General features: G+C 43.2%; 1 protein-coding gene across 6 annotated transcripts; it reads right to left on the bottom strand.

Annotated features, from left to right (window-relative positions):
* Positions 1-1,583: 1,583 nt before the first annotated feature.
* On the bottom strand, positions 1,584-82,929 carry KIT (KIT proto-oncogene, receptor tyrosine kinase). 6 transcript variants are annotated; one of them, XM_021701643.1, is made up of 21 exons: positions 82,782-82,929; positions 47,829-48,098; positions 44,947-45,228; positions 43,508-43,644; positions 39,044-39,215; positions 34,775-34,964; positions 32,017-32,132; positions 17,515-17,629; positions 15,724-15,917; positions 14,420-14,526; positions 14,197-14,323; positions 13,803-13,907; positions 13,606-13,716; positions 12,241-12,391; positions 10,261-10,352; positions 9,666-9,793; positions 8,466-8,588; positions 4,653-4,764; positions 4,447-4,546; positions 3,978-4,083; positions 1,584-2,846 (listed from the first exon to the last, which is right to left on the bottom strand). In XM_021701643.1, exons 1-21 carry the CDS (start codon positions 82,846-82,848, stop codon positions 2,718-2,720), a joined length of 2,934 nt encoding a protein of 977 aa, XP_021557318.1. In that variant the 5' UTR covers positions 82,849-82,929; the 3' UTR covers positions 1,584-2,717. The 6 variants fall into 6 exon arrangements, with proteins under 6 accessions (XP_021557318.1, XP_021557321.1, XP_021557319.1 ...); XM_021701646.1 differs by having other exon boundaries at positions 15,736-15,917; positions 39,044-39,212; positions 82,782-82,888; XM_021701644.1 differs by having other exon boundaries at positions 39,044-39,212; positions 82,782-82,888.
* Between the last annotated feature and the right edge of the window lie 61,250 nt (positions 82,930-144,179).

The raw sequence follows: 144,179 nt of genomic DNA on the forward strand, positions 1-144,179 counted from the left end.
AGAGCATGAACATCTCACGATGGACTGATCTGTATCTCTTCGAAATCCAAGCGAACAAGAACACAAACCACTTTCCTGGGAGTCCTCATGTCAACCCCGTGGATTACTTTACAGTTCATGTTCATTTTTAGACAATCTCTTTTAGGAGGAAACATGCCAGTTATATTAGACTAAACCACATGAAATGGCTATTTAGCTATCATTTTGCCCACAAAAACGGTCATTTCACACAAATCAACCTAGTAATAATGACAGCAATGTGTAGTCTTCTCAAAATGTTTCCTATATTTCTTTTTCAGTTTAAATGGAGACCTTGGGTTGTAAAAATAAAATGAGGAAATACAGCACACATTAAATTCTTAATGAGTATCTGTTGAATCTCCAAGTATATAAATCCTAATGATCTGATGGTCTTGCTTCTATCTTAGGCATACCAGGAGCAAACTTTCTAATGTCAGAGTGAATGCACTTTAACACTTCGAAGTTGAGTTTCACTAAAGCTTGAAGAAATAATCAAAAAATTCCACTTGATATATATATGTACATTTTTATTAGAATTCTTCAGAACTGTCAACAGTTGGACAACATTACAGGAAAAAACACATGGAACACCAAAATCCTTTAAACTTGCACCGCTTACATATTTACACATAAAGTTACTGTATATATAAAAAATATTTTCAAGGACTCATGGGCCTGGGAATATTCAAAAGACATTATTGCTACATTTCAATATTTACAAAAAAAGCCATAAAATAATTTCAAACATTAAGCCACTGAAAAGAAACATCCAATGTAAAAAAAAAAATTATAAAAATATAAACTTTCAAGAATATCCAAGACAAACTCTCAGTGAAGTGCCCCTGAAGTACCTAGACAACTATAATTAACAACCACTTTTCTGACTATAATCAAAGGCAATAGAAACACAAAGGAAATATTCCGACAAAGGATGGCAAACAGCGACGATCTCTCACGTGACAACAAAACCCCAAAACCTGTTACCTTTGGAAAGGTGCGAGAGTATAGAACTCCAGTGCAAATGCTTACTTCCAGATAAATGACCACAGTTCTCTAAATGTAGTCTAAGGGACCCAGGAGGGGGAACCATGAAGGCAGCATACCTGAATCTCGCCAGACAACACACGAACCTTGTGGCACACACATGGACCTCTTGACAGTTAGGCAGTGAGTTGGGGGGAAAAAAAAAAGTGAACTCTTAAGAATAATATCCAGGCTACAGCCTAAAGGGTAAAATTTAAATATGCTTTAGCAGGAGAGTAGCCTTAGGTCTAAGGAGTGGGTGTAGTATGTTGAGTATAAACAACAGAGTGCTTGAGGTGTAGGTGGATTGCAAATAAATATTTAAGTACTCTGCTTCCTATGGGGATGCTATGTAAGCTTCTGGCAAGTTCCTCTAGACAGCTAGGTGAAGAGAAACAAGAGCAGTACTGATGATGAAGGCCAAACTACTTCTTGAGCACTGAAGGGCCCTCTTGGGATCAAGGCATGAATACCCCCCAAATATTTGTCTATAAGCACACGCACGCACACACACACGCACACGCACACACACACACACACACTCATATAGGTACTGGCCCGGCGTCCAGGACATGCCTGCAGAGGAGGCTGAATCTAAATTTAATTTCTGGCTACCAAAGAATCCAAACTAAAACAGCACTGTTTTGTCCCTCCCGCGGGAGTCATGAAGTGAATCAGTCACTTTTTCCAATGGCATCAAATCCATTGAGCACAATGCCATTCTGAAGCTGGTAGGCTTGTTCTGGAGAATCTGGGGAGCAAGTTCATAGGCTACAAAAGGAGATTTTTGTTAAGATTGTGCTTGGCAATTACGGTTTTCTTCTTTAAAAACAAAACAAAAAACACTGTTTCCTTCAAACTTGTCTGGCTCTTCATCTATTTCTACACACAGCAGACTTGAGCCAGGGTCATATCCAGAAACGACACCATGTGGGTTTTCCCCCCTCAAATATATGAACATGTATGATGTATAGATGAGTATATACAAATGCTGGCTGGGGAGGCCTTCTCTCCAATTCAGCGTCCTAACAGCAAACACTATTTACAAACCCGGTCAGTAGCACAAAGGCTCATGCACAGCAGCGTGTCTTTATTCATGCTCGGGGAGCATTTTTCCATGGCCTATGTCTCATTTCCAGCATGAAATAGTAGGTTTCTTAAGCCCAGATATTCAGACTTCTGCCCTTTGTTCTAATAACATTCCATGTTCCACATCAAGAGATCAGGTTTCAGCTTCTAATCTTGCGGCATCATCGTATCATTACGGATGGTTAGGAGGCCCGAAGGCGACTACTGTCATTTATTCAAATAAACTATCAGCGATGCTTTTCAAACAGAAATCAGAGAAGCCTTGGAAAGGGCTTGGGGTGTCCAGGCCATCCCACCCTCCCTTGCTCCCAAGTCTGTATTATTATTTTTTTTTCATTAATGAGGGCTGCCTGGCTCTGGGGAGTAGAAGATGCAGTTTGAACTCTTACAACAGGATGGTGGCTGGTGACAAAAATCACTGGTCACTAAAGTGTGCGCATCAAGACAGGATTACAGCGGCGTGTCCACTACTCTGGAATAGGATGCAAGCTGAAGGAGAACAAAACAACCAGTATAGAAACCAAAAGAACAGGGATCGTTCCTGTTGGGGGAGGACCCCCCCCCCCCCCGGCACGCCTCCTGCTTCAGACATCTTCGTGAACCAGCAGAGGCTGGGTAGAAGACGCACTGCTGCCCACAGAGTTGATCCGCACAGAATGGTCCACCACAGGACGCTCCTGGTGGGGGCTGCAGTTCGCTAGGTTGGAATAAATCTGAGGAAAACAAGTCCGCGGTTAATACGCCGGTCCCCGCAATGAACACAGAGACAGAGCATGGGCGCGTGTTTGCAGCTTCGGGATCACAAGCAACTTACAAAGCCTCTTCGAAAGGGAGGAGATTGGCAAGACTTTCACGGCCAAAACCCCATCGTATGGACAAAAGAAAACATAAGCTTTGTTTTATCCCTCATTTCCCCCAAACTCTGATACATAAGAAGTGATGGGGGGGGGGGGAGAGTGCTTTTCTGCTGAGATATATCTGGGATCAAGTACTATCTAAATAAACTATTAAAAGCATGTATCAACTGCTATGGACAACTATAACCCAATGGCTGATGTCATTTGCTGGGAAATCGGTGGCCCTTCCAGGGGTCTTCCACTGAGAATTAAACACATGGGTGGGAAATGCTGTTTAATCTGAAACATGGTCTGACACCCAGAAGAGCAAGCTTTAACTCAAAAATATCAGTGATATACTCTGAGAAACGATAGTTCCAAGCACACAATCCATCAAAAAAGCAGCTTTAAAAAAAAAAAAAATCTGAGTTAAAGGATCACCAATTCTTCCTTAAGAGCAGAAGAAATAATGGATTTGAGTTTTGAATCCCCAGCACCCCCCACCTCCTCGAATCACTGGCAGGGATCTCCCAACCTCAAAAAGCTCTTCATTCTATATGGCTTGTGGGCATGACAGCTAGATGCCATTTTCTGGCTATGCCTGTTTGAGCAGAAGGTTTATTTCCCTGCCGTAACAAGTTGTCTCTTCTATGCTTTTATTCTAGTCCACATTACCCCAGCCATCCAGAGGCTGAATGGGCCAGACACATGAGACCGAGAACACGCCGATCCCATGACCAGCATCTGGGGTGGGGGAGGAAACACAGCAAATCCGTATGGAAGCTTCTGCCTCCACACTTGGCGTGCAAAGCCCTCCACTCTTTTTCCTCCTCATCTGACGTCTTTACGGCAGAACCGGGGTCGGGCAGAAAGAACCTGTTTCCATTGCTTTTCCTGCCTACCCAAAGACCAAGCTGCCTAAGGCAAGGACAGAAAGGAGGGTCCCAGGGCCCCCAGAGCCTGAGAAGGAAGCACCTGGTCCGAGAGAGGGGGCTGGAGTGTACTCACATGATTGGTGCTATCTGAAATCTGCTTCTCAATGAGCTGCACGATCTGCTTGAACGTTGGCCTTTTTAGGGGATCAGCATCCCAGCAAGTCTTCATGATGTCATACCTGCAAAGCAAGGGCCATTTCCAATCACCCCTCAATGCCCTTGTCCTGGCTTCTCAGAGTGTACTTCATGTGACCATCTCAAAAATCATTCCAGGGCCGTGCAACTGGGCATACGGAAAGGCACGGGCATGAAATAAAACACCGTGCCTATGAAAGGCTGCTGAAACTTTCTGCGCATTTGGTGACAAAAGATTATGAAAATAAGCTACAAAAATGGCATCTGACCGGGATGTCATAAAAAGGAACAGGAGACGTTGATATTTCAGACTGTACTAGTGAAACCCCCCCACACCTGGGTTTCTGTCTTTGAAAAGGAAAATAAAAGGGGAAGCATGATCTGAAGGAAAACATCTCGGCCCTTACATTTCGGCAGGTGCATGCTCAGGGCTGAGCATTCGGAACCCTTCCTTGATCATCTTGTAGAACTTAGAATCAACTGGCATCCCGGGGTAGGGGCTGCTTCCTGAGGCACAAACGGTTCGCAAATCAGTGTTAATAAGCAGGACACTGATAAAACCTTAAAGAAGATGCTCAGAGTCTAACCAAGGTGCCTTTGCAAGGCGTTTTACCTAAAGAGAACAGCTCCCACAGAAAAATCCCATAGGACCAGACATCACTTTCAAATGTGTACACACAGTTGAAAATGCTTTCAGGTGCCATCCACTTCACAGGCAGCCGAGCCTGTAACACAAGCACAACATATTCGGCGATGTTAATTAAGAAGCTCAAAAAAAAAAAATTTGAATAGAAAACATTCCTACAGGTATCGCTCCCGCTGTGGGGGTGAGGGTGAGAAGGTGACTGCCATCTCACAAAGGCCTTTTACCCTATGACTCAGATGACTCTCCCTACCTCTGAAATAGGTGGTTCACACGGTACTATCCCCATTTTCAAGATGGGGACACTGAGGGGCGCCTAGGTGGCTCAGGCGGTTAAGCGTCTGCCTTCGGCTTAGGTCATGATCTCGAGGTCCTGGGATCGAGCCCTGCATGGGGCTCCCTGCTTGGTGGGGAGTCTGCTTCTCCCTCTGCTGCCCCCCATGTTCTCTATTTCTCTCTCACATAAATAAATAAAATCTTAAAAAAAAAAAAAAAAGATGGCGACATTGAGTCAATACAGCGTGGTGGTTAAGAGCACAGATGTCAGGGACAGACACATGGGGTCTAATCTAGCTCCATCACTGGCCTTGAGTAACACAGAGATTTGTTAGTTACCACCGAATACGTTTTCCCCAACAAGAGAAACACGGCCTCCCACAATAAAAACTACATTTCCCAGCTCCTTTGTAGCTTAGCGTCGCCATGTGACTCAGGTTTGGCCACTAAGTAATAAGTATAATATTGTAGCTGTAGGAAAGCCTTGTTAAAAACATGGCTGGCAGGCGCCCTTTGATCTTTTCTTCTCGTCCCTCCTCCATCCTGCCTTCTGACTGTGGTATCTGGCTATCTAGAGGCCATTTCGAGCCAAGAACGAGGGCTACCCCAGCAGCAGTGAGCAAATGGAAGAGTAGAAGGATCTGATCCTGGTGCTCTACACCAGCCCTGGCCTACTGTTACTATACTTCCTTTACTTTTCTTTGGGGTTTTCTGTCATAATCACACCCAAACTATCTTTTACAAATACATTGGAAATGTCACTTAAGTATCTGTAATTAAGCCTCAATATGTTCTTCCGTAAAGCAAAAATAATGTTTCAAATTTCATGAGCTGTTTTGTGGGTTAAATGAGATCATGTGGGCAGAAGTGCTTAGCACAGTACTGCTGACTCACTAATCTCTGAACAGCTGCCTTGCCTAAGCAAGCACCCAATGGACAGTAGCGGCTTATGGTGACCATGACGATTCCAAGGTGGCGAGCAGCAGACCGGGCTTTAAATTCAACAGCTGAACTTCACATCCTGAACCCTTTCTGCTAAAATCAAGTTAAACTTGCTGTGACTATTCCTTTTACAGACATTCTGGATTCCTGGATCTTAGTCTACCATTAAAAACTAGATCAATCCTTCTCTTAATCCATTTAGGATTGAGAACTGGGAAGACAATTTTTTTTCTAGTGTTAAAGTTACTTTAGCCAGCAGAAAAAAAGCAAGCAAGCAAGCCAGCCTTCTAGTATCTCCTCCCAGAATTTATGCTAAAGCTCCAACAGGGGCTTCTAATCTGAGCTCTACTACATGTGTCCTGGATTCAGGGGCCTGTGAACTTGGAAGGGAAAAACATGACATTCTTGTTTTCACCAACTTCTAAGTAAAGTTTAGCATTTCCTTAAATTGTGAATAAAGGCAATAAAGCCCAGCAATCTTAGCAGTTCCTGTGACTTTGTGACAGACACCTTCACCGTTATTAGTGTTTACATCACCATCACTTCGAAATTACAGCAGTTTTTAGACCCACGGCTAGAATAGGTTACTGTGTGTAACAAAAAAGCAGGGGTATCAACATCAAATACTGACTTTTTAATAATGTGAGAACTATATTCCAATTGAACTGCATTTCTTGGTAATCCTATAGATTTTATTTTATGCATTTAAGACAACATTCTGACAAGGGCTCCAACTGGCCTCACCAGACATTGGAAGGGGCCACGGCAGAAAAATGACTAAGAACCCATGTGGAGTGGAAGAACTTTCTGAGAAGCTGACACAGGGAGATGTCACATGACGAGTAAATTTGGGGCGGTAACATGTTGTGTGAGCCTGGTGAAGAGAGATCTGTCATTGGTTAGCTCAATGGGCCTGAGCTGGAGCCCCCAATCTAGAAGCCTGGTGGGAGCTAACCCATCCTTGTTCATTCCAACTAAGGTCCCTAACCAGTAACAAGCTATTAAGAAGCTGCAGCATAACCACTGTCATGATTATTTATATTCCAAATCAAGACATCTATAACAGTAAGAACAAGTGCTGTATTAGCCGCAATGTGGCTGGCACTGTCCTAAGCACGTCACACAGATGAACTCATTTAATCCACACAACTTTATGAGGCAGGTGATAGGATCATTCCCAAGAGGAGGAAAGAAAGCAAGGTTGAGAGGCATTGGGTAATTCTTGCCAAATATTGTACCTCCACCAAATGATGGGACCAGATTCGAACTCGGCAAGACTGGGTGCAGAACCTGCTGTCTTCCTCCTCATGCCCTTCTGTCAATATTCAAAGGCCTCGATAAGGAATCACCCCTCGTTCTTTCTTCCAATAGTGCATGCACCGGGATAGAAAGAACTTGGTTCTATTAACCCTCATAATGATGAAATCTAGTCTTAGAAGAGATTTATTAGAAATACATGCTTTGAGGGGACGCCTGGGTGGCTCAGCCCGTTAAGTGTCTGCCTTCTGCTCAGGTCATGATCCCAGGGTCCTGGGATCAAGCCCCCGCATCGGGCTCCCTGCTCAGCGGGGAGTCTGCTTCTCCCTCTCCCTCTGTCCCTCCCCATTGCCCCTGCTCTCTCTCTCAAATAAATAAATGAACAAATAATTTTCAAAAAAAAAAAGAGAGAAATACATGGTTTGATCAGGAAGGAAAGCCAGCAACATTTCTACAAAACCAAGTCAAGTACAGCCTTCCCACAGAGATGCCATGGTGAAAGAGAAAATATTACATTATCATAAGGCACATAAATAGCCACCTCCAGCAATAAATCAAGCCTGGGGAAATGGGCCTGGGCAAGAGGATATACACAGGACTATATGGCTTCCCATAGTAATGGGATTCTGCTTCGGAGATCATGGGCTCTGGTTTCAGCCTTTACCGACCTGCGTCATCTCTGAATGAGTGATGTTTATTACTAAAATACATAAAATATACTAAGCTTTAGTTTCTCCAACTCTGAAAATGTGAAGACATGGCAGGGGGTTGTTCTGACGATACAGTGAGAACTGGCAAGGAAATAAAGCACTCTGAAATAAAATCACTATGTTCTCTAACCCAATTATTACTTATGAACCTATTTCATATGCTCTCCATTGATCGTAAGATCCAACATTCTACGTACCGAATTCTGAACATTAGCTTAGATTTTAATCTTTTTCACATGGCATGTCAATCTCCAAATAAAATTCCCCTGCTGTGACCTTCAGGCCCACATTTGTTTCACTTGAACAAAATAGAGTTCATTGCTATTCTCAGGCTATAATGAAAATTAAGGCTATTTCTGTTTCTTTCACATGCCCCATAATTACACAATTAGAATTAGGAATTCTATTATCGGAATGTTAGTTGTAGTAATGTTCAGCATACCATGCAAATTTTGCTGAAGTACCCTTAATTTGACTGCTAAAATGCATGCTATCTCAAAGGTAGGATTTGCATTAGGAAACTCATAAGAAGCAATTGTTAGGAAAACTTGAAACTAAAATCCTTCACTGGACTGTCAAGCAGAGAGTGGGTACTCACATTTCCTTTGACCACATAATTAGAATCATTCTTGATGTCTCTGGCTAGACCAAAATCACAAATCTTTGTGATTCGACCATGAGTAAGGAGGATATTTCTAGCAGCCAAGTCTCTGTGAATACACTATTAGGAGAGTGGGAGAGAAAAGAAAACCATTTACATTTATTTTAAACTCTTCAAGAATGAAAACTACGTTCAACACTAGAGTGCCGCTCTGTCACACAAATCCAGTACCTTGGCTTTGCTTTGAAACTATTTGGTGCACCAAAAATAAAGATCTAAATTATGCTTTGAATGATGTTCAAAATTTGTGTTTCACATCGTTAGGACCTTAATTACGATAATCATTTTCCAAACCAACTCGAATAAATTTTTTTCCCTCCTTAGGACTGCTTTCATTCATAGGAAAATACATTATAAATAGTCATATCGTATCTTTTAAACCGAACACTCATTCTGCATGCTTCTCTTTGAATGTCCTTTTATAGAGTTTTTAGAATGTCTTTGCAACTCCAATTTGATGTCTCCCAAGGACACAGGGAAGAGGCTCTTTATTTCAGCCATCCTATACCATACTCTCTCGGTTTGGTAATTGTTTGGAAATGTCACCAATGACACTTAAGGGTAGGGTCTGTTACCTCCTGCTAGTCTGCTAGTCCCGTATGCTAGGGACTTCCTCTCACCCTTCCAGAGACTATGCTCCTTGCTTTGGTTCCATCATTCTCTTCCCATCCCTATCTTTTTTCCCAAATGCTTATTATTCTCTCTGATTCCTTATTCCTCCATACTTCATGAACCCGTACAATAACTTGAGGTCTAACTTCCAACAAAACCCAAATACATGCTTCACCGAGCACTGCAACTGCATGAGGCACCCCCTCCTTTTGCTGATGAAATCATTCTCTATTTTCTAAGAGCAGCTCCTGTACCCTGAAAGCCAAAATTTTTAAATGAATTCACTGCATAAAAAAAAAATATTCATAGAAAGCTCATTTAGACAGGCTTGCACTTTAAAGCTTATAAATGAGAATAGGAATTCCAAAGAGACAGCAGTTGCAACATGAAGAAACTCAATTTCCTCTGTTTTGGGTTACCACACTTCCAAATGAGACTGTGTATTCTAACTAGGGCTCTAAAATGCTCCATTGGGGTTGGGGTTGGGGGTTGGGGCATTCTGCTCTGAGAACCACACCCACTCACATTCTTTGAGGCGAGGAATGCCATGCCCTTGGCCACCTGGTAAGAAAAGCTCAGCAAGTCCTCCAGGTCCAGAGCCAACTCGTCATCTTCCATGATGGCGGGAGTCACATCTCTTTCTATGTATGAGCCTGTTAGGAGAAGGACTTTCTTAGCAATTAAACCTCAACGTGCGGAAAAAGAAGACAGTGACAAGGATACCAAAGGTTGGTAGGGAAGGAACTGATGTGACTATGCAGGCAAGTCACCTGCCCAGCACTGAGGAAAGGTAAATGCCCCAGCACAAAGCTAATATTCACCATCTGGGGCTTCTGGGGAGAAGGATGGTGGATAAATAAGAAAATCTCCTATTTTTTAATATGCAAAATACGTATCTGATACACATACATTTTTCATCTATGCAGTGAGATGCTCCTATACAATAAACAAATGCTCTGATACCCACTTGGAACCCTTAACTGCCATTGACCAGTGGGCATTGCCATTGGTCCCTACTGGAAAGAAGTAACAGTCACTCTGGGGAACACTAGTATATTTCACAGTGGTATGAGAAATCCTCTGTAAATGAAGTTGTTTTTATAGTTGCATAGGTACCCACCTATTCTCGCAGATCTCCTTTTGTCTGCCTTGGTTGGCACAACATAAGAAACTCCGGGTTTCATGTCCATGTATTCATTAGTACTATCATTGCTGTGAGAGATGAAATATCCATCCATCAAATCAGGACTGAATAAAATGGGAAACAGGGGAGTACCCATGGGGCAGGCTCTATCTCCCCACTGCCTTTTTTACACAAGAGGCTGATTTTGTTCAAAGAAAGTATTGCCAAGTTTGAATGAAGAAAATCTTGTTCATAAGATAGGCGTTTTTTAATATTCAACATTAGGGTCCAATGCCCAGGAATGAGACCATCTTTTTTGTGTTCAATCATAGATGGGACTCAGGTTAGAAATTTCCCATTTCTTGACACCAGGGATTTAATGGGAAACAGAGAGCCAAAAACATTATCCCCCATTCCCTCAAACTCTCTAAATTAGCCCCAAGAGACAAGATGAAAGACACAAGAAAGACACAAAGAACAAGAGCTTCTGAGATGTGTGATGGGGGAAGGCAGGGATCGTTAACATATAGCGACTGATGGAAGAAGGTTTGAAAAAACCAAGTTTAGTTCAGATAAACACCAATAATTTGGATGATTTTCTGAACCATCTGGACCTCTTGAATCTGCAACATTTGGCTGGAAAGTCTTCAAGATTTCTAGTACTTCCTGCTTCTGATTAGCATAGAAACACTATGACAACAATCTTCTTCGGAGTATGCTGGTGGTTCCAGTCCCATATGGGATCCCAAAGCACAAAGAACACCACATCGGATTGAACAATTTGGGACATTATTTCAGAAAGTTGAGAAAGAGATATGGGGCCAAGGTTTTAGAAATAAGGCAAAGTGGCTCATTTACTCATACAAAGAGCATATGCTCTGGAGAAACTAACAAAAGGTGGTTTGTTCTGTATTTTACTACCACTTGACACCACCCACATCTACAGGACTAGAAAAAAGTAAGATAAAAAGGCTTCACCTGGGGTTTAAAACTTTAGCCAGGGGTACAAAAAAGGGCTTTAAGAGGTAACTGCCCATCAGTAATAGTTGCTGAGGTCTTCCTGAGGGCCTGGAGCTAAGTTTAAGAAACAAAGTCCTGCCATCTCAAAATGTAGGGGACAGAATGAATAAGAAGGAGAGGAGAAATCCAGCACACAACTTCAGAAATATAAAGGATAAGGGACTGGGCATGATGAATATGATTTCTGTTGGGCTGGGTGAATCTAGGAAATCTTCATCAATGGTAGATCTCAACCTTCGGAAAGAACAGGCCAGGCATGGCAGAGAAGAATGCTTCTGGCTATAAGCCACACTAACTGTTCTTAAAGGAATCTGAAGCTCTTTATACACCATTCAAATTCAGAATGGTATTAAAGACGAAAGCGATGAAAATAAGGTACAGAATTTTAAAAAATGTGCTAGAGTCGTTGTGCCTTTTAATAGCGTGATGAGTTTAAAAAAAAAGGGGGGGGCAAGGTATACAGGAATAATTCAGAGGTAGATGGTGAGAAACCTACGTGCAGAGATAAAGTTCAGAGCTCTTTTGTCATTCTGTTAAAGGTTTTCAAGAAATTTACAACTTGACAGGCTTTAGCATTTTCTCTATAAGCAGCGTCTTGCTGTAGAGATGCATATAGTACCAAGCCCAACAGAATAAATGAAATGACACACAAGAATAGAGCCATGATAAGAGAAACAGGTATAGAATTCATTCCACTGAACAGAACTAACGCTTTGAAAAAAAACTAAAGATGCATTAAAAAAAAAAATCAATAAAAATCTAAGTTTAACACTACTCAAATCTTTACAAACACTATTCAAACTTTCTAAATTGTTGATGACATCTAAATGATTTAATAATTCTGATTTGGCGCCTCAAAGTACCTCTGTTCATTTGTTTAAAGAATCAGCCTTGATTGCAAACCCTTATGACCCCACGAACTGCCTGTCAACAGCTATTTATGTAAATCAGTCTTACCAGGAAGACTCCTTTGAATGCAGAAGGTTCTTATAAAGTGCCACTTCGGCGTGATCTTCCTGCTTCGAGCAAATAAATGAATCACGTTTTCTTCGCAAAAAATTCAAAAGATCACCATAGCAGCAGTATTCAGTAATGACCAGGGTGGGCCCTACAGGCATATAAGAGAAGGTTAAAAAGAGGTGAGCTATATAAACAATACTGCCATAAATACACCTGTCAGGGGTGATCATGACCATTTTCATTCTGGTTCATTGCTAAGCCAACTAAAAGCCAGCATTTTGTAGAGTACAAGTCGCCAAGTAAGCCCCCTTGCACCTGACGTTCATTCTAAGTGACGTCTGAGCCCGGGGCCCCGCACGACTGCCCGTCTCACACACAAGAGTTACTGCTTTCGACGTTATACTCATATCAAATTTCCTGCATGAATCCTTTGAGTCACTTCTGTTTGTAGTGGGGCTTCACGCCCTCTCAATGTTATTATGGAAATGACGAAGGGCACAAAGTGCGGCATAATAGGAAAACCAATGGCACAGAACGGCCAGCTGAGATGAGCCCAGAGAGCGGGTGAACACCTGAGTGGCAGGGCATCACCCGCCTCCTGAGTGCAACTGGTCGCCAGGGTTTCTCCGTACGGTGAATACGCCTCATGCTACCGCTCTGAAGTTCACAGGCAACGAACTGACTTGGGCAGAAACTTTCATGAACAAGTCATGATGTGAAAGCCACGTGTATGGAGGCTGTTTTAAGAAATTCTCTAAGCTGTCAACTTGACCGTGAATCCCTGTACATCTTGAGGAAGAGCTCGTGTTACACATCTTTGTTCCTTTAGACCAAAATGCTTTCTGGAAACATCACAGACATCTTTGATGGAAGGCTCTACTTCAGAACTGCTTTAAACTGGTTATTTAGTTTTTTTACAGAAGTGAAGTGTTTGCCTCATATGGTGTGTATTTGAGAACTGGTAGGCTTCAAAGTCTATCTTTAATTACGGTATGCAAATGAATAGTAACCCTTTAGTGACTGACTATAATCCGGCAAAACATCAAGCTTGCAAGATAAAAGAAAAGCTTTCTGGATGAGAGGGGACGTTCTCAAGATACTCATGAGGTCAGTGTCAATTCAACGTCCATGACAGTAACTAGGGTATGTCCTGGGCTGTCCCACCCCATGATGATAAAACTGACATACACATTCTTAAGAACAACAGCTTTTTGGGGCAGGGGTGTGAAATCTAGCAAGAGGTTAACAACCCGTAAAAATCTGGCAAGAGGATATAATCAAGCATTGTCGAAAATGTATTAAAATCTCCCCTCTTTTGATAAATTTGAAAGATAATAAAAGTTAATTTGGTCATGGCTTTACCTCCAACGGTGCACGCTCCAAGAAGATTCACAATATTCATGTGATTACCGAGGTAACTCAAGACTTTGAGCTCAGACATCAGGGCCTCTCGTTCGGTTAAATGGGCACTTGCTAAAATTAGAAAAATGTTTCATCTTAGCGAAGAGCCAATTTGGCAAGTCAATGTTGAGGGCATGCAGGAGCCTGCAGAAACTTACGTTTGAGCATCTTAACGGCCACAGTCATGGCCGCATCTGACTTAATGAGGCCATATGCAGTAGCCTCAACGACTTTCCCGAAGGCACCGGCCCCCAGAGTTTTCCCTGCAGAAAGGAAGAGAAGACAGTAAGTGATGGCGGTGGGACCGACAAACCACCTGGGTAATTTCAAAGTCAACAATTAAGGAATTGTTAAAGAATTAAGGCCAAGTCTGTCTAGAGACGTTTCTCTATAATGTGCTTTATGCGAAATCTACCAAAGGTGGTGAAATGTCACAGAAAATACTTATTGTCTGAGGTGGAACAGAACAAAGGACGCTAATGGGATTCCCTAAAGTCATTGTTAATATGTGTACGCAAAAAGGTTACATGGAAAGCCCGTTTTCATACTGACCAAAACTCAGCCTGTTTCTGGGAAACTCCCATTTATGATCATAAGGAAGTTGTGTTGGGTCTATGTAAACATAATTGTTTCCATTTATCTCCTCAACAACCTTCCACTGTACTTCATACATGGGTTTCTGGTCAGGGGAGAGAGGGAGAGATATACATCATCTTTTAATGATTAATGTTTCAATCATTACAGCCCTTAGGGTTGAGAACGAATGAATGATTACCTGTAAATATTTGTAGGTAAGAATCATCACGATAATGCACATCATACCAGCCGCGATCACAAAACCAATCAGCAAAGGTGTGAACAGGGTGTGGGGATGGATTTGTTCTAAAATGAAAGGAGAATGTGGAATCATAAGCTATCAGCAGGGATGGATCTTCACCACAACCACCTAACCCCAAACTCACCCATCCCCCATCTTACAGCCCAAGCAGGATTCAAAGCCAAGGGCATCTCATCAGCTCCTTGCCTTGCTAATATTACCTTACTCTGGTTATTCAAAGGAATCCTTTGAATTAACAACTTTAAACTAGACTACTGAGGAAGAAGAGACTTCTGTAGCACAAGAATAATTTTATGCTGTTTTGTCCATAAAAAGCGACATATGAATGAACTTCCTACTTCAACTAAATTCCTGCCTTGGACAACTTTAAGAAGTTTCCTAAATTTATGGATGGTTTATAGTTTCTTCTTTATGTTTTCCTGTATTTTCCAAATTTTCTACACTGAGCAAGAATTTCTTCTACAACCAAGAAAACATTTTTAAAGTGTTCTTTTCATTGCCTGTCTGAGAAAAAAAAACTGTGACAAAGAACAATGTAGGATTCTTCCCCTCATTACTCAAAAACTGAAAGTATACCGCTTATTGGCACACGTCTTTGCCAACTCGAGAAAACAAAAACTAAGCCCTACGCAGGTAGGTGCCCAGTTTCTTTGTCTTCTAACTTCATACCAATTCATCAATTTATCCACAAGGATCATTTAACTTATGTTAGGAGAGGTAGTCCCTCATGAATCAAATTTTACAGATATTAAAGAAATAGCTCACTGACATAACTTCGTAAAAAGCAGCGTTAACTTTCTGATACAGTGTCTGGCAATGTGTTAAAATACATGATTTTCAATAACTAAAATTTTAAATTGAATTTAAGTTTTTAAATTGCCCTAATTCTGGTTATATTTGGCTACGAGGCAAATACACTTCCCTATTTTCTCTTTCTACCCCCTTTTTAATGAGAACGACTGGAAATACACAATTCATTATATACACATACACACACACATGCATGCATACATACATATGTGCACACACACGTAAATACATACGTATGTGGTTAAAATCACTGCATACATGTTATTAACAAACTAGTACAGAATGAAATGTAGTGAGTTCGATGACAGCATGGAACAATGAAGAAATTACCAGAAATGACATGGCCATTGATGGAATGGACTTAAAATCATGACTGATATGGCAGGCAGAGCCTAAACATCCCCTTAAAATTGGATTAAAAAGAAATATACCTTTGCTGTTACCTTTAAATGCAAAGTTAAAAAAGGCAGAACTCCTGCCCACATTGTTGTAAGCCCTACACTCGACTGTGCCGTTGTGCTTGAACGCACTGTAATCAATGGAGCTCTGAACCACGAGTTTTCCAGACGGTGAGACAGATGAGTTTTGCATCTGCACATCCATTGGCCCAACAGGAATGGAACATCTAGAGGGAAGAAAAGAACAACCCAGATTTACTCTAAGAAAACCAATCACTCAATCAAACAAAAGGGTCATTATCAGCAATTTCCTTTTACAACCAAGAGCGTGAGGACAGATGGGCACTTCCCTGGTGTGCCACAAGCAAGAAGGGCATGGTGGCAAAGAAGAAAGAGGGAGTGAGATAGGAGTTTGACTCCTGATTCAAACACCTTTTCTGTGGACCAGATACTTAAAACTCTCCAGGACTCAGTTCCTGCAGCTAGAGAATGGGGATGGTAAGACCCACGTTAGAGGGTAACTGAAAGGGCTGGAAATGAATGAAAGAAAGGATGGCTGGCACACAGTAGCCCTTGATAAAAGTAACTGTGAAAGGGTACATGAGGGCTGAAGAAAAGAGCCTGGAGGAGGAAAGAGATCAGGTCTACAAGGATGAAGACAGGGCGGTCCCCAACACCCCAGCAGCTCCAGGTTTTACCAATGGAGACAGGCTGGACCACTGGCTTGTACTCCTGATGGCAGAGCCCATCACGGGCTGAACCCAGAGGATCCCATTTTAAATTACGTCCCCCATATACCTAATACTTTCCTATTCCCTTACCTCGCTTTATTTTCCTCATTAGCACTTAACTGTTCATTTCATCTTTAGTTCACCTCTACCCATGAGATATAAACTCACAAAGCAGGGACTCAGGTGCATTTTGCTCACTAGACCAGCGTCTGGTATACAGCTGGTGCTCCGTAAGTATTTGCTGTATGAACAACGGTAACTGCTAGGGCTGCTTCCACGGTAGGGGCTTTTCCAGGGGTCTCGAGTCTTTCTTACCGTTCCCCAAAGAAAACATTCCAATAAAACCCCGCTGAAAACAACAATCCTACATAACCTCTTCCAACTTGTTGTGATAAAAAGGACTATTCTGTGAAAAATAAGATTTCTATTATTATCCTATTCAATTGTGATGTTACACTGGGCTTTTAAAGCCTGAGCACAAAATAGCATCTGATGGATAAAAACAGCCATGGTGACCCCATTTTCATCTTCAGGTAATGTGAAAGGACAATTTAAGGCTTAAGTGCAAATTGGGAGGGAGAAAAAGCACAATGCCAGATGTGTTCTGCTCAGGGGCCGGGCGCCTAATCAAGGAGAAAACCTTTTAAAAACACGGAGCTTACAAATGCCGTATGTATGTTGTAACTGCACGATCATTACTTTTTGGTAACTTGGCAATTAACTTCTGAGGTAATTTTTTTTTTCATGATAACTACAGCCACATTTCCCACACACATTGCCTCCTGTGTATAGGATGGAAATCTAATTACCCTGTCCTGGAAAATTGCTTTATCTACCTGCAGGCTAGAAATTGCATGATAAATCCAAAAGATAACCACCAAAATAGAGAAGTCACTCAATAATCATTTTTCAGCAAACAAAATTAATGTCTACCACGAAAAATACAGCAATTATGCCCCCATAAAAAGCTACACAGAAAAAATATATAATCAAACAAAGCTTTAAAAAAAAATCTGACAACCTATCTGACATGCAACTACATTGCAGTCCTTCCCTCATTCGTGTCAGGTAGTACCCCAAATAATCCTCTCACCTCTGCTCGGTTCCTGGACAAAAATACCAATCTACTGTGGGCTCTGGGAATCCTGCTACCACACACTGGAGCATGCCATTCACGAGACTTTCATGAGTCAGGATTTCTGGTTTTGCTGAAGGAAAAGAGAAACGGCCATACGTCAGACTGCTGGAAAACCTCAAGACTCCCCGCCTCCACTGTTTTCGAATCCTTAGAACTTTCCTTGAGGTTGAAGAGGACCCTGAAGGAACACGTTCAAAGGGGAGAACTGGAAGCAGTGAGTGGAAGGCACAGGGAGACAGAGGTGAGGGCCAGACCAGGAAAGGCTTTCACAGTTAGAGCTGCCTGGCCCCAGTGTAGACTGTCCACACTGCAGATGTGGGGGTCCCTGAGAACTTCCTGTTCGGGGACGACTGAAGCAGGGTTCACAGGACCACTGGCCAGGTTTCTGTTTCCAGTGAGGGGGAATGTGAAAGACTGCTTCTAATCCAAACTTTACGATTCCGAACTGTTGTGAAGGTGGAAATCCTATTTAAGATTCCTGCCATCAGAATTTCAAATTACTGAATCTGCCATAGGAATTTCAAGTTATGGCGCAGACTTGAGTGGATAAAATTAAGAGCACTTACAGGAAAAGAGAAGCTCTCCCTCCACCCCCCCCACAGGAATGTCTTTTTTTGGGGGGCGGGGCAGAAGGGAGTGGGTGGAAATAAAAGAAGTGAATCACCCTATTTACAAGAAGCCAAAACATAAGAGTAAAATACAATATGGGCTTTTAACTCCAAATTTGTATTTCAAATGCAAAATATGGACAGAAAAATTATAACAGGAAACCAGACCAAGAGTTTTATTCATACATATATCTAAACCTGCGTACAATCAACTGAAAAAGTAAGTTGTATCAGCAGGAATGCTCTAATTTGACATTTCTGGGTAACGACAATAATCAACTGGTATTCAATCAAGAGTGCCCTAAAGCACTGCAAATTCTTGAGATTATTTTCTAATGTGAAAGGAAAATGAACTTGATATGTTCAGTTGTTCTTTTTTTTAAGATTTTATTTATTTATTTGATAGAGAAAGCACAAACAGGGGGAGGGGCAGAGGCAGAGGGAGAAGCAGACTCCCTGCTGAGCAAGGAGCCCGATGAGGGGCTTGATCCCAGGACCCTGGCATCATGACCTGAGCCGAAGGCAGATGCTTAACTGACTGAGTCACCCAGGTGTCCCTATTACGTTCAGTTGTTCTATTGGAAATATATTTGAAGGATTCTAACCCTTTGAGAATGAGTAAGCTAAGCCGTAAGGATCTGATGGCATGGGTGGGGGATGCGCTCACCCCAAAACCTCAGTATGGCATCAGGACAGAACTCTGGGAGCCACACGCAGGGTGGGCGGACCTGCACACCGGCTCCCACGCTCATCAGTCCTCTGCCCTCCATCAAGTCTCCTCGGGTGTCACGTGGGAATAACAACAGTACCCATCCCATAACAATGCTATGACAATTAAATGAGATGGAGTACACAAAGAAGGAAAAAGGATTCACAGATAGGAAACGGATTAATTATTAATTTATTAATGATTCAGCTATTATTTTCAATTCAGAGTACCTACCCTTAGTTAATCAAGTCTGCTACCAATTAAATTAACTGTATTTGCCACTCTGAACAGTCTCTTCAGCGATCGAGAAATTGCTTAAGATAGTGTGATAACTAATGTGCCTGTGTTTTAACCCGATGCATTGGGAATCTGACCTCGATTAAGTTGCAACTGATAAGAAAAACGTACGTGGTGAGAAGGCGGCAGGACCAACAGATCAGAAGCTTAGGAGCTTATTTCTTCAAAGCAAGGGAACACTGTAGAACAACTTCTCAGCACCTCACCTCCTTGCAGGCAAAACGGCTTGGCGGGGAGCAGAGCCCACATGCACGGCACACCCACCTGTCAGTCAGCCTGGTCCCGCGGATGGGCAGGCCATTTGGCTCATACACACAAAAGAGCGGCACTCCAAAGCAATCTCAAGGTAGGAGCATCCTTGAGAGTTTGGGTCCAATGCCAGCTTTCACAAATAGAGCAAGAAGACGAGCCATCGTCTTGTGAAAGCATCCATCTGGCAAGTCTCATTTAATTATCATGGGCAACTGTGTGATTGGGAGGGAAAGTAGGACAGAACACAAAAAAACAGTAGAACTTTAGGAGAATGCTATTTGCTGAAGACGGCAGGCGCCATAAGGCAGGTCTCCCTGGACTCTTTTCAAGTGTCATCTCCTTTTCCAAGCCATCCTCAACTCTGCAAAGCCAAGTTGGTCGGTCTCTCCTCCCTATTCCCGAAGCATGTTAGAGCACCTGACCCTCTCATACAACATCCTGGTCTGCCTCCTCCATCAGACTCTATGTTCTCAAGGGCAGAATCACATTTTACCAGCGGTACCTCTGACTCGGAGCAGAGTCTGACCTGTGGCAGACACACGGTAAGAGCTGTCTGAACGATGAAGTCCCCTCCAAAGAACCAAGTTCCTCAGAGTCAAAGGAATTCGATTAGAATCACAAGAAGGGACCTGCTGGTTGATTTTGCTGGGTAGGGACACGATTTTCACTCTTTTATCATAGTGGGCCAATCAGATAGCCACATGTCTACCTGGTCTTATGACTTTTGCTTTAACACCGAGATTAAAGGGGAGAGGGTCCACACAGAGATGGCAAAGATAATTGGACAGGACTTAGACGGGAATCAAGGTCCTAAGACACATTCTCTCACGTCGACATTCCTTCCTAATGCCACAGGACAGATTTTTCAGAGTGGAATTAACTAACTCGATAGAAAAAAAAAAAAAAGCTGAAAGGGTACCTTAAAATGTTAACAATGGTTATCTCTGGGTAGTCGGGTTATGGATAGTTTCTATTTTATTCTTTTGCCTTATTTTCTAATTTTTTTGTTTTTACAATGAATATGTACCTAGCTAATAATGAACCAATAAAAATTTTTTAATTAAAAAAATTGGAACAGCTCAAAATTACATAATCAGTTACATTTTGCTCTGGCTATACAAGTTCTCAAGATCCAAGCCTTCCAGCGTGACACCTGGTGGCAGTTACACAGCGGCCAGGGCTGGCAAGTGGCGCAGTCCGGCTGGCCTACTTGTTCCTATGTGCTGGTTAACTGGGCAGATTTTTAAGCTACTGTCTCAGGCCGGTTGTAACCCGAGGCTAGCATAGCAGCTTTTGTCCTGTCGGTCCTTAGCCTGGCCAACCAAGCTCAGAAGGTCTCTAAACTTATAATGTGCATTCAAAGCACTAAGAAAAAAAATTAGAACGGACATTCCTGTCCCCCGTATGCTGAGGATCTGCCCCAGCAATGTGCCTTTTTGTTTTCTTAAGATTGTATTTATTTGCGAGAGAGAGAATGAGAGACAGAGAGCATGAGGGGGGGAGGGTCAGAGGGAGAAGCAGACTCCCCGCCGAGCAGGGAGCCCGATGCGGGACTCGATCCAGGGACTCCAGGATCATGACCTGAGCCGAAGGCAGTCGCTTAACCAACTGAGCCACCCAGGCGCCCAGCAATGTGCCTTTTTAACATACCTACAAAAAACCCTGATCAGGGCCGGGACAAGGGTGAGGCAAGAGAAGCACGTAGGGTGTGGAATTTAAGAAGGCAACCGCCTTCCTCAAGGTCTCGCAAATACAGGGCTGGCACCATGAGTGAGCACCTCCTTAAATTTTACACTCCAGGCGCCTCACCCTAATCCCAGACGTGTCCCTAACATTGGTGATGACAGACCTCATTTTGAAAAGGCTAAATTACACGAGTACAGTTTCAGCTCTACATGGCAAGTTGCACTATGAAAATGTTTAATGCATAAAGAATGAGCTAGGTATAAATCTGATTCCTAAAAATGAAAATCTGGGCTCATCTGCATTTTGTAAGTGCCTCAATGCACTGTGTAAGGCATTAAATATGCATTTTGCTTTTAAAGATACATAACTCTGCAATTCTCCAGGTTAAATCTGAGCTGCAGTTTCAGAGATATTCTGCAATCAGCACTATACCAAATGACACATTCCCTAATTCCTCCCAAGTTGGAGGTTTAGATAAGCCTAAGAGGTGCATGAGTTACGTATTTCTTGTGGAGATTAAGAAAATAGCCTTTTCTCCTTTCAAAGCATTGTGGACCTGAGTCATTCCAGTGTCTCCAACAACAATGATCAACTCGTAGGCTGATTTCAGAGTGCTTATGACTCTATTGAGAATTTATGGCTCATGCAATTAAAAATCCTAACCATTTGCAGATTTACCCCAAAGGTATGTGATCTTGAAAAATATTCCTTTTTGGGGCGCCTGGGTGGCTCAGTTGGTTAAGCGACTGCCTTCGGCTCAGGTCACGATCCTGGAGTCCCGGGATCGAGTCCCGCATCGGGCTCCCTGCTCGGCGGGGAGTCTGCTTCTCCCTCTGACCCTCCTCCCTCTCATGCTCTCTGTCTCTCATTCTCTCTGTCTCAAATAAATAAATAAAATCTTTTTAAAAAAAAAGAAAAATATTCCTTTTTGCCACCATCAGGTCCATACGGAAGGCCAGAACAAAACAAATTTTTAAGAACACAGCACAGATAATAAGAGCTGGTGTGGGGGTGGGAGGAGATGCACAAGTAATGGATGGGGAAGCATTTTTGAGTTGAGCTCCTCTCGTCCCTGACCACCTCGACCAGCTCCTGCTATAAACGCACATTTTCCCACAGCTATAATCAGCAAAGAACACAGACTGAAGTCTCCAAACAACAAAAGGCTAAATGAAGAGGGATCATAAGGATACATTTTGTTTTTATGACTCTAGGTCTGCTGGTATTTAATGGCCACGCAGCAATACTCTAGCAATTTGGCACTATTTGGGCCTGGGTCCAATCTACATTCCTGCCACAACACCGCTGTGATAAAGGAACTTAAATCAGCTAAAACAGGAGTATAAAAATATTCAGGTTAACGTTTTATTACTGAGCATAAAAAGTAACATTTTATTGGACTGCATCTCTTAATAAGATGAATAGGGCTTTTTAAAAAGGCAGTTCAAGGGGCGCCTGGGTGGCTCAGTCGTTAAGCGTCTGCCTTCAGCTCAGGTCATGATCCCAGGGTCCTGGGATCGAGCCCCGCATCGGGCTCGCTGCTCGGCGGGAAGCCTGCTTCTCCCTCTCCCACTCCCCCTGCTTGTGTTCCCTCTCTCGCTGTGTCTCTCTCTGTCAAATAAATAAAATCTTTAAAAAAAAAAAAAAGGCAGTTCAAAAGGAGGAAATCACTTATTACCATAATGATGCAGAGTTCAACATTAATTCTGTTCTTTTTTTTTCATTTTTTAAACTATTTATTTATTTATTTATTTATAATTATATTATGGTAGTCACTGTACAGTACGTCATTAGTTTTTGATGTAGTGTTCCATGATTCATTGTTCAGGTTAACTTTTACTTATATAAAAGTATACTTCCAAAAAAATCCCTGGAATAGATATTTTGAAAATATATTTTGTTTTTGCACATTCTTAAAGATTGCCAGAGGGGTGCCTGGGTGGCTCAGTCGGTTAAGCATCCGACTCTTGGTTTCGGCTCAGGTCATGAGCTCAGGGTCGTAAAATTCAGCCCCACGTCAGGCTCCATGCTGGGCGTGGAGCCTACCTAAGATTCTCTCCTTCTCCCTCTCCCTGACCCCCCTCTCCCTCCCTAAAAAAAAAAAAATTAATAAATAAATAAAAGTCGACAGAAATTGGCATATGGGCACTTTGATAGAAGTTTGTTTAACAAACGAAACAAAACTTCAACTATAGTCGCCTGTATCCAGGTGTCTTTAACAGGAGTGTTTACCATTAAAAACAAAAAAAACCAAAAAAAACAGCCTCCTAGTGAAGTGATATTCTAAACTAGGGGTAAGCTAACTTTTATTGTAAAGGGTGAGGCAGTAAATAATTTAGGCTTTGTGGGCCTTAGGGTCTGTCTTGCAGATACTTGATTGTGTCACTGTGAACCACAAATGTAGCCAGACATGCAAACCAATGTGCACAGCTGTGTTCCAATAAACTTTACTTATGGACACTGACATTTGAATTTTATTTTCATGTTTCACAAAATCTTGATTTCTTTTTTTCAACCATTCAAAAAAAGGTCTTTGTTTATGTGCCCTTCAAGAATCGGCTGCAGGCACAAGCTGGCCCTAGGGCTCCTCTGTCTCTAGAGCGATTAAAGATCTCCCAGTCCTGAGATTAGGGATACAACTACCTGCAGAAAGCCTTCCTCAGTCAGAATCACCATGCTCAATGTCCAGGGGCACCACGGAATGCATGCATGTGACCCAGACACGCAGAGGGCGGGTATGGACACACAAGTGGAGTGCAGCCATGGGTCCAATGCTAGTTTTCTACTCAGGAAAAGCAGTGAATTCATTTTGTTACATAATTCAAAAGTGGAGGATAAGAGTTATTGACATAATACCCATGGAAAAATTATGCATCTATTCTTGGGTTAATTTAAATTTACACTAAATTATAGGCGAACCTGTGTTCATGTATCCATGAAGGGGGCTAATTGGATGTAAAAACAGATCTGGCTCCAGTGGAAAGGAAATTTCCATAGAGTCCAAATTCCACTAATAGAGAGTACTCGTACTGTTTTTAGAAAATGATGCCCCCCAGTTCAGGGTCAATTTCTGGCAAAGTTGACATGGTTATAGAACTTAAACCTATTTCTCCTGCTTTGCTAGCATAAACATGAAACGCTGGCCAGACCACATCAACAAAGGGCTCACGACCTAGACAGGGTACCTATTCTCAAAAAGGTTCAGCGGTTTACTAGATCCCCCAAATTAGCAACACCAGACCAACTTTTCTCATGAGACGTGCAGGGGAAAGAATACCGACACATTTCTAAATGTTTTTTCAGAATTAAGAGAATCCAATCCTACTTTAAAAGTAGGTTGCCATGATATCCCTTTTTTCTTTCAACTCACATGTCTCCGGCAATTCTTGCAGCCACAGAGATCTTTATTAGGAGAAGGAGATATTAAAGTGTCACATCAAAACAACACCCATAACTCCCAAGCAACTGAACAACAAGAACTCATTTCAAATTCAGTAATAGGGAATAAAAACAGAGCTCAGACCCTGTCAGGTATCACAAATGAACACACGCTACCTATAAAAAGATTAATGTAAAAAGACAAGTGCCTATTTTTACACAGATTAGCAACCCCAGTAAGAAGATCTGAAAATTATTCCTTAATTTAGAACTGTCCCAAAAGCCAGCACAGTGTATCTTCTGTGACATATGTTTAAGACACAGGAGCATGGAAGATAATGACAGATGATAACCTTATTTACTGTCAGGCACTTAGGCAAGGTCGCTCAGTTGAGATTAAACAAGATAATTATAAACCTTAAATAAGCATCTGATGGGTTTCTTTAAAACCCCAGTCACATCATTTGCGACCTAATCCGTACTCCACAGTGTTTCAAAACTGCACCAGACATGGGTTAAAAAAATTATGCACTATTCATGCAATGAGATACCCAAATGAGGTTGCAGAAGAGTCACGGAAAGGTGTGCACAATGCATTCACTGTTCAGCACCAAAACACGAGCTTATGAAGCGATGGGACCTCATTTTGGGGAAAAAAAAAAAAAGTTTAAGGCTCAGGAAGAACATATACAATAAGCTTAATGACTGAGCCACCCAGGCACCCCACCAAGCTACATTTCTGGTTACTGTGATAGCCTTACAGCAAATTCTCAAAAGCAAGTAAATAAATCAGAAAGGAGTTCTATTCAGCACTGATTTTATTTAATGTTTAAGAATTCCAGTAATTTGGGGGCGCCTGGGTGGCTCAGTCAGTTGAGCATCCGACTCTTGATTTCAGCTCTGGTCATGATCTTGGGGTCGAGGGATCGAGCACGGAGACTGTTTGGGGCTCTCTCTCTCCCTCTGCCCACTGCTTGGGCTCTCCATTGCTTGCACGCATGCTCTCTCTCTAAAAAAAAAAAAAAATTCTAGTAATTTTAGAGTAGATCTAATAGAATCCATCTGGTAGGAAAAAAAACCTACTAAAAAGCAAAGCCTCTCAAGCAAAACTCAACAGTCAAGTGTGTTAGTCGTAAGCCTTAAAATGTTTAGCCTCTAATGCAAGTACGGCTTGGACACCCAAATATTTGGAAGGTCCTATCAGCCCTGAAAAAAGGGAGACAGAAGGTAGAAAACATTTCTACTTTCCAAAGTTCTAGTAACTCTGCTCTCACATAATAGGGATCGTGAAAGGCACAGACCTAAAGCCCCCAAACTAAGCAATCCTTGATGACCACCCCACATTACCATTTAAACCTGGGTGAAGGTCCCTGAGAACTCCAGCCAGGTGGGTGACCTACAGGGCTGGCTAATAGGCAGTCTAAGCTATTTATAGACGTGGCCGACTTGAGGTCTGCCCTCACCTTCAGCAAATGTGCTGCTTTGTTTGCAGGATGTTACCCTTCAGAGTGGCTTCTCCCTACAAGGAGAGTTTAGCCACCCATAACTAGATTTAACTATGACCAAAAATGCATAAAAGGCAGCCCAGATCTTGCAAATGTGGTCAAAGAGAAACTTTCTCATCAGGAGGCCTCATTCTGGATGATTTATTACTTTGACTGATACGGGTACACTGTATGATCTATAAATAATTGCTCATACCAGACAGGATGTTAATTACATGATATGGTGATTTAGAAATAATGCATTATTTAGCATTTCCTCAAATCGTTTCAACCCCCTTTTAACACCCTGCTGTAAATGAAGTAGAGTCGGTGACTTTGAGAGTTAATTTGGTGCAGTTCAGTGGTCATTTTGGATAGCCAATCTAGCTTAACATTACCTGCGTTCCATGGAAGCCCAATGGTGAAGGCAAGACCCCGGATTCTCTATATCTTGCTTGTGCTGCCTGCCTTCCTGAGTACCACAGTCCTCTGACTCAACTGGCTAGGCTTGCCATTAAAGGGTAGACCTTTAAGACTGGAGAGAGGCCTATTTCTAGCCCCTAGAGACCATTTACCACAAATTTTAGATTCATAATGCTGATCAAGAAATGTTATCAGATAACGTTTTAAAAAGGCATTTTAAGGTTCACGGCAAATCAAAACCAAAATGAGCTATCACCCACACTGTGAGTGTGTCTGTTGCCAAAAAGGTAAGAAAGAACAAATGTTGACAAGGGTATGGAGGAGGAGGAACCCTCCTACATCGTTGGTGGGAATGCAAACTGGTACAGCTGCTGTGGAAAAGAGCATGGTGGTTCCCCAAGAAATTAAAAATAGAACTACCCTATGATCCAGCAGTCCCACTTCTTGATATATATCCTAAGGAAACAAAACTATTACCTTGAAGAGAGATCTGCACTCCTATGTTCACTGCAGTATTATTTACAATAACCAAGGTATGGAAACAACCTAAATTTCCTTCAATGGATGAACAGAGAAAGAAAATGTGACACACACACACACACACACACACACGGGAATATTATTCAGCTTTAAAAAGAAGGAACTCCTGCCATTTGTGACAACATGAATAAACCTCGAAGGCAATATGTGACATGCAATAAGCCAGACAGAAAGACAAATACCGCATGGTATCACCAAGCGGAGTATTGGGGAAAAAAAAAAATCAAGTTCATCAAAAAAGAGCAGAAAAGTGGTTTTCAGGGCCTAAGGGATGGGGGAAATAGGGAGAGGCATTAAAGGAATACAAACAGGTGTAAGATGGGTAAGGTCTGAGGATCTAATGAATTACATGATGACTATAGCTGATAACACTGTATGATATAACCAAAATTTGCTAAGAAAGTAGAACTTAAGTGTTCCCACCAAAAAAAACCACAAACACCCTGTTCACCCCCCAAAACCCAGAAAACCAAAAAGGGTAAACATGTAAGGTGACAAATGTGTTAATTAATTCAATGGGGGGGGGCAGGGGAGTCCTTTCAAAATGTTTACATATATCAAAGTCATCATGTATACACTTCAAATATCTTACAATTTTGTCAAGTGTACCCCAATAAAGCTGAAAAAAAAAGTTTATTGGATCTTCTTAAAATCATTCCTCATATTTGAAAAACAACTGCGTTTATCATATTAATCATACTTTCTTTCCACAATTATGTATATTACTTCAGGATTCACATGGGATTATTTGAAATTATATGCCAAAATAAACTTGTAAAATATGTACATTACTGATTAACACTTAAATCCGCTCTAACGTTTAAAATGTATTCAAGAAATATTGGGTGGAGAGGGAAAAGAGCAAGTGTATCATTTGGAGTTAAATGTACACTTGGCCTTTTATTTGTCCTGGATCTGGTAAAAAAAAAAAACAAAAAAACCTTTATTGTATGACAGTTATTGCAAGCAAGGAGTCCATAGATTTCTAACCGAGTATCACAGGCTCCCTATAATAGAATCTCGGTGGTGTCGCTTTTTCTAATACCTCCAAGAATCTTGAAAAGAGTAGGTCCTATCAGGAAAGCACTTTTATTGTATTATGTCATTGTAGCTAAATATATTTAAGAAAAAGAAAAAGGAAAGCACTTCTGGGTGGTTGTGTAGCTTTTAGAACTCTACTTTCCTCCAAATTTTGATCTGCAAAGGAAAGAAATGGACATTTTCACCAAAGACCTCAAACTTCTTTTTAGAACTAAGAATCTGATTTCTGTATACATCTTCAATAAGCCTGGCAAGGGTGATTACAGAAATGCAAATTCAGTGCGAAGAATCATTGGCTTTGTTGTTTGTTTTTTAATGAAAACTCTCCCCGGGACGTCCCCTTCCAAAAAAAAAAAAAGGGCATCTGGGTGGCTCAGTGGGTTAAGCGTCCGACTCTCGATTTCAGCTCAGGTCATGATCTCAGGGTCGTGAGATCGAACCCCGCATCAGGCCCCATGCTGGATGTGGAGTCTGCTTTAGATTCTCTTCATCTCCCTCTCACTCTGCCCCTCCCCACTCCCACCCCACTCTCTCTCTCATTCTCTCTAAACAAAACCAAAAAACCCCAAAAAACTTCCACTGGAAGTTCTGCTCAAAAACAGCAAACATGTTATATAGCTGATGGCCTTTATAAATCACCTTTAATGCCACGGAGCCAACTGAACAGACCCATGGAAATCATGGTTTGGTTAGAGAAGTTAAAAACAGACTTAAAACATTTTCAAGTTTAATATGCTACATATTTTTCACTAACACAAACTGACAGAATATGGTATTTTTTAAAGCCTCCCACATAAGCAATTAAAACACACACACACACACACACAACAGGCACACACCCAATGTACTCTAATCTACATGTGGAGTTTTTTAAACAAATGAATTTTTCAGCCATCAAACATTTAACCATTCAAAATCGTGGATTTTCATTAAGCATTTCTCAGCACTGAATCTATTAAGCAATTATGCATCAATGTCACTGAGTAAAAGTCACTGAATTTCTGCACTAATATTATGCATTTATTATTCTGATTTTTTTCAATTCTAATTTTTGCACAGCCAAATTCCTTTCATCCTTGGGGCTAAGCTTATTTACAGAATAAATCACACAGTAGATCTCCGTACCTATTTGGCTCAGCTAAAACGTTGTATCAAAATGGACAGACACAACTGCTCCCATTTTAAATTTCAAGACTATTTTCAGCTTTTGATTTTAAAATTTAACATTATAAAATCTTCAATTAAAAAAAAATCAACAAAGTAATTAGCTACCTTTATCTGTAAAGAGTGATTGGACACACTTCACAAGAGGTAGATGTTTTTAAGTTTCACACAAAAATACCACCTCTGTCAAAGCATTTGGAGCTCGAGAAATCCAACGTGTTAGGTAAGTGAAAGAAATGCCTTTTGTCCTTTAAGTGTTTGTAACAAACTGACATCAACGAAAGACTTCCTGAAAGACTTATAACCTAAGTGGGGAGAGGGGCGCCTGGGTAGCTCAGTTAAGCTTCTGCCTTGGGCTCAGGTCATGATCTAAGGGTCATGAGATTGAGCCCCACATCGGGCTCCCTGCTCAGTGGGGAACCTGCTTCTCCTTCACCCTCTGCTGCTCCCCCTGCTTGTGCTCTCTCTCTCAAGTAAATAAATAAAATCTTAAAAAACAAAACAAAACAAAACAAAACCTAAGTGGGGAGACACTAGACCACCCTTATCTGTGTGCCTGGTGCCATGAAGCAGGACCTCAGTAAATGCTGGGTGGGTGTCTGAGACCCAAGCCCCAGAATAAACAAAAGGCCTTCTGCCCCACCCCAACAGGGAATCCGAAGGAAAAACAAAAACAAGAACATCATTTGGGAAGCTTAATGCTGTTTCCTATCTAGTTTCAAATAGGCATGAGTTCACCAGCAGGTGACTAATGCTGATCCTGCTGGATGGCAAATTGGCCTGCTAAGGAAAATGGCAGCCAATTCTGTCACCAGAGAAAAGGAACAGTGACTTTAGAGACATCTTTCTAAGGTCAGTGACTCACAGCCAACCGGCAGACCACACAGCAAATGGAAGCAGGAGAAGGGGGAAAAGAGACAGATCTTCATGCCTCCTTGACCTTGAAGCCAGGGAAAGAGAGATGCAAATGGCACTGAATTTTATAAAATTCCCAACTACTGAGCTTCTCGAAGTGAGGTCTGTGGAGTCGGCAAGGGCCATGATCTGCTGTTACTGGTCCGCAAGAGGTAAGTGCAACCAATTGACAATAAGCATTTACAAGGAGCAATTTGACAGAGTAATTTTTCTAGCTATTGAATCTCATAATAAAAAAAATTTAAACTTAGATTTTTGCATATGTCTGTTTTTACTCATTTCACCTTCCTAGGGATTGGTTCTTACTATATTTTGTAGCAAGTATTGATCTAGAATAAATTGGAAATTTAAAAAAAAAAAAGGTCCTTTACCATAGATAGTTTGAGAAGCACTGCGCTAGAGCACCCAAATATCCAGTTTTGTGTGGCCAGTATGCATATGATGCTTGTAAGGGTATTGATTTACCCTGTAATTGTCTCTTAAGTTACTTGAATATTGAGATTTTTCAGAAGCAGATAATTTTGCCCATGTATAATATGCTAAGCATCTCTGATTAACATCTGAATTAATCTAGAGATATTTGAAATGCAGGCCAATGAGATACCATATAATCAACACTGCTCTGAGGAACTGCGATGTTAATTAACACGATTTCCTCAAAAAAGGTAAGTTCTGTGGTCAAAGCAGTTTGAGCTCTATACCTCATCCCACACCCCCTTCCTGGGGAGGCATAATACACACCAGCACATTAAGGATCCTGACAAGGCCTGGAGTGAAGAAACTTGTTTAGCCCCATAGATGTGACCCTCTTTATCTCAACACTTAAGAACACCCTGTTCTTGGAAATGAGGGTGTAGTTAAAAGACTCCAGATTAGCAATCAAAAACCTGCCTTGAGTATCACCTTCCTGTCTTCATTTTAGTTGGATCACACTCCCCCACCCCACACCACCGAGCTGCAGCATCAAGTAACTTGTACAACAACTTCACAGCAAATAAGCTCCTTGAGGACAAGAAATTGGCACCCATCCTTTGTTCCTGCAGCCCAACACACACAAAGCACTCAGCAAGGCTGTCTCCTCATCTCCCACCCCTCAACACACACCCAGGATAGCTAATTCCAATGGTCATCTTGTCGACCACTCCCCTGGAATTCTGTGTCTTTGGAGGCCTCCTGTCCCCTGGCCCCGACTGGTGTGGTGTGGCAGACACCTGTTGTCCTTTCCTGGACATGCAGATAGGCCCTAGAGTAGAGCCAGGAAGGAGCTCTGCACAGGGCAGAAGCCCCAGCTGGTGAAGGTGCTCCCTTGGCCTCAATCTCTGTGCAAAAACATTTCTCTCTAAGATGTTGTGGGGGCCACCGCAGGGCAGGACTCAGGTGTTCAAGTTCCCAGGCCCCAAGCTCTCCTCCCACCTAAAGCACCTGCCTCCTCTCCCACAGCACCCACATGCCATGCAGTAGGGTCCCGTCGAGCTGGATCGATATTGCACTTGTCTTAGTGGGAGAACAACCTAAACACAAATAATATCACAACCCCGAAAGAGAAAGCACTGTGACAAAGAAATCATGTCAGAGCTTGATAGCATCTCTTTCCCAACTAACACAACACTCCAGGTTCTATTCAACCTCTGGCTCCCCATTTCAGCAATCAATAATAATACATTTTCCCTCAAACGACTGTTATTTTTCACTTCTATGGCTCCTCTGTTTACTTCAAAGGTAGCACCCAGAATCTGAGTGACCTCTACAATCGTGTGGTCAATAAAATATAGGCCAAGGAACTGGTTTCCGTACACGTTCTTCCAACCACCAAACCGCGGGGTCTTTGTTAAGGTCAAAATTATCCCGAGACATTATTTACATAGTACACAATGAGCTCAGTTGTGCAGCTGTTACAAACACGAGCCACAACTTAAAATTATTAAAACTAAAAAGATAAGGAACCATTCGCTTTACTCACTGTTCACATAAACATTAAATGTCACGGAAGAATTGACATCGGAATTGGACACCTGAAATGTGTAAGTGCCTCCTTCGTTCCCTTTTAATCTGGTTAGATGAAGCTCACTCACATATCTACAAAAAGAGAAAGAAAGAAAAGAAAGGAATCAATCACCCGGGAACGGTGTGCCTCGAGAGTCTTTTCCACAGTTTCTCTCTGGAAATACATGCCTGTTCGAGGAAGAACAAGACTCACTTTACTCAGTATTATTAGCAAGACCCACGTTAACGAATCCAAACATACACACATGTATTTAATTTGGGACAAATGGCTGAGTGGGGAGAGGCTCGCTCAGCATAAAGGCAACCTCGTGGAGACTTCAGCCTCTTCCCCCTCCCCAGCTGTCCTCACGCCCATGTCCCTTTCTGCCCAAGGTCCTTCACCAGGGTCCCGAACTCACGTACCCTGCTGAGCTTTAACACCAAGCACCTAGCCACACTGGCAGGTGTCCACATGGAGGTGCAGGACCCTCGCGGCCAGGCCAACACCGTGGCCCTCAGCTTCCTTCTTACAAGGACCACAGTCTTCTGGTTCTCCCTTCACCCCCCACTACTTCTTCCTAGCGTCCTTTGCAGTGTTTGCTCTTCGGGCTTCTCTTTTACTGCAGGGACAGCAGATACGGCCGTGTGGACTGAGCACATAGGCCTGCCAGGGGAGTTCTGACACAGGCGCTGGTAGGGATGGAGCGCCCTGGACAGCCCTCGACCCGCCTGAGCTGTACCACTGTCTTGACATACATAGCGGCCTGTTCAGCCTCTCCTCTCATACTGCACCCACCCCTGAGCAATCTACTCTCTCTCCCACTGGACTACTTGCTGTTTGCTCACAACTTTCAAATCTTTACCTCTAGTTCAGACTTCTCGGACCTACGCCTCATCTACAGAGTTATTTTCATGCCCCATCTCCCTGCCTTGTGGGTACAGCTAATAATGACTCACACCTGCAACGTCCTCCTCCCAAGTCTTGCCCTGGGACACCTGACCCCATTTGGAAGTTGACTGCCTATCCAGGTCTACAGCCAAAGAGTGACTGCCCATGGGGAGGGACAAAAGCCCAGCTCCAGAGGGCCCCTGCGGTCAGCCTGCTGCTCACCCACCCATCCTTTCTTTTCCCCTTTCCCCTGCTCTGCTCTCCTCCTCCCTGGCAGGTCTCTCTCTCCCTTAATGAAGCCCTTGACCCAGAATCCCTCTGCTCTGCTTCTAGGGAACCTGACCTAGGATACTTCTTACCTGAACGTCTCCACTCGAGAGCCCATGGTCAACCTCCAATTTAACAAACCCCAGCCGAACTCACTGTCTTTGCCCTCAACGACCTTCCCTCCTCCTTGAATGGCCTCACCGCTCACCATCCAACGTGGCTGACAGACACAGAATCTGAAGGGGCATCTTCAGCTCCTACCTCTTTCTCCTACCCCCCCAATCACTGAGTCTTACTCCAGAGGTAGCCTGGACGCCTCCCAAATCCATCCTCCTCCCTCCAGCCCTTGCACCTTGGCCCAGGACAGTGTCTTCTCTCACCCACATCCCTTCAACAGCCCATAGCTCCTGACTGGAAAAAAATACAAAGTCTATCTGGGCATCTACCTCTGTTAGCCATTTGATCTGGGTCAAGTTACCTAACTCATCTGTGTCTCAGTTTCCTCTTCCATAGAAATGACAGAAAAAGAGTGCCTGTCCATGGGGTTTGTGAGGACTAAAATTATTGACTTAATATATGGAAGGTCCTTAGAACAGGGCCACACAGGCAACAGCACCTATAGCCCACACAGAGTAAGCTACCTTTACGATTTTATTTTTCTATTTTTTTATTATTTTTATTTACTATTTTTATTTTACTTTTTACTATTTTAAGATTACTACTATTTTCATTATAAATATCTTGAGGATCAAATGAGAGGTGTTGGGGCCCCTGGGAGGCACAGTCAGTTAGGCTTCCGACTCTTGATTTCCGCTCAGGTCATGATCTCAGGGTCTTGAGATCCAGCTCCGCAATGGCTCTGAGCTCATTGGGGAGTCCGCTAAAGGTTCTCTCTGCCCCTCCCTGTGTGCGCATGCGTGCTCTCTCAAAAATAAATAAATCTTAAAAAAAAAAAAAAGACAGGTGTGATGTGACAGAACTTGGGTCCACTGCCTGGCCCAAAGCTACTGAATGAGACTTAGTTTTCTTTTAGGTTTCTTTTTTTTTTTAATTTAAGATTTATTTATTTATTTGAGAGCGAGAACATGCGAAATTTGGGGGAGGGGAGGAGAGGCAGAGACAGAAGGAGAGAAGCAGACCCCCTGCTGAGTGGAGAGCCCAACACGGGGCTCGATCCCAGGACCCCGAGATCATGACCTGAACTGAAATCAAGAGTTGGATGCTTAACTGACTGAGCCACCCAAGGTGCCCCTATTTTTCTTAGTTTTTAAAAAAGGATTCAAAGCACTAACTTTCCTCTTTCTCTGAAAAATTATTTAATGTGTCCCTAGTATATGCCAGTCCCTGCTTTGAACTATCCCCTATGTCAGAAACGCAAAAACTGATGCACAGACTTCTGTGTGCGCTTTAAACACAAAGCAAAAGGAAATACTGGTCTGAAGACTCAAGAAAGAGCCCCAAACTTCCTTCTATCAGGTGTCCTCTCCCACATTTATGGGTCCCAGAAACAGGATCTGGTAAGCCCAGGGCAGAGGGGGAAGATGTCTAATCCCCAGGTCAAGGCTCTTTCTTTTCTTACCTGATATTACTTTCATTGTCAGACTTGGGATAATCTTCCCATTTATCAGTGAAGGTTCTGTTCATATAGATCCACTGCTGGTGCTCAGGTTTGGGATATGCCTCATATTCAACAATCAAATCCACATTCTCTCCATCATTTACAAATATTGTAGTATTCATCATGGGGAAGATATTAATGAATCCTCTATCTAATTATAACAGGACAAAACAGGAAGAAACTATTACCTACAACTACGCAACAGAAAACACAACTGCATCTTTGGATTACAAAGATTACTGGTTTCAGGTATTAACTGGCAATAACAAGTAAGAATATTTTCAGTTGCCACTGTACCTATTTTTTTCTCTTTGCTCTTGTAGAATCACGGTCATAAAGTGAGAAAGGGCACACTTGAAATGTTTATTCTCCCATCTTTGTCTGTCAAGCAACTCTCTTAAAGTCTAGCACCATGTCCTAAATCTTCTAGAATGACTAGTCCTGATGTTTCCTAGGTTAAAAAGCATTTGGACTAAATAGCTAGCCCCTACTCAGACCCAATATAAATGTATATGTGATAGGAAGGTGTCATAAATCAAGAAGGGGAGAGAGCCCTAATGGTCAGTAAAGATGCTGAAAGAACACCATTTAGTATTTAAAGAAAAATAAACTTACATCTTCTCATCACATATCACAGATGAAATCAAGGACAGCACTTTAATAACCACACCGTATTTTTAACTAAACAACAGATTTAACTCCTAGCAAACTTCTATAGAGGGGGCAGCAGTTTTCTAGGCTTTTTAGGAACAACAGAAGAGAAAAAAAAAATCATAAAATCATAAAAATCCTAAGAATCTGAATACATAAGCATTTTTAAATGTCTATACACTAAAATTTAGTAGGAAAAAGAACATGAAAATATAGATGGAAAAGTATTTAAACTAGTAATTAAAATAAGGCTTCACTTTTCACTCATTAAAAATAGCAAAACTTCAATAAAGCTGCTAAAAAATAAAGTATATCCATCCTATGGAAAAACAGCAAAACTAATTTGAAAGAAACTCAATAATTTTGCAAGTGTGGTAAAAGTGGAATGCTGAATTACACACTGTAAATTGGCACAACTCTTTCAGAAAGCATTTAGCAATATAGATTTTCTATAATTATCTATTCTCCCATTTAACCCTGTAATTCCCATTTGAGAACTCTTCTCAGTGGATAGCTACATACAAAAAGAATGGCTATCTACCCTCTACATACTAATTTTTTAAATCAGAGAACTGCTTAATAAAGCAGCCCTCAGAAATGGTTATATAATAATAATATAAGGAAGAGCCTGAAAAAAAAAGTAATAAAATAACTGCCAATATAATTTTTATAGCCACCATTTATGGAATGTTTACTAGGGGCCAAGAACTGCCCTAAGTACTTTAGCATACACTTAAATTAGTAATAATGACAGATATTTAATTTTATTAACAATACTGAAAGAGAAAGCTTGTAACTAATTTATAGATGAAAAATTTCCAGTCCTGAAAAGCTAAATAGCTAGCTACCCAAAGGCAGAGCCCAGATCTGAACACAGATTTGTGAGAAGCAAGGCTGGCCTCTTCATATACCCTAGATTCTCTACATACTTTCAGTAAGAGAGAAAGAATAAAATCATCTGTATAGGGGTGCCCGGGTGGCTCAGTGGGTTAAGCATCTGTCTTCGGCTCAGGTCATGATCCCAGTGTCCTGGGATCGAGTCCCGCATCGGGTTCCTTGCTCAGAGGGGATCCTGCTTCTGCCCCTCCCCTCTGCTCGTGCTCTGTCTCTCTCTCAAATAAGTTAAGTAGAATCTTAAAAAAAAAAAATCCTATGTATAACTGAAAGCCTGCTGCGTACAAAAATATAAGCAATATACCAAATCTTAAAAACAGTTATATCACATTAGTGAGATTATGGAAGACTTTTCATTTTATTATTCCATTTCTTTTTCAAAATTAAAGAATTATAAAATTTAAAATTGTTATAGTTTTGGCACCACTTGGTTGAGTATATTAAGTTCCCACATGAGTTGTCATTCTAGTATTTAATGCCCTTTAGTTTCCTATAGATTCAGAATAAAAGGAGTCCAACTACACCAATGGAAAAGGATCTGAGACAGGTGAGAATAAAAAATCATCCAGATAAAAGTTAAGAGATGGAAACCACCACCCTGGTTCTAATACCTGCATCATAAATGAAACTCCTCCTGCCATTTTTAAGCAAATTTAGGTTAATTTTGAGGGAATAAATGTTTCATCTGAATGCTACATTACACTTTCAGGTTCTTAAGGTCCTAAATTCCAAGATACCACACAATGCAAAATACTCTAATATTATAGACAACAATATTTGCATTGAAATGAATTCTCTCATCATCACCATATATAAAATACTTAGGTTCCTCCTGAGTTTTCTAGAGTCCTTTGGCTCAATATATTTTTATGTCCTATAGTGGAATAGAGCTTCAAATTCATGAAGTGTAAGAATTATTAGGATCAAAGAACCCCATTAGAGTTGTTTTAACATAAGGTATGATCTTTTTCAGGTTCTTCTGCATTAAGAAATTGGTGATGCATTAACATTTAATAAATCATAAACACTATGCCAGGCGCTTCTAGAAAATCTATTGCCTTTTCTCCTCTCTGCAGCCTCTGGAGTTAGAGGCTGTGTTTCTCAGAAGAGGAAATGCAGGCAGAGGTAAAGGAGAGTGCCTTCGAAAGGTAGGTGGCACAACCCCGACTGAAAACCAGGTGGGGACCATCCCCAAGCCTCCCACCCCCAGCCCCCAAAGAAATTACTTTTCTCTTTGTCTCCTCCTATTCTTGTCCCACCCCAACCCATCCCGAAACAATACAAAACCAGATTCAGGTTTCCCAGCCACAAGTCCTTCCAGTTACACAGTTATATTCTTGGAAATTGATGAATGGGTTTTAAAAATCTGATTACATACAATAATATGCTCAAAACATCCTTACTAATTGCTTTCTGGAGCTGAAGCTGATATATCAACATGCTCCCTAATCAACTTAGCAAATTAGCACTTATGGAGTTTAATATTTTAAAAGCATAGCTTTCTATTCAAATTAATAAATGGTTCACAATCACGTTTAGGAAAGAAGTAAGATTCTTTCTGCATGCTGACTCTGTAATTGCAAGGAAAGGGTGTTTTCCACGTTTAGCCTGGTGAGATGCTTTCCATTATGACATGGGCAGAAATGCCAAAATTCTATGAGATTATTGCGGGATAAATCACAGACCTCTAACACTGCTTCATAAATTATTGAAGAAACATGGGGGAAAGAGGAGAAATGAAAACAAATATCACACATCATTTTATTATTGCTCATGATGAAGAAATTTGCCACCCTACAAGTACAGAATCAAAGTCAAGCACTAAGACTATAATTGCATTTAAAAGGCAAGAAAACAGATGAAATTCAAACAATACTCAAAAGACAAAAAATGCGTAATTTAAAAATTATTATTATTTCCAGTAAATCAAAAACATCCAGTACATTCACTAGGTTCTGCTCTCATTAAGTAGACCTTGGAAAGTAAGTATTTAGTGAGATTTCCAGAGTAGGGAAGAAAAGGCTAAATGGATTGTGCATACCAGGTATGATGGGGTTAGGATTCTAGGGAACCATGATCCGGTTTATGCTGTATAGAACCAATGAGTCAGGTCCCAGTGGATCTCCTTCCTGAAGGTTTATGCTACGGCCTATAAAGTTGGAGGACGGGGTAAAGTGGGGGCTGTACTAGGAAGAAGCAGCCCAATTCAGCCCTTCCTGCAACAAATGAACTAGCCCCATGAATGGTAAAAAGATAAACCAAAGGCTCAGGGGCCTCCCTAAAAGATTCAGAGAAATACTTTAGGCTCTCAGCATCTGCACTCCTCCACACGGCAAGTCTACGATCCATTTCCAAGCTCAAGTCATTCAGCAAGGCCTAGAATTTTTGAAAAAGTTCCACTTAACATTTTGTTTGGTAGGGAGGGCGGGGTGGACAGCAGAAAATGACCCATTTAAACAACTTCGGTTACAGCCTACCACTTCCCCTTTATTAAAACTGGTAGAATTTGCTGTTGGGCTCTAGTTGGAAAAGGCGACAACGATCATTTTCATTCATTCATTCATTCGTGTGGTGACAAATTTCTAGTCATCGCTTCAACATTCTATTAACACAAAAAGGCAACTATCTAGCAATTTCTTCTTTCACTACTGTCAGTAATTTATACATTCCCATAGAGAGATTTACCGACAACTTCCAAGGTGGTTGTGACATTCGCTGATCCGAAAGTATTATTGGCATAACACATGAACACTCCAGAATCATTAACTCTTGCTGAGCTGATAGTCAATCTTTCCTGACGTACAAAATTGAAGTCACCCTGATGCCAACTATTACTCTGAGTCTGTGCATTAGTCTGCTGGTTTCAGAAGGAGAGAGGAAAAAAAAAAAAAAAATCAAAGATTACCATAAAATTTAGATTCAGGATCTTTCCTAAATTAAAAATAGCAGCAATTAACTTCTCCATATTAACATTCATTATACGCTCCTTAAGTAAGAATAATAAAGCATCATGACAAGTCTGTCATTGGAACACTTCATAGTACGGGATTATATTGAAAGATAGTCATTATTAATGATTGGAAAAAACATGAAAATTCATTTCATAATAACCACAGCATGCATAATTCCAAATTCTCTGCGGCACTATTTTTTTTTTTTTAGCAGTGCCAAATTTTTAAAAGTTACTATATAAGAAATATTACAGAATACTGATACTTTACATTGAGTCAGCATAGTGAGGTCATGTCGGTATCTCCTGTTACACTTTTTTTTTTATTCTATATCCCCGCGATCGAAAGAAAACACCTCGCTAATAATAATACTCTATTTTATTAACATTTATATTATTTTCATGAAGAAAAATTGAGTCACAATGTCTAAAACTCACTTGGAAATTCATCCTACAGCTCTTACCCAGAGGAATTTTGGCAACTATTAAGAGGGGTTCCAAAGTATGTGAGCCATGTTAAGATCGAGCCCCAAATTATTTAAGCATGAGCGAAAGAGAAAAAGTTGCAAATGTGCTCTTGTGATACCACCATTCTACATTCTACTCGTATGATTTGTCTGCAGACAAGACATGGAGAGACTTTTTTGTATGGAAAACATCATGGGAATAAAACAAACTATAGCCACTCTGAAAATATTAAAGGGAGTACCACATGGCTTTCTGCATCTTCCAAATTTTCTGTAATATGAACACATTCCTATTGAAAAAAAGAACAACTAAAAAAAATAAACAGGACCTGATATTGACATGGAATAGATCAAGGGTAATTTGCGGGCCAGGCTTTGGTGAACTATCAGCAGTAGGATCACTCTGACATTATTGTAAATCAGAACAATCCTCACGGAAAGCAACTTAGCAGTTTGTTCATACCCCTGATCAATTCCAGCAAATTTATCTCAAGGAAATAACTCCTTTTTTTAAAACAAGCTCCAAAATATTTATTGCAGAGAAATCTCAGGGATGACCTAAAGGTATACCAAGTATCAAAATTATAAATGTGAAAATAAGAAAACTGTTTCTATTACTTAAAAGGCATAAACTGAATGTACCTTAAAACTGCAAACATGTGATAATACATATGCATGGGGGCAGAGAGAAAAGAAATATGAAAAAAAAAAAGTGGGCAATATAGCATTTATAAAGACCAGTCACATGAAGACTACTGAGCTCCTGGAATGCTTGAGGTCCAAACTGTGTTGTAAATATAAAATATGTCCCAGATTTTGAAAACATAGTATGAAAAAAGTAATGTAAAATAACCCATTGATACTTTTTATATTATTACATGATAATATTTTAGCTATATTAGGTTAAATAAAATGTATTACAATCAATTTTACTTTTACTCTGTCATGTGCCTACTAGAAAATGTTAAATTACATAGGAGGCTCACATTTTATTTCCATTGCACAGCACTGCTACATGCAATGGTGGAATTATATCTGTTTCTCTTTTTTTTCCCTCATGCTATTATATTTTTGGAAATTTTTTTTTTTTTACATTAAAATGAGCATACATAAGAGCAGACTGCCAAAACTGAATGTTTTGAAATAAAAAGAAGAGAAACCTGCTTTGTTAAGTAACCGAGATTTTGAGCAAGTCAAGGACACCACTAATCTCAGCTTTTGTTTCTAAAAGGGAATGAGAGGGGCGCCTGGGTGGCTCGGTTGGTTGAGTTTGCCTTTGGCTCAGGTCATGAACTGGGGGGTCCTAGGATCGAACCCCTATGTCAGGCTCCCTGCTCAGCGGGGAGTCTGTTTCTCCCTCTGCCTCTCCCCCTTGCTCTCTCTCTCTCTCTCTCAAATAAATAAATAAATAAAACCTTTACATAAATAAATAAAAGGGAATGAGAAAGGTCTTTAAAGGCCTTTCCAGTTTGAAGCACAATGCAGAGATGAAGATACTCTCTTCCAAGAGATTCTTCTAATAATTGGCAGAAATCTGCCATTTTACTGCACAAGAGCAATGAGGAAGATGCAATAGCAGGGTGAGGTGACACTGTTTTGTCCTCTCCTAGTCCATCAGGTCACAGACGTCTCTGCAAATGCAGAGTGACAATGGACAGGTAACATAAACACATTCTAGATTTTTGGTATGTCTTCCTTCTAGTTCTTGCAAGAGCCCAAGGGTCTACAATAGGGAGCTAAATAGGAACAATGAACACATCAGTGCGGGAAGGATCAGCTTGGTTCTAAGTGATTCAATACCAACGCCTAACCCTGAAGACCATAATTCAGGATACTGTCAAATATCATAATAAAAAGTAAAAATACAAGGGTGTAGCAGGCATTAGAAAAGCTAACCAAGATTCCCAAGTGTTGAATCAACTCTAAGACTCTCTTAACATTTTAAAACAAATGACTGCAAAAACTCTAGAACAGTTATCCTAAATTTCACTGTGAGTTAAACTTATTCTAAATGGTCAGTATAAAATACCATGGATTTTTAAGATAATTTTGATAGTGCTAAGTATTCCAAATGAAGCCAAAGGATATCAACAAAAGATTTATGGATGAACCTTGGCATAGAGCCATGAGCCCCATCTGCAAGTCACACATTACATATTGTTTGCATGTGATTTGGTTTTCCTTAACCCTTGAGGTGCACACTGGGATTTCCCCAAAGAGCTCCCAACACTGAAGGCTTATCTTCCAGCGCCAGTGGATTAATTGGGAATGGCATGCGGGACTCCTGGGAAAAATGGTTCAGAACAAAACTGCCTGGGGCAATTTAATTTCTTATCGAAAAAAGGCTAATTTTCAAGTTATGCAGAGGCTCAAATACGCACATGGTCTAAACTGTTCTCTCATCTGAAATCAAGGATTATAGAAAGCCAATTAATACAAGACTGTGTTCTATAAGGTTAGTCAAAAATTCGTACATAAGCTACTGTTTTTATTAAATTATATGATACGGAAACTAAAACTTGTTTCTCTGAGCCATTGGTTTGAAAGAACAAGTCTCTAGTACAATCCATTCTCCTAGTCAACGGCAGGTTTCATTAGCAAGGTATCATCCATCACAAGTCTACGTGAATACTATCGCAGTACTTTGCATTACGCTAATCACCATGGTTACTTATCTAGCAAAGAATTCTTTAAACAGGCATGAAATTGCCAATGTTAAATACAGAGCAGGAGGAGGAAGAGGAGGAAGAGCAGGAGGAGGAAAATATATTATTTCTTTTCTCCAATGTAATGAATATTTGTGTACTGAAGAAAAACCACCATGACAGCTAATTAACTAGATGGCCAAGATTATGCAAATAAAGATTATTGAATATTCAGTCGATGGAAATTTTAAAGTGAAATATTTGGGAAATTAGACATTTGAAAGACCTTGCTACTAATGTGTATTTAGAGAAAGAAAAAAAAAGAAACGTCATATAACCGCCGAAATTTACTTAAGATATGCCTAACACAGCAGTTAACATATAGTAGACATTCAATATGCATTTGTTAAATGAATGAGAACTTAAACATGTCCAAATGTTTCAGATTAAAGATAACCATTTTATTAATAGTGACTAAAACAAATAGAAAACCATTAGCAACTTGATCTCAGGTAACCAGCCTCCGCGCGGGGGGGGCGGGGCGGGGGGGAGTCAGATCAATACAAAAAGAAACCCATCTCTCAAATGGATAGGCCACTTTGTGGGAAAGGAAAGAGCTCCCTGGTTGGTTATCTGAGACCGTTTACTCTTTTATATGTGGAAGAGAAAAAAAAATCGACAACTTTTTCCACTATTTTAAATAATCTGGCCTGGATAGTTTTAACAGTCTTAAAAGTCAAAGGACTTACGCGGTTAATCAGAAGTTTTCTTAAAAATTTCCCTATGAAAGTCAAAGAAACAGCACCTGGTAATAACAGGAGTCTCAAGTTCTCTCTTCGATTTTCTCAAAATAAACTGACAAAATGACACGCGTTTGTCACGAATAATGAATGTACACACCCACATATGGTGTTACGAAAGGGTGCATCTCGACACAGGCCCAGACACAGCCCCACCTCACACAGACGCTCCAGCTGAGCCTCCCCAGGACAATGAATAGACTGGTTTAAGGGAAAACCTTCCAATCTCCCCACGTGGCAAGAACGATGTATCGAGAAAAACAAAGGCAACAAGCCACTCGACTCACCTGGCTGTTTTCCTTGATCCACATGGAGTCCACAGAACTAGACACATCCTTTACCAAGCACATCACAGAGAATTCTTCCCCTTCCCTAAGAAGAGAGCTTGCTTTGGACACCGACACAGCCGGGACAGCTCTGATGGCTGGAAGAAACAGAAACGGGGCCCTCAAATCACGTGCTCTATGATCCTGGGCCATTTTCACTTACCACATTTCCGCAAAGGCACACACCTTACTGGTGGTCTTTCAAATAAGGCATCAAGTGTGGCACTAACCAGTCTGCATTACTTGCAGATCTGAAGACGTCAGCAATTAAATCTGGCATCCTTCAAACAAATTCGTCAGCATCGAGTGAAAACGACAGGAATGTCTGCATTAGATGATAATGCTGCTGGACAATGCTATTTTGAAATAGGGAGAAACCCTGGCATAGAGAAACGGCTTTAATCTTTACCTCACACAACCCCGATGGTCTCATGAGGACGTGACCTACGACTAATCATATTCTTTTCACCAAACAGACATCTTTCCCATGTGCCATAATAATAACCTCTTGCTCATTTCTGAAAATCTCCGTTTTGTTTTATTTTTAAAGATTTATTTATTTATTTATTTGAGAAAAAGAGAGAAAGAGAGAGCGCATGAGAGGGGGGAGGGCCAGAGGGAGAAGCAGACTCCCCGCCGAGCAGGGAGCCCGATGCGGGACTCGATCCCGGGACTCCAGGATCATGACCTGAGCCGAAGGCAGTCGCTTAACCAACAGAGCCACCCAGGCGCCCCTGATAATCTCCATTTTTTAAATAATCAAACTTTCCTTAATCCCAATGAGCATACTTTTTCAAAAGCCTTCATAAAAAACTACTCGGTAGCTGTATGCCAACTGGTGTTGAATCTGATGATCTCGGAGATACAAAATCTAGACATCTTCCAGCTATGAAAATAATCTACATAATGCCCCCATAATAACAAGGTCCATACTCAGCTGGTACTTTCCTCTTCAGATTGAGAATAGCTTGGGAATGCATTAAAATCAAATCATGGAGGAGAAAGTCAATCCCTCTATCAATAGTCAATGGAGGAGTGAACCATGTATATGCTAATCTTTTCAAACAGCCGAAGGGAAGCCTCCCAGTGAGGTTCTCCTGGAAGGAACACCTCATGCAGTTATGACTCTGCGTGTCCTGAGGTCGGTTTTCACAGCTGTCCCCGGTGTGGTCTGAACGCCAGTCTCCGCTAGACGTGGCCGTGGACTGGTGGTGGGGGCTGGGGGCTACGAAACGAAGAATTCACAAGCAGCTGATGGGAGCTGGGAGCTGGGAGCTGGGGCAAGTGGTGAAGGGCCAGCTGCCTGACTGCCGATACTAAAATGCACCCGAGAGAAGGGAGAAGGCGCCTCTCCCTCGACGGAGGCGCCGCCTCCCAGCGGAAAGAGAAAGGGCCCCTACCTGCCCTCACTTTCAGGGTGAATTTCGTTGACAGCACGGACTTGCCCTTCTGGTCTGCAGAGCAGTGCAAGCAGAGCCGGTGATACTCGCGCTTCACGTGTCTGATCGTGATGCCGGCCTTGGGATCAGTGACAAACGTCAAGTCCTTGGGAAGAGGTTTCCCCTCACACCCCCTGAGGGAGTAATTGGTCACCTCGGGGTCTGTCAGAGGACAGCGGACCAGCGTATCATTGTCTTCTTTCCCATACAAGCGAAGGTCAATGAGGAAAAGCTGCGCTGGATCTAAAGCACATCAAAAAATCAGTAGTTCGAATGGCTGGTCACAGGTACTGAAAACATTTTTAAAAGATCTCAGAGGACTCTGATCTTTTTTTCTTTGCAAGCTAAAGTTGAATTCATCCAAGTAGTACTAATTAAGCAACAGTGAACATTTGTTAACCCCTTTCACGTGTCAGACACTAAGCTCAGACCATTATGCTTTATCTCATTTAATCCTCAAAACACTCCCATGTGATGGGCACTATTGTTACCATTTCAGAGATGAAGAAACCGAAGTCTGAAAAAAGTGACTCTCCTAAAAAGTGATACGGCCCAGAAAAGGCTGAGCATACCACAGTCCAATGGATACAGACACAGTCCAACGGATACTGCAACTTGAGCTCTTAAAACTCTGAGGATATTTTATTACAATAGTTACTCTTCTTCTACAACAGGGAATACTCTAGGGAGGATGGGCCAAGACTAAGGCAGTGTAATGATACCTATTAGGGTTCTTCCTCTACCCCTCTCTGTGGGGGCCCCTTTCCAGAGCCCCCAGTCTCCAGGATCTTGCAGCTTCTGCATAAAATCTGCAAAACTATTAGCAGGCCACCCTGTACAAACGTCATGTGGGCCTCACCCTTCATATTCCTTGAAAGATATGTATAAATATAAACTTCTGGACATCAAATGAAGCCATATTCCCAAGGGGAGCTTATGAGTTTCAGGAATACTGTAGTAAGTATCATCCAAATCAGGACACTTGTGAGTGAAAGGCAGTGCTATTAAGAATTATGCCAGGACACCAGGTGTGGACTGGAAAGGCCTCAGGCAGACTGGGACCTCCTATAAGCAAAGACAAACCTCATTCTATATACACAATATACAGCCAACTCTGCTGTGTAAAGATAATACAGATAGATGGCTGGGCCAACAGATCATGTTTAAAATGTTTTTTAATTGTCCTTTCCACCTGGAATTCAGGTGTCTCACAAAAATCAATTTGACATCATTGAAATATACTTACCATTTAATTTTGGAAAAAAAAATTTTTTTTTTTTCCAGAGTGAATTATGCACCTCCCAGCTTAATTTGTTCTATGAGTAAAGTCCCTCATGATGGCAGAACTAAGATCCAAGGCCATCGCTGGTTATTTTCCCATCTACTCTTTCAGTTGCTTAACGCTAGCTCCTACAATGCCCCGATTTCCTTCACGGCTGTAACATAACTTACTTAAGTATCCAAACATCTTAAATCAGTAATAATTCAGTGGAGTGCTAAGTTACTGAGCAAGACTTCCCTTCTAAAGAAAATCCATGAACTCTGCGAGACTGACTTGGCTAATTCAGCCGTTTTCCCCATTTAGCAGTGGTCTACCCACTGTGTTAATATGCAGAATGATACTTCATGACCACCTGGAAATTCCAGAGTACCTTCTTGAACGTCAAAGAACAGCACCCAGGTTATCCCAACCATTATGGAACCATACCCCGAGGCTAGGCTGTGCCTTATCCATGTGTATTTTTCAGCTACCCACCTAGGAAAGAATAACAGATAAACTAAGGGGAGGCAGAGTCAATTTCCCAGCAACCTTCTTTATAGTGAACACTATGGAGGTCAACTTTATTAACCCTTGATAGAGCTCGAATTTGCACAATTCTGTCTCCTGAACAACGATTACATGAGGACGACAGAGCTGATGATCTTATCCGAATGTTTCAGTGAGAAAATGAAACTCTAGAGCTTGCTCAGATCTGCCATCTAGGACAAATTTATTCACTATTCTTCCACAGTATCATGGGTGAGGACTCCTACGCTGGCCTGTTTCAATGATAGCTCCAGTCCAGGCACAAACTCAGGACCAGAACCCGGACACTAGTTCTCCTCCTATAACCTGGGTCAGTCTCTTAAAGCTTTAAGTACTTGTTTTTACATCAACAGAAAGATTCTTCCTGCCTCCCACTGTCAGCAAACCTCCTCTTGACAAGGATGTTAAAAGCACAAACACAGATGAATCACTGAGTTTATCATAGGAAATGGGGTACGGAAATCCAACGATCATATTTTTCTTCTGTTTCTAAGAGGTCACAGTTTTGTTTTTTGTTTTTCTTTTTTTTTTTAATGAAACAACTGACAACTATTAAGAACCTGAGAGGGGACATGGGGTGATTAGCTGACTGCGTTATTTTTCTGGAATTTGCTCCCTAAAAGTGGGTCAGTTCTTTTGAAGTGTTGGTCTGTTTAGGACTTCAGAGGCCTTTAGTTTCCTGAAGTGTTTTTACTAAGTGGGAGTATCTAGGATCTCAAGGCATTAAAATGCAGCTTTCCCAAAGGGCCTAATTTATTCTCAGGGTTTACTCACAGTGCCAGGACAAATGGGCTAACCATATTGTAATCTCATTAGGAAGAGTATTGCAGCCTTGCAGACCTTCAGCTGGAGTCATACCCATGGCCACGATGTATCAAAAGATGGGGGGAAACTAACAAAGAAAAAATTGTTTTAGGCATCTGAGACCCAGCCAGTAATATTTTCTCTCTGGCTCAGCCATCTATATGTCATCCATAATTAAGAAGAGGATATTAAGTTCTCTAAAGCATAGCATGAAAGAAAGCCACACATTTACCTCTAACAAACACATAAATGGACCTGCTTAAACCATCTCTGTTGGTACATGTGTAATTGCCTGTGTTGGCAGCCTCGGCTTTCTCTGTGATCCATTCATTGCGTGTGTTCTCACTCAATTGACCCGGGGTCTCAAAAGTCCATTTGACAAATCCTGGATCGGTGCATAACAGCCTAATCTCGTCGCCAACACTGACTATTAACTCTGATTTTGCTGGGTGGATGGATGGTAGAGACAGTTCCCCTGGACTCACAGATGGTTGAGAAGAGCCTGCCAAGAAAAATAAGAATCGTGTTGAGTATGATCTTTTTCCTTGGCGAAATAAAGCATTTCTTCCAATATTGATTTCCATCTTCTGTGTGCTCTACAATAAAAATAGGACAAAGCTGCCCTGCTATTTATAGTTAGAAAGAGTTCTGTTTAAAGTTTCTTAAGTTCGGCAGCAGCTCTTTCTGCCCACGGGTCCTGTCCCTGTGCTTTAATAAAACCACCATCTTGCACCCCCCCCCAAAAAATAAATAAATAAAATAAATAAAGTTTCTTAAGTTCATCTAGAAAATCGTCTTCTGCAACTCTCAATTAATCCTGAGGGTCACACTTGGTATGCGAGCCATACTTCGGGATGCCATGGCCTTCCCTGGGTTAAACACACAGCTGGGTCAAGTTTCTACTCTGAATATGGGCCATCGCAATGGTAGTGACATGCTGACACCCAGCTTAAAACAACAAAAACAAAACCCCATGCTATAAAAAACAAAACAAAACAAAAACACAACAACAACAACCACCACCACACACTGGCCAGTTACTCTTCTGGCAAAATGTACATGACCGTGACATAGCTTGGCTGTGAATTCAGTTATGTGTATGCAATTCTCCTTATATGGTGATGTTCATCAAAAGGAGACCGATTTAAGAGTTTCAAACAATAAGGCAGAACACAAAAATCCCATTTTAAAGATCAGACCATGAGATATTTCATGACATAGGTGGGGTTGCTGCCTAATCAAACTAATGCCTAGACAGGTTTCCTAGTTTAAAGATGCAAACTTTAGACTCTGAACATGAAACTTGAACCTCAGAAAATTCACGGCAGCCAATTCATTCATTTGTTCATCCATCTGTTGCATGAACGCAAATATCTGTTCATTAATGATGATCTGCAAAAGCGTCGAGCTTTTGTGGGTGCATGTAAGTGCAACACCAGGGTTGTTACACACACTCCAGAGTTTAAAGAACACACTGCTCATGTGTCAGAATTAAGTGAAACATAGGTAAAAGTTTTAGCTTTAAGCTAAAGAAGAAGAAGAAGTGGGCTGGACCTTGACCATATCAGAAAAGGTGAAAGAGAAGACAGACACGTGCCACGGACATATATACACCATAGGAAACATAAAGACCATGCAGAGACACTGTATGTTTTTCGGTAAAAAAGTAACATGTGCAGTAAGATACCAGAGATCTTCTAGATTTGAGGAAATCTGTGAAGAGGTCTGGTCCTCAGGTAAGCAGAAGCAATGAGATCTACAGTAAAGGATCTGAGATGAAAGATGCATTCTAACTACCAGAGGAAAAACACATTAAAGGTTATAGTGTAATTAAAACTACAAAGCCTGACTCCCATATGACCTGGGTGAGCGAGTGGGAAGAAAGGGTCCCTGGGTAAGGTGGGCTAGAGCAACAGGGTCACAGAACTCAGAACTAAGGTGGGGGATGGGGGGTAGCTTTCTACCACTTCCGCAGGGTCACAGGCGAAATGGGTATCCATCCCCTCCACACTCATACAAGGTCGGAGACAAGAAGTGACCTGAGTTCTGAAGGAGGAGTAAAAGGCAAAAGCAGCAAGTGAGCCACGCCAGGAAGCTCTCCACAAGTCTGGCAGGACTGGGGATGCGGAGACATGAGCAGAAACAGATGGGGACAGGAGGGGCAAGTGCCCTGCTCCCAGGGCATACCTGGCCAGTGGACGCCCTTCTCCTCACCTCATGGCCTGCATTGCAGATGGTGGAGGAGGAGCAAAAATGTGTGAAGTGAAAAGAAAGGATCAGACAGTCAAGGGTGAGGGCTTGTGGAAAAAAGAGGAATGCACAGAGTACCAATCTTGGAGAGCTCTTCCAGCTCAGAGGGTATAGATTTGAGACTTAAAAATCAAACAAAAATGAACAAGCACCAACAGCAACAAAAAACCACCACCACGAAGGAAGAGAGGGAGGGGGGAGCTCAAGAGGGAAGAAGGTTTCAAAGAAAAGGTGGTGGGTCCGAGGGCAGATGCTGAGCAAGATCAAGGGAATGAACAACAAAAGTGAAGGGAATGAACCGACTACATTTGGTGAGAAAGAGACAGCAGGAAACCTAAGAGTACAATTTCAGGTGAGTGGGAATTTCTGTATGCTCCAAGGTTAAAGGCTCTATGTAGAGACCTCTCTCTGAGAAGCGATGACACCAGAGGGCAGAGAAAAAGACCTGCAGTCAAACGAGGTTAAAAGTTACAAAAGAGACCTGTTGGCATGTGAAGATAGGGGGAGGAGAATCTGTGGAGAGGGACAGACCAAAGATGCTCTAAAGAGGCACGGAAACTCTCCCCTGCAGGTGCAGAGATGACTGGTCTCAATTTCAATTTGTTACCCAGACAGATACTGCATCTGGGCACCTTCTGACCATGGCTTCAATCGCAGCTCCATGAGGTCAGGCCAAGTACAACCCAGACTGAAGACCCTCAGCAAACCTCAAGTCACAGGAGGTAACAACAAGGTTGATGACAATCATCAAATGTTATTAAGCACCAACAACGTAAGAAGTACTATAGACAAGACCATCCGTCCCCACTGAGGCTCAGCATCTAAATGATGGGGCCAGAATATGGAAACAAAGTGCCTGGGATTGTTTTTAAAGTCAAATAATGGAAACGGGCACAGCAATAATTGGAGATGCTATTATTTCAATTATTAATCCCCTTTTAAAAAAAGGAGTAGTTCTAGCGAATAGGGACGTTGACAGAAAATTTAATCCAAAAATTCTTCAAGAATTTATATCGCAATATACTTCAATCAGTCTGGCTTTCTCAGGAGTGCATATGTAGACAGCACAATCCAGCTGAATAAATATTGCTGACTTCCGGAGACCTACCATGCCAATGGAAGTGTGACGAAGGCAGGCCACTCAACTTCTGTGCCCAAGTTTCCAGATCCGGAAAATGATAAAAATACCCTCATCTCCTGAGTTCTTATGGGAATCAGATGTGACAAATACACACAAGGAGCTTAACACAGGACAGGGCACTTTGAATAGATGTTGGCTATTACAATGAGGCAGTGAAGCATACTTGGGAAGAGCTTGGTTCTTGAGTTAAGACTCTAGATTTGCATCCTGGCTCTGCCAAGGAGTAAGCGTGTGATCCTCAGGCAAGTTACTGATCAACTGTGCCTTGGTCTCCTCATTTGCAAAGTCGGGGCAGTAGCAGAACTTATTTCATAAGGCTACTATACAAAGCACTCAGAACTGTCTGGGGGCACACAGAAAATACATAATAAATGTTAGACACAATTATTCTAAAAACAGAACCTCTTATCACCCCTCCAGTCAGTCCTGACTTACTCACTTCCTATGAATATACACGGTTCCCTCATTTCCCAAACGGTTTCCCGCCTGACTTCTGCCTCCTTGGCAGCAAATCCTAGCAGCCTTTCCTTTGGAGCCTCTGCCTCTCATCCTTGTCTGCCTTTCCACTCCTGCTGCCCCACCCCAGACTAGCCACTTACAGATAACATCCTCTCCTAAAAGATCTCCGTGCTTCCAGGCACCCCACTCCCAACTCATCAGACCTCATAGCCCTGAGATCCGCCAGCCTAAAAAACAACCATCTTTCAACAACCCCACTCCCAGCCTCAAAAACCCTACCAGAGGTGGCAGCAGCTAACACTGACATCGTGTACAGCTTACAAAGCACTGGGACGGGACTAATTTCTAGTGGCTTCCTCTGGACCCTTACCTGCCTCGCCAGTAAGACAGATTCTTAGGCTGGCTGGCTAAGGAGCCTGTAAGCAGCTCCATTCCTTCCTAGGCCCATCGTTCTGCCCGTGTCCCCAGAACACACCTACCCCACTAATTCACCTTCTTGCCATGTGGAAAGCCCTGCTTTTCATGGGTGTTGGTCCCTAACTACGATCACCTGTCCTCACTAACTCCGTCCAACACGTCCAGCCCCATCACCCATCCTTCTGTACTGATACCTGTGGTCTAAATCTAGGGCTTACCTCCTCCATCTACTCCAAGGATCTTAAATTGTACTTTTCCCCTGGCAAAGTCATAAAAACATTCCCTTCAATCACTGAACACAGAGAAGATCGGAGGAGGGACAGGTTAGGTTCCTCAACACCCAGCCCCTATAACAGGTCTCAACAGTCCACTGGGCTATCCACGAAAGAGGACAGAAGTCATTTCTGCTGCACCACTAAGGGAGTGGTTCCATTCATCCATTAAGCTGCTATGGATACCTCCCAAAAGCAGCCTCCAAATTTGAGATCACTGGTTTCTGCTTTACTTCTAGGGTTTTAAAAAATAAAATTTTAAAATAATTGCCACCAGAAACATTAAGGGTTTTATTTTCAAAATAAATTATGTGTAAGTTCAACCCTCAAACTCACCCTATAAAATGAAAATAGAGCTTATATTAGAGCGGGACTCTGGGTATTATTCTTTTTTCTAAACTATCTTGAATGTTGTTACGATGCTCTCACAATAAAAAAGACTAGCGATTCATATTAAAAGGTATGTACCTACCTTTATTATATTTAAAATTCAATACCAATAAGGTATTCCAACTGAGCTTTGAAACTGCTCTGAAATTACACATTTTGTTTATTTATTTATTTTTGAAATTACCATTTTAAAATGCATCTGGTACATAGCAAATTCTCAACAAATGTTTGCTGAATTGGGTTTTATCTACATTGGGACTCTGCATTAGAAAATGTACTTCCCTAATTATGTTTGGCTAAGGCTAATTTAAAAGTTGTTTTCTATTCTCTGAACACATGTCAATTAATGAGCCAGGAAAAAAAGATGGCAAAACCTACCATTCTGGGGACCAACTACCATAGTGTATGATGGCTCTGGACTAGGAACTCCAGAAACAAAAAAAAGTATTTTATATATTTATCCCAGGTACCTGGCTAAGTGCCAAACCTAGAAGGCAGTCCTTGCTCTCAAAGAACATAAATAAGGGAGAAAAGGAGCACTTATGAACAGTCCATAATGTTTCAAGATTTTAACAATATCAAGATAAAAGCCAACATACCCTCTATAACCTCTTCTTCTCGTGTAAAATTCAACCATACCCAAAAGAACTAAGAGCAGATATTTGCACACCCATGTTCATAGCAGCACTGTCTTACAATAGCCAGAAGTGGAAACAACCCAAGTGCCCATCAACAGGTCGACAGATCAACAGACAAAATGAGGCAGGTGCATGCAATGGAGTATCACTGAGCCATGACAAGGAAGGAAATTCTGACCTAGGCTACCACATCCATGAACTTCAAAAACATGATACTACCTGAAATAAGCCAGAAACAAAAGGACAAATGTGGTCTGGTTCTACTTACATGGGGCACCTAGAGTAGGCCAAGCCATAGAGACAGAAAGTAGAATAAGATTACCAAGAGCTAGGCGGAGGGGGGAATGGGGAGTTAATGAGGTTAATGGGTACAGAATTTCCATGTGGGATGATAAAAAAATTAGAAGTTCTGAAAATGGACAGTGGTGATGGTTGCACAACACTGTGAATGTACCTAACGGCATTGAATTGGACACTGAGAAATGGTACATTTTATATTATGTGTATCCTACCACAATAAAAAAAAAACCTCTAATACTAAACAAAACAACAATTCTTTTTTTTTTTTTTTAAAGATTTTTATTTATTTATTTGACAGAGAGAGACACAGCAAGAGAGGGAACAGAAGCAGGGGGAGTGGGAGAGGGAGAAGCAGGCTCCCCGCTGGGCAGGGAGCCCGATGCGGCACTCGATTCCAGGACCCTGGGATCACGACCCGAGCCGAAGGCAGACGCTTAACGACTGAGCCACCCAGGCGCCCCCAAAACAACAATTCTTCAAGGCCCTGGCCAGTGAAGCCTCAACCCTTCTCAGCTACCTTGGCTCTTTCTTAGCTGACCACTCTGACCCCTGGTATTAGCCTTTGTGAGCCCCCTAACTTTGTTTTAAATCACATCATTTAAAAAAATTAATTGTTGTCATTATTTTTATTTGTTCCACACCGTTGTGCTTGAGGACACGAATGGCATCTTGGTTCCCATCCCTCTGCTCCCGTACACAGAGCAGACATTCATAAAAGCACTTTTAACTTTCTGGGCTAAATAAGCCCTCAGTTTCAAGCCACACGGACTCCTGCCCAGGGGACTCTGAGTGCTCGTGACTGTTAGGTTCTTCTCTCCGGCACCTCTGCTCTCCTGCTCGCATCGTCAGAGTCACGTGGTCTTATTCTCAAACCTGTTTCTTGAAGTTAGACTTGTGGCCTATTTTATATACAAATTAAGTGCATGTTATGAAAATTGATGAAATAGGAGTGCGTGTGTGTTGAGAGAGCTGCTGACTCTCCGATAACAAAGAAACACTCTAATCGTGGCTCAACTAAAACGAGTGTCCAATTAAATGTGGGTGAAACATGAGAAGACTGGGGGAGGGGGGCTCACGCACCAGGGGCGGGGGGCTCTGCATCCCCAGTGCTGTTTGACAAGCACGACACTGATGGAAACTGCAGTTAGAAACTGCAGACCTTGCTTGCATTCTGGGTGTGGTGTAGGCTGAGAACGCCCACCAATCATCCCAAACTCAAGGTCAACCAAAGCTCAAAGACAAGGTTCTGCTTCTCCATCAAAAGGAAAGCAGCTGTCCATCTTTCTTAAGTGAGAATAAACTATTTAAGATACACCTGTAGTCTCTGTGCTCTGTCGGTCAAGAGACTCATTGAAGAGTCCAAGCTGGGCTTGTCCTGTAGAAGGTTCTCAATGACCAGTACAAGTGAGAGACACCTGCTTGAGCTTGGAGGTGCTCCCCAGTCCCCTCAGTAGTGACTGGACCACGTCGACCGTTATTGCAAATCTTTTCTCAAAGATCCTCCTAAGGGCTTTGTTCACTTTGCAAACGTCTAAGCTGCCAAGACTGGATTTATAGCTGGGGCTAAAAGTAAGGAAGTCATTTCAAAACCTTTTCTCCTTTGGACATGAATATAAGGAACCAGGTAAAATAACAGCGGGGAGGCAAAGCCACGTGGAGAGGCCTGTTCTGGTTTTGAGGAAGTACCGCAGGAGTGGCAAGTAAGACAAAGCTCAAAGCTCCACTGTAGTGGGGCAACTCTTTAGTTCTCGTACTATTTAAACACAATTCATGATTTAAAAAAAAGCTAATGATTTGTATATCCTACTGTTTCTGACATACTTTTATATCCCCACAGGAAAAAACTGGATAAAAACCAAGATGGAAGGATCCTAGTAATTGCCCACAACACCCATGAGGCGTTAAAAACAAGTAGATGATACTGGAAAGAGAATAAAGCTAACAAGTAGATGATACTGGAAAGAGAATAAAGCTAGGGTGGGGGTGGGGGGAGTGAGAGCTCAGTGAAAACCAAACAAATCTGAAGAAATGCTCTTGGTGCAGCGGGGGGGCGGGGGGGGGGAGCCTGTAAATCCACTCTGGATCACCCACACAAAGTGAAGGAAACCATGGGATAGAGGATCCCAGAATGGCGCCCACTCTACTGCACTGAGTTCATGCTAACATAACCACTGAAGTCTCAAAGACAAAGCCAATACAAATGAAATAAAAATACTGAAAGTTGATAAACACGTCCCAGGTCTCAAAGGGAGCAGCTACTATTCTGCCCAGAAGCACCATGAAAAGGTCCAGAGGGAAGGGCCATGTGAGCTGAGCTAGCAAGACTTTGCCCATTTGCATGCGTCCACATTCAGATGTGTATTCAAGGAGGGGAAAGGCAAAGGCAAAGCTTTGAGTATGAAGGTGTGTGGCGGTCAGGAAAAGCTCATCTTATGAGGAACCCCCCACTCCTACCTCACCCCCAAAACGGTAAGCTCTCAGAATCCAAAGCAAAGTCTGTTTTCTATCTCCATCCTCCAAGCCTCACAGAGCGCCAGGAATACAGAAGATGACAATAAATACATGAAGGAATTACTACATTTATTAGCTGTACAGGTACAGGACAGGGGAAGGTAATTTGGGACATCACCCTACAGAGCAGTATTTCTCTGATCTTGGATGCTTTTTAACCAGTCTTCTTGAAGGCCGATTTCTGTCAGTGACTGATTTTTAAACACTCTTTTATATTACAGATCATCAAATAGAAAGTAAAATAAATTCAGGTGGAAAAACATGAGCTTTCAAAGAAACTACCTTACAGCTATATACTCCCAAACATACCACCCAAATCCCTACTACCCCCAACCTTTAAGAGCACCTCCATGGACAAGTTTGAGAACAAGTCCTACTGCATCACGTGATTCCCGATTCACAACTCTGCTATTTCCAAAGGATTTTCTGGGTAAGAGAGAGTTCAGATAGATCTTTAACCTTGTAATACAGAAATTAAAGCATGTACCTGGAAAGAGCTCATTGTTAAAATCTACTCAGGTTTGACACGAGGTAAATAGTAAGTAATTGACATGATGTCCTCACTGTCTTAAGTCTTTCACCGCAATATTCCTATGTCTGCAGACTCAGAAACCACTTCCTTGGCATGGTGCAAATTTGTACCTAGTTCTAAAGAAATTTTCTTTTTGCATGCCAGGGCTTGGTATCATGTTAGGTACAGGATTTGTAGTAATTATACAAAATTACAGTATGAGACAGGGACGGTCTCAAGCTATAGCAATATACCATTGTAAAATGAGCAGCTTTTGAAAGTCAGTTTAAAATCACAAAACAGCGAAGACTTCACTGAAGCAGTTTTTTAAAAAAGCAGCTTCTTAAGTATATGTCAATGCCGGTCTAATGATTCTGAACTAATTGACAGAAGGGAACCAAAGGACAGGGAAATAAATGCTGGAGCATTAGTCATTACTGGCAGAGACAGATCAGTAACAAAGCAAGCACTTCTGAAACTGTCTTCATTGATGAAATGGTAACTGAGCTCCTACTATTTGTCCTGGGTGGGGCTGGGGACCAGGAATACAGAGCATGGGGGAAGATGGACCCCCACAGAGAACTGCCGTAGAATGAAGCCAGCATAGCAAATGGGGAAATGGGACGGGGGAGAAGAGGGTCAGGAACGGATTCTCACAGCTCAGAGAGTATGTGTGACCTGTTCAAGCCTAAGGGGAGAGGAGGAGAAAGGTCTATTAGGTGAGGGGAACCACAAGAGCAAATATCACAGACCTAGTTAAGGTATGTGCTTAGTATCACAGTATCATTCAGAATCGCTACAGCATCAAGGTGTGAGGCCAGAGGTCCTGGGGGGCAGGATCACTGGAGGGTCCCCTTTGTCATAGTAAGGGGGTGAGCCCACCCTGCTGGGGAGCTACTGATGCGTGCTTGGGGGGACCCCTCAGGGAGCAGTGAAAGATAGCACTGATGGGTAAGGGTCCTGGGGCAGTGAAGAAGCGAGGGGAAGAAAGGACACCTGATTTTGGCTTAGGTGATGGGAACTTGGGGTGCCAACAGAATGGAGGAGGAAGAACAGATTTAGAAGCATATCTGGATGAGTGGGGGGCACTGGGACATCCTGGAAACTGGGCTGGAGTGGGGGGCTGTGTTAGGGCCACAAACATACTCACCAGCACACAGCAGGTGATATGGGGGAGGGGATAACCAGTGGTGTTCATAAAATCATCCAGGGAGGGAGTGGGGAGGACAAATAGAGAGCCCAGAAAGGAAATGACAGGTGCAAGGTGGCTGGAGTAGGGCAGAGATGGCAATGCCTCTGGTAAAGGAGAACCAGGAATTCCAGACAAGGTGGTGCAGAGGGCCTTCTAGATGAACGCCAGAATCTCCAAGGACATGGCAGCAGGGAGGGGAGCAGAAGTGGACAGAGAACCAGCCTCACAACCCTTAGGACACAGGACTGGTCACTGACAGACATGAAGGGGGATAGCGAGCAAGGCCATACCCTGCATCACTCATTATAATCCTGGCCTTACGTGGCAATCACCAACATCCCAGCCCCACCCCCACGCCCACGGCACCAGGATCTCCCAGGGGTCCTGCAGTCCTGGGATGTGGGAGAACAGGAGCTTTGACTGCACAGGCTGTTGGGGGAGAGCAACCTCGGGGCCAGCTGGGGGCAGGGGGAGGAGGGAGAGGAGAAGACTCTCAGAGCTGGAGAGCATGGGCGGCCATGGCTCCCAGAGGGCTCCGAGTTAGAATGGGGGCATGAGTAGCCACAGAGGCGGGGGGACAACAAAGAGGGATGGGAGGCAGGGACAGCGAGAGGAGTGATGAGCAGGGAAGGCCGGAAAGCAGAACCCGCTGCAGGCTCCTGTGCAGCTGATCCCTGACCTTGGGAGCTGATACAGGCGGCCATAAGGTACCTGCATGAGCCCATTTGGGGTTTAAAGGCACCAAAGCCAAGGTGAAAACAGTATGTTCCAGGGTCCTCTTTTCAGAAAAATATCTGTGGCACAAAGGGGCCGTTGGTATAACCTGTGGGTCCTGCATCCCCACGGATGGCCAAGGAATAGTGCTTCACCAGGCTCCCCAGCGCTGGAAAGAGATGGCCTGCCATAAACAGGGGTGCTCTCCTCTGGGCAGGCAGGGTCAGGCCGCATCGCCCCCATCCTACCTTCTCACCCACTCACCTTTCTGTGGGCTCTGCAGCCTGGGTGGATTCACCTGTGGTTTGGGCCCTTCCTGCCTCTGCTACTGAGAGCGGTTTCCTCCTGGGGGCCTAGTCAGCTCCTCTATTTTCTGCCTTAACCACAGAATCAGTAAGGTGCGTGCTTGGAGAAACCCAGAACTGCTAAGTCACCTGTGTTGCTCACCCTTTCCTGGAGTATTGGCGTTTCCTGCTTTTCCGGCTGTTATTGGGATCCCTGGTTAAAGCATGCACACCTGGTCCTCTGCTGTAAGGCGCTTCCCTACTCAGGTCCCTCAGCACTGGACCACCGGGAGCTTCCCTGTAGTTGGACCCTCCATGCCTTCCTTCCACCGGTTCCTGATTCACAAGGATGCCATCTGGTGGCAAGATAAGAACCCCCCCACCCCCATTTTTGCTGTTTGAAAAGCACACCCCAAGATCAAGGAGACGTTAAATATTCTGCTTGCTTCTAAGGAAACTTACTAAGAGGACCTGGCAGCCAAGATTCAAACCTCCAGTAAATGCCTTTTAAAGATACGACATCTGTCAAAGCTTTTCTCAGGTTGGAGGAGGCTAGCAAAATTATTAATTGTTTGGTTTCTGCTAAGATATGCAATATCTGTATGCTTTAGATAAAATGTGTAACAGCCTCCTTTTGCTCTTCAGCAGTTAGTGAAGGGTGTGAAGGGGGGAAAAAATGTAATGGTGGGGAAATACACAAGTTGTGGGCAAGTTGCCGAGGTTCTCTAGGACTCAGTCTCCTCTTCTGAAAAATTATGAAGAGGCCATCAAAAGCTCCAGGACTCTAGGATCTGTAATCAAATACCTAGGCTACATGAGGGTCAAGATCCAGTGGCTGGACTCAGCTAACTGTGGCAAGAATGAGGAGCAGTGATTCTCTTATAAACATAACGAATCACGTACTTTGTTGTAAAACTACTGGGTGAACACAGAATTAGAATACGGGCCTATACGTGGACTCTGATCCCCGGCTCTTCCATCTTATAAAGTGAACAGGAAGTGTGGGGACGTACGTATCATTCAACACCGAGAGAAGCGCCCTTCTCAGCTGATTATTTTGCACGGTTCTGCTAGCTATGCGTAGCGAGCCGGCAGTGCAGGCTTTTAGAGGACTACTTAATACACTTCCTACTCATCCTAAGAAAAATACAAGCCAATGCTGGAGGAAGCAGGACTTCCTCTTTCGATCTCAAAGACACACAGGGGGAGGAAACCCTTCGCCGCCATTATGAAGTCGGTCTTTGGGGAATCAGATAAGGTCTGGATTTGACAAGCACAATATATTAGGATCCATCCCTGAACAGAAAAGAGGAACTTTCTCATTTCCAGGGGGTTTTTCCCAATAGGCCAGCACAGCTCCTATTGTAAATAGGCAGATTTCCGTGTTTCTGAGTTCTGGAAAGCACTTACTGAAATCAGAACCAGATAAGAAGCATTAGGGATTTGAATACAATAAACACCACAAGACCCTCGCCACCTGTGTAGTTTGGGGTGGGGGTGGGGAGAAGCTCTGGACTTCTTTCCACTTTAACTTCCTTAACTTAAAAGAAGGACTGGGGCAACAAAGTGAAAAGGAACAGGGCAAAAAGAGCACGGGGAAGGTCGACCGTACTAGTCAGAGGTCAGCTTTACAAACCCAAGACCTACCAAGCACCAAGGAAGAGCTAGCCCCGGTGTGTGTCTCATCTCAAGTCGACCCTTCAAGGCTGCATGCTTCAGAGACAGAGGCTGCAGCTGATCCTTGCAAGATTTTGCGGAAGGACCTACTGGGCGTAAACTGCCTTCACATTAGCGTTGTCCTGGGCACCTGGGCCAGTGTGGGCCAGTATGTGGGCAGAGCGCTCCAACACTAACTCACAGCCGTACCATTTCCTCCCACCGGGAACTAAGAATTCCTCAAAATGCTCAGCTCCCCGGTTCAGGTGGGGAAATGAGGTTGTGCTTCAGCAAATGAAAATTTGAAGAAATAATAATACATGCCAACCAGAAGCTCTAGTTCTAATTCCATAGCATCTAATCCTAACGATGTAAAAAAAATGCCAATACTAAGTAAGGGGCCAACCTGTCCATATTTACACACACAAACACAAATATATGCCAGTGGGGCATTTAAATTTTGTTTTTGTTGTGGCAAAATAGAACACAAAATCTACCATTTTAACCATTTTTAATTATGCAGTTGAGTGGCATTAAATACATTTACAATGTTGTACAACTAACAGCCTCGGCTATCCATATCCAGAACGTTTTTATAATTGAAACTTTGTACCCACGGAATAGAAACTCCCCAATTCACCACCACGTGCCCCCAGCCCCTGGCAACCACCATTCTACTTTCTGTCTCTATGAATTTACTGGTCTAGAAACCTCACATAAGTGGACCCATAAAATATTTGTCCTTTAGTGTCCTGCTTATTTAAATCAGCATAAGGTCTCCAAGGTTCTTTCGTGTCGTAGCAGGTGTCAAAATCTCCTTTTTAAAGCTGAGTAATATTCCACTGTATGTACATCCCACATTCATCTTTATCCATTCATCCTGACCTTTGGGTTGTTTTCCCAAGGTATCTTGTCTTCAAATGCGATCTACATTTTTGAAAGGCCTCCCTGATTTTCTAGTTCTAAAAAAAAAAAAAAAAAAAAAAAAGGCTAGGAATTATGCATGGCTCAAATAGATATTTAAGCTCATTTTCACCATAATGGGTAAATCAACAAATTTTACTGGTGAATAAATTCTAAATCCTGCTTTTAATGGACCTGTCAGATAAGGGAAATTGCACCTTCCCCTTCATCCCACACAGACCAGACAGTACATTTTTTCCTTCTGGTTTCCACTTTCAAAATGTCGTTTTATAGCCACAGAGCTGGTTTATACCAAAGGAAGTAAGAACAAAAGTGTTAATTGTTTAAAAAGGGAATTTTATCTGAGGCAGTGGCCAGAAAAAAGGTTACCAGCATTGGTAACTGTCTTGCAAACAGACTGGACTTCGCGGGGACAACAGTTTAGCTGCAGCTCTGGGTAACGGGGCGGGGGGGGGGGAATCTCCTCTGTCCCCCTCTTCACAGAACAGGTAGAAACCTACAGAAAGCCCCTTTTGATTTGCCTTTGTGTTACCTGGCCAAGAAGAGGTTCCGGTTTTTTTAGGTGCTAGAGAGAGCCAATTTCCAAGAAGGCAGTTGAGTTTTAGGGTCTGCATTGAATTTGAAAAACTCAGATTAAGGTTGAGGGCGAAAGCAATAAGCTCAGAGGTGTCCCTCCTTGGAGGGAGGTCCCAGGCTAGAGAAAAGGGGGGGGGCAGAACCACACTTGGATCGGGGGGCAGAAGGCGGCATTCATTCCGGGTGGCCTCGATGCTCTCATAAATTACAAGGCAGAGTCTCCCTGGGATGGCTCTTTGGGGAAGCCTATTAGCAATTTACTCTCAGATAGTTCAGAAAAAAATAGTATGTACATACACAAAGGAAATGTGTCAAAATGTTAACAGAGAGTGTAGGTGAAGGGTATCCTGGAGTTCTTTGTACTAATCTTGCAATTTCTAGAACTTATTCAGCAATATTTTAAAATCTAGAAGCCAGCTCAGAGCCTGGAGATCATGGTGCTTCTCTGACCTTCTGGGAGCAAGGGAAGCAACAGGAATGGAATGTAAAGAAGGTGTTGGCTTTGGAGCCAGACAAGCATGGATTCCAGCCCAAGCTACGTGAGACTTTGGGGGAAATTCTCTGGCCTTTCCAAGCCTCAGTTTCCACCTCTCTAACTGGGGGAATATTCCAGGATTCCTACTTCCTCTCCAAATCCGCCATGTACCTTGCAGCAGTAAACGGCCCTGTTACTACTATTCGCTATGATGACTTGACAGCAACAGAGGAGGACAAGGGAGTAGCGGGGAAAGCATTAGAGCAACACCGGGATCTGGGACCCAGAATGGGCAGGAGAGCAGGAGAAGGCGGGGGGGATGTGGAATGACCGCCCTTAGGAGGGGAAATGGCATCTGCTAGACAAAGGACACACACACCAAAACACAGAATGATAGCCATGTGCGCTTTCCACACTCCTGGCCAGCTCAGCAAATGATAGCTGTTCTGATCACAGCTACTGGAATGAGAAATTGTGTTTATGACTTTTGTTCCAAAACCTATTGCATTTATTACATTCACTTAATCTAAAAGGAGTTTACAATAGGTATGAGAGAGTATGTTGTGCCTCGAATGTAAAAAAACACAACTAAACACGACAATCAACAACCTTACAAAGAGGCAACAGATCAGTTCTATGAAAAGATTCCCATAAGCATGTCAGCATCTTTACCTGCTGGGTCTTGAAAACCCTATCTTTAAAAGAAAAAAAAAATTGAGCCCTTGTTCTCAATATATGTATTTTTATAAATTATATACATGCAGGCTATTGGCAATCCTATTACATATCAGCACAGCTTACTTAGTGTCTTATCTGAAACAAATGCCCCCACCTTGAAGCCGCTGCCTTGGGGAAGCAAACGCCATGCTTTCTCTTCCTGGAACAGAAATGAAAAACCCGACTCTACCCAGGTCAAGACAAACCGACTAAAATAAGGCAAAGGAGGCCATCTCTGATCTTCTAGTAGATGGACCTGGAAGTGGGTGGGGAGACATACAGTGCCCCAGCATCAAACTCTGAGCAAAGGAGGCAGCCCTTCCTGGAAGCTCTGAGGGCAGAGGGGAGGGACAAGGGTCATTTCCCTGAAAATTTCTCAGGTGCCACGTTTACCACTCCAGCTCTGGCTTCTGGCACAGGTATTATGAACGTCTCCAAGATCAGAGGATTTCTCTCCTTTTCCATATCCTGGGGTAGTAATACTCAAGAACTTCTTCTCTTGGGTGTCCCAAAAACCAGACCCCAAATTAGAATCAGGTTTCAGACTCCGCTGCCACTGGGCAAGGGGCTGGCCCTTCCAGTGGTAGGATTCAATGGTGGTGGCAACTGATCCTATAAATAATTAACTTATTAGGTGACACCCTTCTCCTTAATGTAATGCATACCTTAAGCAGCCCTATGACCCAGGGATCAAAAGGGGACTGCCCCCCCAATCCATCCATTCATTCATCTAAAAATACTTACTAAATGCCCGCTCCTTGCTGGGCCCTTGGGCAACAAGGGAATAAGCACGGTCTCTCCCCCTCATGGAATTTCTGTTTAGCTCCAGGGATGAGCAGTAAACTAATAACGATACAATTACATAATTACAATGCCATGAGGACGATGAAGTGCACTATACGGTGAGAACTGACCTGACCCACCCTGGGGGTTCAAAAAGAATCGCAAAGGCAACATGCCAGTTGGGGTCTCAAGTGCACCAGACCAGGGAGCACCATGGTCCCCGGGACAGGACTCGGGCAAAGGGGCAGCTCCTGCAGAAGCCACTGGGCGCAGGAGCAGGACACCTGTAAGGAGTGACAAAAGCACTGACAGCCAAGGAAGCTGCAGGTGCTGTGTGCAAAACAGGGATGCGAAGGACCCTGGATGCCTGAAGTGGGATCCACCTCAACTGAATCACAGAAAGACACGATCATACCTGTCCTTTCAAAATACCACCTCAGGGAGCCTGGGTGGCTCAGTGGGTTACACGTCCGACTCTCTGTTTCGGCTCAGGTCATGACCTCAGAGTCCTGGGGTGGAGCCCACGTGGGGGCTCCCTGCTCAGTGGGGCATCTGCTCCAGATTCTTTCTCCCTCTCCCTAGCCCTCCCCCTTTGCCCCTCCCCTGCTTGCACTCTCTCTCTCTCTCTAAAATAAATCAATAAGGGCCCCTGGGTGGCTCAGTCGTTAAGCGTCTGCCTTCGGCTCAGGGCATGATCCTGGGGTCCTGGGATCAAGCCCCGCATCAGGCTACCTGCTCCACGGGAAGCCTGCTTCTCCCTCTCCCCCTCCCCCTGCTTGTGTTCCCTCTCCCCCTCCCCCTGCTTGTGTTCCCTCTCTCGCTGTCTCTGTCAAATAAATACATAAACTCTTTTTAAAAAAATTTAAAAAAGAAAATCTTCAAAAAAGAAAAGAAATACAATACAATACACCTCTATAGAGGGGCCTTCCCGTCCTCCCCCCTCCCCCACAGGCACGTGTTCTGAAGGCCCCTTGCAGCCTACCGAGGCACCGTCCCCATACACTGCGATTGTCTGTCTTCCTGTCTGGCCTAACCGAAATTCATATCTATCTTTTTAGTGCAACAGAAAGAGAACTGAGAATTGCACCCTGGTCGGCCAGTCAAGAGGCCACATGAGCTTTGAATTCTCAATGATCCCTGCCCTGACACTGTGACAACACCCAGTTACTGCAGACGACTGGTGCACAAACTTCAGCTGTTAAAATGGCCCGCTGGGCCCTGCTCCGAGCTTCCCATTTAGAGTCTGCGTTTCTGAGAAGTCCCAGGTGATGCCCCTGCTGCGGTCCAGGACCACACATGGAAAAGCAGTTACTCCCCAACCCCACAACACCATCAGCTACCAAAAGAAAATCATAGCACTAGTGCAACAAAAACAAACCAAAAAAAAAGAGAGAGAGAAAAGAGAAATTGTATCAGTAGCTGTATCTTGGAAGTCAAAGCAAACCTACAAAAAACAGATTTTCTTGAGTGAGCAAATCTGCCTGGCTTTTACACCTAGAAATCGGCCTCGCACTGGGTCCCCCTGACAAGCTTTGGCAGCCACTCGGGCACAGATTTCTCGAATCCCCAAGCTTTAGAAGTGGGAAATGTTGCAGAATTCACCAGTCACAGCTAAAGGACTCCAGAATAGTGACACTGGGTGGCAAATACAACTTCTGCAGCACATCAGACCTCAATCTGGTGTACTCCGTCTGAGGGCCCAGAGCCCAAGCCCACAGCCCATGCTGATCCAGCGCAGGCCTCTGAGCTTCCATTTGCAGTGGGTCAGAATCAGAGCAAATAGCAACTCTCCCAAGTTGGTCCGTGTTTTTGCACACGGCCCGATCAAATAACAGGCATGTCTTGGTGAGGAGTCAGATACCATCCACCAATTTTCTAAATTACTCATCAGAAAATTGCTGCAATAGTTAATTCTAGTTATTCTACATCTGAATAAACAAAATAAAAAATAATTTGACCAAAACAATCACACTGGTCTAAAAGCACACTAATGGACAAAATTAGTTTATTCAAATTTGTTGCGACATTCATCAGTACACTTGCTGGTCAATTTGCTTAATGAGTACTCACTTTTCCCTTAATTTTTCTTGGGTGACATTCACTTAGAGCAACACATTAAGCCTGCTACCCTTTTGCAAAGAATTCTTAATGACCAGCTCTGTTTTCAAAATGATTTCTTCTCATCTCTTCATAGAAAATAAGAGGAAATGTCTGAAATGATCTTACTCTGTTTTCCAGAATTCTTCTTAAAGTTTCCAATATGTCCATTGAGAAAGTTTTACTCCTTCCTTATATGACTTCACAATAATGGCTATCCTAAAAAGCAGGGGGTATAAAGAGGCCAATTCTAAAATTGTAACCTTTTAGTAGATAATTTAAATCAATGGCCAATTGAAGGAAACTCAAGTTGGAGGAAAGAAATTTAGTATTTTTGGAAATCTAAATTAATATTATGTCAAGCCCTGGCAGCATTTTTTTCAAATGACTATAATTAAAGATATGCAAGTTTTTCATAGAAGAAAAAAAGCTGAAAGTCAAAAATGCACGTAATGATTTTATCTTTATTAGATGGTATTAAAAGTATTAATGTGGTTAATGCTTTTAAAACCATAAAATAGCACTCTCTCCTTCAGAACTAAAGGAATATTACACCAAACAATGGCAAAAGTGTGTCACTTTTTATACATTTTCCTCAGAAACAACAGGTCAGATAGGAGCTTCCTGGTGCTCTGATGATTTCAACCATTACATTTTGTCATAAATAAGCTTAGAAAGTTAATGCGAGGTAGACCATAAAGTGTTTAATTCCAGTTTTCAGATGGTTACAACCACTAACTTTTCTCTCTACAACACATTTTTAATAACTTATCTTGGAAGAAAATTATTTTTTAAGTCAGCTACCAGTGATGTTTCAAGACTCTGCTGCTTTGGTCCCAATTTGGTAGATGGAAAGGTTACCAAATCTTATGCTAAAAAGTCTATGTAGGGCCGCCTGGGTGGCTCAATTGGTTAAGTGTCTGCCTTCATCTAGCTCAGGTCATGACCCCGGGGTCCTGGGATCCAGCCCCCCATATCAGGCTCCCTGCTCAGCGGGGAGTCTGCTCCTCCCTCCACCCCCCACTCATGCTTTCTCTCAAATAAATAAATAAAATCTTAAAAAAAAAGTCTATGCAGATTCTGACAGTGGTAGCAGCCTAATTATTGGATCTTCCCTACCTGCACCCACCCCAACCATAAAAACAGACAAATAGAACAGAAGCAAAAACCCAGGAGCAATACCTACAACAGAACCAGGTGATAAGCTATTCCCATGAACCCTATATATGAGAAGATGAGAACAAACAACAGCTTCAAGAATTGCCATTAGATACTCACTGGAAAGTTCAGAGAGCCATTCTGAGAACACCCATGCAAACTGGCAGATGGCTTTGCAGGTTCCAATTTCACTAGTAAGTGTGGAGGGAATTGTGACCCATGTCTGTCTAAGTGCTGGAATGTTCTGGGTCGGGGGGAGGTCTGATTCTTATGAACGAACAAGAAAGGAGAAAGCCCCATAGGGAGGGGAAACTGCTGGGGATGAATCTAAGATGAGCAAAACAGGGGCAAAGGTTGGGGTAGGCAGGTGGGAATGGGGACCAAAAATGAAGATCTTAGACTGCCGAAAAGTAGAGTCCACACACCACTCCATGAAAACAACTAAGTGGTGCTCTAGAATTGTGAAACTAGAAAAGCTATACAGGCCCTACGAAAAAGTACAGGAAAACTCATAGTGAGCAACAGAGAAGAACCACAGCTGAATTCCAAATAGTTATTTAAAGAAAAAACAAGGAGCAGAATGACACCCCCAGTACAGACAATAAAATCATGCCAGAAAGAAAGAAAGAAAACAGATGTAAACTACAACCCAGCATTTCAAAACAAGCTAAAAGAAATTAAATCAAAGAAGCTATAAAGAACCACATAAACCAGAGTTTTTTAAACCCAGAAATCAGTTGATTGGAGAAAATGGAAGATTTCAGGTAAAGAACTAAGAAAAGAATTAGACATAAAAGGAAAAAAATCATTTCAGAAATGAAGGGTAACTTAAAAAAAGAGCAAATAAAATGAACAGTGCCTTAAAAGAACTGGAAGATGGAGAAGATTGAAATTTTTTCATTCACATAAATTATGAAGATACTGAAAGGACTTGGGAGAAAGGGACCAACACAGAAGACAGGCAAAGACAGGCAAAGAGGATCTAACACACACATAATGGGAGTTCCTGAAGCCGAAGACATAGAATAGGACACAAAGCAAAAGCTATGCCCCAAGAAAACTTTCCTGGGTAATTACATATTTAAGTGGTGTATCATGTCCCTAGAAAAATCAACGCAGGGCAGCCAGCACTGTAAAATACTCCTGGACTTCAAAGGATAAAAGTAAAACACATTCCTATGGGTAGCTAGGCAAACACACCAAGTTAAACATGAGGAAAGGAAAATCAGATTGTCAGCAGTTGACAACACTTTATGGCAAAAGACAGTACCGTAGGGGCGCCTGGGTGGCTCAGTCGTTAAGCGTCTGCCTTCGGCTCAGGTCATAATCCCAGGGTCCTGGGATCGAGCCCCGCATCGGGCTCCCTGCTCCGCGGGGAGCCTGCTTCTCTCTCTCCCACTCCCCCTGCTTGTGTTCCCTCTCTCTTGCTGTGCCTCTCTGTCAAATAAAAAAAATCTTTAAAAAAAAAAAAAAAAAAGTACCGTAAAATATTAAAGATACTTGAGCAAAGAAAAGATAAGCAAGGATTTTATATCAGCCAACCTGACTTTGAAGTATAAAGGCGACAGACGAGCTGTTATGAACAATAATTCAGGGAATACTTCCCATGAGTGCTTCCTGAGGCATCGAGCAGAGGATGAGCTTCAGAAAACAAACCTGCCAGGAAAGACAGGACCTAAGGACCAGTGGCCAGCATCAAATACGAATTTACTGGTAGGACAACGAGTGGTAACAAAGGAGACGGCAAAATATATGATGACGATATATTCTGATAAAGCAATTTTAGTATAGCTATCAGTAAAATTAGGGGAGGGAGGAGTATCTGAAAAGGAGTTTTGCTCACTGATTGTATAGACAGTAACTGGGGTGAAAGGATATTGCTTCAAATGCCAAGCTACCGGAGGAAAAAGGGAGAAGAAAGAATAGGCTCCTAGCTAATTTAAATGTTACTCACAGTAGGAAACCAGAAGAAAATAGCACCTCCTCCCCACCCCCGACAAAGAGCAAAGCAAGGGTATTATAAAAAGGTTATCAGCATAAAAGCAAAAATGTAAAAAAATACAAATCTTTGCACCCAAAAGTACGCCAAAAAAGTACAATAACAGAAGACTATGCCAATTATTAAGTAGTCTTCTCAGGAAAAGAAAACAAAACCCAAACCTGAATATGACCAAACGTCTAAATCACAAATTTACAGGAAATACAGGAACCAGAGAGCATGTTGGCTACGACCACAGGAATGCAATCAGCAGACTCCAGACTGTGAAAAATTGCACAGGACAAGTACTCAGTTTCTTCAACAAAAATGGGGGAATAGGACCTGTAATGAATAAGAAATGACTTAAAGACCACATCAACCAACTGCAATATGAGAATCTCGTTTGGATTCTAACAAATGTGTACATATTTGTATACATATATTTAAATATTTTTATTGTATTTGGGCAGGGGAAATGTGAACCCTGGAAAATCAACAACGTTGTGGAATTATATTGACTTGCAAGGCTGTGACATGGCATTATCACTGTGTTTAGGGGAAAGGAATCTTTGTGTTTTAGAGCTACATACTGAAAACATGCATAGATGAAATTCCACGATGCATGAGATACGCTGCAAAATAATGGGAGGATGAAGCAGACAGAGATAAAGCAGAAAGGCTGGTGGTTGATCCAACTGTTGAAACTGGATGATAGGTGTAGGAAGATTCATTACACTATTACCCTATGTCTGAAATGTCCCCATTATTTATATATTTAGATAGATAGGTATATAGTTTATTTTTTTTTGAGAGAGAGAGAGAATGAGCGAGTGCATGAGAGGGGGTTTGAGGGGGAGAGAGAGAGAGAGAGAGAGAGACTCTTAAGCAGGCTCTAAAATGAGGCTCGATCTCACTACCGAGATCACGACCTGAGCCCAAATCAAGGGCTGGGCACTTAACCAACTGAACCACCCAGGCACCTCTATAATTTATTTATTTTAAAGTTAATGTGAGGTTCAATCGCTCCATTTTTTTTTAAGATTTATTTATTTTGGAGAGAGAGGGAGAGAACGTGCATGCGCGAGCAGGGGGCAAGGAGGGGGGTTGGGCAGAGACAGAGAGAATCTCAAGCAGACTCCCTGATGACCGGATGAGCATGGCGCCTGACACAGGGCTGGATCTCAACGCTCTGAGATTGTGACCTGAGCCAAAACCAAGAGTTGGATGCTAAACCAACTGAGCCACCCAGGCGCCCCTCAACTGCTCCATCTTAAAATAAAATGGCTACAACTAGGTTTTCAAACAACCCAAGGAATAGTCTCAAAGTTCTAGGTCCCCTACTTTTTTTTTTTTTTTAGCCCTTCTCTAGTTAACTGATAGCAAACTGTTTTAAACAGGGTCTATTTAAACTAGGCCCTGAAATTCCCACCCAAAACAGTCAGTACTAACCAATGATGACCACAATGGACAAGAAGACCTCTCTGACTTATAAACAGTAGTCTTTTGTCAAACCTGGACCAAGTATATTACAGCAACTGATTCCATAATTACTTCGGTCCCCATACTTGTATATCTAAAGCTGGTCATTTCATCGAAATTGTTAGCGGACATTCTACCAAGCACTTGAGGAATCTTTAAGGCCTTCCACCAAAGCTGCGGTCACTGGGGCCATACCTTCTTGCCCACAACTCAAAGGCTAGGTACCACCCTCCGTCGCTAGAGAGTCTGTATCTTGGATTCCTTCCTGAGGATCAACACTAACAATACCAAAGGCAACAACAGTCCTACTCGATGCCCAAGAACTGACAGAGAAGGAACTTTCCAGTCCTCAGGAGTTCAACAGGGTCAATTCTCATTTAGGGGTGACCATGATTTGAAACCAGAGAGCTTATCATTTCACGGACCTCTGAAGGGCCACTCTCAGGCCAAAATGCAGCAAGTCAGATGAAGCCAAGCTGCTGTCCCCTCACCCAGGCCACCTACAGTAACAGGAGGGTGGGACATGACGCTCAGAATAACTGTCAGCAGCTGAACGGCCCGGAGTCAGACACAAAGGGCCATCAGTGGAACGTAGTTATTATTAGGCCCAAAGATGGTCTGATTTTAACAAGAAAAGGATGAATTTTAAAGGAGGTGAAGAGCCTCTAGTCCTTGGAGACATGCTGAAGAGCACTCAGTCTGGACCCCTGAAGCATCTCTCTCAGCTGTGAAAAAGCATTCTGGTATGTTCTGAGAAAAAGGATGCCAAGCCTCCAGAATGACAACGCACTGTGGCACAGGAAAGGCTCCATGAAGTCCGGAAAGCAAGGACACCTGTCTGTGCTCCCCCGTGTTACACACACTTGATTCAACCCCCTTGGTGGGTCCTTCCAGGAACACCTGCTCAAGTGGCCCACCACTCTGGAGTGACAGAGACTGGGAAGGTGAAAGGCAGTGAGGACCGGCGGCAGACAGCACTCAAGTGACCAACATCTTCAAAAGCTCCCACTGAGTCGGCCCCCGGCCCCTCTTCCCCCTTCCCTGCTTCTCTTCTCGCCCTGTCCTGGTTTGCCTTCTCCGGCCCCTCCTTCCCCGTGAACCTAGTCCCCGCTGACCCTCTGAGAAACCTTACCTTTCTCAGCTTCCTTCCTTAATTGACCATAATGCGGAACTGAAATAAATCTAAATTAAGCTGCTTTCTATGAGAGACCCTAGGCTTTCTTCTTTTTCTTTCTGGGCTCTTTGTGGGCCTGGGGTCATGAGACAAAAAAAAATTCACTGGAACAGAAGCCCCAAGATGACGAGGATTTTTGCTTGGTGTGTTCACTGCTATAGTCCCTCCCCCAATGATTTAATAATTATTTATGAACAAATCTGTGAATTCCTGCTATGTAAGGTCAGTTTAAAAGCTACTAGGAGGAATCAAGAGAATGAAGCCATGAGGCTTACGCACTCGGGTTTTATGGCCCGATTTCCGGTAGGGAGGGAGAAGCCGGCTACACCCTGTGATGGATGGTCCTCACCTGCCGGCAGGCCACTCCCTGAGCCCGCCAGCATCCACTCCCTCGGCCAGCCTCTCTTCAGAAGGCAGTCATTCTGAAGCTAAGGTGATCGTTTTAAATAATATCCCTTGGAAATGCAGAAATGTAAATTAGGCTACACATTCAGATCTACTAAAAAATTCATAAACCCTTCTACATATGCTAGTTTATTTTAAAAAGCAAAAGGGGGGGTTCTTTTTTTACGAAAGTGCTGCATTTTGGTTCAGCTAGAAACGTGTCTACTATTTGCCTGCAGTAAATATCCCAACGATCCTATGATAAGTAGGAAAAAACATTTCCACATCCTAATTAACCATTTTCAAGTGGCTATTTGAATGATGTATTTTGAATGAACGATCTGGGTTTAATTTAACAATGACAAAAAGCCTAATGACCCATCCCTGTGGTTTTACCAGGCCATTTCTTAAAATGAAGATCTTCCCAAGGTACACGGGCTCAACGTCGCCCATTGAAAAAGAAATCTGTGAAAATTAGAATGGAAGTGCATTTAAGACATTTTACAAACCCCAAAACCGAGTCACTTTAAAAGTACCCATCATCTTTCCAAGTAGAATAATTCTCCATTTTTTTTTAAACACACTCTTGTTTTCTCTCAAACATGCACTAGCAAAGTAGAGTAACAGAGAGCCAATGTCCCCACCCCCCCCACCACACTTCTAAAATCGCCAGTGTTTTCCCCAGAAGCCAAATCTATATTAGATTCCTGTCTATAAATACCTCCTTCCAATAAAAAGACACACCAAATAATTTCCAAAGTTCTTCGTGATAATACCTCCTTTGTTCTAACTCTGCTAAGCAATCCCACTGCCTACATAGGTCATTCTTTGTAAATTACTGGATTGTTTTAAGAATTTTATAAACACCCTTTGAAATAACCTGAGTCACCTGGGGTAAATCCAAAGGAAGCTAGATAGTTTGCCTCACTCAGGAACTTAAAGACACAAGAAAAGGAGTAAGTAAGCGTTTCTCCTCTTTTCATTTTCCCTATTATTTTTTTCCACTTGGTCAGGAACAAGGCACTCCCCTGGCGAGTGCCACCACACACCTTTTCTTTGAGCCACTGAGTTTTCCTCCCACAAACAGCCACCTCCCCACCCAACGCTCACAGCTTTGGGGAGGGCCTTAACCAGGGCCCCTAATTCCCTTCTAATTACCCTCTAATGCAGGGCTGGAGAACCCAGGGCAGAATCTCAGAATGCCCTAAGCCATACACAGGACCCTTATTATCAAGGTTGGGAGGTTTGGCTTGTTACTGTTTTTTTCAGAGTGTGTGTATGGGTTTTTTTTTGGTGGGGGAGGGGGGTTGTTGTTTTTTAACGAATGGATTCATGCAGACTGCTACATGCCTGGATTATCATTTTACTAAATATTTAAAATTTGCTAATAACCAAAAACCATCTATTGCCACTATCGGATGTTGAGCCTACGAAATCTGTAATCTTGGCTGGCGGTGAGGAGGTAGGAAGGTGAGGGAGGGTAATTAGCCCTGGACTTAAAAGCAACTCAAAGTACATATCCGTGGACCTACTCTGGATTTGCATTGTACATACATTATGTGTAATACATGCAAAAGTGAGATCTGTACTTTTCCATTTTTTAAAGTTAATTTCTCTGAATAAGTAACTACTTGACCAGATTACACGTAACAAAAATCTCCTCACATATGGCATCGCAGGAAATACTGCAATTACTGACGAATTAAAAAAAAAAAAAAATCCTAAAAAATTACCCTATCTCATCTTCCAGTAGATTCTTTCCATGGGAGTCTTCTGGCTGACTGAAACCCTTCCCTTTCAGATTCACACCTTACCCAATTCCTGAACCGAGATTTAACTCAGGCCCCAGATCTTCCTCTCAATCAGCCCCTCTCCTCCAGAAACGATGCCTATTCCTCTAATCCAATGGTAATGAATATGCATCTTGGCTTCTGGACCAGGACTGTTATTTAAATCTTATTACAAATCCTATTACGTTAGCACGGACCCCAGCCCTTATCTTCCCGTAGCTCCCAGCCTCCTTAAAGGCAGGGATCACATCATCACACATTTCAACATGACAAGTCAAGTGGCGTAATCAACTAGAAGCTGTTGAACTGCAATTTCATTTCCACCACCTTCCCCACTGGATGGCTGGCTGATCTGTTATTTGCCACTGAGCCATGACCATGAAGTGACCAAAGGGAAAGGGCAGGTGGGAAGGGAAGTCAGGGCGGTGGGTAAACCACAGAGTGAACAATCCATCCCTGAGCAATCAAGGGAAAAGGACTTCCTTCATCCTTACAGATCTCTCGGCCCACATACAGCACAACTGGCTTTCTCTCAAAATTGTCAATCAGTTGGGGGATCACAGAGCACGATCGTTCTTAGGTTAGGGTTAATTATGATCAATGACAGATGTCTCTAGACGTCGAATTTCCTTTTGTTTCTCTTACCTTGGCACTAGGCTTAAGTGATCACACTGCACGATACATTCTGAGCTTGGAAACCCACAGGCCCCAACGGATCAATAACCCATGTTTAAGCTGTGGGTTCTTTATTGGCTATTTTCAGTATAGCCAAAAACCATGAAGAGTGGTGGATCATGTTAAGAATTGAACCAGAATTTAGAGAAACACTTTGCCCAAAGCCCAGGGAGGGAAAAAAGGGAAAACGGCTGGTTATTTTATTTAGAAAAGGTTTCAGACAGGCCCTTAAAGGGTCATCAGACCAGCTCAGGTAAGCAGGACCTAACCACTTCAAATGACAATTATATGTATGCTCTCCTCATACTTGCAGCAAAGACCCTATAACTAGCTCTGATAAGAATTTTCCCTTAAAAAAAAAATCTCAATTTCCTTCTGGGGCAATTTAAACTATTCTCATTTTGCCCCATTCTTCAATCACATATTACAAATATTTGAAGACCGTCATTCCCTAAAACTTCCTCACCTTATCTTCTCTAGCTTAATAAATCCAATTTCTTTCAGTTGCCTTCAAAGGGCCTATTTGCCAAAGCTTTCATCAACTCTATCCTCCCTCACACCCACAATGTCCATTCTGTTCTCTGAGGAAGCCAATAAACATCCTTCAAAAATGGCTTAATGCGGAGAATAAACGCAGAATTATCTTCCTGCTCTTTACTTCTGTTCATGAAAATGTACTTTTCACTGTATGACTGATACACAACACACAACTCCTTAAAATCCCCAAATCCTACCATTAATGTTACATGGCCATGTTCTGGTGACTTCTGGGGTGTAGTTTTGCCCTTACATGGACCTGACCCTAAGAAGAATCTCATTTGTATCTACCATCATGTCTGAAATTGAGTTTCAAATACACGCAGCCTGGAAACAGACAATAAGCAAACACAACAGAGACCAACATCATATTCCTCCCCTCAAACAGGCTGCTCCTCTTCTGGCTTTATTTTCCATTTGTTCCAGAGCACCATCAATCCTCCCAGGAACCCATGCCTCCGGGAACTCCTGCTCCACCCTTCCCCTCAATGCCATCCACCCTGACACATCCAAGACGCCTGTGAATTTGCCAAGTGAACTAAGTCGGCCACCCATAGCCTCCTCATGTCTCTCCTAAGCGTTTTCCCTTCTTTCCAGAGCACACACCCCTCACATCCAGGCCCTCACCCCTTCACCCAGAGGCCATCTAAAGAGTCTGACTGTCTCTATACCCAGGTCCCCATCAACACACAGCTCAGCCATGGGACTGACCATCCTAAACGAGGCCCCTGAGAAACTCTCCCTTAGATACTGGTGTACAAATGTTCATAGCAGCATTATTCAGAACAGCCAAAAGGGGGAAGCAACCCAGTCACTGTCCACTGATGGATGAACAGATAAACAAAATATGGTATAAACTTAACACATGTGCATATGCATATGCATACACACATACATATATCCATACATTTCCTTCCTTAAAAAGGAAGGAAATTCTAACATATGTTACAACATGGACGAACCACCCTGAAGACATTATGCTAAGTGAAATGAGCCAGTCGCAAAGGCAAATACTGAATGATTCCACTTATAGGAGGTCCCTAGAGTAGTCAAATTCATAAATACAGAAAACAGAATGATGGTTGCCAGGGGCTGGGGGAGGGGGTAAAGGGAGTGAGTGTTTAATGGGCGCAGAGCTTGTTTTGCAAGATGGATAATGTTCTGGAGATGGGTTGCACAACAATGTCAATGTTCTTAACACTACTGAACTGTACACCTCAAAATGATTAAGATAGTAAATGTTATATATATTTTACTAAAATGTAAACACACACATGCGTGCATGTGCCCCTCCCTTAGTCTTGGTTACTCACAGCAAGGGGGTGTCTAAGTTTTCGGAGCAGGATGGGAACTGGATGGAATGGTGCAGCGAGCAGCCTTGGCTTAGTCAGCAAATCCCAGAGAGCCACTCCCAGGTCAGGTCCACCTTAGCCCTGACCTCAAAGCTCTTTTCAGAATCTGGAGCAAACTCAACACTAGATATGCCCTCCTACCAATGTTCCTTGAGGTTAATCGAAGAGCCCACCCTTCCAGCCTCTTCCCCTCCAATTCCCTAGCCACCCCAACCATCACACCACCTGAAAGACTGGACAATCCTCAAATTAGATCTTAAGTCTTGTCCCCGGTTCCCACAGCTTTCTTCCAACTGAAGCCTCAACTACAGACACTCTACCCTCTAACACACAAAAATTAATCTCAAATATTATCTCTCACATGGACACTCCTACTGATCTCTGATCTCTCTCATCTGCCCACCAAGACATGAACTCCTCTCCTTTGAAATCCTGCCTGAGCACTTTGCGCTCCTTTTGACACCAAATTCACTTGAAATCAGAGGCTGTGTTCTTAGTCCATCCCTCCCCCACCTCTAGCCCACACCTGCAGGGCCTACAAGGACCAAGGCCTAGGGATTGACAGATCTTCCTTAAACTCTTTCTGAAATGTTTACTGAGCATTTACTATGTTCAAAGCGCTGTACATGTGCTAGAGAACAGATGTTAAACTCGTATTTACTGAGCCCCCGCTGTGTCTAGCCTGGGGCAATGGCCAAGTTCAGCCTGGTCCCTCACTCCTAGGGAAGGCAGTCACAGAAAAGCCCCTCGCTCTTATGGTGCTTTCAATGTCACCTTACAAGGTAATATGGTTCCTGGACCCTACGTGAACTACCCTTACTTAGTCACCTTGAGAAAATGGCCATTTTCCCCTCCTAAACTTTCATCCACAAATCTGTATCCACCAAAATGGGCTAAAAATAGGTGAAACAAAGAACCAGGGAGAGAACTATGCATTGCCACTAACAGGTGAATTAAAAAAAAAAAAAACACACACACACAAAAACTAGACATTAAATGTGTACATTTCATCTTACTACTTAAAAAAAAAAAATCACCATTCTACATAATCTGGTTTTATTCCATTTCCAATTTTTTTTTCTAAGAGACAAAGCTGAAAGAGGAACATAAAGTCAGCCTGATATGGAGTCCCCGTGCTGTCCCCATGAGGGACACCATGCTAGGCACGTTACGTGGATGATCTCACTCACTCCTTTTGGGAGCCCAGGCCACCATCCCTGGGTCACACATGAAGAACTGAAGCTTCCAGAGAGGAAGAGTCTTTTCCCAGATCACACAGCCGGCAAGGGGCCAAACTGGATAAAAACCCAGGTTGTCCATTTCAGAGCCCAAGGTCTTAACTCTGGATAACAATTTAGCTTAAAGTTTGCAAGTGTTGAAAACCTAGCTGTCAGAAAAGGACGCACTGGAAGATACCTAAGTGTGTCAAAACCAAAATGTAAGCATGAAAGCTAAAGCGTAAGTTGAATGGAAAAATCAGCAGATGTGAATGTTTTCACTGGAGCAATCTTCTGGCTTGTTTGTCTTGGGGGGGGAGGGGGGAGTCCAAGATCTGTTCAGTCTCTTGAGTAGTGATTCCCAACTGTTAGGTCAAAAGCTCTATAAAATGCAAAACAAAAATTAAAGTTTATTTCACTTTAAAAGCCATCATGTTAGTACTTATTGATACCTGCATGCGAAGATGACAAAGAGAAACAGTCAGATTCTACATACTCACAGAGCTCACTCACTGATTAGGTGCCCGACCCATCCCAGACCCTGTGCCAGACATCTGTACCAGAATCGCTTCCTGATTTTTAGGACAACCATATTAGAGTAGGCATGATTTCCATGTTAGGAATAACAAGAATTCCTATTTTACAGATAATAATTATGACTGACATGTACTGAGCTTGTACTAGAAAGCACGTCAGGCAGCACCGTTCTAAAAACTCTCTATGGAGAAACACGTTTACGGGCACAGAATGGTTAAGTAATTTGCCAAAGTCACACAGCTGAAACTAAGAAGAAAAAGTAAATTCAGCAGGGTAAACGACTTGCTCCAAGGCGCCAAAGGTGTCAGCCATAAAACCAGCAGGCCAATACCAGGCTGGCTTCACTCCTTAGGCCTGTGCTCAGTCCACCAGGTACCTGCATAGTCCCACCATCCGTGCTCACCGGGTCCTAAGGCTAAATGCCTACATGTGTAAGGCTGGCTGTAGACAGCAGTATTTCCTAGAGCCTCCTAAAGAGCACAGGTCCCATCAAAAGGGGCAGAGTTTTCAGTTCTTCAAAAGAACAGACAAATCGAGATCTTGACATAAATTCTCCAGATTTGTAAGTATTGCCTTGATGTTTTCTTAAAAAGCATTGGGGGGGGGCGGGGGGGGGGCAACAAACACATCGATGGGCTATCAGCCGTAACCTCTCTCTACCTATTTAGAGTCTGAAGTCAAAAGATGGGTTGTCTCAGGTCCCAAACATCCCAAATCAGAGTAGTACTAGGCCAGGCTTCCTCAAAGTCCCCTCCCTTTCAACAAAGATTCACACTGGCTTTGCCCTAGATTCACACTCGTACCTCTGCTTACTCCCTGGTAGGCACTCCTCGATCTGGATTTTGCAGTCATGCAGCTACCCACTCAAGTTACAGAAACCGCCCATGAAATGTTGCATATTTAAGATCCCTTCCCATGTCTTTCAATCCCTTATTATGAAAGTTAACCACACATGAATGCAGCAAAATAAAGCACTTCCCCCCCATCCCAGCCTGTCCACCGACCCTCAAACTAAATCCATTCTGGAGCAAAGGCTGCTGCAGCCCTGACCACTGCCTTTCAGGGGTTCCCGTCCTGCAAGGCCAGCTTCAAGAATTCCACTTGGACACTGCAGCTCATTTCCTGGTGTCCTTCTTTAATCAGCTGGGGGGAAACTTGAGGAAATGAGTCAAAATCCTAAGGGCAACTTCCAGCAGCGCCAAAAGCAGCAAAATCCATCACCACATCTGTCCCTAAACACGCTACCAGGGAAGCCCACAAAGCACCTGGCACGTTTCTAAGAATTTATCTTGGGCTAAGAGTGGGAAACTGCCCTTCTGTATCTCACTGTGCCCATTCAGGGCAAATGATCAGCGGTATTAACTCATTCCTGGGAGTCTGCTCTTTCACAAGTATGCCACAAGTATATAATGCCGAAAGCGTTTTTATTTTCTGGAGAGGGGGATGGAAAAAAACTCTCAGCTGACTTCCACCATCATTTTAGAGACAGCTTATCTTCATTTCTGAGGGCCTTTGGAATGGGACAGCTAACACCTACAGCCCTCTTGCCCAGGATCAATTGCCTACATACTCCCCAGGGAATCGATATTTAATGACTCCCCTCCCCAGTGAATACTTCCCTTCACACTGAGAACACGAACTCAGACATCCTAAGACAGGGGCAATTCTAGGTCTTTTTTACCAAAATTTGGAAGGTAATGACCTTGACCATCCTGTATTCCCCAAACCTCCAACAATACCCTGGCATACAATATGGGCTCATGGCATAGTTTCCAATGAATCACATAACTGATTCTGTTACGGCATGTGAATGGATATACAGTTGGGCATATATGTTGGGCTAATGTCAGGCTTCACCACTGATTATTTTGGTAACTGACTTACCCTCAGCCAGTTTCTCCTGCTATAAATGACAGGGATGGCAAGAGTACTACTACCTCCAGGGCTTGTTGGAAGGACTGGAAATACCATGTAAAGCCCCCCCGCCGCCCCCCAGCATGGGCCTGGCCCAGTTTTGAATAAAGAACAACTATGTACAACACACAAAGTGAAATTTAAGGCACATCAGAAAATGTGTTGCAATAACACAGCATACATAATTTATCAAGTCATAAGAAAAAATCTGTGGATGACTGGGAAAGACCAGAATGGGGATAAATGACTTTTCTGGACTTTACAAGACCATCATATTATTCCCAACAGGAAAAGATCCAAAATGTTCCAGGGCCAGCTGCTGGGTATGACTGTGGCCTCACACCTGCAGGGACAAGGGGCAAGTGTGATTCACTATTCCCTGCAGGCTCATCTTGCTGGGCACAGGAGTCATAAATACTGAGGGGGGTGGTGATGGAGGGTCCTACGGAGTTGGCACCTCCTTGATTGAATTCAAAGAGAAGCTAGGCAAATGTGTGTGGATGGAGGAGGGAATAGGATAAACCACACCTCCCTGCTTTAGCTTGTGGTCCCTGGGACCCGGAGAGGCAGAGGAATCTCAGGGAGAGAGAAAGGAATCAGGAAAAGAATTCAAAAAATTGTAGTCTACACTCAGAACACTGGAAGAGGAGAATCTGGGACCCAAAGGATCCTTCATGATGCAGATGCCTCACTGTCCTCTTGAGGAAATCGGGATCTCCAGAATTTAAACGACCTTCCAAGGGCAAACAGCTAATAAATGCTGGAAAAGGAGAACCTGAAGGGCAGCTCAAGGCTCTGTCACTATACGATACTGCCCCCCAGGAGCCAGACCTTAAAATTCCCTCTGCCAAAAATCTATTGGATGGAGCAGGAATAATTATGAGGAAGAAGGAAGCAACTGATTCATTTAATTTTTAAAAAGGGAACTATTCTGTGTGGTCTTTCTAGTGCCCTATTCGGGTCCGTCCACATACCTTAACTGAAATTAAAAAAGCAAGGCACAAAGGCGTAAGAACAAACGTGTCATTTGAAGCTTAAGCGGTCGAATCTGCCACGGAATCCGGGCACTCACTCACGATCCCTACCCCCCCCCCCCCCTCCCCCCCCCCCCCCCCCCCCCCCCGCCACCACCACCACCTCTCAGGGTCCAGATGCAAGGCCTCCCTTCCTCCACAGGAAAGCCCTCACAACAATGCCTTTCAAGCCCCTGGAGTGGGGAGGCTGCACCTTGAGACTTTATGGAAAACGGACCAGTGGTCAACTGAGTACCATGATAGTTCATAGCGATCTTCCTTTTTTAGCCCTCAAATTCCAGTTCAGACTCACTTTCTTTCCTTGTATCACTGGGGTAGCCTTAAAGATTTTTTAAAAAATGACCTGGGAGAGAGCAGGGTTTCAAGGATTCGCCGGGCGACCTGCACTCGCTCGCGCACCAGCGACACCCAGAAAAAAAGGGAAGAAGGGGCAGGAATCTGACCTAGGGCTTCCAGGAGCCTACAAATCCTCCTCCTCCACCTTCAGACTCAAGTTCCCGCGCAGACCGAACCGGATTTTCACTACAGCTTTAAGATCCAAGTAAGATTTGCCGAAACTTCCACTCCATCTCCCACCCCCGCCCCAGGCGGCCCTTAAGTAGTGTGGCTATCACGTGCGAAAGGGTGTTGCAAATCTCAAAATTCCCAAAGAAAACGGGGACCCGGAATTACAGGTCGCAGATACCGATTCGAGCGGTTTGCAGAGCCCGGCCAGCCTGTCCGGGCATACTAGCGGGGCCCGGGAGGCGGCCGGGTGGAGGACCTGAGCGTCCCAGCGCCGGGTCCCTGCCTCCTCCGGGAGCAGGCGGCTAACGCAGCCACCAGCCGCTCGGAGGCGCGTGGCAGGAAAGAAACGGCACCGCGGCGGAAAGGGGCGAGCCTCTGGCATGCGATTTACAACAGCAAAAAGTCTGCAACCTAGCGGCTGCTTTCCACACGCCCTGCCAAGTTGTCCCCGTAGCCGCCACCTCTAGGTTCGCGGGGTCCGGCCCCAGAGCCGCACGCCGCGCGCTCCCCAGGCAAAATGCCTAACCAGGGGGCGCGGGAATGCCGCGAGGAGAGGCGGCAGCGGGTCTGTCCCCAGTTCTGGGCCACAAAGAGCGCCCGCGGTTTGGAAAGCGGCAGCCGCAGAGCAAAGAAAAGGCTCTCCAACTTTGCCCTCGGCGCAGCTAAGAACCTGCGGGCTGCTCGTCCAGTGCGCCGATCACACGCACGCAACTTTTAACAAAAGGCAGCAGCGGCCGCGCCTCGCACCGCAGACCTAACGCGCTGGGTGCGGACCCCGGACCCGCCCGCCTCGGCCCCCGCGTACCCTCCGCACAAAAGCAAACCCGAACTCGCACGCAGCCTGCAGCCCGCAGTCGCACCTCGCCCACTCTTGAGCCCCCTCGCTGCCCTCCCCTCAAGACCCCCAGCTCAGCGCCCTCGCCACCAGCGGCAGCGGCTCCTCGCGCAGGTGAGCGAGGCGGGGTGCAGGAGAGTCCCGGGAACGCCTCGAACCTTCCCGGAGCCTGAAAAGCACGGGCAGTGGAGGGCAGTCAGCCACCTCCGCCGACGAACCCCCCCCCCCCAGCGGGTTCGAGCCCTCGGGGGACACAGGCTGCACCGGGGCGGGGGGCGCGGCCCGGGGGCCCGCGGCGCTCTCCCACCTGTCTGGACGCGGAACAGGATGAGCAGGACGCAGAGAAAATCCCAGGCGCCGCGAGCGCCTCTCATCGCGGTGGCTGCGCTGGGATCGGAGCTCCGTTCCACGTTCCGGCTCTCGCCCAAGTGCACCGAGCGCGGCAAAGCCGGGCCCCCAGAGCCGCGAGCGCCGAGCAGCGGCCCCTCCTCCCAGCGCCCTCCCCCTGCGCGCCGGCCACGCCCCTTCTCCGCGCCCCTCCTCGCGTCCCCTCCCTCCCTCGCTCCCGGGTCTCGCTCCCTCCCGGCGGCATCTGGCCTCCGCTCCTTCGACGTGCTAATCCCCGGGGGCTGAGACGGCAGGGAGGAGGAGGGCGTGCTGGCCCTCGCCGCCCGCTCCTGACCCTGGAGCCCCTTCATCTCTCTACCTCTCCTCCTCCCTTGTGATGTGGTCGGGGGGCCGAGGCGGCTGCCAGACGAGGGGGGTGCTGCCCGCGCGCTTTGTGAAGCCCGGCACCCAGAGCACATTAGGGCCCGGGCCCGCCACCTGGCAGGTGCTCCCCAGACAATAAAGGTCCGCCGCCCGGGCCTGGAGCACGCTCCGGTGGGAAGAGAAGAGACGCCGCTGGTGGCGGAGGTGGTGCGGGAAGCGACAGGAATTGGAGCGCAGGGGATTAGGAATTAGGCCCCCACATTCTGTTCCATGTCGGTTAATGGAGGGGGACCAAGAGAGGCGCCTGACACCGTGGTAAAATGCTGAGCCGGGGCGTAGGTAATCATGCTCAGTTCCTCCACCTGCTCTTAACCCTAAAAACACAATTGGTTTCTATTGGTCGGGGTGGCCTCCGCCCAAGAAGCCCCTGCCGAGACTTTCCTGGAGAACCCAGCTTGGCTTTCCGAGTGGGGAAGAGGGCCTTGCGAAGTTTGCTCTGGGAGCCCGAGTTTTTAAACCCATTTGCGCCAGAGTCGCTGTGCTAAGCTCTTTGGGAGCCTCCTCCTTCACCAACCCCCCTCTACCCTATGGTTTCTCTGCCTCTGTACCAGAGGACGGTTACTGGGGGCAGGGGTCCCGGCGGTCCTCTTAGCTGCCCTAGCCAGTACCAGGAGCAAAATAATAGTAAAATAATTATCTTAAACCAGGTTCCACTGCCTGGGAATTGCTTTATCCAAGGTAACAACAGTATCTGTACAGGGTTTTATAGTTTCTCCTTACTCTAATATTCCACGCTCACAACAGCAGCTTTGTGAGAAGGTAGAGCAGAATGTTTATTATTTGAGTTTTAAAAGTGGCCCAAGACCGCACAGCAAATAGAGGAGAGAACTAGTCATTTTAAGACTGACTCGGGGTATGATGACCTTTCCCGTTGCGTTCGAATAAACCAGGAAAACACCTTACCAGAGAGCTTCAAAATGGAAAATAAATAGGAGGTGCCTATCAGAAAAAGTGGGGGAATCATATAGATACACCTAGACTCTTCTCTAAAATAGCATCCAAAAGATATAGTTAACCAGCTCCCCCACCGCACTTTATTTAATATTGAAAGCTCTCTTCTTTGATATTGATAGGACCTAAGTTAGTTTTTCTTAAGAGAGGATTTTTAAAGCTAATCACTTAAAAATTATCACTTCTAGGGGTGTCTGGGTGGCTCACTTGGTTAAGCGCCTGCCTTCGGCTCAGGTCATGATCTCAGGGTCCTGGGATCAAGCCCCTCCTCCACTGGGCTCCACGCTCAGTCCTCTCTCCCTCTGCCCCTCCCTGCACTCATGCTCCCCTCCTCCTCTCTCAAGTAAATAAAAAATATTTTTAAAAAATTATCATTTCTAGGTCAATCAATATGTATGATTGCCTCTCCCTAAACTCATGTATTCATTGAAAGAAGCATGTAAGTGTGTACTCTGAACAAGGAAGAGCTAGGTACTGGGAGTACCATTGTTAATAGACAGAGGTGGGCCCTGCCACAATCCTTATAGTCAAGACTGGGAACCCCCACCCCAATGTCTTAGCAAATGTGTCAAGTCATACAGCTGTGGGAAAACTGAAATTCAAAGGTCTTTCTGTTTGTGCTCTGGGCCATCAGACCACATCTTTTTCTTAGGATGACAGAGATAAAAGCTACCACTCAAAGCAATCATAAGTTTCTGGGATCTTGATTTATTTCTAAAATCCATTTTGTAGTAAGAAAAAAATCACTGTGAGTTAAAATATCAACATTATGCCTGAGAGAAAATTTACAATTTTCTTCTTCAATCAACTGATATTGGAGAGGATAACAAGTCTTCAAAAGAGCGGGTGAAAAGAGACCATATTGCAATTTAATTCTAGGCAGGAAACTTCTATCAGAAAAAAAAAAAAAAAACAGAATAGGGAATTATACAATGCTGGATTGTCAGTCATGTTTACCGTCCAACAAATATCTACTGAGCACCTTGGTAGGCACAAGACCTCCAAAAATCAGTAAGACAAAGTCCTTGCCTAGGGGGATTCACAGTCTGGGAAGGTAAGCAGATACCCAAAAAGAAACTCTAATATCGGCTAACAGGGTTTCTGTTCAGCCAATACACACCAAGTTGGTCACATAGGTTGGTAGAATATTGAAGTCCTTCTGTATTGACTGGGAAAGAAGTCACTGCCCTAAACACTGAAGTGCCCCTTCACTCCAATCCCTTTCTTAAGATACCCCAAATCTCCTCAGATGCAGCCATTAAAGGTTTAATGCCAGGCATAGCAGAAAGTCCCCAGCCCCTGTGCCTTTAGGGTTACTAGCTATTTTTTTTTTAAAGATTTTATTTATTTATTTGACAGAGAGAGAATGAGAGAGAGAGCACATGAGAGGGGGGAAGGTCAGAGGGAGAAGCAGACTCCCTGCCGAGCAGGGAGCCCGATGCGGAACTCGATCCAGGGACTCCAGGATCATGACCCGAGCCGAAGGCAGTCGCTTAACCAACTGAGCCACCCAGGCGCCCAACTAGCTATTTTTAGTAACACCTCATGCCAGCAAAGGAAGGCATAAGAAAGTACTCTAAGTGACCTGCTATGGGAGTGAACTACATTTTAGAATATTTCCGATAGAAACACAACGATGGAAATGTTTTACGTTGTCAGGTAGGATGTACAGGGCCAATTCTGTACTCTTTTTTTATGACAGCTCTGGAGCCTTTGATAAATTATACTTTACATAGTTTATTGTTTTCATAACTGTATTATTGCAACTTGTAGAACCCAGCTCAAACGGACTAAAAACAAAAAAACAAAGAAACCTAAAATGTAATGGTTCTTAGAACTGGAAAGTCCAGTGAGGCTAGCATTCGACACTTTCCTAGATTCAAGAATTCAAAGTCATCAGGACTTGAAGGTGGTGTGTGTGGTGTGGTGTGGTGTGGTGTGGAGTGTGTGTGTGTACACATGCATCTCTCTCCATGTCCATCCTTCAGCAGCGCGCTCCTGTATGACTCCCCGGTCTTCATGTGCACTCACGCAGCTCTAAGCTCACAGCTTATTAGTACCAATGTGAGCAGAGCTTTTCTGCCCCCGTGAACATCTCCTATAAAAATACTGACCCAGCTTAAGTCACACGCCCATCTGGGACCAGTCACTGAAGCCAGATGGGGAGGATATGATGATTGACTGGGTCTGGATCCCACGCCCACCCTGGGAGCTGGGGGTTGAGGGTCCATTTCATCCACACTGTGAGGTCTAAGAATGAGGGAGGATGTGTCCCCAAGGAAAAACTGAGGCACTCTTACTGGAGGAAGGAGGAAGGATGCCGCACAAATAGAACAGAAGATGTTCATAATAGCCACACAGTCAAAACCTCTAATGTGAAAATTTTTATGTTTCTGATGGTAAAAGTCAAGGGGCCTATTGTAGAAGATTTAGGAAATACCAAAGATTATAAAAAAACAAAAATCACCCAAGATATAATTACTAAAGTGTTTATTTTTGTATGTTTCTGTTAAATCCTGTTTCTCTGCTTATTGTAAGGGTTTTTTTTTTTCCCTTTGTGTCATTTAAGATTTTATAATATTTGTTAGTTTTCTATCCATCTTTTTTACTATGTGTAACATAAGCATTGTCCCGGATGATTAAAAATTCTTTTGAAGCAGCAGATAATGGCAGTATAATGTTTAGTTGTATTATTTATGTACCATAATTCTGGGTGCTTAATTATTTCTCTATTTTTTCCAGTTGTTTTTTTTTTTTCTATCACAAATTACTCGGTGATGAGCATCTTGGTGAATAAAGCTTTTCTGCCTCTGATTATTTAGGAGGCATTCCTAGAGGTGGGATTACTACACAAAAGGTATAATAATCCTTTTCCAGTTTGCTCCTTCATAGTCCTTGCTTTCCCAGTAACTCTTTGAAAGTCTTTTGTCCATAAAGTGGAAGAAATGAATGTATGGTCCTGATTGGTAGACTCTATTCTAATAATAACCACCTCATAGTTTATGAAGTTGGAAGGAAATAATGTATGCTGTTGGTTCAAGCTTTCATTCAGTATTTATTGAACAGCCTCCATGTGCCAGATGTATTATGCTAGGTGTAGGAATGCAAACTTAGGTAAGACACAGGGGCTGCCCTCATGGGACTTGGAGAGAAAGAAGGGACACATAAGGGGTCAAAGATTGAACTGTTATATATCCTCTAATGGAGGTGTGCACAGAGTGATGTTTGAACACAGATGAGCACTTAAATCAGGTTGTATAGTGAGGCTCTCCCAAAGAGGTGGCGCTTAGATTCTGAGGGATCAGGATGAGGGGAAGACACAGCAGAGAGGAGAGGATGTTTAGTGGTAGAAATCACAGGTGTGAAGGGCCAGAGGCATGAAACAGCACAGGGGTGGGTGTGGGATGTGGATCAAGAACCCTAAGTCCGTGCGGCGCAGCACAGCGAGGGAAATGGGGCCTTCGGGGAGGGGAAGTTGAGAGTACAGAGATAAACAAGACCCATACATGCCAAGAAACATGAACTTCGTCCTCTGAACTACGAAGAGTCAACAAAGGACTTTAGGCTGGGGCCAGATGTGATAAGATTTGCATTTTGGAAAGCTAGTGGGGACGCTCAGTGGAGGATGAGTTTAAAGGGGACCAATCTTGCGGCCTGAAGAAAATGGCAGGGAGACTGATGCAGTGATCCCTGGGAGAAATGATGAGCTGAACCAAGTTTGTGCAGGTGAGAATGTGAGAGGCGGGGGAGAGAAAAGGTTAAGTACTCTGAATAGGCCTTGATCACCAACAGTACTGTGGAAAATGAGTGCAACGAGGAGCTCTAGGATGTGCAGCGCTTCAGGAGTAAGCTACAACGCGCTTCCCTCGGGGGAGCCATGGAAATGGGTTTGAAGTGGCCAGTGAAGGACTTGTAGTTGAGCATGTTGAGTTCAAGGTGCTCGTGCACTTCTCGAAAGCTCGAGCTGCAGGCCTGGAGCTCAGATAGGGCTAGCCCGTAGGACACCACTGCCACCAAGGATTAGGTGAGGTCACCCCAGACAGCGCACACCAGCCGGAAAGCAGAGGGCTGAGGCTGCTCCTAGGGAACCACCCACACTGAAGGGGCAAACAGAAAAAGGGGATTCACAAAGGAACCTGAGAAGCTAGGGCTTCTCAGGCAAAAGGCAAAAACAGAGAGGGCAGTGGCAAAGGAGATTTTCAAGGAATTAGGAGCATTCAGTTGTATTCTATCTCTTAGGGAAGTCAAATAAGATAAGGACAGAAAAGCTTCCCGTGCAGTTTGTAATCATAATAGGAACTGACAACTCCTAGCCAGTTCCAAATTCTTTATACATGCTAAATCATTTAATCTTCACAATAACTTTGCCAGGTAATTTCTGTCTTCCCACTTTACAGTTCAGGAAACTGAGGCACAGGGAAGTTAAATAACTGGCATCAGGATTTGAACCTGTGGCAGGCTGAGTCCATAGCCCCTGTGTTTGATTACGGTGATAACTCACTTTCCTAGTTAACCTAGAGGTCTTTGGTGATTAAACATGTGCTCTCACACTCAGACACACACACACACACACACACTTAAGAGTTTGTGGGGCCAGAATCCAGGCTGCAGTGGATTGAGCAATGCATTTGAAGTGAAGAGGTAGACCCAAGGATTTATTGCTTGGTAAGTTTTCAAGAAATGTAATGGTATCGGGGCACCTGGGTGGCTCAGTCGGTTAAGCAGCCAACTCTTGGTTTTGGCTCAAGTCATGATCTCAGGGTCCTGGGATTGAGCCCCACATCCAGCTCCACGCAGAGCAGGGTGTCTGCTTGAGATCTTCTCTCTCCCTCTGCCCCTTCCCCTGCTCGCTCACACACTCTTTCTTTCTCTCTCTTAAAGAAAGAAAGGAAGGAAGGAAGGAAGGAAGGAAGGAAGAAAAAGAAAGAAAGAAAGAAAGAAAGAAAGTAAGAAAGAAAGGAAGGAAGAAAGAAATGTAATGGTATAAGAAAGGAGGGGATGGGGTGAGAGATTGACAGGAGACTGGAGGGCCTTGAACAGTTTGTGAGCTGAGGTGAAAGCACCAGAAGGGAGAGAATTGGAAGATCCAGTTGCTGGGGGAGAATGGTCAGAAAAGGGAGGCGGAAACAGAATACAAAGCCAAGACAGAGGAATGAATGTAAGAAAACAGAAGGGACAAGCCCAGTGAGAAATGGGAAAAATGTGGGAGTCAATTGGAAAACTCTAGAGTCATATATGACACACTCTCTCTCTCTCTCTCTCTCTATATTAGGTATATATACTCTATAAGATATTAAGTACTATATATTTATTATATATGTATAATATACATATTATGTATGTGTAAGTATATATGTATATATATGCATAAATGTATAATATATATTATATGTACATGTATTACATGTATGTGTATAATATACATGAATATATATATACATATATATAGTACTTAAAATATGACACCACAAGATTGCTTTATTGTAATTATCAACAACCATTGCTGAGAACTTCATATGTCTGGGCCACTATACAAACATAAATAAATAAAAAACAACATGATAGGGCTTCTTATCTAAATCCATGCTACTTCCCCCAATTAGGAGTATTTCTAAACTTCAGAGTCACTTTTGTGTTCTATAAATCCCCACAGCACATGGTTCAGACAGCCCTTAAGTCATATATCTTTCATTGCTTTATAATAGGATTATTTGTAACCTTGTCATGCCCTCTCCACTAAATAATACATTCTTTGAGGAAACTGTGCTATAATTCCATGGTGGATTTTTTTTTTTAAAGATTTTTATTTATTTATTGAGAGAGAGAGAGAGCATGAGTAGGGAAGAGGGTCAGAGGGAGAAGCAGACTCCCTGCTGAGCAAGGAGCCCGATGTGGGACTCGATCCTGGGTCTCCAGGATCATGACCTGAGCCGAAGGCAGTCGCTCAACCAACTGAGCCACCCAGGCGCCCCGTCCATGGTGGATCTTATTGAAGGGCTTGTCCAGTACAAAGCCATGATGCACACAGTAGGCACTGTCTGTCTACAAAATGGAATTACTGACAAATTATGCATCTGGGTGCTTTTTCTATGATTTTTTATTTTATCAGGATTTGTTTTGGCTCCAAGAAATCCAGCTTAAAAAAAAAAAAAAAACCTTACTATTGTTGTCATAAATTTGTATAATCCAAATCTGTCTTAATCTCATACTAAGCACCATGACCTTTCCACCTTTTTTACATTTTCCTAATTATCTGATAAAGAAGTCATGTTGCAGGAGTAAGAAAAACTTGCTTTAAGATGAAAAGTATTAAATGGTTTAGTACATACAAGGAGTAAGAAATGTATTTGACACACAGTACATATAAATCAGGTCTCTTGATTGGTAAGGGAGGGAGGAAACAGAATTTTTAAATCTATTTGCAATTCCTAAAATTTGCAACTAAATGATCTCAGATTAGGGACCCACCCCTCCTTCTTGATTGACAATTGAAAGGATAGCAATAGGAGCATGGCCCTTGTTACATCATCCAAAAGTGTAGCATAAACCATTGCTAGTGACAGAAGTAGCTCTGGTTATAGCTTTCCCATAGGTCCCAGTCAGTAAGGTGACGGTGGAAACCAGGGATACACAGGGCAGGGTGAGAGTGGCAGGTGCACTGGGGGAGGGGTAAGCAGCAAGGCAAATAGGGGAAGGTTGACTCCAAACCATATGGTTTTTAAAACATGCCTGATGTTCTGATTTAGGTATATAGGTAGGGTGACCATATACTTATCATCCAAAATGGGACGGTTTGGGGAATGAACACGACAACAGGCACAGATCAAGCAATCCACGATGGATGGTTATCCTGAGCATAGGGATTGCAGCAACCTCTTTGCTGCTATCCCATTTCAGTTAGGAATGAGATTTCTTGTATCCCTTAGGCCCTTTAGGGAAGAAATGCCTTGGAGATGTGGCTTCATAAGGATCAAGTCCTTATGACCTCAGCTTGGAGAAGGGTGTGAGCCGAGAGAGAAAAAGAGAGAAAGAGACAGAGTATGAGTGCAAAAACACTCCTACATTACTTGTAATTGACAATTAAAGTCAATTAATTTTAATTGACTTGCACATTAAAAAAATAAATCCTGGCCAAAATCATCATCATCATCATCATCATCCACAGTAATTATTATTATGTATTATTATTTGTGGCATAATAACCAGAGCTATCCACGTTTCACCATCCACTAACAAAGTAACTTTAAGACTTATTAATGGGTCATAACTATGTAGGGATATTATAATAATATCTAGCCCTTAGTGCATAATTATGATGTTTCATGCGCTGATGTAAGGTTTACCTGCATTATTGAATTTACAACACTTTGAGGTCGGTCTATTATCAGCCCCATCTTAGAGGGAAGGAGTGAAGGAAGGGCACTGAGAGGCCATGTGTCTTACTTAAGGTCACCTGGGGAGTTGGTGGTGGAGGTTGGCTTAGGCCCAGGGAGCCGGTGAGCAAGCATCCACCCCATACTGCTTCCCCCTGCACCACAGTGCACGTTTGATCTACGTCAATAGTGGAGTTTCAGATTCATTCTCGACCATTCAGAACCAAAGGGTAGGGATTTTCTTAACCACCCTGTGTCCTCCACAGTGTCTTGCATTTGCTCAAAGTTCAAAACTTGCTTGCTGCAAACCAACTATTAAAAAAAGCATGAGGTAAAAAAAAAAAAACATATGGTAAAGGGGGCAATTTGAACACTACCAAACTATTTGATGATATGAAGCAATATTGTTATTTTTGAGGTGTGGTAATAGTATTGTGCTGATATTAAAAAGAGAGTCCTGGGCGCCTGGGTGGCTCAGTTGGTTAAGCGACTGCCTTCGGCTCAGGTCATGATCCCGGAGTCCCCGGATCGAGTCCCGCATCGGGCTCCCTGCTCGGCAGGGAGTCTGCTTTGCCCTCCGACTCTATCCCCTCTCATGTGTTCTCTCTCATTCTCTCTCTCTCAAATAAATAAATAAAACCTTAAAAAAAAAAAAAAGAGAGTCCTTATTGTTTAGATTTATACTGAAATGTATGATGCCTGAGATTCCCTTCACAATTCTCCAGTGGGGGTTGGAGGGTGGGGAGTGGGCACGAATATAGATAAAGCTAGATTGGCCGAGTGGGTGATGGCTGTTGAAGCTGGGTGGTGGGACATGGGGTTCCCCTATAATATTGTTGAAGTTTAACTTTCTCTACAATGGACAGTTTTTTAAAAAATTGCCTGCAGTATTTAACCCAATCGGAAAACCACATGAATGACCGAGGGCAGTAGGCAAAATCTATGCCCGCCCCCCACGTTCATCAGCTCGAACTTTGCCCGACTCCCTTAAATGCTCTGGGCCTGTGTCTTCCTCTTTTGAAAGGGAAGGTGTGCCCTTGACAATTTCTGAGATCCTATCCAGCTCCAAAATCTTCATGATTTTCTGATTTGGGGGCAATAGTCCAAGGGGAAAAAAAAATCACCAAATTCTTGCCCTGGTGCCAAGCAGAGATGCCCAAAGCACTCATTCTTCTTTAACCTTTGAACATTGAACCTCTTGCTTCCATTCCTCTTACTCCCTAGCTGTGTGACCTTGGGCAAGTCATTTAACCTCTGCACCTCCGCTTCCTTACCTGTAAAATGGGGTAAGAAGAGGGTCACCTCATAGGGCTGCCGTGACAATGACATGAGTTAACATACGTCAAGTGCTAAAAAGCAGTGCCCGGCATAGAGAAACCACCCAATAACTGACAAGATATTTTTTACTATTTTAATTGTATAGCCATTAAAATGAATTGTGGTCCACTGAGGAGAAGTGATTCAGTCAAAGTCTATCAGTTTTAATAAATAATAGAGCAGACATTTAAAGGCAAGTTTTCTGACTATAAATCCAATGCAGCTTCTTCCCAAACTGCCCTCCAAGGGCATGATGATGAAAGATAGCAATTATGAAAAATTATACTAAACAACAATCTGGGAGGATACTATCAGGTACTATCCTCTGACTCCGGCAGTCATCAGAAACTAAGTTAACATTTATTGTTAACACAAAAACTTCGTCTGAGTTGCAGACTATGGCCTCTGTGTCTTGGAGCCAGCCAGCCTCTCTCCCAGACAGCCTGGAGCCCGGCCCAGAGCAGGGGAAGCTGGGTGGCTGGGAGGTAAATTACTCAAGGCAGCAGGGGTGCACAGCGAAGGCTCTGGGGGCGGGCTTTGGTTTGCATCCTGAAAACCCTCTTCACCATCACCATTGGCCAGGGACCCCTTGGAAGGAACTGGGCCTTCTGGGCAGGCTGACCCGAGGTGACCAGTTTATTTTCCACATGGTAGCATGTTATGAGTCCTTTTTCCAGCAGTTCTGCCTTCCTCAGCCTCTCCGCCTGTCTGTAGCCCTAATTTATCTTCTCAAGATTATTTTCTTAATAGCCCTTTTAGAAATGTTATGCGCCAAAAAAATAAAAGCGATTTCTATTTGTTCACATTGAGATTAAGGATTTATTGTTAGAGAAAAAGAGGAAGTCGCAGAATAATATGTGGAGTTTGACTCAAAACGCGTTAAATATTAGGTGGAAAGAGATTTGGCCATTTTTGACACACAAAACCAGCCATTTTCCATGGTTCCACCTAATATCTAACCATATCTCTGCAAGGATATGCTCCAAACCATCGAGTGGCCGTCTTTGGCGAGGAAGGCAGATTTGGGAAAGAGGGAGGGTTAAGTAGGGGAGTTCACTCCTTCCCCCTTTTCTTTCTGTGCTGTTGGAACTTTTCTTCAAGGTTGTTCATGTATTACTTTTATAATTTAAAAATGAAAGAATAAGTTGGGCTTTCTTTGGCCAAATTTAGCTCCGTCAAATATTTTCTGCAGTGAACTTAGGAATTAATAAATATTTATGTCAAATTAAACATTCTTATTTTCAAATATTTTTGCCTTTTGCATAGACCAGGGCCACACACGTCCGATGGCACAAACTTCCAGTGCCCCCCGCTTGACTGAGTTTTGGATTTTTCACATCGGTGTGACTTTATTGAGGAGGAGAGGGTAGTAGGGATAGTTTTCTTTTCTTTTGTTTCGAAATGGAGGCAACATTTCTAACCCCTGAAGACTGAGTCAGTCCACCATGTGCTTTAATTGGTGGCACATCTGTGTCTCTGCATTTCTAGTTCATTCTCCATTGTGTTCCCCCCTTTACCTGCCTGTGTCTCCCTCTGTGCCCCTCCCTCCCTTCCCCACCTGCCAGCAACTAGGACCCAAACACCACATCTGCTCCTGAGCCTCCCTAGCACAGTGTCCCACACAACAGGGGCTCATCAGTATGCCTTCAATGAGGGGCGCCTGGGTGGCTCAGTCGGTTAAGCATCTGCTTTTGGCTCAGGTCGTGATCCCAGGGTCCTGGGATCGAACCCCTGTGTCTGCTCAGCAGAGAGTCTGCTTCTCCTTCTCCCTCTGCCCCTCCCACCTGCTTTTGCTTTCTCTCTCTCTCTCTTTCAAATAAATAAATGAAATCTTAAGAATAAAAACAAACATTTGTTCAATGGATGAAAGCTTGCATGCATCAGGGGGATACACTCTTTTCATTAATTGTGCATTTTCATCTCCAAGAAAATACATGCCACGGTTACAGCGATGACAGAGCAGGGCTGTAAAGAATTGCTCATGTAATGGTACAAGGGCAAAGAGCTAAAAGCAAGTCAGAAACTTCTTCATGTTTTGTCTGAAGCCCACTAACACTTCAACATGTATTAAATGTTAATAAGCAGCTCTCTGGGTCAGTGGGTTAAGTAATAGCGATGCTGGAAGGCGAGAGGTGAAGAAATACATGGAAATTACATTCGGGGACAGCAGAGCCCAACTCTTGTAATAGCATGCAAGTGACTTACCCGGATTATCTTTTTCCCTTGTCTCATATGGCAGGCCTTGGGAAAGTGACAGCATTCTCTTTATTCAGGCATCCAGTAAAATCTGGAAAATATCAGGGAGGATCCAAGGGTTCGGTCACCTTCTCCTTAGTGGCAGAAAAAAAAGAAAATCACTACATTTAACAAAACTGTCAGGAGCTGATTATATAGTTTGTGGCCCATCCTTTCCTACTCCTTGCATTTGACCATTTTTTTCTGCACATTCTCATGGAGGCCAAGGAAAGAAACAAAGAGATGCTGTAAGCCGAAGTGGCTGCTCCTTCAAAGCAATGCAAAATTATGATGATGATGATGATGATGATGATAATAATAATAATAATAATAATAGAGAATGTCTTTTGAGCACTTGCTATGTGTCAAGTAATTTACCAAGATCATTGGTTGAGGGGAGAGGAGTGGTTTGGCCCGACATTTGGCGATGCCTGGAGACAGTAATTGTCACAGCTGAGGAAGCGAGGAGCTCAGAGAGGTGATACTAGCATTTGGTGGATGGAGGTCAGGGATGCTGCTAAAACCTCTTACACTTCACGGGCCTACCCTCCCATGACAAAGAATTACCCAGCTCAAAATACCGAGAGGTCCAAGGTTAATAGACCGTTAATAAACTGCTGTAGATGGATTATCTCATTCAACACTCAAAACAGCCCTAGGAGAGTCTTGTCTCCATTGTACAGATAAGGAAACTGAGGCACGGGCAGAGTAAGTAGGCTCTTTCTAGCCACACAGCTTGGAAGCCTCGGAGGAACTGCTCAGCCCAAGCCTGTCTGACGCTGGGAGGACTTCGCCTTGATACTATGTATTGGTGGGAAAGAAGATCTTGGGTTAGCTGTGGATTTTATTTTATTTTATTTTTTTAAAGATTTTATTTATTTAATAAAATCTTTTCTTTATTTAAAATCTCTCAGAGAGAGAGAGAGAGAGACAGCGAGAGCAAGAACACAAGCAGGGGGAGTGGGAGAGGGAGAAGCAGGCTTCCCGGCAAGCAGGGAGCCCGATGCGGGGCTCGATTCCAGGACGCTGGGATCCTGACCTGAGCCGAAGGCAGACGCTCAACCATCTGAGCCACCCAGGCGCCCCAGCTGTGGATTTTATGATTGCACCACAGAGAACTGCTGCCCTAGGGCCCCAGGGTCCATCACTGACACTCTTTAGGAGCTTAGAGGCTCCAACTTTTCTCTGTGCTCAAAATGTGAACACTGTGAGTGTATTTGTTGCTCTTTGCCATCTTTCAACTAAAACAGTCTGAGATTGTATTATTTTTATTAAGATAAAGAGTTATGATTATCAACAATGCTATTTAATAAAAATATTGAGAAAGCATTTTGCTTTAAATCTGAAATAGTAGAAATGTTAGCAAAATAGTGAAATATGAAGATCCAGCCTTTCCTCATTCCATGGAATTTCTTGTGAGCCATGCATATCAGTGGGCACAATGTGTCCCAAGTTATGTGACATTCATGAAACAGCCTTGTATTCCTTATCGCTGTCATTTTCCATGTTTTATAAGAATTGAACATTAAAGTACGTCTCTACCAGAGCACAGCAATAATACCAGACCCAGCAATAAGATATTTCACACGGTTGTAATTGTATTTTATATGTGAGGGCTCCCTTTTCTCTTCAAAAACGCCACAGGCTTGTCATTGGTAGACGCCACTGAAAATCATCCATTTTCCATGAGGCCAAAATGAGTTCCATATATAATGGACCAATATAAAACATTAGAAATATTAGTATGTGTGTTGTGTTTTTCCCCTTCTCAGTGGGCTATGCTTCTTTTTCATTCCTACTTCTGGTCATAATGAGGTTTCTTGTTTACTGGCTTATTACCACATTTGATTTGATAGTTTCCATCCCATACACCTTATGACGCTCTCAGCACTCTGTAGCAAAAGAGAACTGGGATGTTGAGGTCCTTCAGACCCCCAAACTGTAGCCATAGCCATCCTTGCTTCAATGCCCAGATTTGGCATTACTGCCCCAGAGACACCACATGACTGCTAGAAACAAGGTGAGGAGGAAAGGAGGGGGAAGGAGGTAAAGAGCCTAGAAAAGTCATGAAGGGGGGGTTATCTTTAAATAACTGTAGTTATTTTTTCACTTATACTACTTTTTAAAAAATATTTTATTTATTTATTTGACAGAGAGAGAGAGAACATGAGCGGGGAGTAGAGGGAGAGGAAGAAGCAGGCTCCCCGCTGAGCAAGAAGGCTCCCCGCTGATCAAGAAGCCCGATGCAGGACTGGATCCCAGGACTCGATCCCAGGACCCCAGGATCATGACTGGAGCTGAAGGCAGATGCGTAACTGACTGAGCCACCCAGGCGCCCCTCACTTATACTACTTTTTAATGAAAGAGCATATTGGAACAAAATAATATGTATATCCTTTAACAAAATAATGCAATTTGCTAGGAGCGCTGTTCTTCAAATATAACATTACGTTAACATTAAACCACACCACAGAACCAAGGATAAATTAATGGGTATTTTATCTCTTAGATTTAAGGCAGAAGACAGAGACAACCCCAACTTAGAATCCTCAAAATAACTTTGACTCTTCCCGCCCCACATACCCCCCCCAACCCATACTGCACCCTCCACAGAAAGTTGTTTTTTACATCAGAAAGCTTAGCGGCTTTCACCATTACCCAAAAATAATGTTCCAAGGCCTTCATATGGCCTTCTCAATTTGACTATCCTGTAGCTTTCCAGCCTTATTTCTGGCCAATTCTCACTCCTTTAATTTCTCTCATCACTCAGGACGCTTCCCCTCCAGTCAAAGCAGACCACTCAGGGTTCCTCAAACATGGGTTCCTATTGGCAGGCCCTTTGTATGTAAATGCTCCTCGTCATCTCACCACCCACCTCAGCCCATCCTTCTAGGCCCAACCTAAATGATACCCTCCTCCCTTTCCCATTGCTTGTTGCTTATCTCTCAACAATAGAATCCCTTAGAACAGTCAATAGGTACTTTTCTCACTTGCATAGGTATCTGTAACAGACAATGGCTTCTGGGGTCAAATGTGATTCATCTTCTGTAATCTAGAATCATGCGCATAATTAGGGGGCAAGAAATGTTTGATTTGAATTAAGTGACCATAGGGAGCTTTTAGCACTAATTGACCTTGGCAAGCTGAGAATAATATCTACACTGGCCATTCTTTACATTTGGTGTATTTTGAAAGAATTTAGGTGGAAGTGGTAGGAAAACCATACCCTGAATCAGTCAATCCCTCCAATAACCGTGAGATCTGAGGAATTCCTAATCAGGTTTAAATCAGTTCACAGGCCTCTCCTGAGACCCCCCCCCCCCCCGCAAACCCCAACTGCCCACCTTGAGGTTGAAGATGCTTCTGTGAAACTTGGAAGAATTTTTCCCACTTGTGTTTTCCCAGAAAAGCCACTTCTTTAATTCCAGTCATACAGTAATTATTATTTGATACAAGGATTTTGGACTCCGTGCCATACAATTTTCATTATAATTTGCAAAAACCTGGCAATTTAGCAATGTCTTTACTCTTGCTGGAACATTTGGCCTAAATTAAGGCCCACTTGGGTATATTTTACTTAGGAATTTGTAAACATAGAAATTTTAGTTCTTTGGACCCTTTCTGGAGAAACAGTCACCACATCCCTTCAGGGTCCTACACCCTTGCTTCTTTATTAAAAACTCCCTATGCCCTGAGAATGAACTAATAGAAATTGCTTTCCTGACTCAAAAATTAAGGAGGAATGAGCAGGCACAGGCCTGGTTAAAGGATCTACCCCCTAGAATGTGATCTAGAGAATCAAAGGATGCTAGTGTTGAAAATGACCCTGGGTAAGCAAGAGCCAACCGTTGGACCATCTCCAGGTACAAAGCAGAAACATCCACATATGAGCAGGCTGGTGGGTAGAAAGCCTGCTGCTATTGGAATATAAGAGCTTGTGGCCCTTTTAAAAGGAACAAACCTTACTTTTCCCAGGTGACATTTGCTAGGTAAGAATGAGGGTCCCATTAATGCCCAGAATTTCCAATTTCTCAAGAGAAGCTGAAAATCTAGATTTGGAGGGAAAAATCTCCCTGTTGGGAAACTAACTGAAATTTATTTTCAAACATCATGTAGGTCCAAGTAAAATCAATCTGCAGGCTGGATGTGGCCTGAGGCCCCCGGATTGCAGTCCTCATTTTAGGGACCTTTTAGCCCACCTCCTTCATCTTACAGTCGGTGATGCTACAGGAGAGAGAGAAATTTCACACAGCTGGGTGGGAGCAAAAAGATGACTAGAACCCCGGTCCTCTGACTGCCAATCCCCTTAGAATCATTCACCTCTGATCAGTCATTTGAATCTGAGACAATTGGGATGCAAGGATCAAATCAGCCTGGAGGATTCTTGCCTGGTTCAAAACGTGGTTCAGAACTCACTTGAGTTTGAAGGACAACAGGATGACAGATCCATGTCCTCTATTGTCTCTCAAATCCTCTGGAACTAGACCAGCCCTTTTCCTAATGTGGGCGACTGTCAGATAGACCAAAGGAATCTTCAGAATAGATTTCCGGGTTCCTAGAACAGAGCAGTCTGAAGCTCTAGGGACATGTATATTTTTAATAAGCTCCATCAATGATTCTCAGTGAGTCTAAAGCTTGGCCACTCTAGGTGGGGAGTCAATGTGGACCAGACCCAGAATTCCAGATGAATCCCAACCCAAGCCTGCGGTCCTTGAACATGGAGCAGTGTGACTTGTCCAGTAAGTGACTACACGTTCATTTCTTCCATGTTTTAGCACTCTTTTCTCCAATTTCCTAGATTCTTGTGTCTCACACTTTTAGGGGGAAAAAAAAAAGAAAAGCTAATCACGTTGTGGTAAAACTTTTGGTTTTTAATAGTACTGCTGGGTGCAAGGTATTTTTATTCCAGTGTGAACCTGAACAGCTGTGGTGAACTATGAAATTAAATCATGAATGATAGATTCCTCATAAATTATACTTAAACATTTTACAATCTTAATTGTTCTCTTTTTTTTTAAACTATAATCTGTAAACATGTAAGTGGAAGCTGTGAATTAGATTTCAAAATAGATGAGTAATTTTAGACTGCAACATCCATTTTCATAGCATTCCAGTTTATTTTAAGGGACAATTAGTAGCACTTGGAAAAATCTATCTAATTGCTAGACTAAATAAAACTGCACAGTACTTGGATGTTTTTGCTCTCATCAGGCCTTTTTTTTTTTCCATAGTGACCAAAGCAATAAGGGAATAGAGGCAAAAAATAAAATCCAAGGGAAAATGCTTGTAATAAACATAATTATCATTTTGAAATCAGCCCAGATTGACTTAGGCCAATAACTCCTTTCTAGGTCTCATAAATCATCTGTTGTTTTGACCCTGATTGCCAACACGGCTAGAGTGTTTCCTGATGAAATGTAACTCGAATCTCTTATTTCAAGTTCAAACAGTTGCTTATATTGTATGGGGGCTTAACATGTTTTCAAATGCCCCGATGAAAGCTCAGATTTCATTGGTGAGGACATGATGCTGCTGCTAACTCATCATCAATTGATAAAATAACGCACTTCGACTTGTCCAGCCACTAGTTTTTTGCCAATTTTCAATACATGTGGCTCAGTAACAGATTTAAATAATGCCTCTATTTGTTTCCTCCTTTCTCTGGACGTTGGGGGCACAGTGTCCTTGAATAATTTTTATGAGCTGAGTTAGCTTGGTCCTAAGATAAAGAAATCAGTTTAGCTTCTTACTCCATGCCCAGAATTTAACAACATAGAAGATCTCAAGGGTAAATAATTTCTATTCCAGCCACTACCTACTGCACCACTTGCAGAGAGCTTTGAACAAATCTCTGACGGACTAATCAGGCCCAACTCCATCTCAATCTTGCACAAATATTCCCTAAGTTGGTTCTTCATTTCTGGTGGGTTTTCAGCTGAAACTCTCTATTTGCGTACTTTAAAAATCGCCAACTATTATTTTCAGGATAATTGTAATGGGGCAGGATTCTTGCATCAACACAAACTGTTAGGAAAAGCAAAAGGAGAGGACGTGAGCCTCCAAAAGGAGCAGCTCCTACCTAGCTTCCCCCATCGTGCTGTGTGACCAAGAGGAGGCTGTGTGGCTAGATCTTCCGGCTTTTCAAGAAAAGTTGACGTCCGGGAGCACCCGGGTGGCTCAGTCGGTTAGGGGTCTGCCTTCAGCTCAGGTCATGAGCCCAGGGTCCTGGAATCGAGCCCCACATCAGGCTCCCTGCTCAGCAGGAAGCCTGCTTCTCCCTCTGCCTGCCCTTCCCCCTGCTTGAGCTCTCTCTCTCTCTCTCTCTGTGTCAAATAAATAAATAAAATCTTAAAAAAGAAAAGCTGACGTCGGGATATTTATATGAAATCCCAATTTTAAAATATAGGCGACTGATTTTAAAACAATGTAAAATACTCTCCAAGTCCAAGAGTACACTTCTGTAAGACTCCTCCAGCCGGTTTGCAAATCCTCTGTTCTAAGAACCATTGCTCGGTGGATTTATAGTCTCAGTGCTGAATCAGCTTAGAAATCTCACCCTGGGTGGCTCTTATGTAACAGCAGTGCACATATAATGCCTACTATGTGCCAACCACTGTTAGACCTACAGCAGGGACAAAACAGACAAAATGAAGCTTATATTCCAGCATACATTCATCGTTGTGGAATTCATAAAGGACGAGACAACGAAACGTGAGAAATCGGAGGACGGAGACAGTCTCAACGAAATTTAGAACTAGGTGATTTTACCAGACATTTTGGCATGCCACCTAGAGTTTAATAAAATTAAAACTCTAAAAGCAAAAGACTTCATGGAAAATGCAGCCATGGTTAAACCCCCCTATCAGAATAAAGTGTTTCTTCATTCAGCAGGTATCTGTGAAGTCCCTACTTTGTGCCAAGTGCCTTGCTGGACAGAAAGTATGCAGTGGTGAACAAGAAGAACATGACCTTAGCCGTCTACGTTCAAGGGCCAGAAGCAGAAAATAAATCAGAAAAAAGAAAAATAATAATAAATAATAAGTAAAGACAGTGACAAATCATGATAAATGCTATGATAAAATAAGAGATTGATGGCCAGAATAAGAAGCCTAGTTTAGAGAAGATAGTCAGGGAAGTTCTGCCTGAGGAAGTGGTGCTTACGGTGAGATCTGAAGAATGAGAAGAGAAAGTCATTTGAAAGAAGCAGATGGGGGAACATTTCTAAATAGAGGAAACAGCATGTGCAAAGGTCTTGAGGCTTGAAAGAGGTCACTTAAAGCTGAAGTCTAGTGAGGCTAGAGGACAGTGCGTTGAGCCTGGAGGGACAAGCAGAGCCATGTATCCTCAGTAAAAGCTTGAGGTTTACTCTAAGTGGGAGGGAAATTACTATACAGTTTCAGTAGGGGGAGGGACATGCTTTGATTTACACTTTTTGAAAATCACCATGGCCATTGTGTGTGCAAAAAACACACAGCGGTCAGCCAAGCACTGACACAGGGAGATCATGCCATTGTAAATAGTCGTCTCAGTTAGAGATAATGGTCGAGTGCCCTAAGGTAGTGGCTTTGAAGACAGAGAGAAGGACACAGATTTCAGATACATTTTGTTTTCAGGGTTTCCCCTTAAGTCCCATGACTCTATTGGCCTATTATATTTTTTTCTGAGAAATAAAAACACAAGGTGAAAGTCAGCTATGCTTTCTGATATGAAAAGTTAGTGCAGGAAACGGGCAGTCCATTCTGCCCTCGTAATGACATTTCTGTGAACTGACGTTCACGGACTTTAAATCCATAAAGATAAAAATCAAGGGCATGATCTTGTCTAAATATTTCCCTTAATGCCAAAAACTTGGGTCATTAGGAGTTCTTTGGATTCTGAAAGATACGAACAACATGACTGCCCCACTTATCAAAATATTTTATGTATTTGTTTTATTGCTTACTTGTTAAAAAAAAAAAAAATCTGACACCGTAATTGCCCAAGAAACTTTACTGTGACTCTTAACCAACCAAATAAAACGAATGGGGAATTAGTCTTGGAGAAAGTTTAAATGAGTCCATCAAACTGACTCGCGCTGTGCCTTGGGATTCCCATGACTTACTTTTTTACTCCATGTGGTAAGAACTCAGTGAAGCCAGCGTGGGCCCAAGGGGTGGGCAGTGCTCCCAGCAAAAGGTGGGCTTGGAGATCAAGCGCATTTGAAAAGGTAAATCAAAGTAAATACCTGATTTTTTTTCAACTCGAAGCAAGGAAAGGGCAAGGAGAGGAGCTGGGGTCGGGGGGTGGGGGGGTGGAGAAATGCAGGAGCTCTCAGCCTGGCCCGCGCCCTCTGCAAGGGGAATGTTCTCTGAAACCCCTCTCTCTGCCTCCAACCCCCCCCCCCCGCAACTTCATTCTGATCATTCTCATTTCCTGCAGCCCTTTCCAGCATGGGTTTCAACTGGGGAGAAAGAAAATTGGGGAATATCTAATATAAGAGAACGTGGCCGATTTATTAGGGTTGGGGTGTTGGAAGTTCCTCAAGGGTTAACTAAGAATTAAGAAAAGGTTATAAACGCATGAAGAGTGCAGCCTACCTTACCGTACCTTCTGTTACCTTGCAGGGGGCGGGGGTAGGATTCTCAAAGAACACCAATTCCTGTAGCCGATCTCTGGAGCCATTTGTCCTGAACTCTCTTCTCCAGCCAGTCCCACCTCAGACTAAAGACAACATGGCCAGCCTCTCAGACCATCCCATTACAACTGTGAATGATCCAACACTTAATCCAGAGAATCCAGGGCTGTTACTTGGGCTCACCTAGTAACAGAGGAAACAGAATTTGACAGGAATTCGGTCTGTCTGTTCCCTGGGGTTTTAAATACTGTGGGAAACCTGCAAGGTCTGAATCCAGGGCTTCTTCCCTCAGTGCTGCCCCTGTGGACAGGCCATTGTTTAAGGATGAGGACAGCAAACATAACGGCCCCTACAGTGTCAGGCAGCATCCTGAGTGCTGTACTCCAACCACCTCCTATAGTCCTCACGATGGCCCTGCAGAGCCAACCAGCTGGTCAGCGGCAGGCGGTTTCCCTTTAAGCAGCAAGGCTGCAGGAGTCTGCCCTTAATGCCCCTCCTCCTCCCCTCTAGCCCCCAGGCCCTGCCCCCCTGCTGGCTTTCCTGGTAGGTATATTAGGTCGCAATAGGTGTTCTTGTAGGATTCTTCCTTCTCCTTTTCAGCTCACACCTTACACATTTGGGTTTGAGTCAAAGGGATAAGGTAGGAAAGGGATCCTGAGAATAGTGTTAACCACAAAATCTAACATCTAGGGGACCCACCAGATGTGCTAAGAATCCCACCTTGACTATCTGTCTCGTCCTTGCAACAAATCTCAGAGGATTTGTTGATCTCAAAATCAATACTATTACCCCCAGTGCAAAGATGAGGAAGCCGAAATACAGAAAGGTTGAGTAAAAGTCCAAATCACACACAGGAAGGAGCAGAGCCGAGATGGGGAGTCAGGCTGACCTGCTTGGGAGCGCAAGCTCTCAGTCTCTTAGCCTGTGAGCCGTACACCCTGTGAGGACTCATTATCTTTGTTCTCTCTGGTCTTCACTCTGTAAGACAAGAGGGCTGGTTGCTGTGCTGGCTGCCCAATGCACTCCCCGGATCCTCGCTGCAGGACTGGGATCTATTCTCCCAGCTGCGGGACAGGTTGGCTGCTACTGATACCTCTCCAGGATTGCCCTTGGTGGGAGAGAGTCACCATGGTCAACGTGGTGCCCCTCCCCGGGCAACCCACATACAATGACTAGATGTGGAGACAGGAAAGCTCGGCTCCTCGTCCTACCCTTGAGTCAACCCTGAGTTCCCCACTGGGTAGGTTGAGGTCTTTGCTGCAACTTCAATTGCAGTCTACCTCCTCCCTATTCAGCTTCCCTCCCTCCACACATCATATCCCCACCGGTGTTGATCCTAAGACCACTTCCAATGCACTTCCAGCACACAAATCTCAAAGTCTGTTTTCCCGGGATTCAACCCCTGATGACTGCCAAGTGTCCGAGTGCCCTCTCCCAACCCCATCTCTGGACCCCATGAATGCCTGCTCATGGTGTGCTGAGAAGGGGGAGGGAATGAGCATCCCCCTGCCCTCACACTTTGCAGGGCACAGTAGCGGACATCATATGTTTAGCCCTCTCCCCAGCGAGGTGGGTCAGGCATTCACACACCAGGTCCTACCCAGGGTGGAGGCGAGGACACTAGAAATGTCATGATAGGAGTATCCCCTCCTCAGTCATGTGTCCAGTCATGACATTTCTAGTGGACCCCTGCTCTTGATCTGGGGGTGCTTGGTTTGCTGCTTCTCACTGCGTTCCCATCCCTTCATCTGCAATCAGGGTCCAGCTCTTTGAGAAGCCTAAAGCAACTTGAAAGGAAAAGCAGGGCAGATATGACGTCTTCATCCCTCTTTAAGATCAGAGCTTTTCATCACGGCTAAGAGTTAATTGAGTATTGACTTTCTGAGGTTTGGGGTGAAGCTGGGAAGAGAAGCAATCGTGGTCCGCTGGAAGGGAAAGGAGCATTTATCGAGTCTGTGCTCAGGGTTGGTGTGATCCCTGTTTTATCAAGGAGCAAATTAAGGCACTTACTCAGGATCTGCTAAAAAGTGGCAGAGCTGGATGCAAACTCACATCTGTTTAATTCCAAGCCCTGGCACTGGGGCTCTTTTTTTACGCGCTGCCCTTACTATCAGACTTGTATTTAAAAAATGATCAAATTGTAACTTCTCTTCCTTTTCCAATATCATCTCCAAATTCACAAATTGGCACAATGCCAATTTATAACTATTTTATTTTTTTAAGATTTTATTTATTTGAGAGAGAATGAGAGAGAGAGAATGAGAGAGAGAGAGCACATGAGAGGGAGGAGGGTCAGAGGGAGAAGCAGACTCCCCGCCGAGCAGGGAGCCCGATGCGGGACTCGATCCAGGGACTCCAGGATCATGACCTGAGCCGAAGGCAGTTGCTTAACCAACTGAGCCACCCAGGCGCCCCTATAACTATTTTAAAAACTGTATTCCCACCTCCCTCTATGGATGACTCCTCCGGGGCCCTCCACACCACATCTCTACCCCACACCAGCCCCCACTTGCCCTGGAGTTGCAACACCACTCCCTTGCCAGGTGCTTTTGTTTCCTGCGAGGCTCATCAGCACCTCTAGCTTCAAGTGTCCCAGGGATCCTGAGTAAAACCCAAGCTTGTATGGAGACTTCCAGTCTCTTTTCTGATTCCTAAAACCTTAATGTCCACTATCCACTTGTTCCTAAAGCCACAATGATTGTATTCCAGACTCCTGTCGGGAAGTGCAGACCTGTTAAAGTCTTACAGACTCTGAAGAACTTAAGGAATTACAGAGTTGACAGGGTCTTCATCCATTTTACAGATGAAGAAACTGAGGCCCAAGATTACACAGTTAGTTTAGTGCTCAAGCCTACTCCTTGGGTCAGTAACAAGATTCTTTTTTTTTTTAATTTTATTATTATTTTGTTATGTTAGTCACCATACATCACATCATTAGTTTTTGATGTAGTGATCCACGATTTATTGTTTGTGTATAACACCCAGTGCTCTATCTACGAGCTGTTCTATACTTTCAATCACCGACTGGGCTACTCACCGATAAAGAGCGTGAGCTCTGAAATCAGACAGCCCAGGGTCCAAAGCCGGCCTCTGCCACTTGCTCACTGCGTGACCGCGGACAAGCTTCTTAACACCTCTGTGTTTCCTCCAGAAACTGGGAATAACTTAAGTACCAGCTTCATAGCGTTGGTTGAGAATTACATGGTTGTGTATGTGTAATTGTTCAAAGTAATTGTTCAACAAGTGTTCATCGTTCATTATTATTTCGTCTGATGCGCTGAAGATTTTAATGAAACAGAATTATCAAACTTTCCTGCAGTGGTTGAAGACATAGGTGGGCGTCACAGTGCAGTAGGCAAGAGGAACCATGAAAATGAATTGTCGGGGTCCACACCTTGGCTCTGGCTTTTTCTGCCTGTAAGACTTGGGAGATTATTTGACTCCCTTGTGCCTCTGTGTCCTCATCTCAAAAATGGGGGAAATAAAAGTATTGAGCAGCAAGGGATGTTGGGGAAACTAAATGAGACAAGCTAAGCTCAGCACCTGGTACATAAAGACTTAATATTTGTCAGCTCTTATCCAATGATAAGGTATTTATTATATATCTTATTATATATATTATACATTTTATATATTATTACTGAGCAAAGGGGACTTCTCTCCATTGTTTTTAGTCCAGTCATTTGGTAAGTCATGCAGAAGAATTACTTAGTTTATATGAAGCTTTGCATTTACAAAGTGATTTGTAATCACTGCATTATTTACTTAACCAGTTAATGTGTATTACTCAGAATAGCCCTGGGAAGTTATCTGAGGTTCTCTGTATTTGTGATAAGTCTTAGAAACTCGAGGTCACAGAAGGAGTTGATGGTAGAATTACAAAAGGAATTTGCAGCCATCTCCCTGAAATGTGCTTTTCTATCTCTCCTTGATAATTTATCCCCATCAAAAAAAAACATAGTGCTTGTTTAGCTGGGCGTCAATGGGTGACCTGACTGCACATGGGCTTTAAGGGACTCAATCCACAAGATTCCCAAACCTGCTCACACCCTGGCTAAGAGGAAGTGTGGCTCAAGTGGAAACTGAGGGCACCAGGTGGGCGGAACACTCTGATCGGGGGCTGATGGGTAAAAAGGGGAGCAGGGTAAAAGCTGGGAAGTGAGGCTAATGAACTCAGGATTCTGAAAATACCTGAAAGAGAGCCAAAGAGAGTGAAGTGACTTCTATGGTTGAGGTCAAGGGGAAAGAATGATTTTGGCGAAAGCCTGTGTGCTATCTGAAGAAATGCAGTATCAATTAAATATTACCAACTGTGTGTCCTAACTGAGCTGTCCCTGTGTTCACAGCCCATATCTTCCCAAGGACAGCGTCACCTGGCAGGAGAACCAGCCAGGAGCAAGGTTCTGGAGGCTGGAGCCAACCTCCCCCTCCCGGAGGAAAACAAAAGAAGCCTGGGTCTAACCCAGGAGCTGGACCAGAAGTCGGCCCCGCCCCCGCCCCTGCCCCCAACCTGCGGGTGCCGAGGACTCCTGGGGCGGGCTCCCAACAACCTGGCCCCCGGGCAGTAGCCACACCTCATTACAGCTGAATGGATCACTTCACCGGTAAATGCACCCGATAGGAATCAGGTCAAATCAGTTTTATATCCTGAAGTCCTTGTTCACTATTCCGGACAGATGAGCCCATTTCCCCTACTAATGTGCCATGTGCAAGTGGGTGGCTAGAGCTTCCTTTTACAACAAGGAACCAGGTGGCAAAAATAAATAAATAAATAAATAAATAAATAAATAAATAAATAAATAAATAAAATATTAAAAATAAGAGCAAAAACCTGGTTGTAAATCAAATCATATGTGAGTGTGTGTGTGTGTGTGTGCATACCCATTTGTGCAAACTGAACCATTTAAAATACAATAGGAGTAAATAAATAAATAAATACAATAGGAGAGCTTGCAGCTTCAAAGACTCCTCCCTTGGGATGAAAGAATTAGGGTCAGTGTTTTGTTTGTCTGTTTGTTTAAAGAATGAATTTTGCCTCTTGTTTCTTGAAGAAAAACATACCTTTCCACTGAAAGTGCTCTACTTCTTGGAGATGAAAATGATGCTAACAAAAGACAATGAATAATTGTTGCAAAACAATATTGATGGGTAATTGCCCTTCTTTCTTGACCTCTGACCTAAAAAACAAGGCCTTGCAGTAAAAGGCCCCCAGGAGACTTTGTTATAAAACGTTTATTTACATAACACAACAGAGTTTCATGAAACACTCCAAGGCCACCTTTTCATTCCAGCTAAAGCAAGGAGTATGGAAGGATGTACCGCAAGCCCAATGACTTTGAGCCCAGTGACTTCGTAGAGACATTCCAGAGACCCCACTCTAGAACAACCCTCCTGTGTGATGTGGGGGCTTGGCTTCCAACTTGGCCTCATTTCTTTCCCCACGTGTTTTAAATTGCTCCATACTGGCTGAATAGAATTCAAGTTCCATACATAAAATATCACCTACCCCTCTTTTATCACATGCCCACACAATGTGGGGTCCTCCGGGTGTGATGACTTATGAAAATGTGCCCATTGTCCATGAAATCAATCCACCAAACCAAAACACCAGCCCTCCAGAGGATTGCTGACCTGTGCCGGGCCCTGAAAGTCAACTACCAGGCATTTCTTTCAGGCCGAGAAAGGAGGGGCAGGTATTCTAAATGTCAAGACCCTCTATTTTGAATACCCAGTGTCTCCATTTTAAATCTGAGAGGCATCAGCAAAGAGCATCCTGGCATGTTTTAATAGTTGCCAAGGGATGAAGGGTGATTAGACAGATGCTGGTGCCCAGCTGTTCCCCAGCTCCACTGAGGTCAGAACAAAAAATAACATTTTAGATTAGTTTGGGGGAGGGCAGGTAATTTGGAGACAAGAATAGAAAGTATTTAGGAACTAGAAGCTTTCTCAGAGAAGGTGCTCAATACCTATGAGCTCAAATGCTTGAATGAATAAATGGATAAAGTTGTAGAATCCTCTGTCTTAAATGTATTGGGTTCACTCCTAAATATATTAGAGGCATGAGCAACATGTTACCTTGGTGAGCAGCTATCCCCATTAGTTCTTTAAATCCCTAAGATGTTACAGTCCCACAGACGTTTTATTCAGGGTCTCCAGGCACTGAGAATTCCCCTGAGGAGCTTTGGTCCAGTGGAAGAGAACAAGACCTAAACAGAGTCATACCAACCGGGAGGCAGTTCTGAGGGGAAGCTCCATAGAATTTTTAATTCAGAATATGACATTCTGCTTCTGATTCAACTTGTAGATTGGATACATGCATCTATTGACAATTTTAAATTAATTCTTTCAGCCATCAAATATTTATTAGGTGCTGACTATATTCCAGGCACATTCTGCACAACGGAGATATAGTAGTACATATAACAGATAATCCTTGCCTTCCAGGCAGAAGACAGCAGATGATACACAAACAAATAAATAATGTGTCAGGTGACAATAGTACTGTGAGAAAAAAAAAAAGCAAGATAAAGGATATAGAGGGATAAGGGGTATAGCAGGATGTCAATTTATACAGGCTAATCAGGAATAGCCCTCCCAATAAGGTGACATTTGAGCAGGAAAGACATTAGAGAAGTAAAGGAGTAAGCCATGCTGCTATATCAGAGCAAAGTGTTCCAGGTGAGGAAACAGCAAGTGCAAAGGCCCTGAGGTTAGAATGAACTTAAAGGGTTCCATGTATGGCAAGAAAGCCAATGGTGATGGAACAGAGTAAGTAGGGAAAGATTGAAAGAAGATGAGGTTAAAGACACAGCGGGGCCAGATCTTATAGTACCTATTATCTGAGTGAGATAGGAAACCATAGGAAAGATTTGAGCAGAGAAATAACGTGATAAAAGGACAATTTCAGCAGCTGTGTGAGCTGTGTGGGGGAAGGATGACAGCAGGAAGGCCAGTCAGGAGGTTACTGTAATAGTGTAGGTGAGACATGGTGACATCCTGTACGTGGGATGATAGGAGTAGAGCTGGTGAGAAGTGGTTGGATTTCGGATATATTGTGATGGTAGGGTTGACCAGATTTTCGGTGGATTGGATATAGGGCATGGAAGGGCAAAAAAAAGAGACAAGGGACAATTCTAAGGTTTGGGGCTTAACCAACTGGAAGGACAGAAGTGCCATTTCCTGAAATGGGGAAGGTTGTGGCTCCATAGGAGGGGAAGGGGGGGGTTCTGTTTTGGACAAGTTAAGTATATGGTGCCTGCTGGACATCCACATAGAAATGTCAAGTCAGCAGTGGGCGACAGGAGCCTGGAATTCAAGTGAAGACAAGGCTGGCAATCTAAGTTTGGGAGTCATAAACGTTTGGATAATTTTTAAAGCCATAGGGTTGGGCTAGGGAGTGAGTATAAACAGAAAAAAGAAGTGGTCCAAGGCCTGGGCCCCAGGGCACTCCCATATGGAAGATCAGAGCTGATTCTCCTGGTTCAGGAAAGTGAAAGTGATGCTGATAATAATTCTTGACTCAGCTGTGATTGATTTCACCAAAAATTGTCCATGTAATTGCTGTAAGAGAAAGGAAGAAGGAAGAATAGGTATGTGTGGAGTTATCAAAGTAGCACATGATCACCTTCCAAAGTAGGAATATAATAAATATCTCAAAATTATAAATAAATAGCTGTATAAAGATGATATATGAAAACGGGAAGGAACATACCATGAGAAATAACTGAAGAGTAGAAAATGGCTTCTTTGGGTATGAGGGTGGGGAAGGAAAGAATGGAGCAAAAGATTATTTTTCATTTAAACTTTATACAGTTGACCTTTGAATAACATGGGGATTAGGCCACCTGACTTCCCACACGGTGGAAAATCTGCATGCAACCTTTGATTCTCCCAAAGCTTAACTACTCAGAACCTGCTGTTGACCAGAAGCCTTACTGATAACATAAACAGTTGATGAACACAACTCTGTATATTATGTGTATTATACACTGTATTCATACAATAAAGCAAGCTAGAGAAAGGACTTATCAAGAAAACCATATGTACAGTACTATACCATATTTATTGAAATAAATCTGTGCATAAGTGGACCCGTGCAGTTCAAACCCATGTCATTCAAGGGTCAACTGTACTTCAAAAGATGAATAGATAAACAAAATGTGGCATACCCATATAATGAAATATTATTCAGCCATAAAAAAGAATAGAGTGCATACTGCTGTATCAAATACATGCCTTGATACATGATGCTAAGCGAAATGAGGCCAGACACAAAAGTCCATTTATTGTATGATTCCATTTATACGAAATATCCAGAACAGGCAAATCCACAGAGACAGAAAGATTAGTTGTTTCCAGGCACTTGGGGGGTGGGGTGTATGTGGAGTGACTGCCAATAGGGGTGGGTTTCTCTTTGGGGGTGATGAAAATATTCTGGAATTAGACGGTTGATGGTTGTACAACCTTGTGAAACTAAAAACTATTGAATTGTAGGCTTTGAAAATGTGAATATTGGGGCGCCTGGAAGGCTCAGTCGGTTAAGTGTCTGACTCTTGATTTTGGCTCAGGTCTTGATCTCAGGGTTGTGAGATTAAGCCCCGTGTGGGCTCTGCGCTGGGGGTGGAGCCTGCTTAAGTCTCTCAGGGCACCTGGGTGGCTCAGTCTTAGAGCGTCTGCTTTTGGCTCAGGTCATGATCCCAGGGTCCTGGGATCGAGCCCCACATCCAGCTCCCTGCTCCGCGGGAAGCCTGCTTCTCCCTCTCCCACTCCCCCTGCTTGTGTTCCTGCTCTCGCTGTGTCTCTCTCTGTCAAATAAATAAATAAAATCTTAAAAAAAAAAAAAAAAAAGACTCTCTCTCTCTCCCTCTGCCTCTCCCTCACGGAAAAAAAAAAAAAAGAGAAAAGGTGAATGTTACGGAATGCAAATTATATATATAATTTTAAAAATCATTTACTATTTGAAATATTATATTATACAAATGTATTGCCTCAGTAAGAATTAAAACTCATTTCAAAGTACTACTACACCCCAAGCCTTGAATTGCCTTGGAAATAGGTAGGGAATCCCACCTAATTTCATCTTTAGGATTTGCATTATTTTCATCTTGTGATGAAAGCAGCGTAAAACAGCAGCCATGACTGGCCTCAGCAGCACTAAAGTCCATGAAGGAAGGTGACGTCCACACCACTGTCCCCTTTCCGATCTCACACGAGGGATTCAAACTGGTGGAAAAGGCCTGCTACCTACTACGTGGGACCCGGAGCAAAATGAAAATGCAAGGCCCTTTGTTCAAAAAAGAAGGAAAAGCGTGCTGTTGGTGGTACTGAAATATAAAGCTTTTTCCTTTCTTCTGGTGTCTCTTTCAACTTACAGTGTTTTTTATTTGCTATTAATGCGCTCCTCAGAGAGGAAAAATTAAAAATGTAAATTATTAGCATGAGTTTTGCCATTTATCTTTACATTGTGCAATGCCAGTTTCAAATACAAATAGAACAGCACTTAATTTGCATGTAGAATCACTGAAATCCTACGATTTGTATTTTGTAGCTTGTACATGCATATGTATGTTGTTCTTATCAGAATAATGGAAACACCGCACACAACTAACTCAACTGGTTTTAATTCACTTTTTGGTATGCACATATCCCACCACGATGCTGGGCCTTCAGCTTGCTGCTGAGCAAGGAAGAACAGGAACGGAAAGGGAAAGGAACTTCGGGCTGCCCTGTCTTTCCCTTTCCTTCCACGTCTTCATTTTTAGCATCAGGGGTTGGCTAATTACAGGGACGTAAAGAATATGCAAATAAGAAAAGATGTGATAAAGGTACCTTGGGGTTTCATGTTTTTTAAAATGTCTTGACGCCCCTACTGTGTTCTCAGTAAGTTCGGGCTCAGGCGGAACGTGTGGCCTCTCAGGACTGTACTATGTATTCAGCTGCCCGGGTGATACACGCACTGTGTACTCGTTTTGAGGTTTGTTGCGCTGCCACACACTGGAGGCCTACCAGATTCTGCGCTCGTGGGGTGCCCCTAAATCTACGTGGGAGTGGGGTGGCAAGGCACGGCTACAGACACTCCTATGGTGCGTATCTCGTCTGCTCATGCACCTGCCCCATCGTCCCGCTGGACTTCACTTACAAAACACGAAGTCAAAGCTAACATTATTCAGGGTCTCAAGACGGCGAACGGAAGAGCATGAAAGCGAACCTGGAGCCCTTCTGAGCGAGGGGTCTAGGCGAGGGCACAGGGGACAGGCCCAGAAGCTGGTGCTGCTGGCGGAACCACAACCCCGCGTTCTCGATGATGGAAAATGTGCGGGACTGTTGGTCTTGCTGTCAGCTTCTTCACTGCGCATGTCTAGTCGGAGGCAATGAACACGAATTCGCAATGCCAGTCAAGTGTGTAGGCAGCAGACCCTCCTAGGTTTTCTGTCCCTCTCCTAACCTTCTCTCCCTTCTCTTGGCTGCTTCTCTTATAAAAGAAATGTTGATTAGTCAAACCAGTTCCCACTATGTTTCAGGAAAGCGTGTTCACTTCTGCCTTCCTAGAGTTGTGCTCATTAATTTTCCTCTTTGACACATCTAACCCTGCCATCCTCCCGCCCCCACTACAAACAATAACAAACCCTGTCTTGATTTCCGGGACCACGTTCTGCTTTCTTTGCAAAACGCCTCCGACAGGTCCGCTCACACGCAAAGTGGACACTCTCTGAATTCCTTGAGCATTCCTCGGACCGGCGATCCAGTCATTCGGGCTTGGTTTTGTTGATTTTTGCTTTTGCGGTGTTGGTTTTGTCCCTTTAACTAGAGAATACTCTTTGACTCCAAGCATGGTGTTGTGTTTCTCTGGTGTCCTTCACAGCCCCTGGGACTGCTGTGTCCATTGTATGTGCTGAATGAAGGAAAAAGTAAGCGAATGAATGAGTGAATGAGAGCCAGAAACTACAGGATGAAAGTCAGAAAATCTGAGGTCTATGTGATGGCTTTCCTATGCATAATATTTGATAAGCTGAGAATATTCATCTTTTGGCTTCAGTTTGTTCTTTTATTAAATTGAGACAGTTTGGGATCAGCTCACTTTGTCCAGGACAAATTGCATTATTAGCACAATTCTTAGAATCCCCTGGGAGGAAAGAACTGTAGTCGTACAACAACCTTACCATATCCTTTCCTCTCAATACCCACTGGGATGTCTGAAGATGTGAAAATAATATTTGAAGTATTTATTTGTATTCCTATTAAATCAGTGCTATATCCTTAGTGCAAAAAAATCATCACTGATTCTACAAGTGTAAAAAAACCCCAATTATCCTGAACTTTGGTATATCTTGGGAAATATGAATATAGCTCTCGTTCATGGTATTTCACCAGTTGCACTCATTTTTCCGTGCATAATCTTTTTCCCCAAATCAACGCCCTGCACTGTACCTTAATTTAAGAACTGCCTCAAACACAAAAGGAGTATAAAGTCAGACAGACCAGCAGTGGCTTGGAAGTGGCAAAAAATATATATATTAAATTTATAGAAAAATTGGTCCTTCTATGAACTTTCGAGGACAGACAGATGACTCGCTGAAATGGCCTTATTCAAGTGTCACACTTCGATGGTGTGTTTGAGTTAACCTTCCTCTCCTTCCCCACCCCACACCAGTCTAGGAACAGAGCGTTGGTCAATCTATATGAAATAATGCCAATGCGTCCCTGAAACGAATCCTCTAAGAAGGATCTGAGTATGAATGTGTATGGGAAATGATGGAGGAGACACTTCTACTTTCTGGGACCAGATGTCTTGGTAGAGCTGATGTGAGCATTTTTAATTTACAATTAAGGGACACTGGGGGTCCAGGAGGTTAACTGACCTGCCCGAGGTCACATGGCTAGTATGTGAAAGAGTTTGAATCCAAACCTTCTCTCTGTTACACCGATTCTAGTGTCCAGCTAACTTTCATTCATAAAATGGAGGGAAAGGAAGAGGGGCTATTGGAACGTATAAGAATTTGAAAAAGAACTCTACATTTACTATCAGCTTTTACCAGTTTTGATCCTAAATATAAACCAGCCAACCAGAAACATTTGGAAGTGAAAAACAAAACAAAACAAAAAGACACCAAAGAAACCAGTTATCTTCTTTCTCTGTTATTCGCACACTTATAGATGGGCAAGCTGATATCATAAATCCCCATGCTTCATAAGTTCATTGGAAGATGGGGGTCAGAGATTCTGCTCACCAAAATGCCTTTCTTCTCTTTCATTTCACAGCTGAACTTCTTTTCCCATCCTGTCCAGTGACCTGAGTTCTAGCCAAAGGGAGCATAGCAAAAGTGATTCGTGCTCCTTCCAGTCTAGTTCATAAGTTCCTGTGTGTTCTCCTCCAACCCCCTGAGATGGAGATCCCCTGACCAGCCTTAGAAGGTAGATGCTAAAGGTGGAAGAACTGCCATCAGTCTAGGTTCTGGAATAATTGAAGAGACTCTGGCACCACACCCTACTTCCCAGAACTAGACCACTCTGGACTGTCATGTGAGCAAGAAATAAGCTTCTGTTATGTTGACCCATAACCTGTTTGGGTATTTTTATTACAACAGCCTATCCTAACGAGTATAGGTCCAAAGAGTTCCTTCTTCCACACTCAGGCAATGCCCAAATGCTATGGTCTTATTCCTAAGTGCAGTATTTATGCACAACTGTATACCAAAAACAGATGGTAAGTGGGAAGGGGAGGCGGGGGGCAAGAAGGAAGAGGGCGGTATTTAATGACTTTGGTCTTGGATATCTAGCAGTGATTAATTCCCTGCATTTCATAGAGTAACTGCTGGTGTGCCCCACCATTAGTGGGTTGGGGTTTCACCCCGTGTCACCAACTAGCCCTTAATTTCCACTTCTGTGCAAGAAGGAACTGAAGAATAAGATATCAACGGCCCTTCCTAGTTTTGTTAAGAGATGAGTCTCAATTCCAATGCCAGAATTAAATGTAGTCTGAGAAGCAAGCAGGATTTTTTTTTTTTTTTAAGATTTTTTATTTATTTATCTGAGACAGAGAGAATGAGAGAGACAGAGAGCACGTGAGAGGGGGGAGGGCCAGAGGGAGAAGCAGGCTCCCTGCCGAGCAGGGAGCCCGATGCGGGACTCGATCCCGGGACTCCAGGATCATGACCTGAGCCGAAGGCAGTCGCCCAACCAACTGAGCCACCCAGGCGCCCCGAAGCAAGCAGGATTTTATAGGACTGATATTCAGCTTGAATGCTCTGGGTTAACAGTTATCCACTCTCATTTACTGGAAAGCATGCCGGACTTCTTAGGTATTTTGATTATCATCCTTGCTTCTTTCTGTCAGAAGTCAAATTTAGAACTTTCTCAAGCTCCCTGCTTTAGTCAGATTATGTGAAAGGGGAATGAGTACGACCAGGGTGTTCCCAAATTTGGACCTGAGGAATACAAGTTCTGAGATGTTAATAGGTAGAGTAAGAAAAGAGAATAGGGTTTGGACAAATGAATTTGGGGAATACTGGGGTGAACAGATATAACCCAGCTGGACAGATAGTCCCCACCCAATCTTCATAAGGTGATACCATGTCAACTCTACTCCTAGTGGCATTCAGGCCCTTCACCATTTTCCACAAGACATTTCAATGACATGCAGCCAACCTGTGATTTTATTCTTTTCAGTCTTTGCTGAGGCTTTCTTGGGGGAAATGAAGAAGGTTTATCCTTCTACTCACAACAAGCTATCTTGAATATGCTTATGAGCTATACCTCTTTTCCAAGATGGCTTTTTCATGGCACACATGGAAGTCCTCTTTGTCCTTCCCTCGTTCACATCCAGTTTCTTCATTGTCCTGAAAATGTTGGCCCCAAACCTGCGTATTGCCTTCAGTAAAACACAAGTCCTATAGTTAATTGGCTCCCCTTTTCATAGAAGGCATTCAGAGACCATCTGTTGTTTCTTAAGCAGTCCCTTATAGACTCAATGCTACCTCGATCCTTAGTAGATTATTAAAATACTCCTTTCAACCATCTGTAGGGTTTTCCCAGGGAGCAGTTATATTAAAATGCATTTTAAGAAATTATTGGATGCTATTTCTTTACTGCAGGACTTCTCAGAGCCTTTAATATGCTGATTTGTAATATAAATCCTCTGTGGAGTACATAATGTACAGTGCTTCTTAGTTTATTTGACCATAGGAAATACATTTTGAGAAATATGGGGTATAAGTCAAGCTTTCTTTGCTTTGGATCAGGACAGGATTCATACCTCTGCCTTCCCATTTTTGCCACAGAATCCTACAAGCGTTTGGTTTTCCACTGTGTCCCCCTTGCCAAGCTTTCCTTTGTTCTGATTCTCTGGACCGTCCTGTGGAGCTAGAGTCACCCAGATCTACAGGTAGAATTTGCTCAATCTAATCTCAGCTCTGCTTTAGGCTGCTCATCACTCCTTTTATTCAGCCCTGATTGATAGGACTACATTTTTGAATCCCAAATTGGGCATAAGGTCTGACCAGTATTGGTGTCCACGTGAGTGTGCTTATGAAGGGGATTATGGGAGAGGATCCGGAAGTTAGGGCTGTGCCAGGAAGTCTGGGGGTGTGGTTGTCCTGGTTAGAGGTCCCCATGGAAGCCATGCCCACGCTTCCCCAATCTCCTCCCTCCCCAGCCCCCTTTCCTTCTCTCCTCCTATCAGCCGCAGCGTTTTCTCCACTTGCAATGGGATGAGGTCAAACTTTAGTCCCCCAGTTTTCTTCCTTCCACATGAAAATATGCTGCTATCTTCCACCCAGTCTCTTCTTTCCTGCGTTTCAGTGGGGAAAGCAGCTTTCCCCCTTTCCAGGCCTGAACTTCTCACCTGGGCTCCTGATGGCCTTCCTCCCCTGCCCCTTTCCCTTTGGACCGTCAGCTTCTCCTCTTCCACTTAGGGCTCTTGTCTTAGTCTCAGGCTGTCACAACAACACATCACAGACTAGGTGGCAGAAACAACAGACATTTGTTTCTCATGGTTCTGGAAGCTGGGAAGTCCAAGATCAAGGTGCCGGCACATTCAGTGCATGCTGAAACCCCTCTTCCTGGCTTGTAGACCGCTGTGCTCTTGCTGTGTCCTCAGGTGGTGAGAAGAGATTGGGATCTCTCTCATGGCTCTTTGTAGAAAGGGCTACTCCCATCGTGATGGCTCTACCCCCATGACCTGATTCCCTCCCCAAGGCCCCGCCCCCAAATCCCATCACCCTGGGGGTTAGGGCTTCAGCATATGAATTTGGGGGGGACGCAATATAGTCCACAGAAGTCATGCTTAATTAGCTATCTTAAAAACAAACTTAAACATCAAACTTTCCGAGAGAGTAGTCTACACCTACTGCCTCCCCTCACTCACTCTGTGTCATATCCCAGGCTGCTGCCATCTGTCCCCGTCCTTCCTCCTGTCTATCCCCTTATAGTCACTGAGAACCTTCTGAATGCAGATCCAGTTACTTCTATTAACAACAACAACAACTATTTTTTAAAAATATTTTATTTATTTGTTTGACAGAGAGAGAGAGCACACAAGCAGGGGGAGCAGCAGAGGGAGAGGAAGAAGCAGGGAGCCCGATGCGGGGCTCGATCCCAGGACCCTGGAATCATAACCTGAGCCGAAGGCAGACGCTTAACCGACTGAGCCACCCAGGGGCCCCAACAACAACTATTAATCACGTTTATTGGGCAGGTCAGGGTGTTGAATGCTTACACACATCATCTTATTTAATCTCTACACCCCCTAAAGACGGACTGGAGTTAATAATGGAAGGTCACAGCGCAGAGGTCACGCAAAGCTCCCTGGGAGTAGGGTGGACGTGTTAACTGCTATTAACTAGTATACTGAATTGGCTTAAATTTCAGTTCCTCCACTTACTAACTCTCTGACAGTGGATAAGTCATGTTCCCACTCTGTGCCTCAGTTTCCTCATTTGTAAAATGGAGATGATTAGCATTAGCTTATAGAGATGCTGTGAGCAATAACAAAAGCAGGTGTCAGCCATGAGGCATCACAGAGCCGGGCACAGAGGAGGTTCTTGAAACATACTGATTTCCCCACCCTTCCCCCGTGGGTGATGTCCCTTCCCCATTCATGACAACACCACATCATCAGCCCGGCGTTCAAAGGACACAAGTTTTAACTACAGTTAGAGGAGAACTGGGGTCATGAATTGTCTGGAAGCGAGTCGTGGCTAAACAGGTTTGTGTGTTTCCAGCCTCCGGAAAGCATTGCTCGGTTTCTTGCAAGCCTGAAACAGATGGGCTAGCTCTTTCTATAACTTAGTATTTTTATTTATTCTCACCTTTTTCTGACCTCATCTCCCTCTCTGGTACAAACTGGAAGCAATTTCTTTTCAGCTTCGTGTATACCTAAAGAGGAGAGGTTTTTCATCTTTCATTTTGTTTTGTTTCTCCTGAGTGGCTCATGGCGTACCAGTCTTGACCACAGGAATATATATATATCCTGGGGCCACATGTGTCCCTGGACCCAGACCATACAAATTTTCTGAAGAAGCCAAGCCTTTCCGTTATTCCAAGTATTCTGAGTCTCCTTCATGTTGAGGTTTCTTGAGTTTGACGACCTGTTTTCCTTTCACGGATTATCTGAGGCCCTCATGTCCCACCACTGGTGAAATGTCTTTGGTCGCTCAGACCTCGGGCTCATATCCAGCTGGAGGCACAAATCGGGCCCAGTGAGGTGTTTGGTTTGGAATGTACGATACTCTCCATTTGATTTCGGTGCTAATCCTTAAAATGTACTCGTTCCACAGAAAAGAACAGATCTTGCGATGCTGAGTCCCTGTGCATTAACATCTGTCCACGCAGCCCCCTCCGCTCCCTGCCCTCTTCCCAGCACTGAGGAGCCACGTCTCACACAATTCTGCCACTGCGCCAACAGGCCTTTGAATCTATGGCCCAGTTCGGATCCCTCCAAGCCCAGGGACTGTTAAACCATGCAGCTGGGATTTGCAATCGTGGCACAGGAGGACCCTCTCCTCGGATCCTCTTGCTCCTGCCCTAAGGCCAGCTTCCATACCCCTCCCTCTGCCTTCTGCAGGCCCTCTGGCCTCCTGCACCGCCCGGTCTACGGGCATGATGGTCCCCAGCCCCCAGCCAGAGCCATGCAGTTTTCCGTGGCCCTAACGACCCCTGAGGGCCAGAAACATTGCCCCTACGTTCTTCTGGATCCCTCTAGTCCTCACTGTTAGTCCGTCCAACCAATGGGTTTAGAAGACATACTGCTCCTAGAAACAGTCCTGAAAGGCATTAGCCCAAGTGTCCAGAATAGGGTCTCCATTAATTTTATATTTATTCAGCTCTACGAATGCAGTAGCAGCTGGCCCCGAAGGAAACGAAGGCTCGAAGGGCTCTAGCAGAAAAGCTGGTACGCCCCCCAAGCCCCCCTACCCCAGGCGCAGGAAGGCCCTTACATATAAACGGGTCGCCTATGTTGTTAAATTGCACACCCGCCGTGTGGTGAGGTGGCGAAGTGTGGGAGGAGGGGATGGGAGGAAATTTGAGAACTCTCAAATGTTAGAAAGGACTTCAGACTTCATATAATTCAACTCTCTCTATTTATCTATGAAAAATGCCACCTGACCCTGTGAAGGCTGTTTTTCCTCTAAACAAACGCCATGCATGTGCCTTTGTGAGCTTCAAGAGCAGCTGGAGAGAACGAGTGCTCTAGAAAACCAGCAGCACCCGAGCCGGGTTGCGTCGCTGCATGCAAACTCTGGAGGTGCCCAGTGCATAGGTAAGAGTGTGTACATTGTGTGTCTGGGTGGGTGGGTATGCAGGCGGGGCGTGGAGGGTGTGACGGCGGGTATGCAGGGATTTAAGGCTTGTAAAACAGTTTAAGTGGAAAGGCTTTATTTCCTATAACAGAGCCACAAAAGAAATGTCTGAATGAATGCATTCGTATATTTCAGAATCCATTACAAGTAGCTTCCGGGCATTAGAACAATCTCTCGGCATGAAGGCTTACTCACCTGATCGGTGCCACCACCCAGAGAAAAACAAAAACTAGGAGAGGTCTTTTGGTTTTTCACTGCACAGGGAGCGTATGCTCTCGGGTTTGTAAGTTTTATGCAAATAGGATGCATGAGCCTGCCATAAACGATATTTTTCCCGTTGTGTTACATGCTGGCAGTCTTGGAGTCTTGATCTCATTACACTGTGGATACTCGAAACCATCTATTTGAAAACTTCTATTGTGTGGTCTCAGAAATTGCTTGCAGGCAAAACTGCCACTGGAATAGCAATTTGCGTGTTCTTGGTTCACCCTTCTGACCCAGGCTTTGAAGAGGGGCCTGCTGGGGACAGCTGCTGGCTCCAGGTGGAGAACTCAGAGGGCTCCTTTTTCTTTCTTCAAATGTCCTTTTGTTTCCCTGGAAGGCTCATCTCCGACTTCTCTCCTGCCAACCTTCTCTCTTCTGGCGATCCTCCTCTGACCCCACCTCCCTGTGCCCTCCACGCAGAGCTGGGGGCTCCCCTTTCTCTTGTCCCAAACATTCATTGTGAACAGGGCTCAGTGGCTGTCCCCGTGCTAGATACTGGTGCCCTCAGTCAGCAAGACTTGGCAGCTGACTCACGGTCTCCTGGCGGAGGCAGGCTTGTGAAGACACCGTCATGAATGGCAGGACAGGAGCAATCCTAGAGAAATGTTGAAGAAACTCAGAGGGTCCACGAGACGGAGGGAGTTAGGAGGGGTGGGGGTGAGGCGGGAACAGGGAAATTTGTCGGAGGCAATCTAGAAACTGAGTCTTGAAGGATAAATAGGAGTTTCCCAGGCAGACAAGGGGGAAAAGCATAAGGAACAGCATCATACTTTCAGTGCATATTTGTGAAGCACCTACTATGATTAGGTACTATTCGAGGCCTGCTCTCATTGGAACTTACACATTCATGGGGAAAGACAATCCCAAATTTAAAAAATAAGCACATGCAAAGGTCCTGAGGCATAAAACAGTGTGGTGTGTTTGTAAAACTTTAAGAACTATGGCTGGAGTGTCCCACTCGGGGAAGGTGGGAGAGTGGCAAGAAAATAAATATTTTCTCACCTCTCACCACACGTATAGCTGTTGCAGCTGACAACTCATAAATGCTTGTCCTACTGAAACCCAAGGCTTCGGAAAATTGGGAAGATCACGGCAGGCTTTCTAACTTTGGAAATCTCCCCTGCTCATTTCATTTAAGCCTGACCCTGTGGATCTCGGTCTCCGATTCAGAGAGTACAGGGTAATCTTGCTTGAACCTTCCTCCAGCACCATTTCCACAGTGAATTCAAGACTCAGCCCCGCAGGCGGAAGACAGGGAGTCTGAGTCTGGCTGCCCTGTTTTACCTTCGGTCCCTCATCTCCTATCTCTCTGAGCACGTGGGTGTCTGGGATTTAGCACATCAGACTTTAAGACCCCTGGGTCCCCGTGTTCTCAGCGTGAGGGTCGGTCCTGACCTCTGCTCCAACTAGGTTATCAGGAGCCACGGGAAGATTGAAGCCAGCAGAACAAGATCAGACATGAAGAATATGGCTTCTGTGGTGGTGCACAGGAAGGACTAGGGGCGGGGGCCGAGGTGTGGTTGTTAGGGGAGAGCAGGGAGACCACGGGAAGGATACTGAGGAATGCTCCCTGCCCAAACGAAGGCACTAGCAGCAGAGCTGGCCAGAAAGTGGTAGAGCTGAGAGCTCTCAGAAGGTAAAATCGGCAGGATCTTGTGATCATCTGGATGCAAGGGCCAAGAAGAGGGAGGCACCTAAGATAACTTCTAGGAGACTGAGTGGGGTGGTAATGCCATTCACTGGATCAGGGAATTTAGGGAAAGGACACTTTTGGCAGGGAGGAGGGCTTAAATGAGGTCACTTTGGGGCACGTTAAGTGTGAAGCTTCTCTTGGGTCTCCCATAAGAATGTGGATAATAGGGAGTCAAAGTAACTATGTTTTTTAATATCTCCACATGCCAAGCATCCCACTAGGGGCCTTTAAATATGTTTTCTCACTTAAAAACCCAAGAAGCAGATATGCTGCAGCTTGTTTTACACATGAGGACACCGAGATACATAGATGTTGAGTAATTTACCCAAGTTCATCAGCTAGGAAGGCAGGGATGAGGAACTCCAACCCAGCTGCGTAGGATTCCATCATTCTGGACTTAATCAGCACGTCTACACTAGAGTCATAGATGACAGCCTCACCTAGTGGGATATTCTGTCTGCGTGCTTTTTGCCCATTAGATAATACGCTCCTTGCAGCCAAGAATCGGACCGTGTTCTCCTTTGCATCCCTGAGCGACAGCAGATGATCAATGGGTAATCTTAGGAAAACTGGAAAAGTTAGGCAAGTGTGTCTTTCCTACCTGGTCTTTGCTTTCTGCCTCTGCCATCATTGTTCAGCTGACATACCCTCTTCTCAGCCCATCCTCCTTCTCCAACTGAGTTCAATAATCCCTGCCAGTATTTATTGAGTTGCTACTACGTGCACCAATGCACAGGTTTTGTTGCTGTTAAGGCTATTTCCTAGGGCTGTTGTAACAAATTACCATCAGCTTGGTTTAAAACAATAGAAATTTACTTTCTCACAGAGCTGATGGCCAGTATACCAAAGCCAAGGTGTCGGCAGGGTTGTTTTCTTCTGGAGGGAGAATCTGTTCCACGGCTCTGTGCTTCTGGTGGTTGCTGGTGGTTCTTGGCATTCCTTGGCCAGGAGGTGCAACACTCCAATCTTAAGTCCGTCCTCATGTGCTGTTTCTCCTTTCTCACATCTCCCGCCCCTTCTTCTTGTAGGGACAATAGTTATTGTATTTAAGGCCCACCCTAAATCCAGGATGATCTCACCTCCAGATCCTTAACTTCATTACATCTGCAAAGATTCTTATTCCAGAGAAGGCTACTTTCTGAGGTTCTGGGTGAACATGGCTTTTGGGGGTCACAGTTCAACCCATTAGAGGTGCATAACAATTTTATGAATTAGGAAAAACCCTTGTTTTTTTTCTGTTTTGCAGGTTAGAAACTGAGGCATAGAGCGAAGGGGATAGATACCAAGGTTGCTATAGAGAATAGTTGAGCCAGGATTCAGATCTATGTGGTCAGTCTCCAGGGGCCTTGCTCTAACCACTTTGTTCTTCTACCTTGTCCATGAATCTAAATTGTCTACTGAAATTGTCTACTGAATTGTCTACTGAATTTCCTATCCTATCTCCTTCTCCTACTGGCAAAAGTGTATTTAAAGGATGACCTTCAAGAGATATCTTCCTTTTATTGTCAAAAAGAGCTCAGGAGAGTGTGTACTCCCCAGATAGAAGGAGGGGGGAGGGTAGCAGGCCTGGGCGGGGAGGGAAGTGTGAGAGAGGTCAGGGGCAGCTTGTGGCTGTCCTTCAATCACACCAGGTAGGTAGCCACTGATTTGGCCTCCAAATCATGGCAGCCTCACCTAGAATACTCTGGAAACCACAGATGGCCTGTGTTCAGTGCACAGGCTACCGGGACCATTTTGCCAAGAGGTGAGCTTGGCTCCTCACAAATAAAACACAGGAGACTGTTCCTGTCTTACACTCAAGGAAATCACTAGATCTCACAAGTGACTCTTTTCCCAGCCCCCCAAATCTTTTTCCTGTCATGCTACCAAGCACACACGGTACGAAGAGCTCCTGTGTGTCATGGCACACAGCCAAGCAAGTAGCTCACACATGCTCCTGACTCCTTCCATGTGCCCCGTTGCACCAGAAGGTTGAGCAGCCTGCGTGCATTTCACTTTGCACACCCGTACTGCACCACTGAACCAAAGGAGAGGGCCCCTCCTGCTGCCCTCATCACCCGTTTCCTATCCTCAGCAGCTGGGAGCTGAAAGCAATTCCTCTCACCATCCAAGACTCGTCATTACACTAAATCTCCACATGTCCTGGGCTTGAGCTCAGCAACAATTTTAAAAAGCTATTTGGGGTTCAATAGGTAATGTGAGGGATGTGGTGAGGAGAGAAAATTTGGAATGTTCTATCCTAATTAATCTGGCATCTTCATACCATCTGTCCCTGGCTTGTCGGATTCCCCCCCGCCCCCCCAGTTCTGGAATTTTAGGTTTAAGGTCATTCTGAGGCTGATAGGTGTGATTGTGTAGGTCTATGGTTTTGTGGTTCTAGATTAAGTGCCAATCTGAGAAACCTTAAAAAACAGTGTATGAAGATAGTGTTTATAGAATGTTATTTTTTGTCTAAGAAAGGGAGATATCACTACATGTATGTAATTGCTTTTATTTTCACAAAAGAAACAGTGGTAGAATAAATAAGAAAACTAATGAAAATGGTACCTCTAAGGAGAGAGGGGGGATAATGCAGAGGGGACAGAGATGGAAGCTAGGCTTCTCCGTGCCTCCTCATGTGGATGGCTTTTGGCATGGGAACAATGTAAATGTTTTACATAAGAAAATAAATTTAAAAAGGAATTCCTCAAAAGTTGAAAGCAATCCGAAACAAATTAACTCTGTGTCAAGTTGGTAGTTAACCACACAGACTAGAGAATTTCTTCCTTCAAGTAGGATGGCTAACCCTCCTAGTGTGACCAGGACTGTCCAGGTTTTGACATGGATCTGGACCCCACCCCCCCAAGTCTGGGGCAAACCAAGGTAGCTGGGCACCCTAGCAAGTAATTGTAAAAACAACTCTTCTGACTATACATCTCCAGTGAGATATATTCTATGGACAAATAAAAACCACAGAGAAATATTTAACTGCATCCAGTAGACTTAGTGTTGCTAAGACTTAGTGTTTTACTGGAATTTTGTTATTCTGAAACCATTATAGTATGTCCGTAGTAAATTATAAGTATAGTACAGTGTAGTAGAAGATAAATAAATAATTATGTTCAGAATGTTAGGAATCAAGGTTTTCAGCATATGGGGAAAAGGATAAGATCAATGAAGTTATGTAAACCTTGTAAATACCAGCATGAACTCCTAATGTCATGCATGTGTTCTAGCTCTGCCCACTGAAAAGTTGGGATTAATGATAAAATGGCAGCAACAAACACCTGTAGCTCTTAGATCTCAGCCTCTAAATACTCTCTACTGAAAGGAGTCAAACTCCTTGGAGAAATGGCTGATTTCAGATCTGGGCAAGAATTGTCCAAGATGAACCTGCAATACCTTATTGTGCCCAAAGCAAGGAAACAATCAAAGAATAAGAAAATCATGACAAAGGGACATTTGGTTAATTGTAAATGTGCTTACAATGGTCTGAGATGGGCAATTTGAGCATTAAAATGAATAATGACTGCAATGGATTGAAAACATTAAATTGTAAAAATTATGAGCTCATCTGAAGTAAATAATCAAAATAAATTTCCTTGTTCACTCCCAAAGCAATAAATCAGTACTTTAGAAATAAAGGGACAGAATTAAACATTTTTTTTCCTCACTTTTCCTATATAAACTTTATTTCAGGAAACCAAATAGTTGAGAAGGAAATATTCTTTTTTATAGAAGAATTAAAGAAGAATTTTTATAGAAGAATTTTTATGAAGAATTCAGAAGGAATAATACAATTAGAAAATCATTATTCTTGGCATCTCTAATGAAATAATGAATCTAGGCAATAATCATCAATGAGTGCCAAAACTATTAAATAAAAAGTTAATGGTCAAGAAAATGAGGATATATGCCACAGACTGGGAGGAAATATTTGCAAACAAACAAACAAAAAAACCCCACCCCATATCTGATAAAGGATTGTTATGCAAAATATACAAAGAATTCTTAAAACTCAACAATAAGAAAGAGCAACCCAATTTAAAAGTGAGCAAAAAACCTGAACAGACACTTCACCAAAGAATATATACAGGTGGCAAAGAGGTATGTGAAAAGATGCTCCACATTATATGTCATGAGGGAAATGTAAATGAAAACAACATGAGATACTACTATATGCCTATTAGGATAACGAAAATCCAGAACACTGACAACATCAACTGCTGGCGAGGATGTGGAGCATCAGGAACTCTCATCCATTGCTGGTGGGAATGCAAAATGGTACAGCCACTTTGGAAGACAGCTTGGCAGTTTCTTTCAAAACTAAACATATTCTTACCATATGATCCAGCAATTGTGCTTTTTGGTATTTACCCAATTTAGTTGAAAACTCATGTCCACACAAGAACTTGCACATGAATGTTTATAGCAGCTTTATTCATAATTGCCAAAATTGGGAAGCAACCGAGATGTCCTTCAGTAGGTGAATGGAAAAATAAACCATGGTATATCCAGACAATGGAATATTATTTAGCACTAAAAAGAAATGAGCTATCAAGCTACAGAAAAATATGAAAAACTCTCACATGCATATTACTAAGTGAAAGAAGTCAATCTAGGAAGTGTACTTACCATGTGATTCCAAATATATGACATCCTGCAAAAGGCAAAACCATGGAGACAGAAAAAGGATCTGTGGTTGCCAGGGGTTGGGAGGTGGGGTGGGGTAGGGAATGAATAAGCTGAGTGCAAAGGATTTTTAGGGCAGTGAAACTATTTTGTATGATACATGTGGATACATGTCATTATACATTATACATATCCAAACCCATAAAATATATAACATCAAGAGTGAAGCCTAAAGTAAACTATGGGTTTTGGGAGATTATGGTGTGTCAGTGTACATTAACCCATTATAATAAATGTACCCCTCTGGTGCAGGATGTTGATATTGAGAGAGTCTGTGGAAATGTGGGGTAGAGTCTATATGGGAAATCTATACCTTCTGCTCAATTTTTGCTGAGAACCTGGGATGGCTTTAAAAAATGAAGAATATCTAAAAAAAAAAAAAAAAAAGAGTTGCTTGGGAACTTTTCTTTGGATGGGTCAGGCTAATAGCACCTGAACCCACTGATGAATCTTAAAAAAAAAAAAAATTGCAACAATCTCAAACATACAGAAAAGTCACAAGTACAGTATAGAACCTTTATTGTTCTGCAATAGTAACTCACTCACATGATGCCACATCACTCCTAAAGACTTTAGTGTGTGTTTTCTGCAAACAAGGACATAATCCTATTGAACTACAGAACAACCATCTAAATCAGGAAATTAACATTGGTTTATTACTGTCAAGAATTGAGAAGGGCTTGAGTTCTTACCCCTCTTGCTAGTCAGCAAGTAAGCCCGTCATGGTTTCCTGGATGCTGGCAGAAGTCATGAGACTCCTGAGTCAGAGACAAAGGACTTCAGTACTCATTGCACAGCAAGTGGTATGAGCAACATATTTGTGTCAGCTCTGCCTGCCTCCAGGTGGGGGCATCATGGATGGGCCCAGATCACTGCAAGCACAGGTAGTAGGCTGCCTCACAGGAGAGGAGCCTTGAGTTTAGGGAACGCAAATATTTTATAATGGATGGCGAGCATAACTGCCCTTTGCTTTGGAAGGAGCCACTATCTCTAGCCTCCTAGGCTGAACATTCTTGAGGAGCTAGCATGGAACAAAGGACACTAAGTGCCTCTGCTTGTAAGATGTACATAAATGGGAGAGACCCAGGGATAATTGTCCCCCAGGACTGTAGGACTGGTTGCAGTTTTCTTAATTTAGGTCTTCCTGAAGGAAGATGGATTCAATGGGAGCCATGAAGTTGCGCTGGCAGGTGTTTGGGGATGGAAGGCTAGCTAGGCAGGCCTGTAGGGTGCGAGGTATAGGGAGAAAGTGTTCCCAGCAGAGGGAACAGCATGGATAAAGGAAAGCCTCCTGTCCCTGTAGCAGTTAGGAAACATGGAGAGCTAAGTACAGCTGGAGCTTAGGGAACAGAAGAGTGGAGAGGAGGAGGGGCATCAGCTGAGGTCAGAGAGGGAGGCCGGTCTTGAGGGGCCTTGTAAGCCCTGAGATGCCGTTGGAACTTGATCCTGAGTCCTTGAAATGGGGTAAGCTGGGGAGTGGCACGATCACATGTGTGCTTTTAAAAAGGCCACTCGGGCTGCAGCTGCAAGCGGACTGGATTCAGCCCAAGGTTAATTTTTCCACTTGGTTTCCTGCAATCAGGTTCAGGGAGATGGGGATGTATTGAAATTCTGCCACTTGGTAGTTGCCGCTGTCCTTGAATATGAACAGATCTGGGGCCAGTCTCACTGCTCCTCCCCCAACCCCGCCCCCCAGCATTTTGATCCAAGTGCCCACAGTTCTGATGAATGTCAGAGGCAGACGTGAAGAGGAAAGAGGAAATGATGAGTCCCTTATATGCCAGGTCAATTCACTGAAGATCAAGTCTCCAAACAATGAGCCAGATTTTCATATGAATTTGCCCTGTTTATCAATGTACCTGTTTCTCAATTGTTCATAATGTTTACGTTAATTTTTTTGGCTAGAAATATTGTTAGCAGATATAAAAGATTTTCATGAAGTATTAGTTGATGAGTTTCAAGTTTTACTTTGGTTTCATTTTAACTAGTTTTAGTTTAGTCTAGCTGTATCTCTGTGACCAAACATATTCCAGACTTTTCTATGTTTTGGGTCAGTGACTTTGGGGAATGAGAATTTCATTGGTATTTCAAATTAGAAAGCATGTTTTTTTGAGTGAGAAGGATTTTATGAATGGTAGGACAGGTTTCTCTATTCTGAGACATTTTATTCTAGTTCATTGCCTTTTATATACTTTTTTTAATTCACAGATTTGTAAATCAGCTAGTTCAAATAATTTTTTTTGTATATTTCAAATGCTTGAGAAGGGATTAGCGTCTGAAATGTGAGTCACACACATAATTGAAATTCAGCTGAGTTGAATTGACAAATCTGTTGCAAAACAGGCGGGGTGAGCTCGCTGTGGTGCACCTACAGCTAAATCTAAACTACAGCTTTACCGGCAAGCGGACATTCCCTAACGGCATTCGAAACCACTTCATGTAACATAATTTGTTATTAAATTTTAAAAAGTTAATTATATTTTCTTTTATTTTGGTTCTTACAGTATAGCAAATTGAGTTAGCCATTCTCATAAAACATTGTCATCATTGACCCATACAAGGTCACTCTTACGTTTTATTTTATTGTATAGATCCCCCCTTCATCTCCAACATCCACTCTCATTCCCTGCCCCCATGGGGACTCACTGTGATGTGTTTGTTCTGTGTCTTTAAAACATATGTACCCTCAGTACGGTTTTGGACGTTTTTAATTTACATACATACAATGGGGTTGTCTATCGCCTTCTGTGTCTTGCTCTGTTTTAAAGTCGTATCCATGTGGAGGCCTGCACGTTTGGTTCATTGCATCCAACTGCTGCTTGGTATTTCCATAGGATACATCTGGCTCATTTTATTAACCATATCCTGGTGATGGACCTCTCCGTTGTCCCCAGCCCTCCTCTATCCTAAACAATTTTCTGCTGCACGCCCTCATACATGTGTCCTTACAGAGGGATGAGATCATTTTTTCTGAGCGTATACCCAGGAGGCAGATTGCTGCATCGTAGGGCAAATGCACCTGCACTGTCCCTAAATACTACCAGCTTGCTTTCCTGCTTGGCTAACTCGTTTACACAACCACCGGAAGCAGGGCTAGGATTAGGGTGAGGCGAGTGAGGCAAAATTTAAGGGAGTGCCAACAAACAATAATTAAGATAATATTTTAATGCACTATTTTTAAAAATCAAAACTAATGCGAAAAATCGGGTGAACAAAATATTGAAATTTGAAAAATAAAGATAACATCCGACCCGACATTTGCATGACTCTCAGACACACATAGCCCGCCCCCCGGCCCCGGGGAAATGAGGAACTTGGTCCTCCAGCTGTTGGAAATGGGGCTGGAATATAGCTCAGCAGTCAGCCGTCTTTAGGTATGTTCTCAGCTGGAAAAACTACCAGTGATCAATCATCCAATTGAGGGGATATAAATGACTGGTCCTCTTACCTCCATCCTGGGTCATACAAGAGCAACCTTGTATGACTCTGAGGGGTCAGCCCAGGTTCAGTGTTCCCTGTGGGGCTGGCTGAGGCTTTCTTTGAGACAGCAGTGCAACTCCCCACCCATTGGTACCTCCAGCACTTTCTCATAAATATCTTGCATGTTAACTTTAAGCGAGTCTGTTGCCTAGAGATTCCTACCTGTGTCATTTGCCAATATTTGGTATTATCTTCCTAGACGGTATTTGCCATCCTGCTGTATGTAAAGTTGAATCTCAGTGTTTTTAAAATTTGCATTGCTTTGATTATTAGTGAATCTGAACATCTCTTTATATGCTTTTTAGCCCTTAGGACTTTCCCTTCTGTGAATTGCCTTTCCATATCCTTTGCCCATTTTTACCATTTACACTAGAAACTTTTTAATATAGAACTGATGATAAATTGATGATTTGCTGAGCTGGCCATTCAGCAGTTTTATGTTAGCAATTTGACTCTTAGTAAATTAGCTTTCAGTAGATTCCAAAAAAACTTTTTGGTTAATTGAAAAAATTGGTGAGGGAAGTGAATTGGTCATTTGGCAAATTGTATTTTGGTGAATCGACTGTGAGTAAATTGGTTCTTGGTGAATTGGCCTGTGTCTTCTAAGGACTTCTGCATAGGTGGCTCTCTTTAACAACATTCCTCGAGAACTTTCCATAAGGCCTGTTGACTTCCACAACGATGAGGAGGATGTACATGGAAGACCTCTGCCTCTTTTTTTTAAATTTTATTTTATGATGTTATGTTAGTCACCATACAGTACATCATTAGTTTTTGATGTAGTGATCCGCAATCCATTGTTTGCATAGAACACCCAGTGCTCCATTCAATATGTGCCCTCCTTAATACCCATCACTGGGCTAACCCATCCCCCCACGCCCCTCCCCTCTAGAACCCTCAGTTTGTTTCTCAGAGTCCATAGTCTCTCATGGTTCGTCTCCCCCACCGATTTCCCCCATTCATTTTTCCCTTCCTTCTCCTAATGTCCTCCATGCTATTCCTTATGTTCCACAAATAAGTGAAACCATATGATAATTGACTTTCTCTGCTTGACTTATTTCACTTAGCATAATCTCCTCCAGTCCCATCCATGTTGATGCGAAAGTTGGGTATTCATCCTTTCTGATGGCTGAGTAATATTCCATTGTACATATGGACCACATCTTCTTTATCCATTCATCTGTTGAAGGGCATCTCTGCCTCTTTTAATCAAGAATCCTACTGTTCTTCCTCCTATCCTCCTTTCTGCTCCTGTCCGGTCACTATGCTCCTCTGCCCGAAACCCTTCAGTAGTTTCCCTCCCCTCTTTTATAGCACAAGGTGCCCTTTGCCATGTACCTTGTGGCTCTATGTTCACTCCCTTTCCCTGCCAGCAGTAATACACTTAGTATTACCTATATTCAGCTGACTCCACTGTTCCTCAGACACAACATGGCCCTCTCCCATCACAGAAAAACTCCCAGAGGGCTGGCGAGAGCTTTTGTTACCGTTTATTGCCTCACATTGTCTCCTCAACCTATTCTTGATGGATTCCATTCCTAATGCCCAATAGAGACTGCTTTTGTGAAATGCTCAATGGCCTCCATGCGGTCGAATCCACTGGTCACTGCTCTCAACCTACCTAACCCTTCAGTGATTCACCTTCACCACACTGCTGGCTCCTCTTGAAACAGTCTCAGCTCTCAGCCTCAGTGACACCACACTCTTCCTAATTTTTCTTTTGAATTCCCTGATTTTCCTTCCCTTTTGTGGATGTCTCCTTCTTTACTCAAGCTCTAAATGCAGGAGCTCTCCAGGGCTTGACGCTGGGCTCCTTTTCCTTTTCTGTTTATTAAGACCATGGTGTTCCATAAGATCTCCTAGAGAATTGGGGGACCTAGGTGGCTCAGTCGGTTGAGCATCTGCCTTCAGTTCAGGTCAAGATCCCGGGGTCCTGGGATCGAGTCCTGCGCCAGGCTCCTTGTTCAGCGAGGAGCCTGTTTCTCCCTCTGCCTGCCACTCAGCTCTACTTGTGCTCTCTCTCTCTCTCTCTGACAAATAAATAATGAAAACTTAAAAAACAACAAAAAAAGATCTCCTACAGAAAGTTTATGCATTATGCGCTTTTTCCTCAAGCCAAGCCCATTCCCACATTTGAGCTTCTGTGTTAGCAGTGTCCCGAGCCTGGAACATTCTGCCCCTCTGCCCATCCCCATCTTGGCATGCTTGTTCCTTCATGTCATTTGGATATGATTTTAATTGTCATCTCCTCAGAGAGGACTTCTCTGACTACCCAGCTTAGACCAGCTTACCAGTCACTCCGTAACACCTCACACTGTATTAACATTCTGCACAACACTTATGATTTTCTGATGTTTTTTATTTCTTTACTGTCTACCCCAGAGAAAATATAAGTCTCCATGTCAGTATAGATTTTATATATCTTGTTAGATAATCAATCAACCAACCAATCTATCTACTTTAAAACACTTTGGCATATACAGTTTGCCACGTAAGCTGCGTGTGGGTATATCTCAGGCTGTTGCCATTTGCACCAGAAACGCACAGTCTGGGGAAGATCAGAAAGCATTCTAATTTGGAATTCCATATTCTGTACCCCTGGAGCAACTCTGTCCAATAGAAACATGATGTAAGCCCCATATTTAATATTAGCTTTGCTAAGCGCCCCTTTTAAAAAGTTAAGAAACAGGTGAAATTAATTTTGGTCATATCTTTTACTTAGCCCAGTACATACAAAATATGATTTCAACATGTAACCAGTGTAAAGTTATTAATAAGATTCTTTTAGCTTGTCTTGTACTAAGTCTTCCAATTCTGGTATGTATTTTACACTTAGGAAACATCTCTGTTTGGCCTAGTTGAAGTGCTCCATAGCACCATGTGGCTAACGGCCACCATACTGGTCAGTATAGCTCTAGAGAGTTCACCCCAAATGCTCCTGGTAGCTAGATCTTAGTCAATCCTTGAGGCTGTGCAAATTAGCACCGTGAATGTCCAACAGTTTTTTTCATTGGTGAAACTGATGGCTTCTTAAATAGCGGGATGAATATTGAAAATGGACTCATGGGTGCAAGTTAAAAGTATGAAGGAAATGTGGATTGGCTAAAACATTTCAGAGACATTTTTTACTCTGACATGTATAGGGCATTAGGGGGCCTGGAGCTTGCATGTATGGGGATGACACTTGAAGCTGAATTCCTAAATGATCCCGTGTCCAGGCACTGGCTTAGCAGGATTTATGGCTACCTGATGCCAACTCAAAGGCTCGAAGAATCCTGTCTCTGGAAGCTGTCTACCTGAACGGTAACTCTCATGCAAGTGGTGGTTTTAGCACACAGAACATCTAAAAGAATGGAAAGCTGCCACTTTATTTAACTGAAAGACAGGAAATGTTTTGTGCTTCCTTGTTAATGAATATTTCCTTATTTTATAACGGAGGTATAATTAACATGTACCATTATATTAGTTTCAAGCATACAACATCATGATTAGATTTTTGTATATATTGCAAATGACCACCACAATAAGCCCAGTTAACATCTGTCACCCTACATAGTTACAAAATCTTTTTTTTTTCTTACGTGAGGATTTTTAAGATCTATCCTCTTAGCAACTTTCAAATATGCAATGCAGTATTATCAACTAGAGTCACTAGGCTGTATATTACGTCTCGAAACTTCTTTATTTTATAATTGGAATTCAGTACCTTTTTACCATCTTCACCCATTTTATCTACCCCCCCCCCCACTTTCCTGCCTCTGGCAACCACCAATCTGTTCTCTGTATAAGTTCGGGGTTTTTGTTTGTTTTGTTCTGTATTTTAGATTCCACATGTAAGTGAGAGACTATTCTTTTAGCACATGCCGTGTGTTTGGCAGATTTTTTTTTTTTTTTTGAGGCTTGCCTTCATAGTCGCAGCAAGACTGGGGGAGTAGCTCACTCTTCCATGCCTCACACTTCTCCAGCAGCAACTGTTTAGCAAACTGCATTTCAGAGTTGTATATAACCCAATGGGCTTTGGTCAGTTCACGGCACCCTGCAGTCCTCACGGCATATGTCTCTTCAGCCATTAACTCTCAGCGGAAGCTGACCCTCCTCCCCAGATATATTCAGCCTCCTTTTTCAAAGGTCCTCTGTATTGTGATTATTTTTATGGAACTATGCATATTATATTGCAATCACTTTTATGTATGTGTCCCTCACTGGACTGTTAACTCCTCTACGGGCAGGGATCTTGTCTTTTAATCTTTGTATTATTAGCAACCCCAAATCAATGCTTTGCTGTCCATGTGCATTTAGTAATCATTTGCTGGATGAATGAACTAATGAACCACAGACAATATTCCATTTAATACCAAGGAAATGCTCAAAGTGGAATGGAGACATGAGATGTGTCCTGCCTCAGTGCCTTGTAATCTAAGTAAGGCAATTCACAGATAAGGCAGGGTGGGGGGATCGGAGATGGCCTGAGGTGACAGAAAATTCCAGAAGTTGGTAGCAGTTTTAATTTCTCCATTAATGAGAGTGGTGGGGTTTTATTTTTTGCTTTTTAATCCATCATCTGACTGCGTTTAGCTAATTCAGTCTTTTTCCATCTTTAGGTTGACTAACTGTGGATCTTGGCCGTGATTGTCTTTATAAGTAGTCTGGTAATGACTTTATTGGGTTTAGGGGTCATTAATCACTTGCAAATGTTTGCAAGTTTGACGAACAGATGCAAAATATTCCCCTTCATTCAAAATCTGATCTAAAAATTAATTATATTACCTTTCTTTGCCCCAGAGTTTGTATATTTTCACATCAAAAGGTACACTTTATTTTAAATTAATTGATTTTTATAACCTTCCTCTGAAAATTCAAGAAGGGCACTTGTTCTTTTCATCTAGGTAATTTTATCTGTGGTTTTGAATTAGCTTTTCTTTTTCTATGTGCCACTTGCCCTCAGCGTTTTGCAGGCTGTGTCTTCTGCATCCAGCCAGTTTGTCACAATGTCCATGCCTTTTAGCTTTTAATTCCCTCCATAGCCCAAGCTATAAAGCCAGACCTTTTAAAAATTTTGTCACATGCTTCCGCTTTCAGAAGAGTGCACATCCTGTGGCGCTTTTTTTGAAGCTACCCTCACCCCCTTGTTTTTCTTCTTACACTGATGTCTACACTCCCCTGAGGAAGTTCTTTCTCTCAGCTTCACTCACTCCTGTTACGTTAGTAGCCCACCCTGATTCAAGAAGGGAAGAATGAAAACTCCAGAAAAAGAATGGAGGGAAGAAAATACAGCCCATCAGGAGGCTACTGAAAGGACTGACCTCAAACCTGGAAGCTTCTGATCTGCAATTAGAAACCCTGTGCCAAAGCATGTCCTTTGCATTGTGATGCTTGGGCTAGTCTTGTGAGTAAGGAGCATATGACTCCTTGAAAAGTATGGATCGGGGAACTTTATGAAATTACTCTCATGTGGATAGCTAGGAACCCATAAAGCACAGAGAGAGAGAGAGAGAGGACTAGCAAACTGCAAATAATCATGTTTATTCAATGAGAAGAAAAATGTGAGTGACAGCCATAATGATTCATCGTATTCATCATGTTCTCTACATTGATTGAAATTTAAAATAAAGAGTAACTGAGCTTTGTTTATTGGTTGGAAGGTTGGGCTTCTGCAGATCTTAGATTTTTGCTCTTTGTGATAATAGAATCACAGAATCTTAATGCTGGGATGACCCCTGGATAGTAGCTTGTCATTTAGGCCAATGGTCATCGAGTGGGGAACTCATGGAGGGCAATGTTTCAGAGACCTCACAGAGGTTTGGTTCAAACTTCATTTATAAATATTTGTACACCTGGGACTTAAAAAAAATTGCACATACATCCAAATGGGCAATATGCCAAATTCAACACAGTGGAAACCATGCAATAATGCGTGCTATAGGTTAACACAATAATCAGACCTGCAGAATAAAAATAGTTACCAGTTACTATGTGCTTATTATGCACTAGGAATAACCCTAATTGACTAATAGACACTTGGCTGACAGTGAAATAAATATTTGACTACTTATTTGATTATTTAATCATAAGTCATTTAATAATATCTTCTTCATAGTGTTTTTATGATGAATAAATGAGAAGATATACATAAACTATTAAGTATAGTACTTGGCACATGGTAAGCATTCAATATATATTAGCTCTTATTAATTCTCATAAACATTCCTGTAAGGGCTACTTTTACCCCTGTTACATTACCTGTAATTCACTTTAAACTATTTCAATGTAGCATGTGTTAACCTTAATATCTATTTGGGGGTGTTAATTAATGTTTTTAGTTCCTAAATGAAAATATATAATCCAGTGGGGTTAGTTAGCATGTTAAAGACTCTAATTCAAAACCCAAACTCCACAGTTATTATTTCTGATCAACACCAGAAGGCTTTCTAATTAGCATAATGGATGTTAGAAATGACATTTCATTGGAGAATTGAATAGTGTTCAAGAATGAGTGATCCTGCTGGAAACATTGACTAGGCACTGCTGCCCTTGAATGAATAGGAAATAAGAACCTAGCTAGCCCAGGGATGCCTGGGTCACTCAGGTGGTTAAGTGAGGACTCTTGATTTTGGTTCAGGTCATGATCTCATGGGTCCTGGAATTGAGTCCTATATAGGACTCTGTGCTCAGCGGGGAGTCTGCTTGAAGATTCTCTCCCTCTGTCCCTGTCCCCCACTTGTGCGCATGCATGAGCACTCTCTCTCTCTCTCTCTGTCTTTCTAAAACAAATAAATAAATCTTTAAAACAACAACAAACAAAATGAGAAAAAGCTAGCTAGCCCAATAGCCCATACCCTTTGAATGGTAACCTATGCTTAGAATTCTACTTTCTTTTGGATATAGCCATTTAATGGAAGATTGGGTCACTTCACTGACTAGGTTAGCTGAGTCCTGCTGCCAGAATATGGCTGCCCCTGCCTGAATTGAAGATTTCATGTAGAGTGCTTTCCAAGTGTCTAAAAGGGCAGAGAGTTGGCATTTCCTGAGCTTACCTAAAATAAGATGGAATAACTACTTAGTAAGCGCTTGCACATGTGGCGGAATGTGGTCACTGCAACATAATTCCTTTTTCTAGACTACCGTAGGTGAGATCTACTTCTACCTAGGAGAGGTTACCTCTATCTTCTCGGAAGAACTTCATAGCTGTAAACAAGCAGATTGGCTTGGTCAGTTCATGACAATCTTCACTTGTAAAGCTGAGACTTCAAAGAGCATAAGCACCTTACTCAGGGTCAATGTCTTAGTTACTGGTGGATCTGAACTACTTCATGTCAAAGTTTATGCTCCTAACTGACTGTGTTCCATCACCTCTCAGAAGGAGAATTTGTTGAATAACTGCCATGTGATGATCATATCATATCATAGATTGTTTTAGCAGTTTCTTTAAGCTTTGGGAACTTCTAGTCTGACTTCTGTGTTATGATAAGGCAGGCATGTGGTTGTTAGATACTGTTAATGATGCAGACTTCAAACAAAATGTCCTGATCTTCTCTCTGACTCCTCAATTAGTCCAACTGAAGAGTATCCAGAGATATCAAAGAGGACAGTGAAGACCCTGCATCACTTACAATGCTGTGCACCAAAAACAATATAAAAATGTAATTTGGATGTTGAGGCTGGTATCAGATGATTCTGTCATTCATAACTTTAGATATTGATTTTTTATCTTCAATAAACAGCCTCACTCGTCTCATGGGTGACTTTATACCAAGTAGATATTATCCATCTGAAATTATAAAATAATAGCACATGTCTGGATTCAAATCTCAGTGTTAATTATTCCAGTTGTATGAGATTCAGTAGATAATTTAACCTCTCTGAACTTTGGTTGTGGATGGAAAGCTTCCTGTGAAGATTAAGGAAACCAAAATCTGAGAAGCACCTAGAATACAGCTGGCACATGTCTTCAGTAAATGGAAGATACGATTTTCATGTCTCTTCTCGTCATCATTATTTTCCCGTCCTGTGTTCCGTCTAAAGCAAGAATATCCTCCCTACCAGTCTTGGCCTATAATCACCAAGCTTCCTCAAATTCTTCCAGCGACATGGAGATCACTGTGTTCTATACTACTGAGTCTATATCTATTCCTGGAAAATTTCCACCTGCTGGTTCTAGTTCTGCGTCCTGAACAGGAAGCAGCCCTTTAGCTATTGAAAATGGCATCTTCCCATGAGATGGAAGGATCAGTCAAAGAGAACCACCTGAGTTTGGCTTGTCCTGTGTGATTACATAAAGCAGGTTACCTAGAACTTGCCTGGGGCAAAAATCAGCTTCCAGCCCTGGTGAGTTGAGTGATTATACACCAATAACCAGAGTTCTCAAAATATGTACACTATAAGCAAGGTGCTGAGTGCCTTTCTGGGGAGGCCAATTTGCAAAGTCAGGGAGTTCCTTTTTTCTTTTGTGATTTGGAGGCAGTTTGTCCTCAGGAGCCTCAAATGAATGCAAACAGCCTCGGGATAATTAACATTGTTATAATTACTACTGTATATAAGGTCTGTTATGGGCTAAGCACACATATTCCCATTTCATAAGTGAAGAAGGGAGGTTAAGAGAGGTAAAGAAGCTTGCACAGATGGACATGTAGCACCAGAGCTGGGCTTCCAACCCAGGCTCCCTGAATCCAAAACTCATATTTCTTATCTCCTTAGTGGTAATGAGTCACTTGATGCTTCCTGGTAGCTAATCTCAGTGTGAAAGAGTAAATGCTGCCTCGGAGTTGTTACCGTCCAAAGACGCCCAATGTTAACAGTGTAGCCACTAAATTTAGCAGACCTGAAGTTTTAATCAATAATTTTCTGCTTTCCAATGTGGTGAAGGAATCATAAGAATATTATTTCTTCTTCGGAGCCTCAAAAATCAAATTCCCCTTTGGGCTGAGAAAGCTAATGCGATCTCTAGGACAGGTTTAGGATTCCTGAGTTGGAGGCCACGCACGAACGTGTTCACATTCTGGGACCTTCTGTGCCTGAAACTTCTGTGGCAGGCGTCAGCTAACACGTTTGCCTTCAAAGCAGAACAGGGGCAAAGAAGTACTTGGGGACTCCGAGTACTTGTAATGTTCCAAGAGTCCTTATTTTCAGGAGGAGATGTAGCAGAATATAGTGGTCAAGAGCGTGGGCTCTGCAACTCATCAGGGGGTTTAAATCTTGGCCCTGACCTCTTGGCAGCAGCACCATGACCTTGGATGCATTGTGATTTCAATTCACTTAGCTTCCTCATCTGTAAAATCAGTATAATAACAGTGGAGTCGTTGGGAAGGTGAAATGAAGGTACAGCTCCTTGAACAAGGTTGAGCATGTCACAAGTGCTTTATGAGACTGTGCTCAGCTTTCTTTTACTTCAGAAAGGCATTGAGAATTGGATGGTTTAGGGGTTAGCTGCAGTACCTCAGAAGAAACCTACACCTTTGTGTCAATTAACTTTTTCCTGTACAGGGTGGAGGGAGAAGAACTTGATCAGGAGTCCTCCACCTCAGGGGTGGCTGTTTAAGCATGTCAAGTATCATTAAAAAAATACACACCAGAAGGTTCATGAACCTTCTTTGGGATGCAAGACAATTTTTTTTTCCATTGGTAACATTACTGTTGTTTAAGATGTGAACTTGGCTAAAAAGTTTTAGCAGGTCCCATGGCCCTTGCTTGAAGGAAGAGGGAGGGTCCTGGCATCTTCAGAGTGAAATCCCCATCCTGACCTCTGTTTGGGCTTATCTCTGCCTCTCCGTTCACAGAGGGCTCTGGCCCACAGTGCTTTCAGAAGGTTGGCTGACCCAATGGTCAGAATGCCCCGGAAAGCCTCTGAGTGAGCTTCTCAGGCAAAGTCAAATCAGAAAGCCTGAGGACAAGAACAAGCTATATGACTGTTTTGTGCCTGTCTGCTAATCATGCTAATACTTTTTTTAAAAAAGATTTTATTTATTTATTTGACAGAGAGAGACAACAAGAGAGGGAACACAAGCAGGGGGAGTGGGGGAGGGAGAAGCAGGCTTCCCACTGAGCAGGGAGCCCGATGCGGGGCTCGATCCCAGGATTCTGGGATCATGACCTGAGCCGAAGGCAGACGCTTAACAGCTGAGCCACCCAGGTGTCCCATTCATGCTAATACTTTTATAAGAATCTAGTCTGGTCTGGGATATGCTTTCATTTAATGCACCATCTCACTATGTAGTATGTTGGGGGAGATTGGAAAAGAGGGAATTGATGACTTTTATCCACCTCAGTGGCCAAGAGTGACTAATGCTTACCAGAATAACCTGTGACTGTTGGATGAGCAAATTGGCTGAGGTCAATTCCCACCAATTAGCCATCTTATGTAAAGAGCACAGCACAGTGCTTGACACTTGCCTTCTCTCTGTCCTCCGAATCCTGCCATTCTGATCAGAAAGCAAGACAGTAGGCTCACAACCCATTTGTTCATTTATTGACCCAATATTTTTTGAGTGCCTGCTATGTACCAGGCACTGAGCTGGGTGCTGGGGATACATGTAGTGGGATATAAAACAGATGACAATCCTGCCTACGTGGAGCTCACGTTGCAGTGAGAGGGACGATGAACAAGGTAAATAGTAGTGGCTCCTCTCCCTCCCTCCTTCTTCTGACTCTGTGTTAGGACCAGAGAGCCAACTTTGCAAGGTGGAGATGGGAGGCATCCTGGGGAAGCTACTTCCTTATAAGTGGTCACGGGAGTCTACGTAATGGCTTGTCCTGCTGCTTCAGGCCAATTCTCCAATGAGCATGTGCATAAAACAAATGAGAAACAGGCAAAAATCCCACCTTAAGAAAAAAATCAAAACCAAAGTCATTGACTTTCGATATTCAGAGATGAACAATCAGCTCAACCCTGTCCCAGCCCAACATTTTTTTTTTTTAGATTTATTTATTTATTTGAGGCAGGGGGGCAAGAGTGGGGAGGGGAGAGGGAGATAGAGAATCTCAAGCAGACTCCCTACTGAGCGTGGAGCCCAACATGGGGTTCAACATGGGGCACGATCCCAAGACCCATGAGATCACAACCTGAGCTGAAACCAAGGGTCAGAGGCTTAACCGACTGAGCCACCCAGGTGCCCCTGACCTGGCCCAGCCCTTAAACATCTTCTCCCTATTTTCTCTGATTTCAACCTGCTTTAGATTCAAGAGCTTGTTTAGTTTTGTTCTTTCCTTGCCTCCCCTCCCCAGCTCACCCAGTGCCCTTGACTCTCCTGCTTTCTGGGTAAGTGACTTCTTTTCTCCCAGGGACAGCCTTGCTCTTTCCCTCACTGTTGTACAAAGCCCCTGTGCCTCCAGTTTTCCAATATTCTAGGATTATGCCTTTGTCTTTTATAATCCTGTCTCCTTTCTCCTTTAATAATTGCATTCACACTGATCCAATAATAAAAATAAAAAGGGAGAGTAAGGTAGGGTTTAAGTGTATGACCCAGAAAAAAGTCATTTTGGTGTTAATCCAGGCACAGCTAGGGCTTGCTTTAGGAACTATATGACCTGGACTTTTGAATTTAGGAAATAGATTAATTATACTATCATTATTCATATCACAAAAATATTGCAATCGTACTGATGGGAGTATTATATCTATAAAAAAAAGCAGTAAGGTACACCATTTTAAAATAATGAGCCCCTGGAACACTTAAAATAGGATTTGATTTACACATATTTTACTTACAAATTTTGGATATTATATAATAAAAGCAAAAGCTGAAAAGTAGTCTCAAGTGTTTGGAACCTCTTTGGGGTTACCATCATTTCAAGTAATAATTAATGATAATCTTAGTTATTAAGGTAAACAGAACCTTCACACTATTACTTACTTAAATGATTGAATATTTATCTAGCTTCCTACTGTTTGTGGGGAATGGGTAGGTCCCCCCAAAAGTATAAGCCTAGGTCACTTACAATCTAGCCATGATGATAAACCATATGCATAGAGAAAGTTAATCAAGATCTCAAGGAGGATACAGTAAATGTCAACTGAGAGATGTGGACAGACATGTACACCTGTCTTAAGGAAGACTGATTGCCAGGCAAGGTGAATAAGATTCACTCCATGTTAGTGTCTGGATTACCTGAATCACTGCAAATAACTTTCACCTCTTTGTAACTCTTGCTCTATATCTTTAATATAATGTATTTATTCAAGTAGATAATATACACATGGTAGCATAATTTAATAGTTCAAAAACATACAGTGAAATGAGTCTTTATGAAGACATACCTTGATCCAACAGCAACAATCAAGGTCAACTGTTCACCCCAGAAAATGAATCAGGGGGGATCATCAGGAGACCAGTAACTTTTACATGAAATTATATTTATACCACCTGGCAATTGGTGAAGAGAAATTTCCATCAGCTCTGGACATAGTACTACATAGTACTACTCAAGTTTTCAATGGCAGGGCTGACATGAACCCCACCCAACAGACGATTAGCGTATCTGTCTTATATCTGGCTGCCACTGTCCAAGGGTTATAATAACATCCAATAATGGTCTGTATCAGTCATTT

Source organism: Neomonachus schauinslandi, chromosome 2, assembly GCF_002201575.2.
Source record: "Neomonachus schauinslandi chromosome 2, ASM220157v2, whole genome shotgun sequence".
Taxonomy (NCBI): domain Eukaryota; kingdom Metazoa; phylum Chordata; class Mammalia; order Carnivora; family Phocidae; genus Neomonachus; species Neomonachus schauinslandi.

Bases quoted from the DNA above. Each gene is read 5' to 3' on its own strand.
- KIT (XM_021701643.1), bottom strand. From the start codon at position 82,848: ATGAGAGGCGCTCGCGGCGCCTGGGATTTTCTCTGCGTCCTGCTCATC. The intron at 13,717-13,802 runs GTAAGTTTCTGC...TTCTAATTTTAG, and splicing joins GGCCGTTAAGATGCTCAAAC to CAAGTGCCCATTTAACCGAA. The intron at 9,794-10,260 runs GTGGGTACCTAT...TTCTCCTAACAG, and splicing joins AAGGAGATCTGCGAGAATAG to GCTCATACATAGAAAGAGAT.